General features: G+C 36.9%; 1 protein-coding gene and 1 long non-coding RNA gene across 5 annotated transcripts; one reads left to right on the forward strand and one right to left on the reverse strand.

Annotated features, from left to right (window-relative positions):
- Nucleotides 1-62927: 62927 nt before the first annotated feature.
- On the reverse strand, nucleotides 62928-68763 carry LOC145663086 (uncharacterized). The gene is made up of 2 exons (XR_014127146.1): nucleotides 68462-68763; nucleotides 62928-63302 (listed from the first exon to the last, which is right to left on the reverse strand). It is a non-coding gene; the product is annotated as an uncharacterized LOC145663086 (long non-coding RNA).
- A 138-nt stretch (nucleotides 68764-68901) lies between these two features.
- LOC145663085 (uncharacterized) lies at nucleotides 68902-120122 on the forward strand. 4 transcript variants are annotated; one of them, XM_081729338.1, is made up of 5 exons: nucleotides 68902-69121; nucleotides 74291-74399; nucleotides 101217-101451; nucleotides 102913-103322; nucleotides 111911-120122. In XM_081729338.1, exons 3-5 carry the CDS (start codon nucleotides 101449-101451, stop codon nucleotides 113205-113207), a joined length of 1710 nt encoding a protein of 569 aa, XP_081585464.1. In that variant the 5' UTR covers nucleotides 68902-69121; nucleotides 74291-74399; nucleotides 101217-101448; the 3' UTR covers nucleotides 113208-120122. The 4 variants fall into 4 exon arrangements, with proteins under 4 accessions (XP_081585464.1, XP_081585465.1, XP_081585462.1 ...); XM_081729336.1 differs by lacking the exon at nucleotides 101217-101451 and having other exon boundaries at nucleotides 68907-69200; XM_081729335.1 differs by lacking the exon at nucleotides 101217-101451 and having other exon boundaries at nucleotides 68910-69121.
- Nucleotides 120123-121896: the final 1774 nt, after the last annotated feature.

A 121896-nucleotide genomic window follows, 5' to 3' on the forward strand; every position in this document is an offset into this window, starting at 1 on the left:
ACACTCTCCCCTAATGAGGGCTGCGGTATGTATTTCCCAAACTATTCCCGTTCGTTTCCGGTGGCTGAGCCATCGTAGGTACGAATGTCGTATATTGCGGAGGCCATCCAGTGGACATCGCCATGTTCACTCCTGGGGAAGAAGTGGACGTGGGAGCCGCCACTCCCCCTCCAGGAAGTAAATTCGGCGCGTATCCCGGATAGGCTTGCGCTCCTGCTGAGTTTATCGCGTTTGGCGCGCATGTCTGAGATGTACCCCGCGGATACCCGTAACTCATCGCTGCTGGATAGTAGCGTTGGTTGTACCCATACGGAGCATTCCGATTTCCATTACCATCTCTTACCCAATTCGGTCTTCCTTGATTGGGCCAAGGTCTTCGAGACTGAAAGTTCCTTCTTCGACCCCTGTTTCCGGAAAATCGGTCATCTCCTTTGCCATTGGAATTTCCTTCCTTCCTCTTGCCTTCGTCTTCCTCCGTCTGAGACGAAGTATCTTTGGTGGTTTGTTTTCCTGACCTTTCGGCCTTTTTGACGACCTTCGCCTGACGCACCTGAAAACGTCTAAACTTCTTGTCCGTGACCGGTTCACTAGGCTCTGGATGTCCCTCTATCTCGGCTATTTTGACCATAAGGTGCTGAATGTTTTTCGGTTCAACAGCCCTCAACAACTTGGCATCACCAGCTGGTAAACAATCCAAGACTATCTCAATAAGCTCGGTTTCATCCGGGTGTTGTGCCACCGCATAATATTCCGCTACAATTTTCTATGCAAAGTCCGTCAATCGGTTGTACTTCGCTCGATCATACTTCATTCCCTGAATGAACTTCTTTTGCAACCTTTCCATCCTTGCCGAAAAATAGTGTTCCCGGAACAGACGCACAAAATCCGCATAACTATTAATGTCTTGACACACAGTCTGAAACCATGTCTTGGCCCCAGCTGTTAAGCAACAAGGTACCAAGGTTAGACGTTCGTGTTCTGATGCCGAAATTACCTTAAAAGTTTGTTCCAAATTTTCTAAAAATGATCTAGCCAAACCGTATTCACCAGAAAATGTAGGTAAGTGATTTAATTCAGAAAGTCTTAAATTAAGAGTTCGCTTACCAAAGCCTTCCTCGCTTCTACTGGGGTTCACGGGAGAATTGTGGCCAACGACGGGGCTCTTTGCACCCGAGTGATTTTGACCGAAAATAGAATAGTGGAAGATCCTGACACCTGAGGTGGAACTAACAATGGATTCGACCTCCTGGACAACGCCTGACAACCTATTGTCTCAACACAGGATGTATGTGACTTGTTTAAGTTCAACGTATGTGAGGATAATTCAAAGGGAAGGACATTTGTGCCGTGAATGTTGGTCGGCTGACAGACAGAGACAGTCACCGTGGGAATAGTACGAGTCTCCCCAACTGAAGAGACTGGTACATCCACTTGGATGTCTGACTCGGTCCCGTCAGACTCGATTCCATCACCGACAACAAAGTCTCGCGATCGTTTACGTCCACACCGTTTGTCTTTTCTTTGGTTTTGTTTCTCCTCCAACGTCTGAATCTTGGCTTCAAGTGCCCGACACGACTTTTGGGTACTTAGTTCGAGATGTGAAAACTCCTTAGTCAAGTCATCACATCGTCGATTCTGCGCCTCAACCGATAACCGGAGACCTTCCTCAACGGCATCTACCCGCGCGTCTATTTTAGTCTGATAGTTCCCGACAGAGGTATATAAATCGCGAACTTCCGACCTAACAGCCTCTACGTCTTCGTTTACATTGGCTACCTTCTCATTGATCATTTGCAACAATTCGAATTTTACATTATCGAATTTTTCATTCATATCCTGAAATTTACGGTCAACCTGATTACTCATCGCCTGAAAGTTACTATGAATATCCTGGAATTTACTATCTACTTTTTCGAATTTTTCATTCATATTCTGAAAATTATTGTCCACCTTTTCAAATTTTTCGTTTAACGTCAAAGTTAAAGTTTGACTAAATCGTTCCATCATGGCTGCAAAGTCAGTTAATTGCACACTTGAACCGGAAGCTACGTTTCCTCGACTTCCTTCCTCCTTGTCAGAATCGTTCGGGCTACCCCGCGTTACACGTTCACCTTCCTCACTCTCGGTTTCCGATGATTTCGGAAGTGGCAACACTGTCACCTGTTTCGCCAGGCAAGGCTTACATAGCCACGGCTCACTACTCTTGTCTAATTCCTGCACTTGTTCCTCTGACAAACCATAACATTGGGCATGTACCCATCTAAAACAACTGTCACAATAAACGCTGAACCCTGCAATTTTGTCACTACAGCATATATATTCGTTCGGATGACGAGATTCGTTACTCGATCTGCTACCCACAGACATTTTCACTTTCATTAAGTTTGTTTCCCACAACATCACGCACATACAGATCCAGAAGTGACCATGTTTCATTCAATGCAGCGATTGTCATAATGACCCCCATTACAAATACTCTGCTGTGATTGTTTGTTTTCCTTAGCGCTCGCGTAGGATTGAAACAACAGAAATCCTGGATAAGGGTCGCCAATTTTACTAACATAAAAAAAATAAAATTAAATAAATAAACTGAATGTTGTAATTGACTGTTTGTGTTTTTGTATGATGTTCCCTTTCCTTGAGATTACATGCTATGTTGAATGTATCACTGACTACCGACACCGAACCTACTGGGCCCGTGTGGGCTCGTCATCAACAGCCACTGACACACTCACCAAGCCAATCATCTACGGAAAATAGAACTCAAACCTGGCCCGAAATATAAAGCTTCCAAACTCTCTTCCACCTCGACTCACAGTCCGGTATCCAGGCCTGCAGTTCATCATCCACATCCCATCCGGAAATAGGTTGTGAACCACGACTACAGACACAGGACATCGACCTACGAGTGAAGCTGGCAATGAGCACAATGAAGATCTTAATGTTGTCTGTGAAAGCCCTATCTGAATTTAAAAAAAAAATCTTGAAACAGAATTTTGTAACTTAAAAAAAGTCCAAACTGAGATTTTGATAGAAACTGATAAAATGAGAAATTTTCTACAGATTCGGTTGTTTTCAACCCCGGTCACACTAAGGAAAGTCTCTTCCCTGAATTTCACAGCTATTTCATTTCCCTAGTAAACTTATTCTGTACGTACTGCTCTTTGCTTTGATCATGCTTCGCATGCATACCAAAAACATCAACTCCATATTTCTACTACTTCTTAAAACTACAAGATAATTAGATTCTGTATTCGAAAAGAAAGATGTTCTCACGGCTAGTAAGTTTTATTCTTTAAAATATTCATGAAAGTATTATTGGACAAAATATTTGATAACAGAAAAATCTTTACATTAAACTGACATACCCATCTAAAAAAAAATAATATGATCGATTTCAATATCTTTCAGAGCCAAAACATTCTTTACTTTTGCACATATTCCCAAAATATTCATATTCTTTAATATTCATTTAATATTCTTGACTTTCAGAACATTTACATTGAATCGACACGCAAACAAATGAAAAGACACAATATAAATACACTACACTATTAAAAATAATACTTCACTGCCTACTGTTGTGGTTAGCTACTTTCACTTTTATTTATTTATTCTTTGGTGCTTAAACTTCTCTGTGCATAGAGATTGTGGCCGGCATAGAGGATTTACGCTCTTCGCTACCTCTCTTACAGCTCGGACCCACTGAACAATCTAGCACAGGTAACATTCACTTATATATCGACATACTTAAACCTAAATCCCTATTCTAACTACACTAACTTAACCTAAACAAGAATATATATAAAAAAAAGTCACACATATATTTCATGAAGCACTATCCTTATTTTGTATTTATATTTTTGTTTTGTTTCGCTACCACATTCATACCGAAGACGCAGTGGTTACTTGCATTAGTGTCGCTCTGAATCTTTTAAGTTTCTTAAAGAAGAAGAAAAAGGTATTTACTAGTAATTATAAAAAAACTGAAATTTCTAAACTTGATGGGTATCAGATTAAAATATTACGAAGGTTTAGCCTATTGCCGAAAGTTTTCAGTTACCGGTACGCAAAATTCATGTACCCTTGCACTTAACTGTAGCCGTGAATCTGACACTTACTTACAAAAATCAACGTTTAGAATCATTTTGTTTCAAAACCAAAGAAAACATGCCAAAATAAATAAAACTTAATTTCGAGCAGTGTTACCGAAAATGAATACTTTCAAGATTTTGGGGAATCTAAACATCTTTTCTTCACTGGGGGAAAATGTGTGTGTGGTACACATTTTCTTGTGATTACAACAATCGCTCTGTGCTGAGAATCTAGCTTTCTTTTCCCCCCCATCGAATGAAATCACGATGTCACATTGCACGAATCTGCATGTGTGCGGCGTTGAGGGAAACTTTACGCACTTAACACTTCATGTTTTGGATTTCACACATACAAGAGAAAATATAATCACACATATCGGTTTTCTCGAGACAAGGAATTTTGAAGATGCCAAATACCTGGAGTGAGTTTTCACTTTCACTGGTTCTTACTTACGTGAGTCTGCTTCTTAAACAGCGACTGAACGGATATATTAAAAAAAAAGTTTCCTGACGAATTACTCCACTTGAGTCTTCTGGGAGACTCTTAAGTTGTGGTCCCAAAATAATTTCGGATACTAACTACTGTAGCACCGATCTGAAAAAGCCATTGAGCATCACTTAACTTCTTCTTCTTCGATGCCTGCACAACGACTCAATGTTTACTCTCCGTCACCGTCTCCTCCGGCTTCTCCTATGTTCTCTCGCTGACCGAGAACGTAAAATTTGCCAAGGAGCTCATTCCGTAACAATAGACGCCTTCCATGCTAGTATCCCTTATGCAAGACGAAATCACTTCACAGTTTATAATATTACTGGTTTAATAATTTTGTTCAAAATACCAAACACAGCACGTTTTTCTCTGCTGACAACTTCTAACACTAGCCAAAACGAAGAATTTATCACAGTTTAACGTAACAACAAATTATTCCACAATTTCTGCAGACGCTGAACACTGCACGTCTGTCTCCTGAAATGGCTGACGCCGTAAGACAAAGAATTACATGAAGATGATCCCTAATTGGAAGATAATCGTGACGTAACTATCGGATGATAGGCTTCTGTGCGAAGATCAAAGAAAGCCGAAATCTCAGCCGCAGCTGTGATTGTGGATTATCCAATCAAATAATTTACTTCGAAACAAAGAGATGCACCAAGAAGAAATTATGGCTGACTTTCTTAATTTGGAATTTTGAAGAAGATTTTACGAAATAAAATTTTTAGCTTTCTTGTGAAGATTCCCTATGCCGAAATATGAATAGAAATAAACTGAAAACCATTGAAAAAGCTGGAATATACACTTATTTGTCTAAAATAATGATATATTCTTGGATAAATACGTAAAATATACAAAATATAATTAATAATCATGTAATCTTCATATAATATCCATCGAAACGATTTATTTCACTAAAATTACACAAAATTTTCGACCTACGGTTTTCCTACTATAAAATAAAAATTTCTCTTACATTCTAAATAAAATTTTAAAATTTCCCTTCCAATATACAAGGTGCTCAAAAGCACCGGGCCATGTTACGTTATGCTGAGCATAAGGTAACAAGGGAGAACCAAAAAATAAGGTATTTATGCCTCATCACATTCTCTCAAATGCAGAAATAAGAGCTATGACGTTTATTCCACCCAATTAATGTTCAGGTTTCTGTATAAGCTTAATGTTTCTGTTCACTTCTGATACCTGTCAAAATAAAGAGCTAATAAAAATAAATGAGATAACAAAGAGATAAAAAAGAGAATGAGATATATATGTATTTAAATTACTTCGTGGGATTCGATTATGGCAACCTGTCTTATTTCTAATATCATTATAATCTTGAAATATAAGATTAGTCAATATTCGCTAGCACACATAAAGTAACTCTATTCGAGATTATGAGGGTGTTCAACCACTTTTGACTTATTCTATTGAACTTAGTATTAACAGAAAGTAATTAAGGACATTCATATCTACTTATGTATGTTATGAGGCGCGTCTCTTAATTATCCATATAGCCCAAACACATCTGTTATAGACTTTAATAACTAGTTCAAAGTGAACATACATCTGGTGTTTAAGGTTCAAGTATCAGCAATTCTCTCATTATGTCATTTAAATTGCACTGGTTGGCATAAAAATCCTCCCACGAGGGTGAAAGGGTGTACCGGATAGATTTCGAGACGCTGATTACGAATATCTCATCGAGAAAGTTCCAGCACGTAAGTTTTTTTTTTTGCGGGGTGCTGTTTCCATAATTGACAGAAAAATCGTATTGTTTGTATTTAATATGTGTTTTCCGTGTTTGGAGTGCATAATTCTGAATTTTTATCTTAATCCAAGAACTGTTACTAAGCTATATCCCAGGAACATTCTTTTCTCTAGCTCACGACCCCCCGGAAACGTACCCTCTCCCCTTGGGTTGCAAAGATTTATTGTCGTTCCACACTGCATACACTAAAACCTAGGCGTTATTGACGGAGAAAGGTTTCGTAATCAACTTGCGATCATTCGTCGGCTCCCTTTTGTCTAGACGACAGACAGATTGTTGAAAAAAAGGCACCAAGACATACACCACGTTGTCGCTTGAAACAAATATTTCAGTTTCGAGTTGATCTTCGTGTTAGGAGGTGGTGTTACGCTGTGTCTGTGTATACCGTAGGTGAAAAATATTGCTGCGTGAAATATTGACGTTTGTGTTAAACGAACATGCCGAGAACTTGCAACAATTCGACAGATTCATTTTGCTACATATGTGAGGAAGTGATTTTCAAGGGACAAAATAGGCCCTTGTCACCGTTCCTGAAGGCAGCTTACCATCTGTACTTCGGGTGTAAAATCGGCGATCAGGATCGCGTTTGGCCTCCGAAACAAAGTTGTAACTCGTGTGCGCGTACTCTCAGGATGGTTGAAAGGTACACACAAATCGATGCCGTTCGCCGTACCTATGGTTTGGCGTGAGCCCCGTGATCATGTTTCAGACTGTTACTTCTGCCTGATTAATATAAAAGGTTTCTCGAAAAACATGAAGCATAAAATACAGATCCAAACTTGGATTCCGCGAGGAGACCTGTGAAACATGATGTTTGTCTGCCTGTACCCGTACTACCAGACTCATACACCCTGTGCAGTGTTTCATCCGATGAAGAACCTGCTGCTTGTGAGGATGTTGCACAATCTTCGAGTACACAGTCAGATCCCAATTACGCTCCACAGCCTGACACTAATGAACCACATGTGATAAGCCAGTAAGAGTAGAATGATCTGATCAGAGACTTAAACCTTCTCAAGTCTAAGGCCCTGTTGCTTGCATCACGACTTCAACAATGGAATCTACTAAACCAAAGTGTGAATATATCGATGTATAGGAAAAGAGAGGTGAGCCTAGTTCCTAATTTTACAAAGGATGGTGATTTGGTGTTGACATTCCATCGCTTATGGGACAACTGAAGTTGAACTACAACACTGAATATTGGAGGCTATTCGTAGATTCCTCTAGGATAAGTATAAGGCAGTGTTACTACACAATGACAATGAAAAACCAGCTATCCCTATTGCTCATGCTGTACATATGAAAGAAACATACGAGAACATGCGAAACCTATTGCAGAAAATAAAGTACGAACAATTCCAGTGATCTGTATGTTGAGCTTAAGGTTATTGCCATCCTCACCGGTTTACAAGGAGGTTGCACAAAGCACTGCTGCTTTTTGTGTCATTGGGATAGTCGAGCCAAAGATCAGTACGCCATCACAAAATGGCCGCCAAGGAAGCAACTGGCCCCAAGGGAGATAAACGTGGCTAATGAACGTCTTGTGGATCCGGAGAAAATATTCTTACCACCCCTTCATATCAAATTAGGGCTTATGAAGGTCTTCGTCAAGGCCATGAACCGGGATGATGAAGCATTTAATCATCTCAGAAAGATATTCACAAGGCTCAGCGAGGCCAAGGTGAAAGAAGGTGTTTTTACGGGACATCAAATCAAAGACGTTTTTAAGGATACTACATTTTCTTCTGAGCTTAATGAAGTGGAAAGTGAGGCTTGGGAGGCCTTTCGAGAAGTGTGTAGTAACTTTCTAGGGAATCATAAGTCACCTGATTACAAAGACATTGTGGGTGGTTAATTACTTCATTTCGTAATATGGGATGTAATACGTCCATAAGTTACACTTTCTGCATTGTCACCTGTACTTCTTCCCTGAAATGTACAGCTTAGGGAGGTCTCTGACGAACACGGGGAAAGGTTTCACCAGCAAATGCTACTATGGAGAGGCGCTACAGTGGTAAATGGAGTGTGAATATGTTGGCAGACTTCTGTTGGAATGTGACACGCGAGACACCCTGTAGTAATTACAAGAGGAGTAGGAAAACTAAGTGATATATAAGTGTTAAACTTTAACTTTTTATGCAATTTTATCTGTATAATTTATATTGATATTTAAATTATAACGTGCAAATTATTATGGGTGGAGAATAGCATCTTTGGGCGGATATTGAAACCCCCTCCTCTCTGAAAACTGGTATGTCCTGGAGAAAAACCGGTTACGGATTCGAACTCAAGAGCTCGAAACCTACAGGAATCACCTATTTTCGTTCGTGGAAGCGAAAGAAGTTTCATTTTGCCGACCAGTGTTATCGGACCGATTAACCAGCGGTCGACATATAGTAGCCAAAACGTTGTAAGATATTAGAGTACGTTTGTTTTATCTTTTCACACTTCCGGCCAGTGCATTTGGTTTTCCTTTAAAGTATTTTCTGCTAGCACTCACGTGAACGTTTTAATTGAATAGACGTCTTATTGCTTTTGTCATGTACGTGACCTTAGTTGTAAGTCAGCTCATCAAATGAGGTCATTGCTATTTGGCGGGTATTTGAAGTGTTCAGTTGCCACATGCGAATAGGTGTGTTACAGTGATTTGTAATTGGTGTTGCGGTTTGCTGTTTCCTAGCGTATTGTAACTGTCAACTTAACCGTGGCGTAGAAACAATGCGTTTGCGAACAGATCCATCCGTTAGGCGGGAAGCGTCCAAAGATAAAACAAATGTACTCTAAAGCAATTCCATAGGAGGTGGCCACATCAGTCATACAGACTTAACTTGTCTTCGACTAACTTCTACATATTTGATCCAATGGAGGAAATCTTATTGGACAGAAGAGCCCTCTACCAACAGGAATAACGGGTAAAAGTCTCGGCTCATCTCGATAATAAGCGTATTTCATTAGAATTCTTCGGAAGAGTTAACTTGAAAATCGAGAATTATAACGAAATTTCAGGGACTGATAAAGAAAAATCATGTGCTTCCAGAATACAGAAGCTTATTACCAGGTGGCAAATATCTGCTGCCGTAGCAGAAAACTAAATAGAAAATAGAACATTAAACTTCAGTTCATACTCTACAATTATCAAAATTCAATAAGTCACATCAGAACTGAAATAGTGATATATGGGTGTATTGTACCATGTCAAAGACAATGGTAATTATATTCTGTACTTACAGCCAGTAGTGTGTAGTTTGATATATGTTGGAATTATTTATCCTTTTCAGCACCGAAGCTATATGAGGCGTAGACAATACAGTGGAAGGTGAAAACCGAACCACCATAATGTGTTAAAGTTTCAAACCTTTTCAATGGGAATAGAACACAGTACTCATCACGTTATCGAATAGACCAACAGGCAAGCCAATTTCAACTCTAGATTTCAACACTTGTTGAAAGAAATGAATTGCGAGTAAGTGAACGAAATCTAGCGACGAAGATAACAGCGTTTATCGAAATCGTTTTAAATACTAACATTTAATTCAAGATGCAATAAAAACGGTAATTGGTAACTTCCCATTGCAAATAATCCAGTTTTCAATATTTAGTTTTGGTGGATAATTATGTGCCAACAAAACAAAACAAAGGGAACATATGGGACTAGGATAGGAATTGAAAATAGTATCCATCTTATCGTGCCGGTGCAATAACTAATTCACTCCTCAACTAGTCCTGGATCATAAACACATAAAATTTTAAATATCACTTTCACCATAACAGTAAATCGCAGACCATAGTCCGAGTCTGGACTCCGTTACCCTACTTTCGAAATTCCATTCAATTCGCAACAAATGAGGATAATGTAACGAAAATTCTATTGCCCCCTCCTTTCTGATAAATCACAGTACATCCCGTTGGATAATGAACCAAAGACTTCAATGTACTTCACTTAAAACTGATTTGAAGAATGAGATTAAAAACATAATATGTTTGTATCCTCATTGCCAAAAGTGCCTTTACATCGCCGTGACGAGTATGTGACCGCGCAGTACTCTAAGGAAGGGATGCTAGTATAAGAATGTGTGATTAATTTTGAAGAGTTTTTATTTTGACTAAGGAAATAACGTAGGTATAGGGAGTAAAGACACAGATTTGAAGCATCAGTGCACTGTCATCTCTGAAAAGATTTGTATTCTGAGTTTTTCAGTTTATTGCCTTATATGTTAAGTTAAACACCACAACATCTGTCACTGATAGCGTAGATCATCTTACTTATTAAAATTGCCTCTGTAGCCTATTTGTCCACACATTAGTCTCTAGACATGATGTAGAGAAAGAAAGAGATACATCGTAAGATTTATGTAATTCACTAATAGACTATAGGGACCGACTGAGCTAATTATTGCTACTAGTGCTTTTAACTCTTTAGGAATTTACTACGACATGTTCGCAGGACACTTTTCTAACTCCTAAATCTGTGTTATTATTTCATTCATTATTTCATTTGCCTCACTGTAATTATTTGAGAAAGGAAACTGATTACGCAGAACGTGAATATGTTTTGCTGTCATTAAACTTTTGGCCGTAATAAATGTAAATAAGGTTCTTATTATTATAAAAAAGGCAGAAGTATTTATTCCGTCTATAGAACAATATAATACAGTAACTAAGCTACATCATAATCACTAACGCCAACAGGACTTTTTCCAACTGGGAGGGGGGGCAAAAGACCGATATAGAGTTTTCCGTTTTATTCTCTATATATATTAAGTTGAAAGTCATAACATTTATCATTGATAGCGTATATAGTCTTTCCTCGCTATAGCCTATTAGTCAGAACATTCATCTCCAGATGTCAAGAGAAGAGAAAGAAAGAGATATGAACAGTGGCGTAACTAATTTTACTTCGTCCTGGATCGATCGATCATCGACTTACTCATACCCGCCCCTGCACAGAGCATTTCATCTGTTGCGTTATACATACGGTTCCATGTCAGAAGGGCCAAACAAAAGAGCAAAGACAGAAAGCCCCGAGTCAAAACGGCCTCAGGACAAAAGGGTCTCCGCAACAAAAGGGCAGGAATCAAAAGGGCCCGAATCGAAACGACCCCTTGGCAATGCACACACTTCTCCCAGTGCTCCTGTCATTGTTAGAATCACTTCTGGAACTGTTTTTTGGAATGTTGAGCAACCGTGCCGTCGCATTGCGCATGATGCCTTCTTTTGACTCATCAAAAGGTCCTGGTTAATGGGTCCCGCCACAAAATGGCCCGACTCAGAAGTGACCTGCCTCAAACGAGCCCGGGTCAAAACAGGCCCCGCTACAAAAAGACCCGAGTCAAAAAGACCGGGTCAAGAGGTCTCCGCAACAAAATGGCCTAAGTCAAAATGGCCCCAATCAAAACGCCTCTCATAAAAAGGGCTCGGGTCAAGAGGGTCTCATGACAAAAGAACCCGAGTCAAAAGGCCCTGCGTCAAACGGGCCCGAGCCAGAAAAAATCCCACTACAAAAGTGTCCGAATCAAACGGGCCTGCGTCAAAAGGTCTCTGCAACAAAACGGCCTAAGTCAAAAGGCCCGAATCAAAAAGCCTCTGATCACAAGGGCTCGGGTCTAAAGATCTCCGCAACAAAAAGGCCCGAGAATCGCTTGTTAACACAACGCAAATATTTGCGATTTAGGTGGCGATGATAAACATAACAATTATAATGACTGTCTGCATTTTTGCGTTACTTTACTATACTCAGAATTTTTGCGAAGTTTGGTATGGAATGGCAACCAACGTCAGTAACAGAGGCGACTCTTGAGGGAAGTGACGTTGGTAAAAATTAACATTTGCGAATGCAATCCACCAGTAGTTAACTGCGCAAAGGTATGATGTAATTTCATTTACGGTGGAAAACATTAATGATCTCAAAACAAAACAGATCAACCACTTTTTGTTCATTGTTATGCATATTTTGATGATTATACATATTATTATATTACTTTTAATATTATTATCATAATTAATAATAATAACAATATACAAGGTCAGTGGTAACCCATGCCTTCAAACCACTATATGCCACTGCTTGAAACTATGAACTCTACATTAACATCGGTCGTCTATCGATCATTTTATGTTACTCCCACCCACTCTCCCAAGGTGTGCAAAGGTGTCTTACATCTTACCCCAAAGCATGGAAAGCAAACAATATTTTCGCAAACACAGCCAGGGGCAGAGAGTGGTGACACAGAACGCACACTGCTCGCTGTATAGCTGCAAGAGATCCATAGGTAATTATAGTTGCCCTCTTGTTACAAGGCGTTGAGTCAAGGCGCACCTATCAAGGTCAGTTCCGGCAGTAGAACACACGGTTGGCTGTTAGAAAAGAAGTGTAGCATGTAACTAGTATCTTCTGTTTATTTTTCACGAATATTTTTCACCTTCATGCGTACAGGTCACGCATTAGATTTAATTGACATGCTGTGTATAGTATATATTCCCTAATAAGATATGAGTACTGAAAAGGCAAAAACATGTAAATATATTTGTTTTCCTTATCCTATTAGCCAGTGGAAGTGTGCATGGTTGTTTCAACATTCTTCTTGTAGTTTGCTTAGGACTCACTTCCTCTTTTTAGTTGAGCTTTTGGTTATGAATACCACCGCGACAAGTCGTGATTCTTATGATAGTGGCGTATTTTCGCCTGAATAAATTACGGAAATAATAAATAATGTAGACTCCAATGCTTTTGAAACGGACGATAAATGTAGTTTGTAGGAAGTTTATAGCATTAATTTGTGTGACACGCATAATTCTTTTTATTTAAAAATATTGTGTGGTATACAATATGCTGAATTCAAAATGGCTGCCATGATGTACACTATATCATTTAACGCAGTTTCTACACCAATGCCAAATTGTAACATTTGCTTTCCCTCCGTCTGTGCGTCTCTTTGTTACTGCCATATCATGATACATTTTTTCTATTAGATACATATGTTAAACATAGCACATTCTGTTCAAACAGATGATGTGTCAAAAATGAGTTCACATTTTCATTTGTGGGAATGTTCAAGCCTAAGCTGAAGTGTAAAATCATAACCTTTTACATTTAAAACAATATTGTGTGATATGCAATATGGCGGAATTCAAGATGCCTTCCATGGTGACTACACTCCAAATAGATGCAGCTTTTGCAATAATACCAATTGTATGTAACATTTATTTTTCCTCCGTCCACACATGTCGTTATTATAGTTCTGTCCCAATACTTTTCACTAATCCTGTATATAGATCCACATATGTCTTCTCACAGCAAAATTAATCTAATCTTTTGCACAGAATATTTTTATACTATACTTTGATCCAGGGGTAAAAATGTAATTTTAGAACTAAGTGGAAAGTCAACAAGAGATAAAGTTTGATTGGCCTATGTCACGAGAAAACCAACTCCGAAATCGGGAGTGCAAGCAAACTTTTTTGAAGAATCACTTAAGCGCTGGCGATTGTTGCAGAACAATTCACAAGCAAACAAAACTAATATCACCATTCAAATTTCCTATTTGTTACTAATAATCTTTTTTCCTTCTTTTCACAAACACTTCAACTTACTAAAAGTACACTATCCCCTTGTGCATGCCTGATCTCCACCCTTGTTTGATCTCAAGCTTTTTACCCGTGGAACCGTATTTACCGGGCCCTTTTGACCAGGGGCCTTTCTGATGCGGGGCTATTTTGACTCTGACCTTTTTGTCGAGGGACCCTTTCGACCAGGGCCCAATTGACGCATGATCGTTCTTACTCGTGCCCTTTGGCAGCGGGGCCCCTTTTGACCCAGGCCCGTTTGACGCAGTTCCTTTTGACTCGGGCCCTTTCGTCGCAGAGACCTTTTTTCCTGGGTCCTTTCGACGCGGGGCTGGTTTCACTCGCGCCCTTTTGTAGCAGGTCCCCTTTTGACACGGGCCCGTTTGACGCAGGGCCCTTTTGAACCGGACCCTTTTGTCGTGGAACTCTTTGGACCCGGGTCCTTCTGATGAGGGACGTTTTGATTTGGAAACTTTTGACTCGGCCCTTTTGTTGCGGAGACCTTTTGAAAAGGGCACTAAAGACGCGGGGCCATTTGACTCGGGCCCTTTTGTAGTTGGGCCCCTTTTAACCGGGGCCCGTTGAACGCAGTTCCGTTTTGACTAGGGCCCATTTGTCGCGGAACAATTTTGACTCGGGCCCTTTTGATGAGTGGAAAGTAAAATATCTTTAAAAAATTGATATTTGCATGATATACCGTTATCACTACAATCGACAACTGATACTTCAGTACAAAGAGAGTGTTACACAAACGTGCAGTCTTAAGATACTTTTTAACATGTATATGAATTCTAAAACTCGAAATTGATTATCCTGAATTTAATTGTTCCTTTATCAAACCAAAGTCCGTGGGGGGGGACTCTCATAATTTGTACATGAGAGATACTGGCGACCATCATTTTTGGATTGTCGAGTGCGTCTGATTTTGAAATTTTGCACCCTGGGTTAGTACATATGTTCTTATATTTGATGAATAAAATTTACTATATTATTTCGTTGGTTGGATCAGAGCATAATGCTTCTTTCAACATCTTTCAGCATCTATTCAATATGAGACATGCACCTCTGCTTAACATGGAATTAGAACCACATGAGCACACCGGGATTTGAACCCGGGTCTCCCGTCTTGAAGTTGTGTACGCGCTTGACAATAAAAGAATACTGGTCTACAGGTACGTATCAATTGAATGGAACACCTGAAAAAGTGACTTACTAGATTACTATAGGGCTGCACTACTTTTCGCCCTTGGAACAGCTTTGATGCGACTTAATGGAGTCATAGATGAGGTGGTTAGCAAGAGTGGAATACTACATAATTCTGCGTGTAGTTCTGTCTAGGTCGAATTCGTGTCTGGAAAACAGGTATAAGTCCATTATTCGGCGGGCCAGGGGTAGTGTTCAATTTCATCTACATGTTCCTCAAATCACGACACAACTGCTTTAGCTGTATGAATGGGCGCATTATCGTCCTGGAATATGTCATAATTGACCGGAAACACCATCCCACGCATAGGATACAAACGGTCCCCTAAAATCGGATCATAGTTACAGCAAAGGCGAGACCGGTAAGCGTCAACATAGAACCCCATGAAAGCCAAGATATTGCCTCCCATATGGTCACAAAGCGTCCACCATGTTTCATGGTTGGGCGGAGACACTGCATATCATACGCTTCTCTGGGTGTCTGACGACATAAACACGGTCGTGAATTGAAATATAATGAACGAAGACTCACCCAACAATATCACACATTTCCAGACATCAGCAGTAAATGTTGCATATTCGCGTCAACATAGGCGTCGTGCTAAAGCTTTATGGTCCCTTATCAACAGTTTCAGTTGTGCAACCAACACCGTATGTCCCTATCATGCAATTCGGGGCGGAATGATTTCGACACAGGCTGTGAGAACTGGTGCTCACAGCCTTGGGTCACTTTCATCACAGTCGCACGACAGTTCTAAGTGACAATCAGCTTTAATGTTCGGCAGTGCCTGTAACAGGGGGCTTCATTCCAACCTCTGTTCTTTTTCGCTAACATGTTTTTGCCGTGAGTTTTGAAATGAAATGAAATGAATTTTTTGAGTTTTACGTCCCACGGTTATGCCGGTTAGGCTAAAGGAGACGGTGAATGAAATGGTGGAATGAAGAAAGTGGGAGGAAACGGGAGAACCTCGAGAAAACCCACGCAGACGGTGTTTGTCCACCACAAAGTTCACTTGGCAGGAGCAGGGTTTGAACCCGGGACCCCAAGCACTGCCGTGAGTTTTGTTGGTAGTAATAATCTTAGGCACTGACCCGCACAATATACTCAACACACATAGCACTTTCGTCACACCAAAAATTTGGACTCTTTGGAAAAAAGAGGCTACCTATTTTACACTATCAAATGTCTGTTCAGATCGCTGAAGACTGCTATTCTATTGCTCTTCATATATAGTTTCCACTAACACATCACCAGCATCTTGAAGCCTCTTCTATCAGTAAACAGAAAACTGTCTTGCATTTATTTGTTGAAGTTTCAGTTCTTTTTCTAGCACTAAAATTATATCAGACGTGAACTGATAGTTCTTGAATCCGAACAAACAGGAATCTGACCCAGAACTGCTAGCGGTGCAATAAAAATGCGTTCGCTAGCTACTACTCCAGCTCGTGAGCTGAAGATCTTTTTTAGTTTAATGTTGCATAATTAACCATCAAGGATAAAAGAGACGGTAAATGATAGTGGAATGACAAAACGGGAAATCACCGAGGAAATCATGCAAAGTCCACTACAAAGTCCATTTGGCTCGGCTGGATCGAGCCAAATACCCCATGCGCCACAGGTGAGAGATCTACTACTGAACCACCCATGCCCCGAAAAAAGTTATTTTATATGATATTACAGAATCACATTTTAACATTACCGTCGCAAAGCAATTTTCACAAAATGAATTTAAACCAAAAATACCCACACGGACTCACGTGGATTTTGTTTTCCAAAGCCTGATGAATACTGTGTTTTTTAAAAACAAAATTCGTTTCAAATTAATTAAGTAGTAGTTATATTTCTTCATTAAGTTGCTTGAACGAGTGGATTGTTTTCGTGAACTAGCTAGAAACATGCAAAGCGATCCCTAACAAATAACACGAAGACTTAGGACTCCTAAGTCAGAGGACGTGCGTTATTTACACTAAATTTTGTTTAAAATACATACGTTTATCTAACCTAATTTGTAAGCATTAGTTCTATCTGTACTTGTTTTTGTACACTTTTTTTTTCAAATCAACTTTTTGCATTTCACGTAACCTCCAATAGTACCAAGCTAATGAAACAATTCTCTCACTTCTTGACAGTACTGTCATATAACCATTATTGGTACCGGTATTATATTCCATGTGGTCTTTCAGTTCTATGTCACACTTTAAGATAAATAAAGCTCAAACAAAGAGAAACAGAACGCATTCTGTCATAGGGAATGACTCTTGATTGCTGAAATTCTTCGGTTCCCCTTTACCTTACAGGTATGACATATGCGTAAATTATATATAAGGAGTGTTCAAAAAGAAATGAGCCGAAGGCTGTAATGTTCACACCGGTGATAGAATGATAATATTGTTGCGTGTATAAAAAATAGGACAAGAGAGCGGAAGTTCACAACCCGCGGCTAGAATCACGTGTGCAAACCACGCAGCGACGGAAATACGCTAGTTGTCGCCCGGGGCAAGAACTCGCCTTAGATCCTCTCTGACCAATCAAACCAAACCACTGCCCCAAATATTTGCCCAATTTGGCGACCTCCCAATCCGACGAACGGGGCATACAAATAGTATATTACCTCTAATTTCTATATGCTAATTTGCAACACTCCAGCAGTACGACTGCTTCTAGACAATATGAGTCATTTTGCCCAGAAAATGTATTTGCAGCAATAGTAATTGTGCTCCTAATTCAAACTTGCCGTTATAAAATGCAACTTCTCAAGGTACTAACAGTACAGTTTAATCAAACGCAGGGTATATATGTAATTACTTTTTATATGCCTTCTTCACTGGTCAAATGGCTCACATGCACACCTTTAGTGCACATGTTCCTCGGTTCGACTTGCGGTAGAAGTACATTAAATGAGTTGAGTTGATTTTCTGCTTAACGTCCCGTGCAGCAGCGAGGCTACATGAGACGTTGACATATTGATTAATGCAGATGCATATAGATTAATGTCGATCCAAACCCCATTAGCTCCCGCCGAAAATCTAATCCTAGTCTTCCAGGAAATACATTGAAATATAAACGCATTACGATGGTTCAAATTCCACCTTAAATTGAAGGTTTGAATCTCATATAGTTTCAGTACTGAAAGGGACACTAAAGTCTAATTCAACTAAACGAAAATTTTAGATTGGTTCACCTATTCTTAATCTGTACATGAAGGTGTAACAGGACTCATTTTGTAGTGCCACAGCTTTTTTGGTTAAATTTACAATTATGTTTCACTCTGCTCTTATACAAACATATTAAGTATTGCTAAATTTATGTATATATAACGAAAAATAAAAAGTTCAGTCAGTCATATATACGTGTATCTTTGCTACTCAATTACTTTGTTAAACACACAGAACCTAATTTCTATATGCTATATGTCTATATGACAAAATTTGAATTTTAGATTAAAGTTAGTAAAACTATTATTTGTGAATATTGATATTCTAACACTGAAACTTTTAACTACTTACCCTATAATGTTATAATATAATGTAACAAACCTATTTTCTGGAATACTGAAACATGTAGCAGCACTTCTTTCCAATCGGTAATGACACAGCTGCAATGAAGTCATCCATACTGCTTTAAAGAACGTCATTCACATATTACAACAACGGCAACATATTATAAAATAAGCGGATATTTAGATAATTGATTAGAAAGAAATTGTAAACACGTTGAAACAAGGCGGCTCAACATATACAAATATACTTATAAGATTTGTAAATTACTTCTGACCAAAAGTTGTATCTTGGAATCGGTTCTTATCAGAAAAAGATGGACATATTCTTAAACAAGTGAGTATTAGCACGCGAGACGGAGCGACACTATCGACAATCGCTTTCGCTCTCGCAGTGAAAGTTATGAACTAAAACAGTGTACTTCCGGATTCCATTTGACTGACTCGGGCCTGGTACTGACTGCACCCTTACACAGATCACATAGCCTAACGGCAAGATTGGTAACTACATGAAAAACAAACTATCAGGTTCGTCGCGCTTGCAGCGACATCTACTCTCGCTGGCAGGATAATGTAACTACTCACCAGCAGTGTAACTATCCACCTAAAGAATTCACCAATATGAGCAGTAGATCCATAGATATAAAGTAGTTACCAACATTAGCAGTGTATCCATACAGCACCTTGAGGTAGTTTATAAATATTTACCATCAAATTCAAAATGCAAATATGTTCTTCTAGTAGTCCTAATTTCCTATCTTTTTTCAATCGATTATTTTAATCGAAAGTCATATTAATCAGAGTTGAAATGTGGCTATTGTGTTCAATATTCGTATAATTTTATCTATTTAGAAATTGGAGACACTCTTTTTTCACTCTGTGCTTTAAGTACGAATTCAATAAAATTCAAAGAGAAAAAATGCTAGACTTGTCTGGGAATCGAACCGGTCCTCTACTCTTATAATTCAGGTGAGCTATCATAGAATTCCAGTTTTCACCCCATTGGCTCTGCGCTGTTCTGAACATTGAATTAGGGCTAGTCTGGACACTATACCGATACAGTAAGCTATAGACAGGAATAGGGCCTATTGTACTCTCACATTTTCATTGTTCCAATTTTATTGATTTCGTACCTACAAAAGATATAGTGAAAGAAAAATCAATTTCTTAATAAATAAAGTTACATATATACGCAATAAACACAATTAAAATATAATACTAACACGCTTTCTATTGGAATCATATAGTAAAGCTAAAAATTTCCAACTTAAGGCTGCTAGAAGATAATTATAGCTATTTAACTTTAATTAATATTAGGTAACTATTAATGCTATAGTTCTAAATATACACATTTATTTAAAATTTCACTTACAATTCTCTTATATCTTGTTTGAGTGCATTGCATTGCTCTTCTTGCGGATAATACAGGTGTTTTTACCAGCGGCGCAAATCCGTCTTCAATATTGAGGGGGACGGGAAAGACCGTTCCCATTTCAAAGCAAAGTTCAAAATATTTATGAAGTTGAAATACAAAGCTGTGGAGGATCAAAGAAACAGAGCTGTCTTCAACATTGGGAGGACGACAGATTTGAGGCTTATTGTGGGGGGACATCAATTTCATTGCACTTTCTTTTGTGACAATCGGACAGAGATCATCACATTTCTCCCCGAAAAACATTTCAAATCAGATTATTGGGGGAACAGTCCACCTCAGTTCCAAGATTGGAGGGGACATATCCCCTTCATCCCCCTGGGATTTGCGCCAATAGTAGTACTTGCCCCACCTGATCTCATTTTGGACTTTGACCCGATTTTTTGTGACGTCATAGGTCAAAGGTCAATGACCGAGTGGTACTTAGGACCACCCCTCTAGATTTTGGCAGTGGTACATTGACCCACCCCCTAAATTTTGGCAGGGGTACCTAAGACCACCCCCCTTAAATTTTGGAAATTGTCAAATCTAAAAATTTCGTATGGTAGCCTAAGACCATAGTATGTACCTCTAGTAGTATTGGAGGTCTACCTCGTTCCCTTTCATGGGTAAAAATTGCCAAAAATTCAAATTTCGGAGGTTTTGACCTAATTTATCGCCTTTGATGAGAAGTTATTACCCCATATGGTTATATTGTCGTATACAGGGGCCCATTACCTTTCATAGGACATTGGTATATTAATGCACACCTTTAAAATTTTGGGAGGGGTACTTTAGCCCACCCCATAAATTTTGGAAATTGCAAAATTTAAAAATTTGGCATAATAGTATAGAACCCTAGTATGTATCACTATAAATTTGGATGGTCCACCTCGTTCCCTTCTATGGGTACAAAATTGCCAAATTTTTAGTACAACCACGTGTTTGGTTTTTGGCCCATTTTATCCCCTTGGATGAGGTCCTATTACATTATATAGTTATATGGGCGTATACAGGAGTCCATTCCCTATCGTAAGATATAAATACATTTGTGCACCCCTTTAAAAATTTGGGAGGGGTACCTTGGCCCAATCCTTAAATTTTGGAAATCGCCCATTTTATACATTTGGTATAATAGTGTAGGACCCTAATATATACCACTATAAATTTGGGTGGTCTACCTCGTTCCCTTTTACAAAACTGCCAATATATGAACATAAGCAATACGTTGTACAGTCACGAACATTAATAAATGGAGGTTGGAGCCGTAAGAAATAATGGCTTCAGCCTCCATTTATTAATGTTCGTGACTGTACGACGTGTTTGGTTTTTGACCTAATTTATTCCCTTGGATGATGTCCTATTACCTTATATGGTTATATGGTCATGTATAGCGGTCTATTCCCTATCATAGGACATAGGTACATTTGTGAACCCCTTTAAATTTTTGGGAGGGATACCTTGACCCACCCCTTAAATTTTGGAAATTGCTCAATTTAAACATTTGGTATAATAGCATAGAGCCCTAGTATGTATCACTATAAATTTGGGTGATCCACCTCGTTCCCTTCCATGGGTACAAAATTGCCAAATTTTAGTACAACAACGTGTTTGGTTTTAGCCCAATTTATCCCCTTTGATGAGGTCCAATTACCTTATATAGTTATATGGGCGTATACAAGTGTCCATTCACTTTCGCAAGACATAGATACATTTGTGCACCTCTTTAAATTTTTGGGAGGGGGACCTTGGCCCACCCTTTACTTTTGGAAATTGCCCATTTTATATATTTGGTGTTATAGTATAGGACCCTAATATAGATCACTATAAATATGGGAGGTCCATCTTGTTTCCTTTTAGGGGTACAAAAATGCAAATTTTTAGTACAACCACGTGTTTGGTTTTGGCCCAATTTATCTCCTTTGATGAGGTCCTATTACCTTATATGGTTATATGGTTATGTATATTAGTCCATTCCCTATCATAAGACATGGGCATATTGATGCACCCCTTGAAATTTTTGGGAGAGATACCTTGGCCCATCCCTTAAATTTTGGAAATTGCCCAGTTTGAACATTTGGTACTATAGTATAGAACACTAATATAAATCACTATAAATTTGGGTGGTCCACCTCTTTCCGTTTTTAGGATACTAAGTAGCCAAAATATAAACGTAAGCAATACGTTGTACCACGTGTTTGGTTTTGGCCCAATTTACCCCCTTTTGATAAGGTCCTATTACCTTATATGGTTATATGATCATGTATAGGGGTCCATTCCCTATCATAAACCATAGGTACATTGATGCACATCTTAAATTTTTGGGAGGGGTACCATGGCCAATCCCTTAAATTCTGGAAATTTTCCAATTTAAGCATTCGGTATTATAGTGCATGACCTCAACATGTATCATGATAAATTTGGGTGGTCCACCTTGTTCCCTTTCATGGGTAAAAATTGCCAAAATATGAACATAAGCAATATGTTGTACCACGTGTTTGGTATTTGGTCCAATTTATCCCGTTTGATGCGGTCTTATTACCTTATGTGGTTATATGATCATGTATATAGGTTCATTTCCTACCATAAGACATGGGTACATTGATGCGCCCTTCAAAAATTTGGGAGGGATATCTTGGCTTATTCACTCAGTTTTAGAAATTGTTTAATATAAGCATTTGGTATCATAGTACAGGTCTTCAATATGTACCACTATAAATTTGGATGGTCCACATCGTTCCCTTTCATCGGTAAAGAACTACAAGAAATTAAATTTCGGAGGTTATTGAACCCCCCCTGATAAGGATTTAGCACGTTATATGGGTATGTACAGAGGTTTATTATCTTTATATGTTTATGTTCCCTTTTAAATTTGGGAATTATCAAATAAAATTCGGTAAACGTTTTCTGGGAACCATTGTAAATGTTGGTGTTCCTCTTATCGCCAAATATTCAAATTTTAAAGGTTATTGACCTATTTTATTTTTGTTCGGCTATATAATTGAATGAGTACAGGATTTATTATTTTTCCATAAGACACAGGTGTATTTATGTACCAATCTTAAATTTTGGGAGGGGTACATTTCTTATTGTTAAATTAATAATTGGTAATTGTTCTTAGAATTGGGTTGTATCTCTTTCTTTAGGTAAATCATTGTCAAATAGGTGTATGGTCACGTGATCTGTTATTGACCTATGATGGAATTAGGTGTCCAGGACATTGGTACATTTAAACTTTGTAGGATAATTTGAGAATTGTCAAAATGAAATTACGTCATTGGCTTTGATTATTCCCGTCTATGGGCGAAATATAAACGTAAGCAACACGATGTACCATGTGATTGACCTTGTTGAGGTAGTGTACAGGGATTCATTTCCTTTTCAAAATTCGTGGAAGTTATCAAATAACACGTTTCCAGACAACAGTTGGTTCTGCTAAGATAAATAATTGACCTAATTGAGAGCTAACTACAACATGTAATTATATAATTAATTCTAAGACTTACGTATATCGAGAGAAGTATTCTTTAAATTTGGGAATTTTGATAAACAAAAGTTTAGTATGAGACGCGAAATTTGAAACAATACTTTGAACTTTAGTTAAGCTCATAGTCTAAGATCATTGGTGGTGGTTGAATTTACCTTGAGTTTTCAGAATTCTGATAGGTACACCTTGTCTCAAAAAGGTTGAGCGCATTCTTTATTGGTGTTTTGAGGCAAAAATTTTCTAAGTCCTGCTTCGGGTATCTTCGGAAAAAAGTAAACCAGGTTCGAACCTCCAAGCCAGCCTTTGCAATCGGGAAAAAGTTTGCAGATGTGTTTTTCTTCTTTTAAATAGAATAAGACTTGTTACCAAGTGTAGAAAAAAAAGCAACATTGATTGAAATACTTAATGATACAATATTTCGAAACCTTGTATTAATGTCAGCACATTGTTGTTTGTCATTTAGCTCTCCATACGTAATTGAACATTTAGATACGTTAAAGAATCTTTCCATATGTAAAAGAATGCTCAAAGTTAAGACATAGAACGTAATTATCGCCTCAGAAACAGCGCTTGTAGTGGATATGAATGTCATAATTTTCTTGAGAGCATTTACACATGTTTCGCTAGAACCATGTTTCTATAAATCCTTGTGTTAGCTCACTGGTAAGCTGTCGTATTTCAAATCGTAAGGTTGTGAGTTCGATTCTCATCTCGGTCAACGGTTATTTTAAAATTATATTTTCCGCAATGCATGAAAAATTATATAAAAATCGTTCAATAGCAATAAATAAATTATATAGTGTATTTATTTGCAGCTATTTGTCATATAGAGGGTACTTCTCAATATTCATATTACAGCATATCATTTATGTTCTTGAAAAATTATTCGATGCATAAAGAGAGGGTATAAACAGAGAATCCAAAGTCGGAACGCTCGCAAGAAATTCATGAACCCCAAAGGTCACGTGAGCAGACTGGAATTGTCCTTATGAAGCATGCCACAGCAGAAAGTCTTTACATAGATTTTCAATTCAATTTCCATTGGCGTAACTAGGATATTTTCCTAAGGGGGGGGGCATGGACCATTAGTTCTGAAAAATTGGAAGAATATTTTAGAAGACCTTGTTATGATGTTATATATAGTCTCCCTTACCCCGCACTCATTATCAACTCCAAGTTATTTAGTTCTAACACGACACTGTCATGTAACATTTCAGTGAAAATTTATTTTTTTTAAAATTTACTTAAAATTGTATATTCCCTATATTCTGATGCTACTAAATCACTACCTAAAATCTACTCTAATTATGAAAACTCATAATGTTCTATTACTGTTTTACTCGAGCAATTCTGAGCGAAAATACATTATTCGTAAACGTTAACTGTCATGCTCTCAGTTTACTCTTACACAAGGGTAAAAGTGGGTCTAAAAAGATAGGGGGACGGTTGACGTCACGCCGTCTTCCGTGCCTATCTTTGCCCATTGCATTTTTTAGGAATTGGAGGGGCACCGTAGATAGTTTTGGAAGTGGGAGAAGAGTGTCCTCCTGTGTTCCCCTTTACTTTTGCTCCTGCTCTTACACCTTTTAGAAACACAAATAAATGTACAAGAAGTGACATAATTTAAAGTTATAACTTTTCAAAAATCAGTCATGGGCTATTCATTGTCGTTTACTAATGTTGCAGTTTAATTACATAAATCTTTGCGAACAAAGAAATGCAATAAATTTTTATACACAAAAATTTTTAACTAAAAAAAACAGGAACAATGGTATACAAAATAGTGGTAGAAATATAGTTGGCTAACTCCCGAACAACTTAAAAAAATTAAAAAATACAATTAGAGTGAAGCAGATCAACAATGTTCTACGAGAGGAGAAGACATGTAGACGGAGTTGAGAGACCCGTTTTCCTATAAAAGATGTTTCCCATTATCTTTTGAATTAAATATTAAATTACACACCTTACAATTTTCGGGAGGACGTATGATAAGTGGCCCTGATGGACAAGCAGATGCGATTGTAAAAATTAAAACAACAAATATTTAATGAAACAAAGATTCAACCAGGAGAATTGATTGATAATAATGTTGATCACAATATTTTAAGAGAGAGAAAAAATATATCAACACTTATAATATTCCTGAATTACATTATGAGCTTTTAAGCGTATTGTTGTAGTTACATCGTTAGCGTCAACCGTTGGGAAATATCATTACAGCCAGGGGACACCCACAAAGAGGTCCACCGGACCCGAACCCTCAAATATATATATATATTTAATGATTGTGTTTTGTCTGTACCAGGGAGCACTCATGGAAAATCCATCCAATTTGGATCGCATGAAATCTTAGTGACTTGACATACATATGTGCACTTCCTTAATAAAACTATACTTGACTTAACACTGAAATTATTATTGGTTTATTTCCGACGAACAAAGAAAAAAACAAATATTTATATTGGCTAATCAGTAAGCGCAAGAATTTCTCTAGATTAGGGAAATTTCCCTCAAACTACGAACACTGCTTGTTATTGCTGCGATACCCATGTAACTTTTACAGCATGAAACTACAATATCAGGTTATCAGGAACATATTTTTTTCTTTAGCATAGCACAAATACACTCCCTTTTCGAAAGCAAAATATAAAAATTGTTCATGTGGTGCACAACTTACGCTACTTGGAAATTATTTATGGTTTACTCGGACGCAGAATAACGTCATGTCTGTGTCTTGCAATATTGTACCCCTCCCAACTTTCGACACTCTGAACAAAAATTTCTGGGTGCGCACCTGATTACAGTTTATACCTTAAGAATGTAACTACAAACTTCAGTTCATAAATAATACTAATACTAAGAAGAAGGAGGAAAAGCAACAAACGATATTGAATAGTGACTTTTGAATGGGTATTATATGCATAATTGCTTCAGTTTAGCAGTTCAAGAGTTCGGCTTCTTTTTTTCATTCCTTTCTGTTTTTTTAGTGTACCTTAATAATTTGCTCTGAGAATCGTAACTGTTCAAACATTACTACAGTAGGCTATAAATAAAATAATAACAATAAGAATGATTTATCACACATATATAAACAAGAAAAAAATACTACGTCAACAAGTGAATTACTTGAAAGAATACAAAAATAATTTACATTAATGAAGCTATCAAATAAAAAAAGTCGCATACAGCTCAAGTCGAGAGGTCACTATACTGCCCACTATCACATTAGTCCAGGTATTTTATTACATTCAAGCACAAGACCATAGACCCATATTAAAAAAAAAAGTCGATATGTGGACGAATAAAGACACTATTAAGCATGTCGAATACAAGCATCATTAAAATTGTTATGCGTAAATTGAGGTAAATTAATAACATTATTTTCATCCAGTATAAAAATTCTGGGGAGGGCCAGCTTTGCTTCTAGGGGGAGCCGGCACACCCTGGACCCTTTCTAGTTCCGCCTATGTCAATTCCTGATATATGCTTTTGCAATGTGGAAGTGGTGATGCCTTGAGTCGCTCTCTCTCGCTCGCTCGCTCACTCTCTATTTATACAGAATATAAAAGTGGATGTATGTGTGTTTCAACATAATTCTGATATATCTAGAGCAATTTTAACTATATTTCTTACAGTCTGGAAAAGAGTACTGTCGGGATACATATCAAAAATGCTAGAAACGGGTCGAAATTAGTATCGAATCCATACTTTCGTGGTCGCTTAGATGAATAGTTCTACTTTCAATTCAAGTCCCATCAGCACCCAGGATGGTTACGTAGCGACATAAAAATATCGACGTCAACCGATATTAGAATCGAATCGTAAGTTTTCAGCGCCGCTAACAGTGCCGCATTTCCCATTAGTCCACATTAGTCCACATTTCACATTAGTCCCATTGCCTAGAGGGCAACATATTTGCAGCGTGCGAAGTTTAAAACTTGAATAATATCTTAACTTTTTCCTTATGAAAAAAGTTAAAAATCAAGAGCAAATATACTATTTCATGAACAATCCTCTTTTACTATTGTAATATGTATAATATTAGCGTTAGATATCTAAAAATAATTCAGAACATGTTTCACATTTGTTATTTTTTGTTACGTAGTTGTAGCTGTAGCATCTAGTGAGTGGTATTTAATTGTAATAAATTCACTAATTAAGCACATTCGAATTAAGTTTTATTTTTAAGTTAGGGATGAAGGGGCGGAGAAATATGTAGTTATTGGGGACGACGAGAGCAAAAGTGCGTATGTTTAGCCGTGAATTAGAGATCATCTTTTATTGTAGTTATGTAGACCTTTAATTCTTTTCTGTTTTATTTCGGTAATCCCCGGGAGAATATTGGGATGAGACTGTGCTTTTGACAATTTGTTTTTGGCAATACACGGGAGAGTATTGGGTTATATTAGTTAGCCGGACATGGTGTTGATTTTGAATACTCGGACAAAGTGTTGGAAAATACAAACAACAAATGAAGGATGTTACTATGTAGAAATAAATAATGTGTAATCGTGTTGATGTAGAAATGGAGCCATATAAGTGGCTGAAGTCTTTTTTATGTTAAGGAAAGTTAGAGCCAGTGTGGCAATTGATATTTTAGGGTTTATGAGCCAAGCGTGGCTGTTGTTAATAAGGTCGAAGAGCCGAGAGTGGACACTGTTATGGTAGGTTGATGAGCCCAGAGTGGCTTTTGATATTTTAGTGGTTTATGGTAACGCAAAGTGGGATCATAGTTATTGCTATAGTTTTTGGGATTCAGAAAGGCTCCTGTTTAATTGAGTGTGTTGGTGTAAGTCAATTAAAGGTTGACAGTGAAAAGAAAATGGTATAATTCATTTGTAACTCTAGTAGATTTGAGAAGTTAATTAAAGTAATACTTTGCTTCACTGAAGGTACCAAAAATAAACAAACCTAACACTTGGTTCGACTTGACTCTAATCCGAGTCGAGTTGGAAGATATTTTTCGCGCCGAGTCCAAGAGTAGATCTCAAAGATGTCTGTTTCGAGTCGAGTCGAGTTTCAAAGAAAAGTCGTTCGTGCCCATCCCTACTAATGAGAGCTTAATCGGAGTTAAGCGAAATTGAAAGTCTCACTATTTATCTAAGCGACCCCGAAAACTATGAATTCGACCTAATATCGATCATTTTCTATCATTCTTTTACATGTATCCCCCTCCCATTCACCATAGGTAACCCAACAGCACTCTTTTTTAGACTATAAGAAATGTGGTTAAAATTACTCTAGGCCAGTGGTTCTCAATCTAATTCCTATCACGATCACCTTTTATCACATTCTCTTGCCAGCGACCCTTTTATAATTTGTGTTTTATAATAAGCTTGTATGGGATTTTTAACATACCTATTTCTATAATAGTAGAATCCATTTCTTGTTTATAGTGAACAGAGCCGTGGCATGGAAAATCAGCGCCCGGGGCGAGAGTATATAACGATGTCTCCGTACATATGAGTGAGGTCGACAGACTAACTGCGAAGCGCCACCATGGTTGAAACGAAGCTCAATACAATTTTCAAAAGTAAACCCTGCATTTCCGTGATTTTGAGCACATTTTATTACTTTTTCCCTCTATTTTATACATGTGCACATGCACCTTCCTAACATGAGTAACACACTTCCTCCAAAATTTGTGCCCCCTTTTTTCGGCGCCCGGCACTGACAGTGGATTCAGTAACTGTAATATCTATATTCCCAACGACGAAGGTGTTGGTTCAAGATGGATGTTAAACTCCTTCATTGAAGAGGTCATTAACGTATCTGATCTAAGCCCACAACTTCTTGACCAAATAATCGAATGATCATGCGACAAGTCTTTGCAACTGGTTTTCTGTAACGAAGACTTGGACAAGTTCTGCCTGATGAGGAGAAAAGAATATCCTGGTCTGGTATCTGCTGCTTTAAAAGTAATAATTCCATTTGCTATTTCGTACCTGTGCGAAAGTGGGTGTGTGTGTTTTATTTCATGGTAAACATTAAAACAAAGACAAGAAATCTCATATCAGTTGAAAATGGCTTGATAATGTTCGTCACGAAGATTGCATCGAGCATTGCTGTACTAGTGAAATTACACCATGCTTAGGTATCTCATTAGGTTTCAATTTTAATTGTATTTCAATGTGCAGGTTTTGTTCCTTGTGTATTTTTCTAGGATTTCTATATACAATTCTCATTAGTTTCATATCATACCCCTTTCATTTAAATTCATTTTTAAACAACTTTGCACCCTTTGAAAATGTTCAGTAGACTTATTTTTTATTGTACTTTACAGTAGGCCTATGTATAAAAATAAAAGTATGCCTATCAGAACAAAATTCAAAATAATATTTAAAAATAATTTCCGGTATTAGATTCTAACTATATTTATCTCTTCCGCTTATCTTCGCGACTCCCTAGGGGCCGCGACTCCCAGGTTGAGAAACCCTGCTCTAGGCATACATGAGTTATGTTGGAACATACATACATACACTTTTATATGTATAAATACAGATAAGAGAGGGTTGAGAGAGAGCGATTAAGGTATTACCGCTCTCAATGTCTTCACTTTACTTTTGCGATTCGTAAATTTCTTACGTGACAGTTTGGGGTCGCTAGTTTTTTGTCTTGGACCACGATCCGATTTTCGATATGCTCTACCTAAATGCTGTAATGCGAATATTGAGAAGTTACCTGCGTATGAAAATAGCTGCAAATAAATACATTACATAACTTATTTATTGCTATTACACGATTGAGCTCCTCCGTGGCTAAGCGGTTAGCGTACGCGCCTTTGGCGTGGGAGGCCCGGGTTCGATTCCCGGCGGGAGCTCATGTGGTTCGGATTCCACGTTAATCAGTAGGTCCACGTCTCATATAGCCTCGTTGCTGAACGGGACGTTAAACTCAAAATCAACTCAATCAACTCAATTATTACACGATTTTCTTAATTTGTATTTAATATTCACATATAACATACCGACGTTCTGTCAATACCTCAGATGTTATATTTTAAAGATCAGTATTAATTATGTCGTGAAATGATATGAATATATATATTCAACTGATATATATATATATATATATATATATATATATATATATATATATATATATATATCAGTTGAACTGATATATATACAACTGATGAATTGTAATGTAACTATTTTACATAATTTTCATGCATTGAGGAAAGTAGAATATAAAAGAATCTCACCTGAACGGGTATCGAACTCACGATTTAAACGCTCGGGGTGTACCACTGAGCTAACATTACCGCTTTTCGGAATCTGCTTCTGAAATATAACTGAGCTCATACGTAAATGCTCTTTTCCGTATGGAAACCACAATGACGAAACAAGAGTGTGAATACATAGTTTCGGAATATTGTATCATTAAGTATTTCAATCAATGTTATTTTTTTCTACACTTAATACCATTTCAATAAGTCTTATTATATTTGACAGAAGGAAAAACATATCTCTACATTTTTCCCGATTGCTAAGGTTGGCTTGGAGGTTCAAACCAGCAGCTTTAGCTTACTGTTTTCCGAAGATACTCGAAGTTGGACTTCGAAAGTGTTCGTTTCAAAACAGCTATCATGATATCGCTCAATCTGTTTGGTATATGGTATATGTTTTTATGGTATAAAGTCAGTATAACAATTTATTCTTTAAACAGCTTTTCGTATGTATTAATATTCCTTTATAAAACTGTTTTTAATATTATTATTACGGCGCACCATTTCTTTTGCGAGTCGTTGACCAAGTCGTTCCCCACAATAGGCGTGTCGTGCAAGTAACCAATCACACGTCAGGTACTAGCTTTTACCTATTGCTTCCTGCTTACAGCTCAGAACATTGGTAACTATGGATAGACGTATAGCAGTAATTGTTTTATGGGAGTTGGAAGGCTATTCTGCAACTGCAGCTAGCAGGCGAGTAGGTGTCCCGGCCTCTACAGGAAGGCGAGGGACTCGGAAATATGGTGCTACAGGTCAGACTGGTAATTTACGATCTCCTGGTCGTCCGCATGTGTCAACCGAAGCCGAAGATGCGAGATTAGTAAACGAAGCCCGGTTAGACCCACTAAGGACGTCTAGACAGCTAAGGGAAGCCTCTCTCTTTCCTGGTAGCAAGCATACAGCTCTGCGAAGGCTTCGTCATGCTGGGTTACGTGGCTGTGTTGCTGCCGTGAAGGAAAAACTCTCAGACGACCACAAAATTTACCGTCTCGCATTTGCAGAGGCGAATGTGGGTCGCAATTGGGAAAACGTAGTTTTCTCAGATGAATCCATATTCACAACATCAAATGAGGGACGCCGTTTTGTGTATCGTCAGAGAGGCACCCGATATGACCCTGGATATGTGGCTGCTTGCAATCGCAGTGGCCATGTATCTATTTCATGTTAGGGATGGATTTCCAGTCGCGGAGCAGGACACCTTCACAGAATTGAAGGACATCTGGACAGTGCTCAGTACTTAGACATTATGAGTAATATCATGGTGCCATCTGTACGAGTATTTCAGCCTGATGGTGTAATTCAGTTCCAGCACGACCAGTCGCCAATACATAATTCCCGTGTGGTTCAGGAATGGTTCGCAGGGCAGCCTGAGATTGATTTAATTGACTGGCCGCCTTGTGGAACAGACCTCAATCCCATGGAAAATATGTGGGCAGAAGTGAAGCGTACTCTAAGGGACAGTTGGCCTGAGGCAGATTCACCAAGAACTCAGGATGACCTGTGGCATCTTGTTTCCGGAGCATGGCTGGAGGTAGGGGAAGGAGTTCGATTTGTCACCCATTTAATAGATTCCATGCCCAGAAGAATGGAGCGTGTAATAAATTCAGAAGGGTCTTGGACACAATATTAATGTCCCCGCCTTAACTCCCGAAAGCAGCCCTTTTCAGGGCTACCTAAACGCTTCTGAAAATATTTCTAGAAGTAAACCACTCCTTGTATCCGATTTCAGTGCTATTCTACTAACAAAAAAACCGATAAATCGCTGCAGGCTTTGAACTCAAGACCTCTTCATTACCAAGCCCGTACTCTACCAGTGAGCTAACATGAACACGCAACCCAAACACGATTTTCAATTTCTGGTAGTCGATGACAATGATGTTCATATACTTTGCAAATGGTGTATTCAACTTGGGATATTCCGCAACACACACACAGACATAAACAAAGCGAGAGAGAGAGAGAGAGAGAGAGAGAGAGAGAGAGAGAGATGAATATACAAAAGCATATTCAACGTATTCGAATGAGACTCTTAACGACATTCCGTTCTAAAGAGAATTTGTGTTTCTTCCCGTGACGTTAAGGGGATCGGGAAAAATTGTGTCTTCAAGCAGGATCCGACATTGGATACGCTGTTTATACACTTTCTATATCCGTAGGAATATACTGTATTTCACGAATGTAAAATCATGCTGTAATGACAATATTGAGAAGTTACATCTCTATGACAAATAGTTGCAAATAAATACACTACATAATTTATTTATTGCTATTGAACGATTTTCCTTACTTGTATTGAACATTCTCATATATAATACCGACCTACTGTGAACACCTACCTATCTCAGATGTTATATTTTAAACATAATAATTACAATGTTCTGCAATGATTATGTGATATATATACAACTGAGGTATTTTAATGTAATTATTTTATATAATTTTTTATGCATTGCGGAAAATACAATTTCATAAAAAAAATAACTGACCCAGATGGGAATCGAAATCGTAACCTTAAGATTTGAAATCCGACACCTTACCTGTGAGCTAACACAAGGATTTACGGAAACATGCTTCTAGCGAAACATGTATAACGTTTCCCACGATAATTAAGACATTCATATCCAGTACAAACGCTTGTTCTTCTTTGACTTTTATTTTAGTACTCAGGCGATAATTATGTTCTATGTCTTAACTTTGAGCATTCTTTTACATATGGAAAGATTCTTTAACGTATCTAAATGTTCAATTACGTATGGAGAGCTAAATGACAAACAAGAATGTGCTGACATTAATACAAGGTTTCGAAATATTGTATCATTAAGTATTTCAATCAATGTTGCTTTTTTTTCTACACTTGGTAACAAGTCTTATTATATTTAAAAGAAGAAAAACACATCTGCAAACTTTTTCCCGATTGCAAAAGCTGGCTTGGAGGTTCGAACTTAGTTTACTTTTTTCCGAAGATACCCGAAGCTGGACTTAGAAAGTTTTTGCCTCAAAACACCAACAAACAATGCGCTCAACCTTTTTGAGACAAGGTGTACCTTATTGAATCTTATGACTTATAGACGAAAAGCAATACATGCTACAACACTGAAATTTAATCACAAGGTGATGTAATCTGACACTGGCAAAGTTATTGTTGATGCAATTTGATTGGCAGATCACTATCTTTCATGCAATCTGATTGGTAGATCACTATCTTTCGTGCAATCTCATTGGCTGATGATTTTCAAATCTTTGCTGCATTCAGTTTTTTGTTTAACATTTAAAAATCTTGGTTTGAACACTTTTGTTCAACATTTTGTACTCACTGATAAATATGATCAAAACCGTTTATTTGTTAATCGAATAGCTAAACCGGATAATCTTTGACGGTTAACCGTGAAACGTGAAAATTATTTTTAGTTGAAATTTTTGGTTTAAATTTTTTACGTTTGAAATTTTGTTTGAAAATTTTGTTTCAATCTTGTTTGAATTTTTTGTTTTAGAATTTTGTTTGAATTTTTTTGCTTCAAAATTTTGTTTGAATTTTTGTTTGAAAATTTTTTTGACAATTTGTTTGAAATTTTTGTTTGTAAATTTTTTGTTTCAAAATTTTTGGTTTCAAAATTTTTGTTTGAAAGTTTTTGTTTAAAAATTTGTTTGAATTTTTTGTTTGTTAAATTTTTTGTTCCAAAACTTGATTGAAATTTTTTCAAAATTTTTGAAATTCTTTCGTTTGAAATTTTGTTATAAATGTGTTCGTTTCAAAACTGAAAATTTTTTGTTTGAAATTTGTTTAAAAAATTTTGTTGGATTTTTTTTGATTAAAAGTTTTTGTTTGAACATTTTTGTTTCGGAATTTTTTGGAAAATTTTTGTTTCAAATTTTTAAGTTAGTGCTCTCATTAGTAAAGAATCGGAACTGTTTAGAACAAAAACCTCTGGCAACATTGTTTATCATGGTGCAATAGTACACGTCAGAACATGGGGTTGTACTTGAAATGAAAAAACACAATTCATTGAAATGGATAATTTTATTACACTGTACTCGTTAATCACATGCATCCCTACCAGATATAGGATCTGGATATTGTCGATATAATGTATTTTGAACTTCTTGCACTAGTTTGTCTTTAGCATATAATTTTAATTCCAGTAAGTCTTTTAAGGTGTATTGCAATGTCAATAGGTGGAAACTCAGTGTCCATTTGATCACAAATAAACTGTTTATCAATACAGGTATGCACCCACGAACGATGTTGATAACCATCACAACATCTAGATATATGTTGTACAATATGCATGACACATTTCTCAAAATAGTACTTTTTCAGGAATATACTTGTTTTGTTGCACACTTCCACTGCAGTTTAACACACTGGAATACGTTGATGAATTTGTTCCATTTCGTTTGCGTTAGATACACCATGTTGCGAGGGACATGCAATGTACTCTATCTACGTTACAGCATTATCTTCTTCTCGAGGACTGTACGTAGCAGCACCTCATGATTTGAGCTTAATGATTTGACTATGGTCACATTTAGCTCATCATGAAAATAATCATTAATTTGGTCGATTCGTGAACATACTATCTTCCATTCTTCACAGGTCAGTTATACACCAAATTTTTCTGCTTTGTCCAATCGAATCACAGGTTCAAATGTTGTAGCACTGGTACTAATCATCACATGTTTTGTTTGGAATATATTTATTGGATAATAGCTTACGAAGGGGATTTCTTTATCATTAGAAGTACACATCTTTCCTCCTGAAACGCACTTGATCGAATGATTTCATGGGCCGACAGGGTATTTGCTGACGTTTGCACTGATGATTTTATAAAGCTATTGCCGACGTCATTGGAAAGGAATGTGCTGACGTTTGAATTCATGATTTCATCACAATTGCTAACGAAACCAAATTCACTGATCCGGTTGTGTACTAAATTCAAATTGACCCAAGAATCCTTTGTAACATAAAGATACAGATCCAGTATTTAAGAAACGTAACAGTTCTTCTTGTTTTGAGGCTTCCATGGGTAAATATCTTGCTTGTAAAATTATATTCTTATCATTTTCAAGCTTCACTACGATTCTTAATCCAAATTTTGTATGGGTAATTTGGCTAGCTAAGATTCTATAAGGTACATTTTGTTGTAAATCGGTAAATGATTTCATCACATCACGTGTGTTTAGAAACTGTAGACAAGTAGCCATGATGACGTTATCATGAATATTATCTCGAATGATGATGCAAAACTAATGACGTTGCATTATTATGTTCTGACGTGTACTTTTGCACCATGATAAACGATGTTGCCAGAGGTTTTGTTCTAAACAGTTCTGGTTCTTTACTAATGAGTGCACAAACTTAAAAATTTGAAACCAAAATTTTCCAAACAAAAACTTCGAAACAAAAATTTTTACACAAAAAATTTCGAACAAAATTTTTTAAAACAAATTTCAAACAAAAAAATTTCAGTTTTGAAACGATAAAATTTTTTAAAAAATTTCAAACGAAAAAATTTCAATCAAAAATTTTGAAACAAAAAATTTTACAAATAAAAGTTTCAACTTTTCAAACAAAAAATTTTCAAACAAAAATTTTGAATAAAATTTACAAAATAATTTCAAATGAAAAATTTTCAAAAAAATTCAAAAAATTTCAAACAAAATTTTGAAGCAAAAAAATTTCAAACAAAATTCTGAAACCAAATATTCAAACAAAAATTTCAAACAACAATTTTGAAACAAAAAGATTCAAAAGAAAAAAAATCTAAACCAAAGATTTCAACTAAAATAATTTTACGTTTCACGGATAACTGTCAAACATTATCCGGTTTTAACTCTTCGATTACCAAATAAACGGTTTTGATCATTTTTATCAGTGAGTACAAAATGTTGAACAGAAATGTTCAAACCAAGATTTTTAAATGTTAAATAAAAAACTGAATGCAGCAAAGATTTGAAAATCATCATCCAATCAAATTGCACGAAAGATAATGATCAACCAATCAGATCACATGAAAGATAGTGATTAGCCAATCAAATTGCATCAACAATAACTTTGCCAGTGTCAGATTACATCACCTTGTGATTAAATTTCAAAGTGTTATAGCACGTATTGCTTTCGTCTATAAGTCATAAGATTCAATAAGGTACCTATCAGAATTCTGAAAACTCAAGGTAAATTCAACCACCACCAATGATCTTAGACTATGAGCTTAACTAAAATTCAAAGTATTGTTTCAAATTTCGCGTCTCATACTAAACTTTTGTTTATCAAAATTCCCAAATTTAAAGAATACTTCTCTCGATATACGTAAGTCTTAGAATTAATCATATAATTACATGTTGTAGTTAGCTCTCAATTAGGTCAATTATTTATCTTAGCAGAACCAACTTTTGTCTAGAAACGTGTTATTTGATAACTTCCACGAATTTTGAAAAGGAAATGAATTCCTGTACACTACCTCAACAAGGTCAATCACATGGTACATCGTGTTGCTTACGTTTATATTTCGCCCATAGACGGGAATAATCAAAGCCAATGACGTAATTTCATTTTGACAATTCTCAAATTATCCTACAAAGTTTAAATGTACCAATGTCCAGGACACCTAATTCCATCATAGATCAATAACAGATCACGTAACCATACACTTATTTGACAATGATTTGCCTAAAGAAAGAGATACAACCCAATTCTAAGTACAATTACCAATTATTAATTTAACAATAAGAAATGTACCCCTCCCAAAATTTAAGATTGGTACATAAATACACCTGTGTCTTATGGAAAAGTAATAAATCCTGTACTCATTCAATTATATAGCCGAACAAAAATAAAATAGGTCAATAACCTTTAAAATTTGAATATTTGGCGATAAGAGGAACACCAACATTTACAATGGTTCCCAGAAAACGTTTACCGAATTTTATTTGATAATTCCCAAATTTAAAAGGGAACATAAACATATAAAGATAATAAACCTCTGTACATACCCATATAACGTGCTAAATCCTTATCAAGTTGGGGGGGTCAATAACCTCCGAAATTTAATTTTTATGTAGTTCTTTACCGATGAAAGGGAACGATGTGGACCATCCAAATTTATAGTGGTACATATTGAAGACCTGTACTATGATACCAAACGCTTATATTAAACAATTTCTAAAACTGAGTGAATAAGCCAAGAAACCCCTCCCAAATTTTTAAAGGGCGCATCAATGTACCCATGTCTTATGGTAGGAAATGAACCCATATACATGACCATACAACCACATAAGGTAATAAGACCGCATCAAACGGGATAATTTGGGCCAAATACCAAACACGTGGTACAACATATTGCTTATGTTCATATTTTGGCAATTTTTACCCATGAAAGGGAACAAGATGGACCACCCAAATTTATCATGATACATGTTGAGGTCATGCACTATAATACCGAATGCTTAAATTGGAAAATTTCCAAAATTTAAGGGATTGGCCATGGTACCCCTCCCAAAAATTTAAAGATGTGCATCAATGTACCTATGGTTTATGATAGGGAATGGACCCCTATACATGATCATATAACCATGTAAGGTAATAGGACCTTATCAAAGGGGGTAAATTGGGCCAAAACCAAACACGTGGTACAACGTATTGCTTACGTTTATATTTTGGCGACTTAGTATCCTAAAAACGGAACGAGGTGGACCACCCAAATTTATAGTGATTTATATTAGTGTTCTATACTATAGTACCAAATGTTTAAATTGGGCAATTTCCAAAACTTAAGGGGTGGGCCAAGGTACCCTTCCCAAACATTTCAAGGGATGCATCAATATACCCAGGTCTTATGATAGGGAATGGACCAATATACATAACCATATAACCATATAAGGTAACAGGACCTCATCAAAGGGGATAAATTGGGCCAAAACCAAACACGTGGTTGTACTAAAAATTTGCAATTTTGTACCCCTAAAAGGAAACGAGGTGGACCATCCAAATTTATTGTGATCTATATTAGGGTCTTATACTATAATACCAAATATATGAAATGGGCAATTTCCAAAATTAAAGTGGTAAGCCAACGTCCTTCTCCCAAAAATTTAAAGGGGTGAACAAATGTACCTATGTCTTATGATAGGGAATGGATTCGTGTACATGACCATATAACCATATAAGGTAATAGGATATCATCCAAGGGAATAAATTAGGTCAAAAACCATACACGTGGTGCAATGTATTGCTTACGTTTATATTTTGGTAATTTTTTACCCCTAGAAGGGAACAAGGTAGAACCACCCAAATTTATAATGATTTATATTTGGGTCCTATACTATTATACCGAATGTTTAAAATGGGCGATTTCCAAAATTTAAGGGGTGGGCCAAGGTAACCCTCCCAAATTTTTAAAAGGGTGCACAAATGTACCTATGTCTTACGATAGGGAATAGTCACCTGTATACCCCCATATAATTATAAAATGTAATAGGACCCTATCAAAGGGGATAAAATGAGTCAAAATTCAAACACGTGGTTGTACTAAAAATTTGCAATTTTGTACCCATGGAATAGAACGAGGTGGATCAACCAAATTTATAGTGATACATACTAGGGCTCTATGCTATTATACCAAATGTTTAAATTGAGCAATTTCCAAAATTTAAGGGGTGGGCCAAGGTATCCCTCCCAAAAATTTTAAGGGGTGCACAAATGTACCTATGTCTTATGATAGGGAATGGACCGCTATACATGACCATATAACCATATAAGGTAATAGGACATCATCCAAGGGAATAAATTAGGTCAAAAACCAAACACGTGGTACAACGTATTGCTTACGTTTATATTTTGGTAATTTTGTAAAAGGGAACGAGGTAGACCACCCAAATTTATAGTGATCTATATTAGGGCGCTATACTATAATACCAAATATGTAAAATGGGCGATTTCCAAAATTTAAGGATTGAGCCAAGATACCCCTCCCAAATTTTCAAAGGGGTGCACAAATGTACCTATGTCTTACGATAGGGAATGGACACCTGTATACGCCCATATAACTACATAATGTAATAGGACCTCATCCAAGGAGATAAAATGGGCCAAAAACCAAACACGTGGTTGTACTAAAATTTGGCAATTTTGTACCCATGGAAGGGAACGAAGTGGACCACCCAAATTTATAGTGGTACATACTAGGGTTCTATACTATTATGCCAAATTTTTAAATTTTGAAATTTCCAAAATTTAAGGGGTAGGCTAAGGTACCCCTCCCAAAATTTTAAAGGTGTGCATTAATATACCAATGTCTTATGAAACGAAATGGGCCCCTGTATACGCCCATATACCCATATGGGGCAATAACACCTCATCAAAGGCGATAAATTAGGTAAAAAACCTCCGAAATTTGAAATTTTGGCAATTTTTACCCATGAAAGGGAACGAGGTAGACCCCCAATACTACTAGAGGTATTTGGTCTAGGAATTAATTCGTGCGGTTTTTAATAAAAATTGAAGCTTTATTTCAAAACAAAGTAAATGAATACGTTAACAAAAATATTGTCCATCGCTAGCCACTACTTTCTCCCATCTTTCAGGCAATTTACGGATTCCGTGTCGAAAGAATTCCTCATCTTTTGACGCAATCTAATCAAATATCCATTTTTCGATATTTTCTGAAGAAATGAACCGCTGTCCAATCAAATCGTTATTCATGCAATCGATCAAGTAGTAGTCAGACGGAGCAGTGTCTGGTGAATATGGTGGGTGGAGTAACACTTTCCATCCGACATTTTCCAAATAGGTTTTGACTGGTTTTGCGACATGTGGTCGAGCGTTATCATCTTGATAAATAAGTTTATTATGCCTGTTATTCCATTCTGGTCGTTTTCAGGCCAGAGCTTGCTTCAAACGCATTAATTGTTGTCGATAGCGGTGTCCATTAATAGTTTCACCAAGTTTCAGAAGTTCATAGTACACCACACGTTTCAAATCCCACCATATATACAGCATAACCTTTGCACAATGAATATCTCGTTTCGGTTGTGAAGGACCTGGTTCACCTTGCTTCACCCAGGCCTTTTTTCGTTTAGGATTCTCGTAATGAATATACTTCTCATCACGAGTTACAATTCGATGCAAAAATCCCTTCCTTTTCTGTCTTTGAAGCAGCAATTCGCAAACGGTTTTTCTTCTTTCAACGTCTTTCTTTTCAATTCATGTGAAACCCAATAAGACATCTTTTGAATCATTCCTATGGCTTTGAGACGTTTGGAAACTGTTGTTTGCTCAACTCCAAATGCTTCTGCAAGTACGTCCTGCGTTTGACACGAATCCTGATCAAGTAATGCTCTCAATTCTTCATCTTCAAATTCTTTTGGCTGTCCAAATTGCTTTTGGTCTTCCAAGCTGAAATCACCACCTTTAAACCGTGCAAACCACTTCTGACACGTTCGCTCAGCTAGAGCATGGTCACCAAACACTTCCACTAAAATATGATGACTTGCGGTAGCACTTTTCTTCATGTTAAAGCAATGAAGAATAACTCCCCGCAAAAACACTTTATCAGGCACAAAATGCGCCATTTTCAGTTGAAGAAAAAATGTTGTTGTTTCCGCTTCAAGCAACTGACATATACTAAACAAGATGCTCAATGACAGTAGTTTTCAACGCATGTTTGGATCAACGAAACTATGGGACAATAAGCTAGTTACGCCATCTTTTGTAAAACCGCACGAATTAATTCCTAGACCAAATACATACTATGGTCCTAGGCTACCATACCAAATTTTTAGATTTGGCAATTTCTAAAATTTAAGGGGGGTGGTCCTAGGTACCTTTTGCGAAGACAAACAAGAATGTGCTGACATTAATACAAGGTTTCGAAATATTTTATCATTAAGTATTTCAATCAATGTTGCTTTTTTTTCTACACTTGGTAACAAGTCTTATTATATTTAAAAGAAGAAAAACACATCTGCAAACTTTTTCCCGATTGCAAAAGCTGGCTTGGAGGTTCGAACTTAGTTTACTTTTTTCCGAAGATACCCGAAGCTGGACTTAGAAAATTTTTGCCTCAAAACACCAACAAACAATGCGCTCAACCTTTTTGAGACAAGGTGTACCTTATTGAATCTTATGACTTATAGACGAAAAGCAATACATGCTACAACACTGAAATTTAATCACAAGGTGATGTAATCTGACACTGGCAAAGTTATTGTTGATGAAATTTGATTGGCAGATCACTATCTTTCATGCGATCTGATTGGTAGATCACTATCTTTCGTACAATCTCATTGGCTGATGATTTTCAAATCTTTGCTGCATTCAGTTTTTTGTTTAACATTTAAAAATCTTGGTTTGAACACTTTTGTTCAACATTTTGTACTCACTGATAAATATGATCAAAACCGTTTATTTGTTAATCGAATAGCTAAACCGGATAATCTTTGACGGTTAACCGTGAAACGTGAAAATTATTTTTAGTTGAAATTTTTGGTTTAAATTTTTACGTTTGAAATTTTGTTTGAAAATTTTGTTTCAATCTTGTTTGAGTTTTTTGTTTTAGAATTTTGTTTGAATTTTTTTGCTTCAAAATTTTGTTTGAATTTTTGTTTGAAAATTTTTTGACAATTTGTTTGAAATTTTTGTTTGTAAATTTTTTGTTTCAAAATTTTTTGTTTCAAAATTTTTGTCTGAAAGTTTTTGTTTAAAAATAGGTCAATAACCTTTAAAATTTGAATATTTGGCGATAAGAGGAACACCAACATTTACAATGGTTCCCAGAAAACGTTTACCGAATTTTATTTGATAATTCCCAAATTTAAAAGGGAACATAAACATATAAAGATAATAAACCTCTGTACATACCCATATAACGTGCTAAATCCTTATCAAGTTGGGGGAAGTCAATAACCTCCGAAATTTAATTTTTATGTAGTTCTTTACCGATGAAAGGGAACGATGTGGACCATCCAAATTTATAGTGGTACATATTGAAGACCTGTACTATGATACCAAACGCTTATATTAAACAATTTCTAAAACTGAGTGAATAAGCCAAGATACCCCTCCCAAATTTTTAAAGGGCGCATCAATGTACCCATGTCTTATGGTAGGAAATGAACCTATATACATGACCATACAACCACATAAGGTAATAAGACCGCATCAAACGGGATAATTTGGGCCAAATACCAAACACGTGGTACAACATATTGCTTATGTTCATATTTTGGCAATTTTTACCCATGAAAGGGAACAAGATGGACCACCCAAATTTATCATGATACATGTTGAGGTCATGCACTATAATACCGAATGCTTAAATTGGAAAATTTCCAAAATTTAAGGGATTGGCCATGGTACCCCTCCCAAAAATTTAAAGATGTGCATCAATGTACCTATGGTTTATGATAGGGAATGGACCCCTATACATGATCATATAACCATGTAAGGTAATAGGACCTTATCAAAGGGGGTAAATTGGGCCAAAACCAAACACATGGTACAACGTTTTGCTTACGTTTATATTTTGGCGACTTAGTATCCTAAAAACGGAACGAGGTGGACCACCCAAATTTATAGTGATTTATATTAGTGTTCTATACTATAGTACCAAATGTTTAAATTGGGCAATTTCCAAAACTTAAGGGGTGGGCCAAGGTACCCTTCCCAAACATTTCAAGGGATGCATCAATATACCCAGGTCTTATGATAGGGAATGGACCAATATACATAACCATATAACCATATAAGGTAACAGGACCTCATCAAAGGGGATAAATTGGGCCAAAACCAAACACGTGGTTGTACTAAAAATTTGCAATTTTGTACCCCTAAAAGGAAACGAGGTGGACCATCCAAATTTATTGTGATCTATATTAGGGTCTTATACTATAATACCAAATATATGAAATGGGCAATTTCCAAAATTAAAGTGGTAAGCCAACGTCCTTCTCCCAAAAATTTAAAGGGGTGCACAAATGTACCTATGTCTTATGATAGGGAATGGATTCATGTACATGACCATATAACCATATAAGGTAATAGGATATCATCCAAGGGAATAAATTAGGTCAAAAACCATACACGTGGTGCAATGTATTGCTTACGTTTATATTTTGGTAATTTTTTACCCCTAGAAGGGAACAAGGTAGAACCACCCAAATTTATAATGATTTATATTTGGGTCCTATACTATTATACCAAATGTTTAAAATGGGCGATTTCCAAAATTTAAGGGGTGGGCCAAGGTATCCCTCCCTAAAATTTAAAGGGGTGCACAAATGTACCTATGTCTTATGATAGGGAATGGACCGCTATACATGACCATATAACCATATAAGGTAATAGGACATCATCCAAGGGAATAAATTAGGTCAAAAACCAAACACGTGGTACAACGTATTGCTTACGTTTATATTTTGGTAATTTTGTAAAAGGGAACGAGGTAGACCACCCAAATTTATAGTGATCTATATTAGGGCCCTATACTATAATACCAAATATGTAAAATGGGCGATTTCCAAAATTTAAGGATTGAGCCAAGGTACCGCTCCCAAATTTTTAAAGGGGTGCACAAATGTACCTATGTCTTACGATAGGGAATGGACACCTGTATACGCCCATATAACTACATAATGTAATAGGACCTCATCCAAGGAGATAAAATGGGCCAAAAACCAAACACGTGGTTGTACTAAAATTTGGCAATTTTGTACCCATGGAAGGGAACGAAGTGGACCACCCAAATTTATAGTGGTACATACTAGGGTTCTATACTATTATGCCAAATTTTTAAATTTTGAAATTTCCAAAATTTAAGGGGTAGGCTAAGGTACCCCTCCCAAAATTTTAAAGGTGTGCATTAATATACCAATGTCTTATGAAACGAAATGGGCCCCTGTATACGCCCATATATCCATATGGGGCATTAACACCTCATCAAAGGCGATAAATTAGGTAAAAAACCTCCGAAATTTGAAATTTTGGCAATTTTTACCCATGAAAGGGAACGAGGTAGACCCCCAATACTACTAGAGGTACATACTATGGTCCTAGGCTACCATACCAAATTTTTAGATTTGGCAATTTCTAAAATTTAAGGGGGGTAGTCCTAGGTACCTTTTGCGAAGACCTTTTGACCCGAGCCCTTTTTTCACTCGAACCCTTTTGTAGTGGGCCCCTTTTCACTCGGGCACTTTTTATGAGGGGCGTTTTGATTCGGGCCCTTTTGATTCGGGTTCTTTTGTTGAAGAGACCTTTTTACCCAGGCTCTTTTGACGTGCGGCCGTTTTGACTCTGGCCTTTCTGTCTTTGCCCTTTTGTCTGGCCCTTCTGACATGGAACCATATATCTAATGCAGCAACTAAAATGCCTCGGGCAGAGTGCGAGTATGAGTAAATCGATGATCGATCGAACCAGGGCGCAGTAAAATTAGTTACGCCACTGTTTATATCTCTTCCTTTCTCTTCTCTCGATATCATGTCTGGAGATGAATGTACTGACTAATACGCTACAACGGTGAAAAACGATATACGCTATCAATAATAAATGTTATAACTTTTAACTTAATATATATAGGGCAATAAAAGGAAAAACTCTATATCGGTCTCTTGCCCCCTCCCCCAGTTGGAAAAAATCGTGCGGGCGTTAGTGATTATGATGTAGCTTAGTTACTGTATTATATTGTTCTATACAAGGAGTAAATACTTCTGTGTTTTATATAATAATAAGAACCTTATTTACATTTATTACGGCCCTTGATTTAGGACAGTGAAACATAGCGTAACCATTTCTATTCTCAGATAATTAGAGTGAGGCGAATGAAATAATTCACACATAGATTTAGGACTTAAAAAATTGTCCTGCGAACATGTCGTAGTAAATTTCTGAAGAGTTAAAAGCGCTAGTAACAGTAATTAGCTCAGTCGCCCCTATAGTCTATTAGTGAATTACATACATCTTACAGACGTTGTATCTCTTTCTTTCTCTTCTCTCTACATCATGTCTAGAGGTTAATGTATACATAAATAGGCTACAGAGGTAATTTTAAAGAGTATGATGATCTACGATATCAGTGACAGATGTTGTGGTGTCTAACTTAAAATATAAGGCAATAAATTGAAAAACTAAGAATACGAATGTTTTCAGAGATAACAGTGCACTGATGCTTCAAATCTGTGTCTTTACTCCCTATACTTACGTTATTTCCCTAGTCAAAATGAAAACTCTTCAAAATTAATCACAAATTCTTATGCAACCATCCCTTCCTTGGAGCACTGCGCTGTCACATACTCGTCACGGCGATGTAAACGCACTTTTCGCGATGAGGATACAAGTTTGGTGCATGTAGTCCTTGGTTCGATCCTAGGTCATACCAAGTGGGATTTGCAGAAGACAAACACTGTGTTTGAGGGTTTTCTCGGGGTCTGTCGTTTCCTCCCACCTTTTTATTCCACCATTTCATTCCTCATCATCACCGTCTCTTTAGCCTATCTGGCATAGCCGTGGTACGTAAAACTTAGATTTCATTTTATTTCATGTTTGTACAAAGTTGAAAATACTTAAGAGAAAAATATTCTACCCAATTTTCTAAAAGATGAATATGTTATTGTTTCCAATTTCAACATGTAGCAAATAAAGTGCTATATGTATGTTCTCCATTGACAGAATTACAGTTAATAAAATATTCTAGGAAGAACTCAGAAAAAAACATGTCATGGTGTTTGCCCATTACGAAACTCACATGGCGGGAGATGGAATAGAAACCAGGGTTTCCGGGCGCCAGATGGGAAGCTTTACCAATGAGGTCTCAAATATTTAATAGTTGCAGCAGATAGACTCAGCGGGCTACACTCGACATGGCAAAAAGTTCCTTGTTCAAATGTCAATTGGTTTCTAATTTTGTCTATCATATAGCAATCAGACTTTCACAAGAAAATAAATAAAGAGTACATCATAGAGTGCAAATGACAAACTCAGAGGTTAGTACAGGGCACAAAATTTCTGGTCGCCAAGTCGCCATTGGCGACTAGACATTTAGAACCGGCGACTAGGTTTAAGTAGGAATAGTTTCCACCTAAAATCACAGGGCTGCGCAGTTTCTATTTCGCAACAAATATAATTGTCATCAGTGAGAGAAAACACGGGATGTGAAGTCTTCACAACGGACATGGAGAGTAAAGTCTTCACAACGGTGTAATTCGCACCCCCTTTCCCACCCTCAATCGAAATGGTTTGCCTCTTGGCACATCAGCCCTAGATCGTTTCCCCGCTGTTTGAAACTTGAACTACAACCCAGTGCTTAGAATAGATCAATCAATCACATCACGATGTCACTGATAAATAAATAAATAACGAAATAAGTAAAATGTTTTTAAAAAATTGATATTTGCATGAGATATCGTCACTGCAATCGACAACTGGTACTTCAGTACAAAGAGAGCGTTACACAAACGTGCAGTCTTAAGATACTTTTTAACATATATATGAATTGTCCGATTCAAAATTGATTATCCTGAATCTAATTGTCTGATTTTGAAATTTTATGCCCTGATGCAACTTCTTTCTTTCTCAAACCAAATGCCGAGGGGGAAGGGGTCCTCTCATAATTTGTACATGAGAAATACTGGCGACCATCATTTTTGGATTGGTGAGTGCATCTGATTTTAAATTTTACGCCCCGGGTTAGTACATATGTTTTCATATTTGAAGAATAATATTTATTATGTTATTTCGTTGGTTGGATCAGGACATAATGTTCCTTTCAGCATCTGTTCAATATGAGACATGCACCTCTGCTTAACATATGAAATTAGAACCACATGAGCTTACCGGGAATTGAACCCGGGTCTCCCGTCTTGAAGTTGTGTACGGGCTTGACGACAAAGGAATACTGGTATACAGATACGTATCAATTCAATGGAACACCTGAAAAAAGTGTAACTTACTAGATTACAATAGGGCTGCACTACCTTTCGCCCTTAGAACAGCTCTGGTGCGACTTAATGGAGTCATAGACGAGGTGATGAGGTGGAACACTGCATCATTCTGTGTACAGTTCTTTGTACGTTGGAAATGAAAATGAAATGAAATTTTGAGTTTTACGTCCCACGATTATGCCGGTTAGGCTAAAGGAGACGGTGATAATGAGTAATGAATGAAATGGTGAAATGAAGAAAGTGGGAGGAAACGGGAGAACCCCGAGAAAACCCACGCACACGGTGTTTGTCCACCACAAAGTTCACTTGGCGGGAGCAGGGTTTGAACCCGACACCCCTGGCACCAGAGGTCTTTCTACGTTTGATTCGTGTCTCGGAACCAGACCATAGATGTTCAACCACGTATAAGTCCATTATTCGGCAGGCCAGGCGTAGTGTTCAATTTCATCTACATGTTTCTCAAATCACGACACAACAGCTTTAGCTGTATGAGTGGGTGCATTATCATCCTGGAATATGGCATAGTTGACCGGAAACACTATCCCACGCATAGGATAGTACAAACGGTCTCCTAAAATCGGATCATAATCACAGCAAGGGCGTGACCGGTAAGTGTCAACATAGAACCCCATGAAAACCAAGATATTGCCTCCCACACGGTCACAAATTCTCCACCATGTTTCATGGTTGGGCGGAGACAGTGCATATCATACTCTTCTCTGGGTGTCTAGCCACATAAACACAGTCGTAATTTGAAGTATAATGAACGCAGACTCATCCAAGAATATCACACATTTCCAGACATCAGTGGTCAATATCACACATTCGCGTCAACATAGGCGTCGTGCTAAAGCTTTATGGTCCCTTATCAACAGTTTCACCTGTGCAACCAACACCGTATGTCCCTATCATGCAATTCGGGGCGGAATGATTTCGATATAGGCTGTGAGAACTGTTGTTCACAGCCTTGGGTCACTTTCATCACAGTCGCACGACAGTTCTAAGTCACAATCAGCTTTAATGTTCGGCAGTACCTGTAACAGGGGGCTTCATTCCAACCTCTGTTCTTTTTCGCTAATGCATTTTAGCCGTGAGTAATAATCTATTTGTTGGCAGTAATAATCTTAGGCACTGACCTCCACAATACACTCAACACACATAGCACTTTTTTCACACCAACAATTTGGCCTCTTTGGAAATTAGAGGCTGCCTATTTTACACTATCACTGTCAGTTGAGATCGCTGCACACTGCTATGCTATTGCTCTTCATATATAGTTTTCCCAAACATATCACTAGCACCTTGAAGCCTCTTCTATCAGTAAACAGAAAACAGTCTTGCATTTATTTGTTGAAGATTCAGCTCTTTTTCTAGCACTAAAATTATACCAGACGTGAACTGATAGTTCTGGAATCCGAGCAACCAAGAATCTGACCCAGAACTCCTAGCGGTGCAACAAAAGTGCGTACGCTGCCTACTACTCCAGCTCGTGAGCTGCAGATCTTTTTCAGTTTAATGTTGCATAATTATCTATCAAGGCTAAAAGAGACGGTGGATGATAGTGGAAAGACAAAACGGGAGACCACCGAGAAAAGCCCCAAGCATGATGTTTGTCCACTGCAAAGTCCATTTGGCTCGGCTGGATCGAGCCAAATACCCCATGAACCACAGGTGAAAGATCTACTACTAAACCACCCATGCCCCGAAACAAGTTATTTTATATGGTATTACAGAATCACATTTTAACATTACTGTTTCAAAGAAACTTTCACAAATTCAATGTAAACCAAAAATACCCACACGGATTCATGTGAATTTTGTTTTTCCAAGCTTGATGAATATTGTGTTTTTTAAAAAACAAAATTCGTTTTAAATTATAATAATTATTTAAGTAGTAGTTATATTTCTTCATTAAGTTGCTTGAACGAGTGGATTTTTATTGTGTACTAGCTGAAAACATGCAAAGCAATGCCCAGGGGTGTAGCCAGCAGATTTATGTAGGGGGGGCCCGTCGTTTTTGAGGGGGGGCCAGCTACAAAGCCAAAAGAAATTATGTTGCAACTAGTGTTTTTGAGGCATGAAAAATTTTGGTTTCCAGCTTCTTCTTCTTCTTCTTCTTCTTCTTCTTCTTATTATTATTATTATTATTATTATTATTATTATTATTATTATTATTATTATTATTATTATTATTATTTGCTTTTTGTGCATAAATTATATTCCAGGTAGTTTTATTATGTTTAACCAATAATCACTGTCCCGGACCAAATTCCTTACCGGATCCGGAATATACCTTTTGCATAACTAGTTTAAGCCCTTGTACGCAGAACCTATCTACATAAGGCTAATTTTGTTTGAAATTTCACTTATTTTCTTTAAGATTTCCTGACAAAAATAATTATTTATTATTCGTGACTAAAAAAACATAATTATTTTATTAACATCTACAGTACTGGCACAATTATTATGGATTTTTGATAAACACAAAACTTTTGTGCAAAAATGTCTTGCAAACAATTTTATTAACTAATATTTTATTTACTTTACCACACCAGTACCAAACAAATATTTATTAGTTATTTTAAGTTGGTTTTACAGTCTTATACGGGAGTGTCTGGCAATACAGAGAGAAAATGTCTGACAACCCTGACACAATCACTGCATTGTCTGGACAGAGCTCAGTAATAGTGTGGCATTTGCGTGGAGAAATGTGTGTTTATTGCATTGTCCGCCTGCCATTTGCATGTTATCACTTTAGTTTTGTGTGTTTGTGCATTCAAGTTTAATACCAACTTTTTCCCCAGATTTTCTAATGTGTTTATGCAATTGAGCAGACATGGGCAAAGTTCGTGATTTGAGTTCTCGCAAAGTTGGACAGATTAGTGTTTTATTGAAAGAAACCACCTTAAAACAGAAAGAAATAGGGAAGAAACTTAAAGTTTCAACTCAAACCGTCAGTAATATCGAGAAGAAATTGGAATATGGCCACAGTTTGGCATCAAATAGGGTTGGAAAATGTGGTAGACCTAAGAAAACAACACCGAGAATGGACAGAAAAATAATTAAAATGGCAATTAACAACAGAAGAGCATCTTGCAGAATGATTTCCAACCAACTTGCAGCAGAGGGCATTACCATTGCTCGCAGAACAGTAAATAAGAGACTACTGGAAGGTGGTCTAAAAGCATATCGTCCCAGAAAAAAGCCTCTCCTTACTGACAAGATGAAACAGGCTCGCAAGGCCTGGGCAGAGGCTCACGTTGACTGGACATCTGAGCAATGGGAGAAGGAAAGAGTTTAAAATATTCATGTAAAAACGTTAATAACACAAATAATTAAAATTATGCAAAATATTAAACTTAACCTCCAATTTTAAGCCTTGCAGACTTTCACATCATTAAGCCTACTCGTTATTCAATTGCTTTCATCACTTTCATCAGCTGTTCAACGCCTTATTTTGTGGCCTGTATTGTTGCAGATTGTGTTCTGTGACGACTCTATCGTTGCAGTGCTTAACGACCGTGTGCAGACTGTAAGAACTCGATCAGGTGAGTACACCGGAATGTTAAAGAAGACTGTAAAATTCCCTCAGAAGGTCATGGTCTGGGGAGCCATTTCTGTGCATGGAACAATTCGTTTGGAGATTGTTGATGGCACCATGGACCAGTATAAGTATAAAGAAGTACTACAAAGACGTTTGCTACCTCAAACAAGGGACTGGTTTGACGATAGACCTTGGATTTTTCAACAGGACTCTGCCCCGTGTCATACGGCAAGGTCAGTGAAGACCTGGTTTGAAGAAAATGGTGTAGAAGTGCTCTCATGGCCTGGAAATTCCCCGGATATGAATCCGATTGAGAGTTTATGGTCTGTATTGAAAGATGAAATACATGAAGTTCCCATAACGTCTTATCGAAGAATGGGTTCATTCAGGTAGAATCAGGGAATTGTGCAGAAAGTTGACCACTGGAACACCCAAACGTGTTAAAGCACTTGTTAATGCAAAGGGCGGACAAACTAAATATTAAAATAGTTGTTTTTACTATTGACGTACTCACTATTTGTGAATAAAATTGATTTGCATTATTATTTGTTTGCTTAAATGTAGTTTTTGTAGAAAAATTATGTTTTTTCCAAAAATCCATAATAATTGTGCCAGTACTGTATGTCTTATTTCCTGTTCTAGGGGCCGTCCACATATTACGTAACGCTATTTTTGACCAATTTTACCCCACCCTCCTGCTTGTCACACTTCGTAACGCAAGGCCGAACCCTACCCCTTTGTTACGTAACACTTTTTGATCTTTATTTTTTCATTATTTTGATTATTTTAGGGGTTATTACAATAAAAAAACTATTTTTAATGGTAGAAATTTTTATTAGAAAATGCTTATATTATTGTGAATATATTTATAGCGTTTTTCGCCAACAAATCAAAGTATTAGAAAATGGTAGACTCGTAATAATCTTTTATCCCCATAAGGTTGTTTAATTAACCAAGGAGGTCGCACCCATCATTTTAGGTCACTGGTGATTGGCAAGAAGAAAGTACTGCGGAAGATGCAGTTAAAACAGGATTTAAAGAAATAACATCGACCTCTTCTTCCGAGATACAGGGTGCTTCATGCATTTGAAGTTCGCCAGTGTTAACGATGCAGAGTTCTGTTCCTCGTCGACCACAGATTCGAAGTGGCTGCACACGCGAAAGAGCAGGGACATCTCGTTTGTAAACAAGCTTTCGAGCATCTTTGCACTTCGGACTTCAGTTTACCACTATACAAATTCTTTTTTTAAAATATTAGTGCGAGAATGCGAATAAACTCGATTTCTTCAGAAATATTCAAATCCCAAAATAATAATAATAAAGTAGTACGACAATAATATCCGACGAATTAGGTTTTTAATATCTTTAGGTCTGCAAATTGTGCATTGTTCCGTCAAAAAATGTTTTAAAAAAAAAGTTTCTTCTGTTTCACATGCGAAACTTCTTCGAAGGAAAGAGTGGGTAATGATTCGAATCAGAAGTTTTAAATAATATTCTCAGAAATAGCGATACAAGTGGGAACGCGAAGGAATTTTAAAGCGGTGGTTACGATCACTAACAACTAACTCCAGAAAATCGTGTGACGTAAATGCAATGCTGCGATAGCCGCAAAACCGAGTTTTATTGTATTGTGATAACACAGAGTTCTTCACCAGTCATGCTGGTGTCTAGTGCGTCTTCGAATAACTTCTGTATGATTTAATTTATATAGGCTATAGTTCGAAACTTTCCGAAATAATGTGATTATTTATTTATCTATCTATATATCTATCTATATATCTATATATACAGGGTGAACGGTAACTACGTGGACGAACTTGGACGGGTGATATTATATCTTTAAAAAAGCAAAGATATCCTAGTGAACATGGGGGAAATTCCGTTCCGTTTAGGAATGACAGAGTGCTGAAAGCATGGGAACATGTACTTCAGAGGCCAACAGCTTAAAAACAATACATCGTGGAGAGTGCGGTTAAAAACGTCACTTAGAAAGTCATACCTACTCTATTGAAAAATCCATATTTGAAAATGCAGCTACATGTGCGCACGGGATTAACAACGTGTGACACTTCTTTCCTTTACAGCATATCCGGGAATCCCTCCGTTCTTTTGGGGAATTCCGTGCGCACGCATAGCTGTGTTTCCAAACATGCATTTTTCAACAGAGTAGGTATTACTTTCTAAGTGACATTTTTAACCGCACTCTCTATGATGCATTGCTTTCGACACTCTGTCAGTCCTAAACGGGACGGAATTTCCCATGTTCACAACTTTTTTTTTTTTTTTTTTTTTGCTTCTTGTTAGATGTACTATCACCCGCCCAAATTTGTCCACATAGTTACCATTCACTTTGTAATATTCTATAGTTTTCGGAGTGGCTGATACGAACAGTGCCACTTCTGATGCCGTTTAAATCCAAATTCAGTCCCCATTATTACTCCTAAGGGGGATGGTGACATGTAAAAATAATTGAAAATTACCGATTAATTGAAATCCATACTGAAAAACGTTGTTTTTCACCAAATTTTTCATCTGATATAAATATGTTTTTTTTTTTTTAAATACGAGTTACAGCATATAAAAAATGTAATGCAGGCCTACTTACAAATCAGTTTAGTACCATTGTTTTATGGTAGTATTTACAGTAAATTGTTGAAACGTTTGTTTTCAAAGTGTCAAATATATATCGCAGTAAACTGTGTGATCTTCTGTAAAAAAAAAAAATAATAAACCATACTGTTTTCCGACTGGTATAAGGAGGAAATACCATACAATTTTTCGATTGGTATAGTAAAATAGTATTTTCCCATACTGTTTTACCGTAAATTATCAATTATATGCAAACTTTGTTATTTTCAAGTGACTGAAGCGATGTAATCTTACAGTGATGTTTTAAAAGCTGGTCATTTGGGGGGGGGGCCAGGAAGTCATTTGGGGGGGCCGGGCCCCGATGGGCCCCCCCATGGCTACACCCTGGCGATGCCTAACAAATAACACGAAGACTTAGGATTCCTAAGTCAGAGAACGTGCGTTATTTACACTAAATTTTGTTTTAAATACATAAGTTTGTCTAACCTAATTTGTAAGCATTAGTTCTATCTGTGCTTGCTTTTACACACTTTTTTTTTTCAAATCAACTTTTTGCATTTCACACAGGGGTGTAGCCAGCAGGTTTATAAAGGAGGGGCCCGTCGTTTTTGAAGGGGGGCCAGCTGCAATGTACAAAACCAAAAGACTGTGTTGCAGCTAGTGCTTTTCAGTGCTGAAAAACCGGAAAACGTTGGTTTTCTTCCGGACAACTAAAAAGACTGTTTTCCTTAGCTTATTATAATTATTATTATTATTATTATTATTATTATTATTATTATTATTATTATTATTATTATTATTATTATTAGTATCCTTAAATTATATTCCAGGTAGTTTTTATTATGTTTAACCAAGAACTACTGCCCCAGACCAAACATTATACCTCTTGTACACAGAACCTATCTACATAAATAACCAAGAAAGTTCTCACCCACCACTCCCAACATCGATATGTCACCTTGGGCTAAGACATACCTGGAAGATCAATTATAGTCCCCATCAGCATCGACAACTTTCTGTCAACGTTCTGGAGACCATGGATTCCATCGCGGTAGAATTTTGTGAGCGTGTAGCAAAGAAGGTAAAGTATCAAGTGCATTTTGCACCTCTACTGGGGAATTGAACTGTCGTCCTCTAAGGTGATTGTCCAAGGAATGGAACAAATGATAATAGGACGGTGCAATGTCCGAGGAGTATGGCGTATGCAAGTGTTTCCCATCCAAGGCGTAAAATAGTGTCCCGGATCATCCGTTGCCACGTGGGGTTTAGCGTTGTCCTGTAACAGGAGGACCCTTTGCGATTCAGAAGTGCTGGCTCCAGAGTTTTGAGTATTTCTTAAACACTGCTCAACTGTTCACAGTACAATGCTTCACTGATGCTCTAACCAGCTGGTAGCAGATCCTGTTGCACGATGCCGCGAGCAGTCCACCAAACACACAGGAGGACCTTCTCCTGGTGCATTGCTGGTTTCGGCTGTTTTAGAACCGGTTCGTGGGGTGCTAACCTATGATGACGGCGCCGTGGAGCTTCGTACAAGACCCACTTCTCATCACATGTCAACACCCTGTCCAGAAATGGCTTCTCCCTCGGACGAGACAGCAAGGAAACACACGTGTCAACTCGCGTTGCTTTCTGGCTCGTAGCCAAATCATGTGGGACCCATCGACCCAACTTGTAGTGTTATTACAGGTGCTGCCAAATGGTTTCTCCACTCACACTGAATTGTAGTCCCAGTTCCTCTCATGTCTGGCCACTGTTCGCCTCAATTGCTACCTGAAAATTTTCATTTTGTACATGTGTTGGTCTTCCGGCACTTGGTGCGACTTCGAGTGTTTCGTCACCGTCCTTAAACTTGTTAAACCATCGCTGCACTGTCCGCTTAATCACCCTCACCCTCACCAAAGGCCTGGCATATCTTCCTCCCCGTTACAGCGGCGTTTGACCCCAGTTGGAACTCGTACAGCATAGACGCCCTTATGACGCTCTGTGGAGGCTCCACGCTCACTCTTCCTTACGCAAGTTCACGGTGTAACTGAACTGCCAGAACCAGGTGGTATGTTGGATATACTTACATCAACAACGCAGATTCGCTTTATCTCCATTCGCATTCAATTCACGGTATGAAGGCCAATTGAACACAGACCTCCAGAAAAAGGGACAGAACATTCTTGGTGACCTTTATAGTACATAAGACTGATTTTTTAAATTACACTAAATTTCTTTCAGATTTCCTGACAAAAATCTATATATTAATTGCGGTGTCTGTGAACAAAAAACTTCAGATCCAAATTGAAAGTGACTATGTTTGTGACTCTTAATCTCTTGAACCACCCGATCGATCTAAATCAAATTTTCAACATAGATGACGTTCGAGTCTGGAAAGTTTTTCTTGAATATTTTCATTTTAACAGTAGAACCTAGGGAAGGGGAATTAATATATAAAAATAAATAGAACTTAACTCTTGAACCACCCACCGATCTCGATCAAATTTTCAACATACATGACATTCGGGCCTGGGATAGTTATCATGCCGTGTTGAAACATTCTAGTTTTTGTTTTGTTTTGTTTTGTTTTGTTTTACACCTCTCTCACCGTTTCAGATTAATAGGAATGGGCATATATTTTTCAATGACCCTTATGTTGACATTTTGACCCACCGCTATTTTGGACAGGTTTATCATCAAGAGTCGAGACTTCTTTTACCTTTCCCTTCACATCAGCTTTCATACGATACTCAACTTTCCCAATTCAACATTTTGAGTGGGACTCCGTCTGGGGCCCTGCGAGGGAAGCTGGAACATTTTTTTAATACTTTGAATCATTATAAGTTTGAAATAATAACACATCCGTGTTTTTGATTTTACACCTATTCTACCGTTTCAGATTCATACGAGTAGCCATTGACTTTGCAATGAAGATTGTGTAGATATTTTGACTCACCGCTATTTTACACAGGCTTATCGTAGAGTCGAGACCTGATTTATCTTTATTCATTCAATACCAACTTTCATACGATATGGAAGTTGACTCCCCTTTCCATTTAAAAATTTTGAGTTGGATCCCGTCCGGGACCCTGTGGGGAACCCTGGGACCATTTATTTTACTTTGATACGTTGTACTTTTGAAATGATAGAGGACATGTTTTTCAGTTTTCATACCTGTTTCATCATTTCACATTTTTTGGTTACCGGACTTTAGAGAGCGGTTACAACGGACTTTATAGATATTAATAGAATAAGTTAAGTGCTGCCTTCATGCGGAATGCATGAGACCTTCCCAATTTTGATAACCGGTTTTGATCTTACCTTGACCCAAGCTTTGAGAAAATATATATATATATATATATATATATATATATATATATCACCCCACTTTGTGGGTTCAGGTTCAAGTACATCCCGGATTAGATTCGAGGACGTCTTAAATTTGAGTAATTATCGAGAAATTCTTAATTAAAGATATTATTAACGTGTTATTAAAACTACTTTGCTAGCTATAAATATTTTTAACTTTGTATCATACTCAATCAGTCAGACAACAATAGTGTTCTCCGCTTGCGCAGGACGTGCGGGCTTGCTAGTATTTATTTATTATTCATGACTAAAAACAATTATTTTATTAACAGCTAGGCCTATATCTCACTTCCTATTTTACACCAAGTAGCATTAAAAAGAGCGAATTAAATCCAAATAAAAACGTTAATTTTCACCAAATTTTCCATCTGATAAAAAATGTTTTTTTAAAACACTAGTTCCAGCATATAAAAAAATATAATGTACTTACTAATTAGTTTAGTAGCGTTGTTTTATGGTCCATACTATTTTACCGTAAATTATTAATTATATGTAAACTTTTTAAGCTGTTTGTTTGGGGGGCAGGAAATCATTTAGGGGGGCCTGGCCCCGATGCCCCCCTGTGGCTACACCCCTGATTTCACATAACCTCTAATAATACCAAGCTAAAACAACAATTCCCTCGCTTCTTGATAGTACTGTCATATAACCATTATAGGTACCGGTATTATATTCCATGTGCTCTTTCAGTACTAGGTCACACTTGAAGATAAATAACGCTCAAACAGAGGGAAACAGAACGTCTTCTGTCGTAGGGAATGACTTTTGATTGCTGAAATTCTTCGGTTTCCCTTACTTTATAGGTATGACATATGCGTAAAATATATATAAGGAGTGTTCAAAAAGAAATGAGTCGAAGACTGTAATGTTCACACCGGTCGGTGATAGAATGATAATATTGTTGCATGTGTAACAAATAGGTGTTCCTGGTTTTGAACGTTTTATCGGGAAAATTCCCACAAAATACAAACTCCGACCTGTTGATCAGTGATCACGAACCGAAGAGAAGGAAGGACAATACCTTGAACCTTGAACGTATAGTAGTATAGTACGCTATTGGGTTCGACAGAGGCCGTTACGGCGAGTGCCGCTTGTGTTGTGGTGCTCTGTCAGAAAGAGAGTTGGGTGGGAGTTCCTATGCATCTACACTACACTTACATTTTCTTTTCCATTTACACGTACATAATCCCCTTCTTTTTATCCTCTTTCTTTTTTCATTTTGCACTTCCCACTTTCCTCTAACTTTTTGCCCTTTTCAACTTAGCTTTCAGCCCTCTTTCACTGTCTGAACTTTTTTCCCGATTTTGACCTTTTTCTCGATAGTATTCCTTTTTCCTAATTGTGTCCTGTTCTTTATTCAATTTTGTTCCTGAATCACAAATTCTCCGTGTGAACTACACATAAGACAATTTTTTAGTTGTAGCACAAAAGACTTTAATGTTGTTGCATCTACCTATTTGACCGATAATGGTCTCAAGACAAGACAAGATGCTTTGGTATGTATTACACACACTACACCGTAGAGTGAGTATTATAAGAGGCACCACTTCCTATACAACGAATGGAAATTCAAATTTCTCCCAGAATGCCACAAAACTGACTCTAGCGCCTCTACTGGTAGGAGTCGTAAGTCGCTTGCATCGTCTGCTACCAGCAGCGAGAACACCGTCTTGTTTTGTTCTCGTTCATAGGACAGTTTGTGCATGCGGATAAAGCCGTCCCCGTTGTTCTAATGGCTAGCGCGTGCCATTGGTGCACGTGGTTCCGAGTTCGATTCCCGACGTTAGAGTGCATAAAATTAATTTCACAATAATTTAATTAATCATCCGTCATCTTTAGCCTCAAGCGCATAAGTTATATTAGAGGAAATAAAAAAGAGATAATTTATTCTGCCAATAGTTTCGAGTAGCATGTCCTTAATTATACCATATTGTACTTATATTCTGAATGGCAAAATAAATTAATAGTATAGCATATTTATTGTAGGAGAAGATTAAAGTGGTACTGTCTAATTTTATGAAGAGACACGGTGGCTGAGTGGTAAAACTCTGCTAGTTCGTTTAGCTTGCGTCAAGCGGGTTTTGTGGTTGACAAAAACGTATACGTGGGTTTTCGCGGTATTCTGCCGTTTCCTCCCACTTTTTCATTCATTGTTGCCATAACCGTCTGACTCGGTGCATAATTAAGTAAAAGTAATAATAACTAGAACCCCTCCTTCTGAATATATAACATGATAGACAAAGTAGAGGTCTGCACGAGCTCAGACTGGGTCCGCAGGCCGGTTTCGGGCTTACAAAGCATAAATCATTTCCGTCCTGGGTAGTAAATTTTTAAATATACATAGTTCTCGGGCCTAACTTTGTAAATATGCTCTACAACGATATTTATTGGACCGTTCTTTCTGGAGAACTTTTAAAGCACAACTGCATAATTAAACCTCTAATTGCTGTAAATAAAACTACATATTTACGTTAATTATTAAATGAAATGAAATAAAATCTTTCAGTTTTACGTCCCACGGTTATGCCGGTTAGGCTAAAGGAGACGGTGATTATGAGTAATGAATGAAATGGTGGAATGAAGACAGTGGGAGGAAACGGGAGAACCCTGAGAAAACCCACGCACACGGTGTTTGTCCTCCACAAAGTTAATTATTAAGTTTCTGTAATTTGGGCTTATTTGATTATCACACGATCTCAGGCCTAAATGCTAACATATATTTCGGACTCGGGTGGGGTCTCACATTATAAATTCACTAACAATTCCGGTCCCTGTTAGACCTCTAAGATGAAGTCGTGGCGGTACGCCCCCCCCCCCCCACACACAAAAGGATATTTACAAACACAAGAAAGTTACTACACACACGAAAGTCATGGCATTACTCTAGCAGACGGTTCTACTCAATTTTGGCACATTTACATTTTCAGGTTATGTTAGAGCTTTGTAATTCTTTTAGATCATGCACTAAATGAGGTGCTCCATTACTACTTGCAGATTGACGGCGCAGTGTAAATAGTGTAGACGTATGGCATAAAAACTACATACAGTGCATGAAACACGAATCAACTTATGCTAGGTGGCCACTAAAAAGCACGAATGCTATCTAACCGAGTCAGGGCAGGAGCGCAGCAGGAAGATCTGAGCGGCGGCGAGGGGCTCCGTCCGTAGGGAGCACACGCATAAACGAGGGTGCACTTACGCATACAATACTTTCACTATCACTCAGAATTCATTTCAATATGATGTGCAGTAATTACTTATATTCACACTCTCATTCCTTCACAAAAAATGTTTCACATCGTATTTTACCCATAAATGTTCTATTTGGTAGAACCGTCTGCTCGAGTGAACCTAAAATAATTTTGCTATTTAGTTATAGCTCTACTTTCGGTGAGTCCTATCCTACTTTAATACTCTAGTCTAGGGATACAAATAACCACTCGCCTGGGACCAGTGGTTCATCTGTACGTGCGAGTATTTAACGCAGGGTGTCTATTGACCTGGAAAACTTGGAATTTGTTTTTGTACCTGGAATTTAACAACAAACCTGGATTTTTCTTAATTTTACATTTTTCACTGTATATAATAGAAAAGTCCTAATAAAAAAATAGCAACCAGGGGGATATCTGGTCAGAGTTCTGTCATTGCTTCCGCTTGCTTGTGACTTTTTTTTTTTTGTACGCTTCCCGTGACAGAGTTTCCATAGACCTCTTGAAAGTATTTAGGTGGAATTTTTATCCATATTTTGGGGCAGTTCGAAAACTCTTTTTGCTACAATAACAAATCTAGAAATCAGGGAAATACGGGAAACTTCTCCTTTAGGAAATTTTACGAAAAAGTAATGGACAAGACAGGGAAAATGGAACTGGAAATCAAGGAAAATTTTCAGAAAGTAAAACATTCTTTTAGGTTTTGTCTATTTGTTAAGAAAAGCCGATAACTGAAACACGAGAGGGATATTATCAAGAGCTATGAATCACACGTTACTTAAAGATGAGAACCCTGGTTGCTATTTTTCAGTTACTGCACGTTTTTCTCAACTGGCCTTGTGGAGGGGATATTAACAGTAACAACTTTTCTTTGAAAAAAAATGGAAAATAACATAGATAGACCTGGAGAAAGTCTGGAATTTAACAACAAACATCTAGTAGACACCCTCTAATATCATACCGAAGGTAAGTAAATGATTCCTATTGTGGGATGTGTGCTAGTAGCTCTCTCCATGGACTACTAAAATGTTGTTGCTTATTTGCATCCCTGCTCTAGTCCCTTATATACATCCAAGGAAATACCTACCTGCCTTGCTTATTACGTAACATTCTCCTACTATAATTCAGCTGGGATTGCTCCTCAGAGGAAAATACTAGCAGTTACGATTAAAATAAATTGTAGGTTTCGTGTCATAGTGAGAATGCCTATCTGTTGCGAGTTCGAATCCAGTTCAACCTTGACCATAATATATCTCTTGTCTGCTTTGGCCTAATAACTTCACCAATAATAATAATAATAATGTGCTTTCAACTAATGAATCCAAGTTGTATCACTAACTTCAACTTTGTAGAAAGGCTTCAAAACAATTTACCGATTTCATAAATATACATTTGATGTAGCTTGTATTTATTTATAGAATCTTCATATCGTACACGAATGGATCAGTCAAGTAATTTTGTTACTTCCGCTGTCAACAAAACTGCAAGAATTTGGCCTATGATAGATTGTCTTTACTTTCATGCAGATAGATTTCTTTCCCTTCCTTATTTTTGACCCTGTTATCTTTCGAAGACCGCTCTTTTGGATTTTTTTCTTTTAACTGATGTAGATATTCTCCCCTTTTGTCATATTGTGAAAAGATCAGCGAAAAACTATGCCATTATATCGTTTGCAGTAAATTTCTCTTGAACGTACCGAAAACAAATTAAGCTGAATGAAATGGCGGAAATACGTCATACTTGACCCATCCATTAGTCCTTTCTGAGTAATTGTCAAAACAGAACTTTAATTCTGATGCCACGATTGTAGAGAACATCTCTAAGTTTTTTTGGATATCGATGAATATATGAGTATATTTAGTTAAATCCTTCAACAATACCTGGAACATACACACTTGATCTAGAAATCAATTAGATAATACAGCGCGTTCAGTGCACAAGCGAATCAAATCCATTTTGAAAGTATCTCTTCTTCAGGATCCCCATCGAAACTCCTTATAGAGCTTAAAAGATTCATAGCTTTGTCTCCTTTTGTATTAACTTTGGTAATTGAACTTGTTTCCCTTGTGCTCTAATCGCCCCGCACTCATGCCCTTGGCGCACTAGGTTCCAGGTTCGATTCGCGGTGAAGAACTTTCGAAGGTTCTATCGCATCATTGTTGTTTATATTCCACGTAAAACTATAGGTTCACGTCTCATATAATCTTGGTAGTGAAAGGGATGCTAAACTCTAATGTAATCAGCAAATAAATAAATGCATTAATGATTGCCACTACTTTTTCCTATAATTACACACACAGATCATAGTTGAAAAACACAAATACGTAATTTCACACTTATGGTAGCAAACGAAACAAATGATCAGCAACAGAATAATTAGGCTTGAATTTTATTTAGACATTAATAATTAAGAGCTCTTTAGCACATTATCTCATGTTACCCGCGCGAGAAATGTTGCATTTAACCAACAATAGAAACATATGCTACCATAATTGTGCATAAGCTAAAGATTACCCTAAACCAAGACAAGGAAAGAAAATAAAACAATAAAATACAGTAATAATAATTTTATAAGGTCCATTAAGAAAGTACATGGAAATTGCGTACTGATTGCTACTGATAAAATGTGTGTTAATTCCTGTACCTCATTTCTCCTATTTAGAACTTAAACTATTCAAAATGCAGGCTCATGGACAGTGACGAAAGAAAGTTTTTTTTTTTTTATTTTTTGTTTTTGTGTGTCTTTTTTTGGTCTTTTAAGTCATAAGAGAGGGACTACATTTCCAATCCTGTTCACGTGAATTAACTCCATTGACAAACATGCTGCTTTCTCATGAAGTATGCAAACAGACTGCTCTCCTCAGATATACGTCGGAGTTCTCGCCAAAAGATCCGTTCTTGAAATGGCTGTAAGCCACTGCTTGCATCTGTAATACAAATTAACATAATGAACCAAAAAAAAAAAAAAAAAAAAAAACTGAACATACAGTACATTTTACTGTCGCTACGTATTACGAACTTTGAAATATTCTACTTACGAAAATAAGCTTTAAATTTATTTTGTGTAGTAAAAATTAGCTTTCCTTCGGAATTAAAACACTACAATACCCTATATAGAAAAAAATATATTTTGAGACCATTAACTCCAAATAAAGCAATGCAGTACATTTTCAAGAAAGTATCTTACACTTCTGAACGTCAAAAACTGAGAATTTATAGGCGAGATAGTACCGTAATATTTCTGCACAAATACAAGTGGCTGAAATTTAAATTGTTACTCAAAACTTACAGTAGTTCCCAGAAAGTACTTTGTGACAACTACTACCAAACAAAAGAAATTGAGGTGAATCTTTCTAGTAGTAGTTTGAAGAAATGCCCGTGACAGAAAATTTCCCTCTTTCCTGGAATCACCCATATATATATATATATATATATATATATATATATATATATATATATATATATATATATATATATATAGGGGTAAACGTGCAGGAAAATGTCGTCCCCCACCTCGAAAAAATATGTACGGCGTCCCCCCAGTTTCTAAAAATAATTACAATGGACAAAAGAAACGCAGAAAGCAGGGGGAACAGCGTGACGTGACGCCGCTACCCACCGTCCCCCCACCTTTTCAGATCCACTTTCACCCTATATCTATCTATCTATATAAGTGGCCAGTAAAAGCCATAATGCTACTAACCTAGTTAGGGCTTAATCGTAGCAAGGAGCCTGCTCGAGGGCGTGTCTATAGGGAACAGACGCGTAAGTGATGGTGAGTATTTGCGTACGCGATTGTAGTGAAATCGTGGGTTTTCGCAGTGATGTGATTACCTATAGCACTTGTAATGATTCTTGAGAAGAGAACAATAGAAAGAAATGCAGAGGTCTTATTAAAAGCTAGCAGTGAAATGGGTTCGGAAGTAAACGCAGAAAAAAAAAAAAACTAAATACCTTGAAGTGCGTCGGGACCATAACACGGCAAATCATAAATGCGTTAATACTTTTGATAAAGTGGATAGTTTCAGATATCTGGGATCAATATTAACAGACGAAAAACATATTCACGAGCAAATTAAGTGTCGACTAAAAGCAGGAAATTTGTGTTATTATTCAGTTCAAAATTTCTTGTCGCGAATTCTGTCGAGGAATTTGAAGCTTAAAATATATAAAACGATAATCATGCCTGCTGTTCTGTATGGCTGCGAAACACGGTCGCTAACTCTGAGAGAACAACATAGATTGAAAGTATTTGAGAACAAGATCACGAGGCGAATATTCGGACCCAAGAGGAACGGGAATTTAGAATGGCGGAAACTTCAAAACGAGGAACCAGGGTGGAAAAAAATGATTTTTTTTTTAAAATCATTTTTGCTGATTTTTTTTATTTAAATAGATTTCTTTGACTTAAATCAAATCTTTCTCCTCGTAAATTACAAGTCGCGCACTGAAGAAAAAGTATTAGGAAGTAGTATTCAATGCTAATTATGCCATTTAAATGAAAGTATTAGGGTTGAATTTTGAATTAATCCCCGATTGTTAACCTCTGTTTATCCCAAACAATGTTTCTTAACCCTTTTAAATTATGGCTTTTTTTTTTTTAAAAAAAAGGGAAATTATGGACTTTCAGTCAAGCAGCTAGAACATCATCCCTATTTATCCTAGGATCATGGTTCATACCTCATTCTCTTCAGAATAGAACAGCCTCTGAAACGGTAACATTCACATTTCTCTATCATGTCCCTGAAGCGGGAAATTTTGAGAGAAAATGGGAATTTTCTGATTTTTTTTTCAAATTTTTATCCCTTCTGGACTCCCTTGTGTTAACGCACATATCGCAAAATCAACTGGGAAATACTAAGGGGTGTACTAAATGTGTGTATAAAATTTCAAGCTATCTTGAATACTAAGGGCGGGGAAAATATTTAACAATGAGCTAAGAACATCCCCACAATGCCCCAGATAACCCGCATGTAATATAAAAATTTCCTCAGACATCTCTATTTATTCTAGGGTCGTGATTTGTACATTATTCTATTCAGAATAAATAAGATTTTCAATCATACCATTCAAATGTCTCCATCGTGTATCTGGGGCGGAAAAATCACGAAAAAAGGAATTTTATGTTAAAAATATCCCCTTTTCACCCCTCTGGACCAACCCCCTGTTTTAAGGTAGAGATCTGAAACACTGAAAAATACTAAGGGGTGCATTGAATAAATCTGCAAAATTTCAATCTTCTACGTGCAAAATTAAGCCCGCGAAAAATAATATCCCCCAATTCCCGTATAACACAGGATCTCAGGTAACAGTTTCCTGAAACATCTCTATTTATCCTAGGATCATGGTTCGTACGTCATTCTCTTTAGAATAGAACAGCCTTTCAAATTGTACCATTCATATGTCTCCATCTGAATCGCGGAAAAAGCTATTTTGTTAAAAAATCCTTTTTTTTTTACATTTTCCCCTCTGGACCCCCCCCCCCCCGGTTTTCACGCAGAGATCTGAAAAATAATAAGGGGCGCAGTGAACGAGTGTGCAAAATTTCAGTCTTTTGAATGCAAAATGTAAGCCTACCAAAAAATAATAATAATAGGCATAACAATAAATATCTTTTTAAATTTATGATGTTATCACACACTATGTCTCGACGCAGAAAGGCGTGAAAGCATATGTAGCATGTTCTACAATGCCTTCAGTCTTGGGGAAAAAAAAACGAAGTAAAAAGGTTTATTGGTACTTTTTTAATCGAATAATGAAGATTCGATTTTTAATAGAATGAAAATAGGTAATATAATTTAAAAGGTTAAGCATTAAGGAAAAAGTATAGCAACGTTTATCAAAATGTCACTTTTTTCACAAAAGTTACTGATATTTGGTAGGGGCATATTTTAAAAAAATTGGAACTAGCTTGAGGCACGAAATACATAAATTTCGCCTAAAGTTATAAATTAAAAAAAAAAAATCGGAGAGGGGATAAGACCCCTCTAAATACGCCCTATTATCTGGGAACAAACAAGCAGAGACACACGCAAAAGAATTTTCGTTTTAAATGTCGATGGTGATTTCCCCGTTGGAACAGTTAACGATTTAAAAACCCAAACCCATTGTTACGAAGAGAAGAAAGCAGTATTGCTCCGTTACCCATTCAAAACGGAATTTTCCCTAATCATCCTCCGCATGACACTTGTTTTCATACTATGCTGTACATACTGCACATTTGAGTCTCATTGTATTATGATTATTATCATTTTAAATTAATTTATTTCGGAATTTGATTTAAATCAACGATTCTTATTTTTAAAAAATCAAGTTATTTAAATCTTGATTGAAATCGTGATTTAAATCAATCCACCCTGCGAGGAACTACATAATTTATACGGTTTACCCAACATTGTTAGGGTCATTAAGTCTAGAAAGCTTAGGTGGGCAGGTCATGTAGCTAGAATGGAAGAAAGTAGAAATGCTTTCAAAGTCTTGACTGGAAGACCAATCGGAAAACGACCATTAGGAAGACCTAGGCGCAGATGGGAGGACAATATTAAGATGGATCTATTCAGAGTAGCAACAAGGAGGTTTGCGCGAAAGCGCGAAGGTAACGAGCAGGCGTATCTGCGAAGGAGGGCATACACATAAATGAATTTATCGAAAAAAAATTTCATATCGCAATCACTCACTTTAACACCACTGTGGCCCTTGTAATGGTTTGACACTAGTAACATTATATTTGTAAACATCACCCTGGTTTCCAACATTGTGGATATATGCTTCGATAATAGGAACTAATATTCTACGTAATTCTCTTTGATACGCACTAACTCACTTTCACCATAAAATTACGATATTCTTAGCCAATACCAAATAAGCACTAGAATGTATAACACGCTGGGTCTAGACGCAAAACTCAAATCAAAGTTTATCTAAAGCTTTTCATAGCCATTATTCTGTTAATCCCCGCAAGATTTTCAACATCCTAATGACGACTTATGAATAGGTTAAGTTTTATTTCGTTCACTAAGTACATAGCTTTGGCGCGGCGGAGCGTATCGAAACTTAAACAGCTTCTTCTTCCTTGGAGGAAGTTGGAATTCTGAAGAAACAAAAGAAAATACTACTCTCCAGTTCACCTACAGAATAGTCTGTTCAAAAAAAATCTACATATTATTCACTAAGACGCTCTAGACTGGTACCAAGTTGGCACGCCTATTAGAATTATTTCGGCCTAAGCCAGCTTAGCACCAATCCACAGGTATGCAGATTGATAATAGGCGTGCAAACTCATGTCTTTCCCTTACAAGTACGAACTTGCGTCCTTACGTACGAAAAAAAAAAACTGCGTAAAAACACTAACTTACGTTAGTAAATTCGTACCTGCTAAATGCTACCTTTCTGAATCAGAGCAGAAGTACTGTGCACGAGCGCAGGGGTTCGACATGGAAAGACGCGTCAGCGACGGTGGGCATGCCCATAAACGGATAGTAAAAAAACTCTTGGTTGGCTACATTGGTATCTAACCGAGTCAAAGCAAAAACACAGCAGGGGCCCTGTACGGCTGTGCGTTTGTAAGGAGCAGGACACACAGGGAATCCGCAATATCGAGAATAGTGAAAAAATTTACATGCGATAAAGTAACAATTTTGAGCACGCAATGATTTCACCTTAGTAACTCCTTACTTGTAACCATAAAATGTATCATGCGGAAATAGTTCACTAGTGGAAAATAGCATGTTACAGCCATAACATATTCTCGTCTATTTTATCCCTAGTAAGTAAGCACAAAATACTTGTTCCCTACATTGTACCCAAATGCTCCAACAATGGAAATTAGTATCTTATACAATCCGTTTTCATATGTACTCAGTCACATGCGTAAAATTATAAAAATTAAAATTATAAACTTCCATGACAGACTATTCTGCGGCATTCCCAATCTTTAACAAGTTACAAGTAGGCATTATTTACGTTATGGAAACCTAACTTTAGCCTCCAAAGTAAGAAGCTGTAATTTCACTCCTAATCTTATTTGGAAAATGAGTTTTGCCTCCAGACTTTCCATATATGAAGTGTGTAGTTAAAAGCTACTTACCTTTCGTTATCTGTAGGAAATCTAAAATACGATACATCGGAGTCCCTTTCATATTTTGCACACACAACGCACTTGCTAGTGTTCGGCATTATGAAACTATAAAATGTTACACTTTATATACACAAGAATATATATACAATATATGTATATATATACACAAAGAACCACTTTTTATTTTCAAGAACCACTTTTTATATAACCGACGCTACTCATCTTCGCGTAACGATCTGCACAGTGGAGTGATAACAATAGATTTGAACGTAGAGTGATTCGTACGGATTTGAAATTTACCGCTTTCCCTGGCCGCTTCCGCTCTGAACGGTCAAATAACATAAACGATTAGTTTTTGTTTGCAGTAGTTCATACTTCCCGAACTCCTTTGGGTGGCGGCGCTAGTTGTTCAACCAATTTCAGCGGGAAAGGGGAGTGGAATCTCTTACAATAATCACTCTACGCACTACACTATATTATTAAAGTACAATTGTAAACATTTGCGTGACGTCACATGTATACCATTCAAATATGATTTAGCTCCGTTGAATTGAGTTTGATGGAATTATAGGGACAATAGAACGAGAATTTGTAGATGACAAAAGATATTTAAAATGAGTGAAAACAGTTCTGTGCTATCAATTCATAACGCATAAGGGGACAGGAATAGTATGTATCTTTCATGAAATGAATGGTGTAGATTTTGTTAAATTGTGTCGTGTGTGTGCTGGGAACTAGTACAGTATAGGTATCAATTCTTGAATGAATTTATGAATTTCAGTATGACCTTTTTCGTGTAGGTTAAATCACTCGAAATAATTGTTGAAAAGTTAATTCTTTTACAGTCCCCCCCTCCCCTATTGTCTTCCAAGAGATTTGCACTGGGCGTCATGACTACATAACATTTACCATAGATAAAGTTCAAGGGGACCGTCAGAAGTAATTGCTGAAAAATTACGTTTTTCGCTATTTCCGTAGAAATGCAGAGGCCAGATTCGTCGATCCAATGCCAAAACCGCGAATGTGCTAAATTTGACTTTAAGTTATAAACATTTTAATATCCGAAAAATCAGTATATAGACTTAGGTACATGTTTTAGGAATTGACGATAACTTCTTATATACTCATATTTCACAATTGGGGCTTTGGTATTGGAATCTGTGCGCCCCAAGTAACATGAAACTACACTTAGGTGAAAATAGCAAAATTTGGACATACGCGGTTTTGGCATTGGACTGACGATATGTGCCATAAAGGGCCGGAGCACTTTGAAAACTGAAAAAAGCACCAAAGTGTATTGCATTTGGTTATATTTTGTTTAATTACATTAAGTTACGTTAGATTACGTTACATTAGGCGTGCAGTATTACTTTTATACGGATCCTTAGTATAAGTATTAGTAGTAGTTGAAGCAGGAGTAAGAGTATTAATACTAGTAGTAGGAACGAGTTAGAAGCCCGGAAGGGGTTGGTTGGGTTCTGTTTTCGACAGAAAATGGGCAAATTAAAGACTTGCCAATTTTTTTTTCTGTACATTTTACATTTTCTGGATCAGTATAGTAAAACGTGTACCTCTCCGCGAAATAGTCCATCCGCCTCCACATACAGTGGCGTTAAAATCAAAAACAATTAACAAATACAACCACTTTCTTAACTTTTATTATTCCCCTTACCTCCCTTGTGCTCATTCTTCCTCACATACTTAAATAAATTCTCCAATTAACCTGGTAAATTTCCTAAAACGTCCGGCGATACAGCAGTTAACCCGTCATAAAGTACAGTGCAAAAAGCACAAACTAAATTGTGTACTAACGAATACAAATGGTGGGATTAACTTTACAACGCCCGCTTCATCTGGTATACTTACTCAGAAACGAAAAATTACATTCTATTAACATTAATCTGTTCCTACCCCTACCCTACTTACTGATGTGCAGCTGGAGCGTGTATTGTAAAGTTTTGACCTTCCACCCTAGTCAGGCCAGAGCGTAGCTGGTGAGCCCGCACGGTAACGTAGGCGTGCATCCTTAGGGAGCAGGTGCGTCTGCGGTAGTAAGTTTGCGCGTAAGGGGTCAGTGGCGGTGCTACAGGGTGGGTGGAGGGGCGACCGCCATCCCGTTTCTCGCCCCCATTTTTCTATGTACAAAGTGATAATATTCAAAGCAAAACAAGTCTGGCAGCTCGCCTCCCCCAAATTTTTCTTGCCTTCCTTGCTACTGGAAGGCATTCACTTCCGTACATAGCATTCACTTCCGTACACTTGCAGAAATACTCCGCCGGCCGAAAATACGGTGTATATTTATTGTACGGATCGATTCATAAATTCATTGCATAGCTTCTTTTTCAGTGAATCGACCATTTCTATCTTAAACATTTATTTTTGGAGGGTGGACTTTCTTTCCTCTATACAGATTCTCTTTACAGGGTTTCTGTGTACTTAAATGATAAGAACAATAATGCAAAACACACTAACCAACTTGTGCTAAGTGGGCATTAGAAAGCACGAATGCTATCTAACAGAGTAAGATGGGACGCAGCAGGGAGGCCCGAGATGTAGCGAAGGGGTAACGTCCATAGGGACCAGGTGCGTCAGGGAAGGTGGGTATACAGATATATGAGGATAGAACTAATCACTGTATATAGCATGACATTACCTTACGGGTTTTGATTTATGTATTTGTACGTTGCTAAAGATGTTATAGGTAATATCCTAATATGTTTTCATTGCTTCCACATATATATTCCAAATTAACATAACACACAACTATATGGATCTCTTAACCCACGGACATTTCTATAGTTGTGCATTGTGGGGTACTACATTGACTTCAGATTTTTCACTTCACTTCACTTTGAGTACTGTGGTTTCTAGCTGTCATATGGGTAAATTCGTGCGTAACAGATTCGGCTTGCATTAATATATTTTTACGTAGATATGCATCTTATAGGTAAGAACACAACGTATGTCGATATGATAATGCTGGCTATGCTAAAGGAGACGGTGATGATGAGAAATGGATTAAATGGTGGAATGAAAAAAGTGGGAGGAAACGGGAGAACCCGAGAAAACCCACGCACACGATGTTTGTCCACCACAAAATTCACTTAGCGGGGGCTGGGATCGAACCCCGGACCTCACGAACCAGAGGTGAACGCTCTACTACTGAGCCACCGCGGCCCCGCCTCCTACTGAATTAGTTTAAATGGAGCAGCCAGACGAAGAGTGTACAGGTAGAAGGCAGCAGTTCTCAAGCAGCCAAGTTGGCGGAAATCATAGTGATTGGTACAGCAACTTGGACATTAGTGCCAGGCGTGGTCAGAGAGACTTTGACGCCTGGGATACTGTGGGGTGGAAGACAATGGGAAACCATCAGTATTGTTTCCTAATTTGCTGGCAGCAAAAAGAGAACATATGTACAGAGATCTTTTGTAGGTCAAAATATAGTTCCGGAGGTAAAATATTCCCCTATTCGGATTTCCGACACAGGGATGGCTTGGGAAAGACTGTTTTAAGAAAAAGGAATAATGTGGCGAAGATAGCTAGAGAAAGAAAGACATACAAGAGCAAAAGATTTAGGATAGGGACATGGAACGTACTACCATGGAACTACCATGTTGCTGCAATACCTGTGGCAGGCTGCAATACCTGTGTACAGTTTATGTAATTTGTTTCGAATACCCCTAACATTTTGATAATTTAAAAATAACGTCTGATCATTGTTGTTCATATTTTACGTTAAACTTCTGACCTCATCAATAGTAGCGAGAGTATATAAAAAGGAATCATCAGCCTTTTTCCTTAATTTGGTATTACCCGCACAGTCAACCCAGAGGAAAGCAAAGTTTTTCTTTCTCTTAACCTTCCTGGCCTCACTAATGATTATTCTACGGTGTAATGTTAAACTCTGGTTGACATAAATATTTCCACCCATTGACAGACCCAGATCTTTACAACTGAGATTTCTTTTCACTTTTCTTTTTGCAATAAATTTATCCTAATCTAACAAATCTAACAATACCTGGTTCTGGTTGGCTGGGAGATTTTTTCAACCTATGACATACATCTATCATATCATTAGTAACACTTATGTCCAATGTTGTACCTACTTTCTTAATTATATTATTAACATATTCATTTGGTAAGACAGGAATATGTTGTATTTCAGTTGAGTTCCTTCTAGTATACTGGATCGGTATAGTATGATGAATGATGAAAGAATCGGTAGAATGAGGAAGGAAGAGAATGAAATGAAATTTGTTATTTTACGTCCGGACGATTATGCTCTGTAGGCTAAAGGAGACAAATTATTATGAATGAATTACTTGAATGAGAATGTGAAAAGAAAAGGAAATCCTATGGACAAAATGTTGTTGACCTCAAATTCATGTACACTTGGATCGAAATTAGAAACCAGAAACCCATCACACAAGTGATGAGCGCTGTATCGTTAAGCTATTGTGCCACCTAAGCCTTGCATGAGTATATAATTTCTTGAAGCTGGTTTCGTGTGATACACCCTGACAATCTAATAAGAACTTGTCGTTAAGTAACTTTAGCTTAAGAAACCCGAAGATCCATGTTCACAGAAACAAGAATTCTCCTACTTATCGTATCCTTTGTCAAACAAACCCACTTTATTTTATTTCTGTTAACCTCTGGCCAATTTCCTTACACACTGTAAAAACGATTTTCGTGTTTCCTTGTATTATTCTTGTATAATCATCTTTCGAGTCTACATCGTTCGCATACACGGGAAGTTGATTGTAAATTTAAACTTCTTTAAACTTCCTAATAGTAAATTGAAATAAAGAATTAACGAAATAAGTTATCCACTGTTTCAGGCCTTCATGAGTTCCAAAGAAACCCCGCAGCTTTCCTCGTTTTCATACATTAATATTAGTTTCACTCAGGACTCTTCAACAACCTTATAGCCTTCTTGAAAATTTCAAATTCTTTCCAGATTTTAGACCTCTTTCTCTGAAGATTCATATATCTTCGCAAAATGTGTGAATAGTTGTCACCCCATCCTCAATTTATCAGTGGGGAATTCCGAATTTGGCAGTGCCACTTAGGAGTTCTGTCTCCGGTGGCAGAACTTTCTTTGTCTTTCTGCTATGAGTTTTTGTAAGTCAAAAATTTTCTGCAGGAATTCAAAAATAAAAAATCAAGACGATACTATCATCTTTTTATTACAGCGTTACATGAAGCATGGTAAACAGTTTTCAGCAGTATCCCTAGTTCGAGTTACAACCTGTAAAGTCACATTTTTAGAAAGAGTTTTGCTAAAAGAAGCAGATTTAAAATATTCATGATGCGATACACTATATTTTGTAATGAGAACAGGTTTAAGGAATTTTCTTTTTTTTTTTTCTTTCTTTTTAAATATATATATATATATATATATATCCATCCTGATAAGGGTTCATTTAGGATAATGGATGGAAGTTGGTCTGTTGTTTCAATACCATCACATTAGTAACCACTGAACCCCAGCTTTCATATGGTCTCAGACAATGGTATACTTAAACGAAACATCATTAGTTTTACTGCAACAGAGTATTTATCTCAGAAATCTGTTACTGCAGCTTTAGCAGGCATATTTTTGTACTTTTCTGTTGGCTGTTTTTTCTCTGACAATTTTTCTGCACAGGTGTGGCAAATTTTCTGCGATCACGTCGCAGATCGCGGCATTTTCTGCTATGGGGGTTCTGTCTTTCAAAATCTCATTCGGTACAGCGTTGTGGTTATTTTTATTTTTCTCTTTGTAATAAATCATGTTTCTCATTTTAAATTTTTCATTTTGTTCGTAACATCATTGATTATCCATATTAATTTTAGAAAGAAGAAAGCTGCTGTGAGAGGCAAGATGAGCGAGGGTCAGTGTACGACACCTCAACATGATTCTTTGGAAAAAGACTATCCGCATATAGTGCCAAAGCCTTTAGAGGTAAGTTGTTTGCTTCATATCATGATTATAAGTAAGGAGACTGATCCTTTTAGGAATGTCAAAGGTATTGTGTACTTTTGACTTGTTATGTACCGTTTTCCTCGATTATTTAACATTGTGTACATTACTGCTAGGTATACAGTAATTAGGCCTTGTACTGCAGTACGGAAGGGGGGGCGCGGTGGCTCAGTGGTAGAGCGTTCACCTCTGGTGCTTGGGGTCCCGGGTTCGATCCCAGCCCCCGCCAAGTGAACTTTGTGGTGGACAAACACCGTGCTCGTGGGTTTTCTCGGGGTTCTCCCGTTTCCTCCCACTTTCTTCATTCCACCATTTCACTCATCTCTCATTATCACCGTCTCCTTTAGCCTAACCGGCATAACCGTGGGACGTAAAACTTAAAGATTTCATTTCATTTTTTTCAGTACGGAAGGTGCGTTGATGGGAGAGGCACACTTATTGTTGATCTGCTAGTTCGTCCGTTTATTTCTGTTTATGGTATAACTTATTTATGTATTTGTATCAGGGTTGGCAAAAGCCATGGTTTTTATTGAAAAAACAACCAAAAAAGAACCGTTTTTTGGTTTAAACCAGGTTTTTCTGGTTTAAATAATTTGCTCTATGTATTTATATTACATATGGACAGAAATAAGTTTGTTTCGCCTTGCTGTTATTATGCAACAACAGGGTTATGCTGGAAGGGGTCTTATAAGCTTAAAACGGAATCCAAACAGCTTCCCGGCTTACTTCCGAGAGAAATTGTCCTCCATTTGGACTCGAAACCGAGACTAATTGGCCACAAATGCAATGAGTCTGCCGACTCACTCACGAAGGACTCCTGATAAAAATACGCTGTACTGATCTTTACATACTTTGTAATATAATTGTCAAGAGACATTTCAGGAAAAAAAGATAAATAGTTGCACAAGTGAAACCTTTATACAGAATTACATATAAATCTGGAAACTCCCGCGTTAGCCATTGGGAAAATCCTGTTATTACTTTAAATGCAAATCAAATCCTGTTATTGCTTTGCATGTAAAATCTAAGGTAGACGTATCTTAATCAGTACGCTAAAACTGAGGTATTAAATTCCAAATTTAGTATGTAGATTTCATTCAATAAAATTAAAACGAAGTCCAATCCAAGCTAATGTTGGAAGCTACGTAGGCATTCAATAAATTTTGCCAATGTCTATCAATACATTTAGGCAACCTTTGCTTCTTTATAAAACAACAGGGTGTCTACTGACCTGGAAAACCTTGAAAACCTGGAATTAGCCTGGAATTTACTTTTGGACCTGGAAAACCTGGAAATAGCCTGGAATTGGACGAGGAACCTGGAAGTTTTAAAATTGTTTTTAAAATATTGTTTTTGGGATTGGTATGGAATAAGTATATTTTTGTAAAATGCAAGAAAGTTATATACTACAGCATAAGTTAAAAGCCAATAATAACAAGCCAGAAGCTTTCTCTGTAGTTGCTGCTTATTTGCATAGTATGAATCAAGCTTATTTGCTGCTTTGTGAAGACATTGGTTTAGATGTTTCTGTAGCAAGAGTAGTAGACAGGTCTGGAACAACATTCCGCTTATACTCCTGTGCCGAAGCTTTTTAACAGGAGTCCAAGCCCGCGGATGTCGCAGTGAATACTATTCCCGGTGGCCGATAGGTGTATCACCGGAAAAAAGTAAAATTGCCCATATCTTAACGGAATCACTTTTTGTATTTAGGTTAACATTTTACTAGTCTTGCAATAAATCCTGTTACACACTAACAATTAACATTTTATTTTTCAACCATTAAAATGGGGAAAAGTAAAACTAAATTCCAGGACTCGTGGAAAGGCCAGTGGAAATGGGTTATTAGGTCCAACGATCCATTTAAAGCAGGTTGTAAACTCTGCAGAACTGATTTTGACATTTCAAATATGGGAGCTGGATCATTGAAATCTCATGAAAAAGGAAAGAAACATCAAATAGCTGTTAAAGCTGTTAATGCACACTGTTTGATCGTAAAGTTCTCAAGCAATGTTAACAAGGAGCCTTCCTGTACAAAAAATTCTACAGCGTCTTCCAGTTCAGTGACTGGCACATCATCTACTCCAGTTGTTCAGGAGAAAAATAAAAGCCCAGCAAAAACTAGTGGTGTAATAAAGAGTTACCTTATCAAAGATCAAGTGACGAAAGCAGAAATAATCTGGACATTACACAAAGTTACAAGTCATCCATCGGTCAGAAGCCAAGCGAGTGCAACGGATTTGTTTCCTTTAATGTTTCCTGAGTGTGAAGTCGCTAAAAATATGCAGTTACACAAAGACAAAATAGGTTATGTGATCACTTTTGGATTGGGTCCATATTTCCAACAGACGTTACTTCGTGAACTACAAAATTGTGAATTTTTTGCAGTATCGTTCGACGAAAGCCTAAACACTATCTCACAGAAAAATCAAATGGACTTAGTAGTTCGTTTCTGGCACAGTGACAAAAATAAAGTTTTAACACGTTATTTAGCATCAGTATTCCTCGGACATGTTACTGCCCAGGATTTATTAAGTGCATTTATAAATACTTTCAAGGACAAGGGTCTCGATTTTTGTAAGTTACTTCAGGTTTCTCTTGATGGTCCCAACGTTAATTTGAAATTTCTGAGTGAAGAAAATGGTGAAGGTCCACAGCTTTTGGAGACAGGAACGTGCTCTTTACATATTGTTAATGGGGCTTTTTTAAGACTGCGCATATCAAAGCTAGGTGGAATGTGACAGAGTTTTTGAGAGCGTTGTACCATTTATTCAAGGTATTCCCTTCAAGAAGAACAGATTTCATGGCAGCATCTGGAACAGCAGTTTTCCGTCTTAAATTTTGTTCTGTTAGGTGGGTGGAGAATTCTAAAGTTATCAACCGTGCCATAACTATGATTCCTGCCTTAAAAGTTTATGTTGATGCAGTGAAAACAAAACCTTCTGAAACATCAAACTTCTCTAAAGTAAAAGCCAACATCTCTGATGTGCTGTTGCCTGTTAGATTAGGGTTCTTTCAGTCCGTATCTGTAGAATTAGAAAAAATCCTCACTAAGTACCAGACAGACAGTCCATTACTACCGTTTCTATAGAATGACCTAAACACGTTGATTAGTAGTTTGTTAAGCCGCTTCGTGAAAGATGATGTATTAATAGTAGCTAAAACTTCAAAAAAACTGACCTCAATAGATGTTTTTGGTTATTAATAGTAGCTAAAACTTCAAAAAAACTGACCTCAATAGATGTTTTTGGTAAGGACATCTTAAAACCACTTAATCTAGTTGATGTTGGATTTTTGCGGTTACATTGCTTAAAGAAGTAAAGGATGTTGATATATTGCACTTTAAGAAAGAATGCAGAAGATTCTTGCAAGAACTGTGTAAAAAACTTATGCTAAAATGTTCTTTAAAATACAGTGTAACAAGAGCCGCAAATTGCTTGTCTCCAGAAACTATGACCAACGAAACCCTTCGTGAATCACGTATCACACTCGCCCTGGAGACATTTGTCGAGAAGAAGCAAATAACACCTGTAAATGCTGATATGGTGAAACGGAAATATTTAAAATTTTGTTCAGACCAAGACACAGCAAGAAAACTGTCAATTTTCAGTTACAAAAATGACAGATTAGACGTTTTTCTCCATGATCTGTTAAGCAAAGAAGGTGTCTCCAATGCGTTTAAAACATTCATGCATAAGATATGTGTACTTTTCCATAGCAACGCAGCAGTGTAAAGGAGTTTCTCCATTAACAAAGAGTGCATTGTTGAAAATCTCCAAGAGGAGTGCTTGATTGCCCAGAGAAGTGTGTTGGATGCTGTGCGTGTTGCTGGTGACATACGTAATATGAATATCACAAAGAGTATGATCCAGTATGTGAGTAATGCATCAAGCAGAAGAAATGAATATCTGAAAGACCGCGGTGAAAAAGAAGACAGAGCAGCTCGAGAAAAGAAAGATATTGAGAAGAAAATAAAAGAGTTGGAATTAAAGAAGAAAAGAATACTAACGGACGCCGAAGCAGAAGTAGATGCGTTGGAAGAACAGGCGAAAAAGTTAAAAGGGATGTTGAACTCTAGAAGTTAATGTCAAAAACTGTTCACTGTGAAAGTTGTTTTCTATATTTGTTCATATAATGTGCGTGGTTCCATAACATTTTCAGTTTTTAAACTTTCATGTTACAATATATTTTTAAGTAAAATATAAGTGATGGCAAGTCCCCATCCAAGAAGAATGTGCAGTAACGGTTTTAAACAATATGGACTACTTTGCGTTAAGAATTTGTATTATATATGATCATTTTCTTTTCACTTCTAAACTAATACTAATTTGACAAAAATGGAAGGAAAATAGCTTACTCACCGCTAAGTCGTACCAGTACTTAGCATAAAATACCACAAGAGTACTTTAAAGGGGAGTGCTTGTAGTAAAATACTCTTGTGGTATTTTATCCCATAACTTAGCGGTGAGTAAGCTATTTTCCCGCCATTTTTGTCATTGTTCATCAACACTCACGTGCTACTACTATAATATTAGTTTATTTGAAGTAATGTTTTTGACGGAAATTTACTACTGTACAAGGTGAACCTTAACTAAACCGATAAATTTCGGGAGGTGATTCCCGAAACAAGAAAAAAAAATCCTCTAACTTTTCTCCACGTTACATAGTTTTGGAGCTACAAGATGCCTAAAGTGTGGAAAAATGAACTTCCGAGGCCTATATTTCCAAACCTATCTAACGTAGAGAGTGCAGCTTAATATCTCTTTAAGGAAGTCTTATCTGTTCTGAACATATGATTTCCGTTGTGAGATTTTAAGCAGCACTCTCTACCTTGGATAATTTTGGAAATATAGGCGTCGGAAGTTCATTTTTCCACACTTTCGGCACCTTTTAGCTCGGAAACTATGCGCCCTGGAGAAGAGTTAACGGGATGATCTACCTTTTCCTCGGCACAAAAATTTTTATATTGGACCTTATGGGGAGAACATGGCTACCGAATTTCCTCAGTTTCTAAGGAACTAGGTATCTCTAATGGGAAAGAAAATTTTTGCAGCATTCTACAGAAGTTTATTAACGGGTTGAAATACTTAAATTCTATATTTGTCTGCTAGTTTAGCAGAAATAAATTATTAAAAAATAAATAAATTAGTTTCTTTTTATACAAATTATAATATGTCTAACTTTGGAACCAATTATGGTAGAAAGATCAACTTTTTTTTTTTTTTTGTTTTATTCCTTGAGAAGAAACGACTCTAATAGTTTTAATCACAACCATATCTGATACGCCAATTAAAAAATAGTATTTTAATATAAGTATTAAAGTCCACCTGTCAAAGTTTGACGAGGGTAAGTCACGCCCCACTCTAAGCTTGGCCGCGGAAAGGGCGGGGGTTGGTGAAATGGAGGGGGAAGGGGGTGGATGTCTGAATGAAACAGGTTCTCGACCAGTTTCTGAGATTACCTGTCAGCTGCCAAATACTGTTAGCTTTATAGAGTTTGTCTCCCTCAATGGTTCCATACTAAGAGACTAAAAGATGTGGTGTGGAGTATCCTCTTTTCCACGTTACCTCTGGAAGTTCATCAAGATGCATTCTAGAGTGCGCGGGAAGAACAGTATATATCAGAAAACGCTGTTATTTTGGGAATTTTTTTCCCTTCCGGACAAATATTATAGCATACAGTAGTAGCGAAGGAAAGGAGGGCAGAGGGGTACCCCCACAGGATTCCGACAATGTAAAGTTCTGGCCCCTATATATAGGTGTCCGTAAAAAAATGTCCCCTAAGTTTTTTTTTTTTAAATAATGTCTTGGGAATATATTTCAAATTTGAGGTGTTTTCTTGGTAGCCGTCATTTTCCAATATGGCCGCTGCCCTACGTAAATCTCTCTCTCTCTCTCTCTCTCTCTCTCTCTCTCTCTATATATATATATATATATATATATATATATATATATATATATATATATATATATATATATATATATATATATATAAAGAGAGAGATCGTGAACCAAGGCACTTAGAAAGATAATTTTGGTGTCAAACTATAGGTTTCTGAGGCCGATGAATTTAAATATGGCATTGTTTATTGCCACTTAGAAATCTTACAACCTGGCAACACTGTAGTCTAACGATTAACTGTACAAAGTTACAAATGCGTATATGCACGCATTACTGTAGGATGTAGCGTACTTCCTCAGGACTAAACGAAACCTACTTTTTCTGGTAGCTTTCATCACGACAAGACATATTTTACATGGTAACATGAGAGAACATTTGTCTAAATCCAATATGGCAGCCAATATGATGGCTAATTACTAGCCAACCAAGTAATGGACTTATTCAAATGCCTGTCAGTCCTAATTGGCCTAGAGCCTAGAGAATGGGAGAAAGAGGCAGGATACGGTCTCATTGAAGAAGCGTCTCCTGAGGGGGCGAGGGAAATTTAAAATACTCCATTTTTTAATGAAAAACACGGTTTTGCTTCCTTGTCCGCAGACAACACTGCACACCAAATGCTCTATAAGACGTTCTCTAAATAGCTCTGTTAGATCCAACCTGTATTGTATGTAAACCGTGCATTTTCACGGGGGAACAGCGGAGCAAAAGCCCTGTTTTTTGTGATATTTCTGGTTTCTCGTGCTTACTTCGCTAAGACTAAGCACTGTAAGCCAATCTCCAATTGTCCTATAGCAGTGTTAATTTCAGATCATTTCCTCCGGAGGCACCACGCACAGGGGGGAAAGCGACTAAAAATTGCGTGCTCCACAGAAATTTCTGCGAAGATCTCAAGCACCCGAGGGTGAATTTCGTAGCTCTTGGGAGAATTCCCCCCCCCCAGAATCACCCCTGAAATCATCACTGTCCTAGGGAGTTGAAACAAGAAGCAGAATACGCAAAAAAGAACAAACTTTCAAAGCATTTAAAGTTTAGGCTCGTTGCGCTAAGCGCCTTCTTAGGACGAGTATATGGGAATTGAAAAATGCACGTTTTCTTTTATTTATTTATTTATTTATTGAAAAACATGTTTGCCTTTTTTTGTCCCCAGACAACCATGCAGACGACACACACCAATTGTCTTATACAAAAATGTTGCCATGATAGCTCCTATAAGACCCATTTGGAACGGTGTCCATACTGTGCATTGTTATATGGGGACAAGGGGGCAAACATGACTTTTTCTTTGACTTTTTTCGTTTTCCGCGCTTACCCCGCTAACACTACGCACTGTCAGTTAGTCTCCATTTATCCTAAAGAGTTGAAACAAGAAGCAGGATACGCAGAAAAGAACATTCTTTCAGAATGATGACGTCCTATGGGTGGGACCTACAGCTTAACGTAGGATCCGAACCACTTGTGTCTTCATCCCTGTTCCTACTTGCAAATGCCTGATTTATAGCATTTACGCTATTAGTAAGCGATACTGAGGTCAATAAGAGTTGAATTAGATTTTTGCGAGGGGCGCATTGTTATAGCATGTTTTCTAACGCACAAAGGGATGTTCTGAATGGGGGCAGCTATGTGTATGTTTAGCCAATGGAGCCATTTGTATCTTCGTGGCTTTGCATTCTAACTCCAAATAATAATAATAATAATAATAATAATAATAATAATAATAATAATAATAACTTTTGCCTCCTGAAAATAACCAGATGGTAAAGTTATGGTCGATACATTTTTGGAATTCGAAGGCATTTTAGAATGCTTGTCTATCATCTGGCTATCAGAAATAATTGATCACCATTTCCTCTCTCCTCGGAAGAGAGAGAGAGAGAGAGAGAAAAAGAGAGAAAGTGGCCGAACTTGGGCTATTGAACGTGAGGACAGGATGTTTACATTCACATTGACACCTGCTGTGAAAACGGTCCCTTCATATCTCTCGGGACGAAAACAAAAGAAAAGGGTGGGCGCGGATGCCTTACCCTCGTCAAACTTCTTGACAGGTGGACTTTAATACTTATATTAAAATACTATTTTTTAATTGGCGTATCAGATATGGTTGAGATTAAAACTATTAGAGTCGTTTCTTCTCAAGGAATAAAACAAAAAAAAGTTGATCTTTCTACCATAATTGGTTCCAAAGTTAGACATATTATAATTTGTATAAAAAGAAACTAATTTATTTATTTTTTAATAATTTATTTCTGCTAAACTAGCAGACAAATATACAATTTAAGTATTTCAACCTGTTAATAAACTTCTGTAGAATGCTGCAAAATTTTTCTTTCCCATTAGAGATACCTAGTTCCTTAGAAACTGAGGAAATTCGGTAGCCATGTTCTCCCCATAAGATCCAATATAAAAATTTTTGTGCCGAGAAAAGGTAGATCATCCCGTTAAAGAGGATTTTTTTTTCTTGTTTGGGTGCCGAGAATCATTTCCCGAAGTTTGTCGGTTTAATTAAGGTTCACCCCTGTATAGTATTCCTACATTAGGATGTTTAAAGCTACTGCACATTTTTCTTAACCGGCCTTCTGGTAGGGGATATTTTAATTAAACATTTTCTTGTGTAAAATGTTTTGAGAACCTACATTTCAGTCGGTTTTTTCTTTTCATCTTGTCACTTAAAGAAACTATCACTTGCCATATGCATTCTCTAATTATAACCAATTTTTAAGAACTATATAAAATTGCATTAACTTATACGTGTTAGAATAAATGTCACTTTACTGAATAGACCTGGAAAAAAAGGAAAAATAAACCTTGAAAACCTTGATAAAACCTGGAATTTGAAAATGAACATTCAGTAGACACCCTGAACAAGCATTCAGGCAAGCGAAAACATACAATTTGGCCCCGTTTCGGCTTAGGCTTTAGACTTTACATCTTTATGTAATACCGAGGTTATAAAGAAGACTTTCGCTTTAAAGTGACATCCAAACCGCTACTTGGTTTACACATGAAAGAAGGGTTGTGGTTCGACCGAGAATTGAACATGGGACACCTTGATTAAAAGGTGAGAAGGAGATAAAACTAATGCAGATGGTTTGATATGTGGAAATGTCACCATGAAGTTCACACGATTTAAAGCATTTTCATTCTTTTTTTCTTTTTGGTTTAAACCAGTTGGTATTTTTGAAAAGAAAAAAACAGCTGGTTTAAACCAGCCAACCCTGATTTGTATGTTTATTTACTTTTGTATTTTTCAATAATTCTTCCATTAGTGAAACTAATATATCTACCGGTATATAAGGAGCAGCCCTATACCTAATCTGCACGGATTTATAGATTGTAAAACTTCTTTGATAGGTAGAGGTAGGTTAATAAACGGAGTCCGGAATCGACTCCCACTACCGGTTTTTATTATAAATTATAAAATACAATAGTATTTACAGATACTAATAAAGTGCTCTAATATAAGGTACAAGGTAAATACAGGTTCCCCTCAATCTGACTGTCGAGGGCGCGGTGGCTCAGTGGTAGAGCGTTCATCTCCGGAATTTGGGATCTCTGGTTCGATCCTAGCTCGCGCCGTGTGAACTTTGTGGTGGACAAACACTGTGCTCGTAGATTTTCTCGGGGTTCTCCCGTTTCCTCCCACTTTCTTCATTTCACCATTTCATTCATTTCTCATCATCACCGTCTCCTTTAACCTATACGGCATAAACGTGGGGCGTAAAACTCAAAGATTTTATTTCATTTCTACCTGACTGTCTCGAGAAGGATACCTCAGTTGAGGGGTTGTAGGACACACACTACTTCGCTGCAAGTAGGAGGAGTTAAGATTCCCGTCTAAGCTTCGCTGCAAACCAGATCGGGTTGTGGTTAGGATTATCCCGCTGCTCCACTGCAAGCAGCAAAGAGGTGTAAAATCTAGGAACCGTTAGCTCCGCAGCGAGCTAAGGTTTTGGGGAAGGATAGTTACCTCTTAGACTCCACTGCAAATCCAATGAGAGAAGACCAATCGAAGACTGGTACCAGTTCGCTGGTCGCTTTTCAATATATGGGCGTCCCAGAGCGACGGTGTCACTGCTGCTGTCTTGTCATCTTGTGATTTGCAGGAGGTGCTGGAGGTTTGTGGTCTGCTACTCGTAGTAATCCCACGTGGTGTGGAGTATTCTGTTGTAAATCCATATAGTGATATTTACAAGTAGAAGCATATGGCATTGTTTGTATACACGTGGTGCATTACAATATACATTTTTATATACTTTGTAATATAATCTACACTGTGTAAAATAAAATTTTAGTTAAAGTTTAACACATTCGAAAAATTACAACAAAAACATGATGGAAGGTAAACTTCGTTTTAAAGTAAAGAGTATGGTGTATGCACATTGCTCTATATTTTATGATCAAAGTTATAACGGGAAGGTTTGCATATAACCGGAAGGTTAGAATTTTATTAGCAGAGGAGTAGAACTTACTGATTCCTAAGAGTTAAAATTTTATTTTTAGTTGTTTCTTATGCTGACGTGGGGGAGCAAAATTTCACGGTGGTGAGTGTTGCGAGACAAGACTAATTGGAAGAGAGAAAACCAATCTGAAACAAGTATTAAAATTGTTATTCGAATAAAAATTTTCTCTTTTAGTTTTTATCCTGATAAAATTTATAGTTGTTACATCTTGCCATAGTAAATTTGTTCGCTATGTGCTATTAATCATGTTATGCATACAGAAAGGGTATGGAAATAGAAGAACCAGTGCACACGTAAGTACCGAATTATTAAGACCCCTCAGACTAGGCGTTCAAATTACGCATATTTGGGATAGGACACTTCAAAATTTAAAATCTGGACTAACCTTTAAGAAAGAAAGAAAAATAAAATAATAAAAAAAAAACTTTATTTCGAAACATATTCATTCGCTATGCACGAAAAGTTGACCAACACCATGTTTGCGGTGAGATGTGCCTGATTAACAAAAATTCGGATTGTGTCTGATGAGGCTTCGCGTGACAGTCGTTATTAATAGGATTCGGGAGTCTACAAAGAAGGAAGCTTTGATTTCTATGTAACTTTACCTGCATCCAGATAACAGTAATACTATCTAAACATTAGTATCAAGAAAGGCCAATGATAGGCAATATGACGCCTGTGTGTCATGGAACTATAATATATCCCTTACGTTTGATTTGGTAGTCACTTTATCGCAGAAAACTGTACGTGAAGTGTCAGCACCAGTTTGAAACTGAACTTATTTATTTATTTATTTATTTATGAGTGATGATTATAATCTTGGTAAGACCGCTTTGCGTCACACATCTTAGATATGTCGAGGAAATCTCTCCACGAATTGCAGATCCTCCAGTAAAATTTTTCCAATATAAGAGAACCATTGTCCTTGATTCTGGCTGATGTATATTTTTCTTTAAATGCTTTCGAGAGACGCAAAAATGAAAGATATTACTTTATTTTTTCTTAGTTCACAGATGGAAGAGTTAGTGAGAAATCTAATAATTTTTATTATTCTGCTATTAATAGAGCCCGGATTTCTATGTACAAACAAACCCCGAGATATGCATACAAATATGCACGGAAAATATCAAAAATATGCACTACAATATGTATTAAAAATTCTAATATATACACTGAAATATACAATAAGAAAATAAAATTTCAGTTTCTCATAAAAATATCTAATCTTAATGACCTCTGTTGTTTGAACTATTAAAGGCGTCCTTAGGTTTTCTTCTGTAAACTCTCTGTTGTTTATCAGTGAGAAACGTTTTGTAGATCGGAAAGTTCCTTTCTACATCAGCAGAAGTCACTGATGCATGTGGAAAACACGAAATGTCTTCCTGTGTTAAGTCCTCTTCCAATTACATGTTTTCACCATTAAGTATATTTGCAATGTCACAGATTGTTTTGTACCCGGAATTTTTGCCTAATACTTGGCAAAGTTTATCTGACGGTAGTTTCGCAACATCGTGAGTTTCACTGAACAGTCTGTGATAATTCGCCCAACAAAGAGATTGATAATTTCAGGTATTGTCGGGAAGCGGTTACGTATGTACTTAATTTTGTTCTCAATGCCACTTGTAGAGAAACATTTTTGTAACTTATAAATAGCGGCTATATCATCGGGATTTAGTGCGTTTACAACTGTCTTTACTTGATTTAAGTTTACTGCATAATACAACACAGCTTCTACCCACGAGCTCCATCGGTTTTAAATTGGTTGCGGAGGTAGCGGAACATTTTTTGCAATTTCGCGCAATATAAGTACGCGCATTGGAGCTTTCACAAATACTTTCTTTATATTTGATACAAGCGCGTCTACTTTCAGATATAGGTATCTGATTGTTTCTGCTTCACGATGAAGGCCGTGTGCAAGACAGATCAGGTAAACTAAGTTTGGATACAGCATTTTGTTCTATTATTCTATACAACGTTTTATTCTACATCTGCGTTTACAAAGTAATTCAGTTCACTTTAAATATAACTTACTTGCTAGTATGCAGCAATAAAATTCAGAAATATGCAGTATTCTGCAGAGTTTATGGAATATGCATGCACATCGAAATTCACCCAAAATATGCACTTATATGCGCTATCATATGCATCTCAAACGAATCCTTACAAGTCCATCGGAAAGAAAATAATAATTTCCATACGTTTCTGCATGTTATTATAAAGATGCATTTTGCATATAAATCCGGGCTGTAGTTATTAATATATTATTGTTTCTTTGACACATGGTCTATAATCCGGGATGTAGACGATCTTTCTGTACGATATTATATTCCTTCAATTACTTTTTTATTTGGAAAATTAACTTTCGGTATAACCAGTAATAAATACATATATAAATAGCAAGCAAAATAGTGCAACTGTTATAGGCGCTAGCTAACCTCATTTGCTTAAACCTTCGAACATATAGGATTGCTGCTGCTAGGAAGCAGTCGGTCCATGATTGTCTCCAGTTATTTATGTCTGTGTTTAAAGTATGTCTTGGTTATTTTTATACTCTTATATAAGTGGAATGCTGAAGTGATTTTCTTCTGGGTGTCTATTGTTTCATCTTATATTCGTTTTTTTTTTTTTTTTTTTTTTTAAGTTAGTGTGTTTTGTTTGTTCGTCTGTACAAAGTTCATTTCATGCAGTAATATTGTATTGGTATGTCTCGTAAATGTGAAAATGGGAAAACATTCTTTGACTTCTCCTTAAAGGATACTACCGTCGTACTGAGGAATTTCAAATAATAAACGCTAGAATATATTTCCGCATGTCTTCATGTATCATAAAATTGATAATTGGAGGATATTGATATGCATTGATATACAGATAGCCAGGTATAACATTCTGAATAGTTAGTGTAAAAGAAGAAAGAGAGTATTTACGTAGCTTAATGTAATTCATGTAAATGACAAATAAATAGTGAGCAAATCCGTTTAGAGTTTAATCCATTGAGATGTAATATTTATTCACTTCTTGACCAGTTTGTTTGGGGATAATTTCATTTGATGGCGAATTAGAGATAAGGTAGGTTCTTTTTTAGTATGTTAGGTCTTCAGAGTCCTTAGTCATTGTATCAAGAATACCAGCGTCCTTAGCAAATGCATTAAGATTTTACTGCTGCGCGAAAGTTAGAACCCACGACTACCTAGTGTGGAACTGAAGCGTTAGAAAGAACGAAAGATGAAGAACGCGCTAGGAATTCAACTGCTTGGCATAACATCCGAGTACTTAACAATGGAGAATCAATGTGCGAATTTAATATTTTCCGCAGGGAGGATGAATTGACCCATATACTCCCAGTCATCACAGATTATATGCCATCATAAACCACACCTTCGCGTGGAGTAGACTGTCACCACTACTTCATAATTTAAAGTTGTACTGAGTTTGACGGTGTAATGTACCATTACAATCTATGTAATGACATCTTCATTGGGAAGGGTCCACTAATTTTTTCACGTACTGTACCATGCTAATTTTTCCAAAGTATGTTTCGGTTCATATATTATAACCAGTTGATTATTATTATACTCAAAATTAATGTGGAAGCTTGGAATAATTTAGTAGAAACTATATTTTGGGGGAATAATACCTTTATTTGTACATTATTTCATTATAATATGTTGCATATGGGTATTTCAAATAGGCAAATATTCGAACTATCATCTTAATGCTATATGAAAACATAGGCCCGCTATTGGGCAGAGATTCTCGGAATTAGCCACCAATCTGATTTTGGTAGAATAATTTAGACCCTCTTCATCCCGCTTGACATGCCCAAATCCTTCCAAAATCCGGTTATATCCAGATTTTACCATTTTTCCATTCGTTTCATATTCTCCGCCGTCAAAACTCTTTGTTTTGATTGGGACTATTTTCTGACACTATCTTGTGAAGGCGCGACTTTTATTATACTCATCCGAGACTGACTGCAGGTTGACCTTACGATTCTTGCTGTTGGAAATTCGAGTTTTGGACCGGAAACCTAGCAAAAAATAAGGTAAAGCTAATTTAGATAGATAAATAAAAGGACTGGAAGCAGGCTCTGATCAAGTAATCTGGCTCTGATCAATTACTTTCAGCAGTAAAAAACAGTTGAAATAGTGAAATATAAGATTCGATTCAGAAGACGCCATGTTTATGTTCAATTAATAGTGATGGACAGGATTCGGTTGTAGTGTGTGATTTGTATTTAAAAAAAAAGTTTGAAGAAGAAATGTTTCCCTTGATAATTTTCACCTTCCAAATTTTCCGATAAATGTTAGGGTTACCGGAGCCTGTCCGTTTATAGATGTATTTGTGTAGTAGTAAGTATGATTTTTTTAAAATTACTAACATACATGGCGGTATTCAATTTATATTGTAGTTAGGCGGTATCCAATTTATATTGTAGTTGGAAGAATTTGCCTATTTATGTTGTAGTTAGGATGATTTTTACATGTCTGTGTAAACGTAAGCAGGGGCTCCCATTTACTCCCGAACTGAGTATAGCTTCCAGTAGAAATGGGTTGAACGAGCAGATCCTTAGGGGTTCCTTTTCCTTCGGGAAAGAGACCCCCTTTCATTAATAATTCAATATTTTCTCCGTTTATTCAGTTACTTGAAGAACCATGAGTTAATTGATAGTAGGGCCATTTGGACCCTGATTTATTTTGTCCCTCCTTTTCGATCTACAGAGCCGATTTAATATGATAAAATCTGGATATTGTTTATTTCATGTATCATTAAATTGGGTGTTAGTGCTGATTAGCATATATAGTAACATGTATTAATATGTGTTTCGTAGTTTACGTGAAATGTAGCGTGTGGTCAGTAATGTAGTATTTGATGATAGTAGTAGTAGTGAGTGATTGAAAAGTATGATATAGTTAAGTATGGACAGTGTATTGATTATTCGTCAAGTAAACTTTGTGGTGGACAAACACCGTGTGCGTGGGTTTTCTCGGGGTTCTCCCGTGTCCTCCCACTTTCTTCATTCCACCATTTCATTCTTTACTCACCATCACCGTCTCCTTTAGCCTAACCGGCATAACCGTGGGACGTAAAACTCAAAGATTTCATTTCATTTTGTATTGATTATTATTTAATTCTTCATCTCTGGTTCGTCATAATAAATGCCTTAAGTCATAACGACAATTAGTAGTTATTCCGTATTGTGATGTACAGAGTGCAAGAAGTATTTAATAGTGCACGGATTGTTGTAAAACTCCTAGCGCCGCAGTGTTCGATTTCCGTATCATCGGCTGCTCGTATTTCGGTTACTCCAATGCCTTAGTGATTTAGGTTTGAGGAAATTGACCCTTCTTTTACGATTAACAATAAGTAAATATTATTTCTGATCCATATAAACGAATATCTAGTTATATTGATTATAGATCTAACGTTCCTGAAAACCGCAATGTTTCACATAGTCTAGTAATTGAAATCTGAACGAAAATAAACTTTGCGTAGTTGCTTATGAAGATGTTAGCCTATATAATGCTATTTTTCCGCTGCCAGACTGCAATGTCAGTTTCTTCCTATCCATTGCTGATGAGAATAAATCTCATTGTTGTTATCAGAATAAACGTGTTTTATAAAATTATCGTTGATAATATTGCTTTCCGTTGAGTATATATGAAACTCTTAAACTGTAAAGTGGAATATAGTTGGGTTCTGTAGTAAAAAGAACCGGTTTCGTGTATGGATCAGCATGCGATTATTTACTGTAGTGGCGTATAAGTTGTGAGTATGGGATATGACTGCTTCGAACAGTCTTTGATATATTTAAAGTATAGGGTGTCCAATAGTGATTTTACGTCATAGAGTGTTATGAACATAAATAATATATATATATATATATATATATATATATATATATATATATATATTAAAATGAATGTGAATAAATAATAGGACATCCCTAGATGTATATGCTTAATATATTTGTTGCCACAAGTGAAAGTATTGAGTGTTTATGTATAATAATAAATATTTCGAGTGCTGACCCTTACACTAGAACTTCGCACGAGGATGTTTGTGTGTGTGAGTAATTAACGGACTATATTCGCACTTCGTAGTTTGGTGTTCAATAGTAATAGTCTCTACACATTGAGAATCTAGTCTGACAGGGTGGATAGCATCATATAGCAAGCTATTTGAGATATTTTACAATTGATCACGGAATATAATAGCCGTCTAAAAAATTGGTGCCGTTGAATACATGCATTTGGCTTGACATTACCCTGCAACTTTAATTTTTTTTTTTTTTTTTTTTTTCACGTCGCCCATTCTGACTAAGTTACCCTTGTTCGTAGAGGTGACAGAATGGATAGAGCCAAAAAAATTCGTAAATAAATTACAGTAAACTCTCGTACTTTCGTACCCAGGTGTCGACCCTCTCTTCCCTTCAAATATTTTTCATTTTCTTCCTTAGTTTTAAATTAGGTAGGTATTGAAATTAATCGACACCTCAAGACGTGGCGTTCTTGCGAATGTGGGAGCCAATGATGAGATTTGCAAATAAATCACCAGTACAAAATTTTAAATTTATTTAATTTTTTCTATTTTATCGACTTTACTCTAGTTTTCCATACTGTCCTTGGAGTTCTCAGTTTCTGAGGGGTCGGATAATTTTTTTTTTTATTTTAGAAATCCTAAATTAGAGACTACACCGGCCTTCCGGCTGGACCGGCCGTAATCTGAGTGAATTGGTACCGGAAACGGTTAATAGTCAATCATTCCACAGGGCTTATTCCTTGTGATATGGTTGCCTAGAAGGCACGGAGTCGTACTTAGGCACTCAGAGACCCCGTTAGGCTACGTAATTTAGTAAGCCACTTTTCGGCATATAAAAGCATATTTGGCTATGGATTGTTCTATGTCTAAATTTTACCACTTACCTTTGTAGTTTTAGTGTCCTAACTTATTTTCCTTCGGCGTTCCGCTGTCTTTCTCCTCAAGCTATCTCTCTAATCTCTTCTTCAAGATTTTTTTAAAATTTTTAACCTCCCCCAAGTTTTGAACTTTACAAATATCAACTGATTAATATATACCCTTGAACCTGACTTACCAGCTGAGACTTTGTAAGACGTGATTCTTGGAGGTATTCATTGACGTAGAGTATTAAGGGTCTGGGTTTCCATCACGGATTGACCTGCTGTAATAGCGAACAATGGTCCGGTCTACCATCAAACTTTTGCCTACGTTTCTTTAGTTACTATCCGTTTAAGATCTTCCGCTGAACGATCAGCTATTTCTACATTTGTTTTCATTGAGCTTCATAAATGGTAATGTAGTAATTTGGGCCCAAAGGTAGGATATATATATATATATATATATATATATATATATATATATATATATATAATATTTCTGCGTTTACGTGCCTACTTCACATATTAAAGGATTACATTTAAAGAGTATATTTTGAGAACATGAATTTAATCGTTATGCGCTGATACTTAGTGAAAATTGTAAAATGTCGATTTTTAAAATTTTTTCATGATGTAAAGTGTTGAAACCTAAGCTAAAATTATTTGTCGGGGTTTTAATTTGAAAGTATGAATAGTTATTGAATATATATATATATATATATATATATATATATATATATATATATATATATATATATATATATAATATGTGTATTGAACTACGAATATGACTGAAGTATAAATATAATATTAAATTGAAATGTATGATTTTAAATCGAGTAAATAAATATATGTGTAGGGTCTTAGTACCTATCCCCGAACGATTATTGGTTGCCATAGCTTGAAATGTCCGACAACCTGTAATAAGTAGATTTCAAAATACCGCCGCATACGAGATGATTTTCTTTACGTTCTGTAGTTTTACTAAACCATATATGTAACTATTAACTCCTTTGTCATACTGAAACTGCATGTAATACTAAAAGAAGGCAGGTCGTTCTCGTAACTCTAATCCATCGACAAACCTATTTCCAAGTTTCACAAACCAAATATCCTTCTGTATAACTACATATAAAGCCCATCCTCCATAAACGAATCCTCGAATCAGATAAGTTTTTTATTCTTTCTCCTTAACATTATGATGTCAATACAAAATGAAATTGCCTCTGAACTCAAAAAATTTTCTCCTGTGCTGTAACATAATATAAATAAACTACCAGTGTGTGCGATCAACTATGTATGGAGTGATTTAAAATCGGTCCAGAGTTTAACTAGTGAGCTAAATGACCAAGGAAGTAGAATAGTCTCCCTGGTTGAGGAGACGGAACTCTGTTTTATAATCCAAAAAAAGAGAAAAAGTGCTTCGTTAGTGCACCTACGATTTGAATCTGTGCTTTGTACAATTGATAACCTAATTATACGTGTGCACAGGAAAATGGAATTGAGCGAAATAAATGGACGCTATAAAAGGTGCATGATAGTTATGTGATAATGACTCTCATCTTAATGAGATTGAACTCGTAAAAATGTTAAATTTTAATTTACTAAAGCTCTTCATATATGAGAAAAGACTCATTTAAACCTTAATAAAGTTTTTTTTCTCTATGACCTTGTAAAATATATAGATATATGTGTAAAATCTGTTTTTTTTTTTAATTCGTACCATGTGATCCTAAAATTTAAATAAAAACATATATAGATATGCAAACATTTTTTTCTTTCTGCTAAAATATATATCTATATATATAAAAGAGAACGTACAAATCCTTTGTCCGCTCATCACGCTAATACGGCTGAACCAATTTCTTTTATTTTTGGGGGGTTATTAGGATTTGGACCCTAGATGGTTTTTATCATATCACTTTAATTTTCAATTACCAGTGTCTTGAGATAATTGACCATTCAGGTGTCCATTACGTACAAATCCTTTGTTAGTTCATCATAGGTATAAAAATAAACGTATTTATATGCAACCCGCATGACCGTGTCACTCGGCGGGTTAACATAAATGACAGGCGTTATAATGGTTTTTATCATATCACTTGAAAGCGAAAAAGTAAAAATTATCTAAGTAACAAAGTTTATTGCGTTCGGGGGTGACCGCAGCGAAGCGGGGCGGGTTAACATAAATGACAGGCGATATAATGTTAACATTTACTGCAATCTTCTATGGTTTTTATCATATCACTTGAAAGCGAAAAAGTAAAAATTATCTAAGTAACAAAGTTTATTGCGTTCCGGGGTGACCGCAGCGAAGCGGGGTGAACGCTGCTAGTATATATATATACGTCATCACGACGTTATTGTTCAACGTCATATGCGGATTGCCATATGTATTCATAGCATGTTTTTTAACAATTTATGTTTTGTTCCTTTACCAATAGATGTAATAAATGTTTACCGAATATTAGCTAGATGTTTTGTTTTGCACTATTTTCATCCATGTAGATATACTGTCCAGAATGCATGTGTGCGTGTGTGATTGAATGACGAATTTATTGTTAAGAGGTAGTACTAATGTCAACTTACGGTGATAGTGTTCGTAACATATGTGTAATAATATGTGTGTTAATGTACGACGTAGGCTACACTAGTTAACAAATTTAAACTTTTTGTTTGTTACATGAGAAAAATCACCTGATCTTAAAGGAACTTTTTGCGCTGAATTCGAATATGCACTCGGTTTCTCTCCATCGCGTACAGTTTTCCCGTAACAGAGGGATTTTCGGGAAATTCCCTCAAAAATTTCCCTTTTCAGATATTTTATTCCCCTAGCTCCTGTCCCCTTACACATAGTAACAGAAATTATACCTAAGTATACCTTGATTTATATTTAATAAACCCTAAAAGTTTCGTAAAAATCGCTTTGTTCTTTCTAGAGAAATAAATATATTTGTATGTATACAGTGTGCACTGTTTATTGTACCTGATAGTAATGCTTTCAGATCTCCTGAGTTGGGGTAAAAACGATTTGCTTTATTACTACAAACACAGACATAAAAATGAATATTTACAATAGTCAACAACACACTTATATTGCTCTCTGTAAATTAGAAACGTGTATAAAAATAGAATGTACTTCCAACGTATATTTTTTTAAACGTACAGTATATGTATATCTTAATACATATATATACAATTCTCCAAGTTTTTTCGTTTTGTTCATGAAATGGTTATCAATATTTGTTATCAAATGTAACAGAATGCAAAAGAAAGAAAGAATGGAATACAGACTCATTGTTGACAACAATGAACTAATGCAGTCTGAATTTTCCACTACGGTATCGTTTCCCCCCTCCCCCCGCGCATTTCTTTCTTTCTTGTGTTCTTGACACCTGGTGAGGAAGTTTTGTACATTTTTATATTGACGTGTGGTTTAAACACTACTTCACTTTCAAAGTTGTCTTTGCTGCTAAGAGTGCTTTCATGTTTGATCTTAACGGCATTATACCCAACTAAGACCAGAAGTTTAGTTTGTGATCAGTACAATGGCGTCAAGAGGACGGCGTTCGTGTGTTAACTCACCAAATAGTTTTTCTTATGTGTGTGGCCAGTTTGTAGTTAAAGGACAGTGTAGATCCATTACGCCATCGGTGAAACTAGCATATTATATATATTTCGGATGTCGTGTGGGAGATCAGGACAAAACTTGGGCACCCAACATAATTTGTGCGTCGTGCTACGTCACTTTACTTGCATGGGCCAAAGGGAAACGGAGGTTCATGAAATTTGCTGTACCAATGGTGTGGAGAGAACCAACCAACCATCTGGATGATTGTTATTTTTGTCTCACAGTAGTTAAGAGACTTTCTAAAAAAAGCAAATACACAATAAGTTATCCCAACGTTAAATCCGCAATTAGACCTATTCCGCACGGGGATGAACTTCCACTTCCCGAGCCCCCTACCAACTGGGAAGAGATATGGCCAAAAGACTCTGATGATGATCATGACCTTGATGAACCATCGACATCAACATGTACATCCAAGGATCCAACGTTCATCCCTGACTGTGTTCGCGAGCCACATTTCATCCGGCAATGTGAACTTAATGACCTAGTCCGTGATTTGCACCTGACAAAACAAGAGGCGGAACTTCTGGGATCAAGGCTCCAGCAGTGGAACTTATTGGATGCAGAAACGAACATATCAGTGTACATGAAAAGGCATGTTCAATTTTCAAGCTATTTCTCAATGCAATATAATGTGTGCGTATGTACGGATATAAATGGGTTGATGGCGGAGCTAGGAATTCCTTACGTTCCAGAAGAATGGAGGTTATTTATCGACGCGTCAGAGGTCAGCCTTAAAGCTGTTCTTTTACATAATGGAAATAAAAAACCTTCTATACCACTTGCGCACTCAGTGAAGATTAAGGAATCCTATGACACCATGTCAACTTTGCTAAATCTTATAAATTACAAGGACCATTGTTGGCAAATATGTTGTGATCTCAAGGTAGTTGGTATTTTATTAGGACTGCAGTGCGGTTACACGAAGTACCAATGTTTTTTATGTTTATGGGATAGCCGAGCTGATGACAAACATTATGAAGTGAAGGAATGGGAACCTAGAGTGAATTACGTACCTGGAGAATGCAACGTCAAATACGCTCCTTTGGTAGATCCTAATAAGATATTACTACCGCCACTTCATATCAAGTAAGGACTTATGAAAAACTTTGTCAAAGCCATGGACACATCTGGTGAAGGTTTCAAGTATTTGCGAGATAAGTTCCCTAACCTGAGTGATGCTAAGATTTCAGCGGGAGTGTTTATTGGTCCCCAAATTAGGAAATTAATGCTTGATGATAGCTTTGACAGCAAGTTAAACAGTGCTGAGCTAGCTGCCTGGACAGCATTTAAGTGTGTTGTGCGCAACTTTCTGGGCAATAACAAAGCTGAGAGTTACACAGAAATCGTACAGGACATGATACAGAAATACAAAGAGTTGGGTTGTAGGATGTCTTTAAAAATCCCCTTTTTGCACTCCCACCTCAGCTTCTTTCCTGCTAACCTAGGTGCTCTCAGCGACGAACAGGGGGAAAGATTCCATCAAGATATAATGGCAATGGAGAAAAGGTACCAGGGACGATGGGATCCTTCAATGATGGGGGACTATTGTTGGGGTCTTGTTAGAGAATGCAACTTTCTTACAAAAGAAGGAAGTAGTGTACGTTTTTGTAACCCAATGGAAGTTTCATATATTGTGATAGTTTTGATTGTCTTTTCATGACCTTTTGGTACATTTGTATTATTGTTTATTGTAAATTGTCACACTTGTAAATTATATTGTATTATATTTTATATATGTGTTTGTGGTAATAAAGCAAAACGTTTTACCTCAACTTAAGAGATCTGAAAGCATTACTATAAGGTGCAATAAACAGTACACACAGTATACATACAAACATATTTATTTCTCTAGAAAGAATAAAGCGCTTATTACGAAACTTGGAGGGTTTATTAAATATGAATCAAAGTATACTTAGGTATAATTTCTATGTTAGTATATGCAAGGGGACAAGATCTTGGGGTGTAAAATAAACGAAAAGGGAAATTTTTGAGGGATTTTCCCGAAAATCCCTCTGTTACGGGAAAATCGTACGTGATGGAGAAAAACCGATTGCATATTCGAATTCAGCGCAAAAAGTTCCTTTAAGAACAGGTATTTCCTTTTATGTAATAAAACCTTTGTTAACTAGTGCTATGAAAGAAAAAATCCGAAACTACTCTAAATCGGCTCTGAGAGAAAGGCCAAGATAATAGAACGAGCCTGAATAAGCGATGATTTTTTTTTTTTTTTTTTTTTGATTCCCAAAACTCATTTATGAAGAATATATACATTACTTCGATTTTTTTCCTGACTGATTCAAGTGTGTGATCGATCTCTGATTTTGGAGTTCAAATATTAGATACTGGTTAATCATCGTTCCACAATAACAGCCAAACAATTAAACTAAACTTTCTCGTCACCCGGGCTGGGTTGGGGCAACTCCCACTTGCGTAGTTTCCTGAATCCAGGTCATGGTCGTATGGGGGAACATGTGTCTCTTCCGGATCACTTCAGAATCGATCCTCCAGTAATAGCATTTGGAAACAAATCGCCTTTCAATAACTATCACCTTTCAAGTTCCTTCATCCTATTCCCATATTTATCCAGTAATTCCTTCTCCTCTAACCTCCTCTGTTTTCTTTCCCTCCTTTCCTCCTTCTTCTCTCCTGTCTCCTTTTTCTCTTTCTCACTTTTTCTTTTCCTTTTCCAACAAAACTAAAAGAGGGATCATGATTGGGAATTGTCGCTGTTGACACGGTCATTATATCGTTTAATGTTTATCTTCGGAAGTCCGATGTGAATTAGTAACTGGTAAAACAAGCATTTTAAAGTTAGAATAATCTGAAAGTTCGTTTAATGCAATTTTATATTTTAGACTAAATTATAGTAGATTACAAAAGATTTTTTTTTTTTCAATTTTAGGAAACGTAGCTACACTGCGTTCTGCTCCCAACCAAGACATTGTCTTATTTCAGAATTGGCGGACCGTGACAGGACGTTCGCCAGAAGTTACGAGTTCACTTCTGTTTTATTTCAACGGGCAAACATACATTTACTTCTTTGATCTATATATAGTGACGCATGTACACTACCTGAAGATGTTGATGCTTATTTCTATTACTCGATTTCTAACTTTTGATCCTGTACATACTCAACAAATTTGGTGTGATTCATCAAGTAATCCTTCAGATTTTTTTTTTTCTTGCGGACAAACGGATACACGGACAGGGTAAATATGTAACGGAGTTTTGGTAAACCTATCTCCTTAACGACATTTGTTCTAATTGTTGGACTTTCGTGTGCAAAGTAAGTTATTTCCTGTTTTTGTTCTCATGAAGATTTGGAAGAGTTTAGAGAGGGAGAAGTTATCCATTCAAGGGATAAAAAATTTCTTGAATGGGCCGTACATTTTTACCCAACTACACACACACACATAAACACACTGGGAAGAATAAACGTTTTAACCCATTTTACTAACAGTTTTGTAGCATATGTATACCCTTAAAAGGTGCTCAGATCAGGGCCGTATTTATATATTGTGCACTCCTGTGCTTTAAATAATTTCCGCCCCCACATAAAATTTTCCGCCTCCCCCTTTCCGAAAACGACCTATATTAGAGTTGAATTCAGTTTTTGTGGTCGCTGAGATGAGTAGTGACACTTTTTAATCAATTCAACTTCAAAGTCATACTTCACTCCTCAGGAAGGGGCGAGATTTTAAATGTAATCGAAGACGACAGATATTAGTGTTAAATTCGTATTTTCGAGGTTGCTGAGTTTTATGGTATAAGCTTTCATGAGTTTCAAGTTCATCCTCACCTCTTGGTGTAGGGGAGGGAGAAGATGACATTTTAAAAATAATCAGATAAGCTAGCTTAATAGTAAGTACTATAATTACAGCGAATTAAACATATATTTTCTCACATTTGCGTGGAACTCTGCGGGTTGATAGTTTTACAGGGTCCATCCTTAAAGTAGTAGGACTGAGTCAATTAAAAATAAGATATTGACAGAAATAACACTTACGGTTAGTATTCTTCGAAATATGATCCTCCTACATCCACACACCGCTGCCAGCGGGATTTCCAGTTTTCATACGCTTACTGGAAGGCGGAAACTGGAATGCTGTTCAGCTGCCTCGTCACGGCCTGTTGTAATGCTTCCACCGAGCCGTGATGATGCCCTTTCAGGGTGGTTTTGAGGCGGGGGGAAAGTCGGGACTGTAGGGTGGCTGAGGCAAGGTTGCAATGTTATGTTGGGCCAGATACGCCACCACTCGGCGTCCTTTTGCGAACGTCCTTTTGCTCGCCTGTCAGCACTCGCGGCACCAACTTTGCACAAATTTTCCTCATTTGCAATTGTTCGTGCACAATTTCGTGAACTTGGGTTTTAGCAATGCCACGTTCATCGGCAATCATGCAAACAGTTAATCTTCGGTCACTGTCCAGCAAATTCTTCACTCTTGCAACATTTTCCGTTTTGGGGCTGGAAGGTCATTCTGGCCGTGCAGCGTCTTCAACTTCTTCTGTACCACTCAAACACACTCGATCTTCCAATGGTATTATCACCGTACGCCGTCTTGATCATTTCATGAGTCTCTTTCCCAGTTTTACCGAGCTTCACGCAAAATTTGATGGCGTAACGCTGTTCCAAAAGATCGGCCATGACGCAGCGTGACGAGGGTCACTCGCAGAGGTTACGATGACGAGCAATGTTTACCCTGCTATGGCTGGCAACCGACTGGCGCTTCTTCCTGTCGTTTCTTAGACCCACCTCAACCAACAACAGGTGGAGTAACCGCCGTCAGTCTGTAAAATGAAAAGAAAAAAATCAGTCTTACTACTTTAAGGATAGACCTTGTAAATATTACTTTATTGTAAATCTTAAAAACAAATCCAAAAATTTGCCGCCCCCTAAATTCTGCCGCCCTGTGCTCGAGCACAGAATAGCACTTACCTAAGCTCGGGCCTGGTTCAGATTAGCTCAGATTATTCATTTGGTGTTTGAGAAATTTTCGGATACAAACGGCAATCATTTAGCGACCTTCTAAATCACGACTTCTCCTGAAGAAAGAAAAAAGAAAATGAATCATAAAATCAAACAATGTAAATTAAGAACAGTAGAAATTGAAAAAAAATAAAACGAATTATTAGATTCAGTGGGATTTGAAAGATTTGAATTAGGTTCAAAAGTTGGTCAAAAAGGTTATGAGATGACATAACCTATATAATGCAACCGAATGTAATTTACATTTTTCATAGTATGATCTTTTTATTTTAGGGCGTGGCTAGAGCTTCCTTGGAGGGCAATTTCATGTAAAATAACTTTTAAATTTCAATTCTCTCTAGTTTTTAGGAATTAACACGGCAGTTATGCTAAATCAGGATTATAGTAAACTTTGTGCCTCCTTTACTAAAATGGGAATAAAATCCTTGAGAATCCGGTAATTAAAAAGAGTCAATGAATCATTCTTTACAGCGTTCTTGTAATAATGGGTAAATTCCCGTTAAATAAATTGTAAACCAACCTCTGTATCCTGTGAATATATTTTTGTTATTGCGTAATATCAGTTCTCCCTGTTATTCTCTTAAACACCATTTCTCTTTGTTACACTAGCTCTTTTATATATAGGGTAGGCCATAAGTCCTTTACCACCTCTTGTAAAACCCGTGTTAGTGGAAAATAGTGAACAATAACCATGTAGTAACATAGTAGGCCGAGTGGGAAGTCGGATTGTGATGGTGAGTAAGATGGCGGCCATCTTGAATTCAAGTCAAGATTTTTAAATGAGAACATGGTCATGCGGCACATCATTTTAGGTTAGAATTTAAAGACAAAGACAGTGGTGAAATCGGTTTGTTGATATCTTAATGTGTTCAAAAGTTACAGGCATTTCAAATTGCTAATTTTACCGTATTGTTTCTGTTGTTGCAGGTGAATAATTATGCCGCTAACGACAGCAGAGAGGAAGAAGTTGATCAGGGCATGGGGAGGAAGGAGTGCAAGGGCTGTAGCAGCTGACTTCAGTGCCAGGCACCCAGATCGACATCCTGTGTCCCATGTTAGTATCGCCCAACTATTCCACAAGTTCATGGATACTGGAAAAGTGAATAAGCAGAACTGTCGCTGGTCCCCGACAAATCCTTAGTGGGTTGACCCTTGCAAAATGGTAGGTACAGGCAAATTAATGGTGTGGTGTGGTCTACGGGGCACCAAATTAATTGGCCCATTCATCATTCCTGGTACCCTCGCTGCTAAACGGTATTTGGATATGTTGTGCGATCTCATCCTTCCTTCCATATTGTACGAGGACGCACATTTGCACTCTTTTCCCAGCAGGATGGTGCCCCTCCGCATTACGGATTACAGGTCCGTACCTATCTGAATGAACAATTTCCTGGACGTTGGCTTGGGTGCCGTGGTCCCATTGAATGGCCAGCACGATCATCAGATCTGATGCCCTTGGATTTTTATCTGTGGAATCATCTGAAGCCAAAGGTATACGTCGAAAAGATCCGGGATCTTGAACACCTGGAAGAACGCACATTTGCAATCTGTGCCGATATTTCACCAGAAACTCTTTCGAGGGTCATGGACAATTAGGTTGAACGACTTACCTTGTGCATAGCTCGGGATGGGGCCACGTAGAGCACGTGCTCCGCCATGCGTGACAGGTAAAATTAGCAGTTTGAAATGCTTGTAACTTTTGAACAAATTAAGACATCAACAAACCGATTTCACTATTGTGTTTGTCTTTAAATTCTAGCCTAAAATGATGTTCCGCATGACCATGTTCCCATTTAAAAATCTTGACGTGAATTCAAGATGGCGGCTTTCAAAATGGCCGCCATCTTGGTCTCCATCACAATCCGACTTCCCCCTCGGTCTACTATGTTACTACATGGTTGTTGCTCACTATTTTTCACGAACACGGGGTGGTAATGGACTTATGGCCCAACCTGTAGAATTATCTTCGAGAAAATTTAAAGGAAACAGGATCATCCGAGCAGTAATCGAGTTTGGTTATCACTTGTAACTAACCACACTTAATTACGGGAATTTTGTTCATCCATAGAATTTCAATAATATTTTTTCTTTTATTATTGCTATTTTTAATACTACAGAATGGTGAAAAACGTGATTGTCACTTTTAACGGGTTTCCGTGAAATTCACTTATTGAAAGGAAACCACTATAACTTCTTCCCACTAAGTGTAGTTCAGAACACGTAACACTTCTTTTTATTGTGTATTTCAACTTACCAGTAGAAATAACTATTAAAAATAGAATATTACAAATATATACGCTTAATTATGTATTTTCAATGGCAGCTTCCTGTGTAGTTTGCCACTTAGTAATGCTTGTCCATGATACCGAGAAACAGTATGGTACCTATCAATAATGAAACAGCTGCAACTTTCACTTAAAAAAAATATTATGAGACTTTCACTCCCTCGCAAATTTGGTTGCAATCTGTACGTAATAATATAATTTAGAAATGCCCCCTGCGGCACTCGTGTTCCTCTACAAATCTGCAGCATGATGGATAAGATTATTTAGAGGCAATCTGAAATCCTGATACCTATATGGCATCCTTGTTTGTTTATATAAATTTATTTTCACTTTTGCAGGTTATGTGTAGAGCTGAATCTAGTGAATTTTACATAAATGAAGACGTGGGAATACAAGATTTCTCTACAAATCCGTTTCTTTTATGTTTTAACGAGGCACATACAACTGAAAATACCGTACCTAAACAAGAACCTGTAAGTGATGATGATGAACAGGGAAAAGCTGAAAATGTAAAGGAAGAGGAAAAAGATGAAAGTATTTACAACAACGATAGTGATGATGATCATACAGAAGAGAAGGAATGTAATTTTCTTGCTGATGTTGATAGTAAAAAAGTGAAAACGTCATCAGAACCAGATTCTAATTATGATTTAACGATTCAGCCAGGAGCAGCAATATCCTTGGGGTCTTCTGCATCCCTTAGTAATGCTGACAGTGCTTCATTTTCAGCAGCTTTAGCATATCAGATGTAAGTACTTGATGCGTAATAATAAAACAGAATATGAAACAAAATTACTGATTTTTATGGTTTGTTAATTTAAATTAACGTTATTTAAATCGGTTGATTATTTTTAAATCAATGTTTTGAATCAAGATTAATGTTATTTGACCTTGAAATACTATTCTTCACAATGGAAAATAGATTTATGGAAAGTATTTGAAATAGTTATATTGTAACCCTTCCGTCTTCAAGCACATATTTTAATGAAAGCAACATGATAAAAGCCGAGCCCGAGCGAAATGTCTGTCTTTTGAAATTCACTTCAAACGGTTCATCCGTCGATGTGGTGTTTCTATATTGAAAAGAAGTTTGAATACCAAGTTTTGTCTGCCTAACATGATTGGGAGAGCTTCCTCATGCCTAAGCGGTTAGCGTACGTGCCTTTGGCGTGGGAGACACGGGCTTGATTTCTGGCGGGAGCTCATATGGTTCGGATCCCACATAAAGCTGTAGATCCATCTCTCATAGCTTCGCTGTTTGAAAAGACGCTAAACTGAAAATTAAATCCTAACATGATGGGCTTGTGAGCTACATTAATTTATAACTCCTTTCCATTCCCCTTACGATAGACGTCTTAACAGAAACATAACAGCAACAACAACTCAGCATTAAAAAGTGCTAACTATATGCAAGGATTCGTTCCAAGTGTAGAGACACAAGCTACAGTACCCCTCCCCCTGCTTAAAAGCGGAATTCCAAAAAACAGAGCACAGAACAGCAATAAAGTTGAAATTGAGAAGTAAGAGTTTCAATATAAGATCGGTAAGAGCGTGCAAGGTGGTACTGACTTATTAAGAACACTTGTGAAAGGTTTATGCAAAAACAAAACACATGTATTTGGAATGGTAAAGAAAGGTCTACGGAACGAAGACGGCATTTTGATCTATGTAGAACAAATAGATGTATACGGTTTGCCGATATTGTGGTTCCTGTTGGGAAATATCTTCGAAATTTAACAGAGTGGTAGCCATGAGGAATATGGAATTAAAACTGTTAAAAAGACGAAGGCATTGGTGATTGAAACGAGCACTGTGTATCAACAATAAAAGCTGGAGGAAAGATAATAGAACAGATAATACACTCATTCCTCGTTTTAACGAATGAAAAGGGGGCAAAATCAATCCGAGATAGCCGATGGTTTATAAGTCCGGACATTTGCTTGTTGTGTGTAATATCTACAATTACATTAAGAAACAAAGAGGAATAATATAATGCATATTGTAGGCAATGTACTTGTAACCAAGCACACTATCCAATCTGACAGTGTAAAATACCTTCGCACTGTAAATTTATATTATAATGAAATAAATTCAACATTTTTGGTTTAAAATCGGGATTTTCTAAATGAATCGATTGCACCGGATTTTGTTTGTTGTTACCGAAAGAGCGAGGAATGATTTTTGTGTTCGATACCTAGATAGTATCAGTGCTGATGTCGTGAATGAGTCTGAACATGAAGCAGAAGCAAGGAATGGAATGGCAAAATAAGAATTTAGAGATAAGAAAAGTAAATAAAACGTTAAGGAAAAGGGCCCTAAAATGTTTCGTGTGAATCGTTGTACTCTACGGAACAGTAATGTGCAGATTATGTTAAAACAGTTACAAACGCTATGTAATCTGAATGAGGGAAAAGTGGAGAAAATTGGCAGGATCAAAGGGGAAACCCAGTGATTGAGTGCAAGTAATATGAGGTGTGTGATGTAATTAAAAAGAGGAAAGGAAATTAGTTAGGACATGGTTTGGGCAAAGAATTGTGTTCTGAGTGACGTAATATAAGATTGGTGGAAGGACGGAGAAGGGAAAATTACAATTAACAAATGGTACTTGAACAGACTAGTATGCTACATTAAAACTAAGAGGCTGGTTGAAGGCCGTAGTGGACGTGACTTGCCAACGCAGGCAGAATACTTAACGATGATTACCCATTACACCCAGTTTATAATCGATAGTGCAGGAAAATCGGAACAATGAAATACAAGCACTTTTTTGTGTTTAAGAAAGTATTCCAGTCTAAAGACATTAATTTTAAGATGAATATGTTGCTTCTGTTTCAGAATTGACTGCAGCACACGAATAAATGTGCTCCCGACTACTTAAGTTGTAGGCGGTTACAAACATTGATCATATTTGAAATTTAACCACGTATCTGTTAACAGAAGTGAGAATAGTACTGAGAAATTCTCTGTACTAGTATTTACACAAACGCTTTCTTTAACTTGTCCTTTAAAATAATAATCATAAATTAGATACCAAATAATGTAATGTTTTATTACCCAGAAAAAAAATGCGCAAGTATTGTAGTGATTTAAATTTCTGAATATTCGACAGTGCTATTTCTAGAATCGGTACATTAAGTAATATTATATGTTCAAAACAATATTGCCATTGTTGAAATACAGAGTAAGCTGGTTGTTTGCTTGTTTATGCTCGAATGTTTTGTTGATAGATCTATGTTAAAATATAAATAAGTTTATAAATTTGTAATGAGAAAAATGTATGGCGCATTATTGTTATGAACTTAATGATAAAACTGAGTTTAGTGTGCCTGTTTATTCATTGTAATTCTTTAATAGCGATTAACTAAAAGTTTTTAAAAAGTCTTTGAAATTAATATTTAGAGAAAAGTTTAAATTTATCAACTACTTCTGTTATGTTGATATATCGTAAGTATTTATAAAACAAATGAACAATTAGAATGTCTTCTTAAGAAATAATATTATTTACGTCCTGAAATTACAAGCAAGATTTCCACCGACCCGGAATACCTGAAGAAGTTCAGGGAATTCAGCTTACTTGCAGAATGTCCTTGAAAACACAAAGAGATACATAAAAAGCTGAAAAACCTGGAAAAGTTAGAGATTATTAAGTAAGGATTCTTACTTATTAAAACTTACATCTCTTTTGTCGTAACAGACTGTTTGGTAGGAAATATTTGATAAAAAAATTAGTTTTTTTTAAACTTCTTTATCTACACACACACATACACATACACTATAGGCATGATGGGGCTTCCGCGCACTTTAGTGTGAATGTCCATCGGTAGTTGAACAACAATTTACCAAGACGTTCGATCGGGCAAGGCGGTCCAGTGCATTGGTGTTCCCAGTCTCCAGACCTAAATCCATTGGATGTAAATTAATGAACAAATATCGGGAGGTGATTCCTGACAACAAGATAAGCAAGAAAAATGCTGTGAACTTTTGGCATATTGTCAGAGTTAGCGAGGACCGAAAGCGTGGGAATAGTAAGTTTGATTTGGGAAGCGGTAGATATCGAAAACCAATAAATTTAGAGATGTTAGTCGGGAAAATTTAGAGTTGGCAGTGGTATTGAATATTTAGTTGCTCGATTCACACACTCAGCGTGGTACTTGTGTTCAAAACGCTACAGTATAGAAGCACGATCATTGTGCTGCGATTTTTGAATACAACAAGAGGCAGTATTCGACTAAAGCATGGTGCGTTAATCAAACCGAGAACAGGCTCTCATGCTATTCATGTACAGTCGTGCAGATGGCAATGGGTGTGAAGCATCAATACTCCTTCAGGAATATTTTCCTAATAGCCACGAACCACCATACAGAGTGTTTGCAGCAATATATCGGCGCGCGTATGAAACAGTTACCGTACTGCGTAGCCACGTGTATGCTGGTCGACCCCGTCGTATACGAACACCTGTTATGAACGAACGTGTGTTAGAAGATATAAACAATGACCCAGGTACGAGTACGAGGGAACTTAACCGTGAAATGCATATTAGTCAGATGATTGTGTGGCATGCGTTACATGAAAATACCTTGTATCCATTCCATCTGCAAAGGGTTCATACACTGTCAGATGCTGATTTCCAGCCACGTGAATCATTCTGCCAGTGGTTCCTTCAACAGACCATGTTAGCCAGATGACTGTGTGGCGTACGTTACACGAAAATGCTTTGTACCCATTTCATCTGCAAAAGTGTTCATAGACTGTCAGAAGCTGATTTCCAACCACGTGAATCATTCTGTTAGTGGTTCCTTCAACAGACCACAAATGTCATGCTGTTTCAAACATAAGTACTGTTCACTGACGAAGCCACGTTTGGAAGGAATGGTATTGGCAACATGTATAACACACACACACTCACATACACCCACACACACGTGGGGAGATGCACATCCCCATGGTACGGTTGTCACTAATCATCAATACCAATTTGAACTCAATGTATGGTGTAGTATTGTCCATGGTAAACTGATCGGCTCATACATGGTACCTGAAGAGTGAGTGTATCTTTTCTGCAAGAAACACTACCCGAGTTATTGGAAAATATTCCCGTGGGAGTTCGCTGCAACATGTGATAGATGAATGATGGAGCTCCCGCGTACTTTAGCGTGAATGTCCGCCGTTAGTTGAACAACTTCCCAAAACGTTCGATCGGGCGTGGCGGTAAAATGCATTTGCCTTCCTAGTCTCCGGACCTGAACCATTGGATTTTTTTCTGTGAAGACACATTAAAACTGTTATGTATGCTATTCCTGTCAACAATGTCAAAGACAGAACAGCGTATCAATAACGTCTGTGCAACTATTTGCCATGACTCATGTATCTTCAAACGGTTTTGCCAATCCATGATCCATCATTGCTGTCCTTGGTAGACACTTTGATCATCTCTTGTGATGGGTCCGACGAACACAGGTTTGTTCTTTCTGCACATCGATATCTACGGCTCGAACTTCCCATGCCTTCGGTCATCGCTAAATTTGCCAATATGCTATATGTTCATATGACCTTTTTTTTTGTGCTTATCTGGGTGTCAGGAATCACTTACCGATGTTTGTTACATTAAATAGGTTACACCCTATACATATGTATACAGGGTGGCCACAAAGTCCCGTTACCCCTGAAAATAAGTAACATAAACCACTAAACGTACGTAAATAACTACGCGGAAAGAACTGAATGACATGAACAGCAATGATTTCGAGTAGCTTTATTGAGATACGAAACATTGTGTGTCCAAAGGATCAGTCTGTCGACATTGCAGGAACATTGCGGAACATTGCATTGTCTTCGGAACATTGCAGGTCTAACTTGAGTGGAAGCTAGTTTCACGGCTTCTGTCACTTCGGCAGTGGTATCGCAACGGTTTTGTGCAACGATGCCTTTTATGAACCTCCATAGCGCATTGCCATGGGTGGTGAGGTCTAGGCTTCATGATGGCTAGGTAAGTGGTGCGGGCAAATCCGGACTACCATCGTTCACAATCTGAAGCAATTGAAGTCCTTACATTAGCATTTATAAAGAGCTGACAGGAAACCGTACATTAGCACTTATCAAGAGATAACGGAACTTGGTGGCCATCCTGTATATATTAGGTGAATAGAAATATAGTTGCTTTTTTCTATTGTTTATAAACCTTCACATTTGTAAATTTTGACCTGATAAACTTGTAAAAGTCAGGAAATTCATGCTCGCCAAATAAATGAGAACCCTAAAAAGGTAACCAAAAATCTTTCTGCCACTTTTGACGTTCCATTTGATGCAGTGCTCAGAAAGAAAATGAAATGATTCACGCGCCGGGAAAAGCAATGAGGGGAGTGATCTGATCCAATAGAGGCACGTTACGGACAAAGCAATTACAGCTCGTACAGTGTCGAAGAGAAATGGAGGTATCGAAGAAGCTAGTTTGCGCTTGTTTCCTATGATTAATGTAGGCTGGTCAGTAGCCGCATCAAGTCGTCAAATACGTCTGGTATTTGAGTAGGATTCCGTGAACGAACACTGCCTAGAATTCTTTCCATAAGTTTAGGTCGGAAGATCTGAGTCTTTGTGATGAATCCCGCAGTAGGTGTTAGATGACAAAGTTCTGTAGGTGAAAAGGGGAAGTAGTTCTGTAGGTAAAAGGAGGAAATACTTCTGTAGGAAAAACAAGGAAGTAGTTCTGTAGGTAAAAAGAGGAAGTAGTTCTGTAGGTAACTGGAGGAAGTAGTTCTGTAGCTAAAAGGAGGAAGTAGTTCTGTAGGTAAAAAGAGGAAGTAGTCAAACTTCCCGAACGCTTCAAGGTTTTCGAGGAAACAAACTTCATATGTACCACAGACGGGAGTGTGTACAAATTAAGCAAGTGGATACCCCACACATTGTCGGCGCCCAAAAAGGAAAAAGATGGGTGCCTTTTCGTCGTTACTATCTTAGCATCGTAACATCGATATTTTGTCGAATGGTCATGACTGAAGAAAAACTGATCCACTGTGATAATCCCAAAGTATTAGACATTGTCATCACGTGACTGTTTGCCTTACCTCAAAACACGTTTGTACCACGCAAGATTATGCTCTGTGTCTAGTGGACTAGTCATCATTATAAGTTACCACGGGCCATACTTTTCTTGCGGACATGTACTCACAACAGTTGTAGCCGAAGGAATCAGCGTTGGCTAATCACAAGGATGTGCTGTACCTTCAGGTCAATGCGAAGCCACATGTTTCGAGGATGATCACCGATATCATTCAGCAACATGAGTCTGAAACACTGTGCTATCCACCATAATCGCCGGACGTAGCGCACATACATTGCCATTGTTTCAGTCCTTGGTCAACCATTCAGTGGGAAACCCTTCGAAATTGAGACAGATTTGCAGCACGCGCTCACAACCTTCTTTGCGTCCAAGCTCCCTATTGGGATGGACTGGTGTTTAGCCTCTCTTTTAGCAGAGAGGCTATATAAGATGCTGTCTTACAGAAGATCCTCGAGTTTTATTGCCAGAGCATTGCGCTCCTGCAGGTACGTCGGCAAGTGGTGTTGGATGCTTAAGATTACTTTGAGGCCTAAAGCTGAGTATCATGCGCTGTATATCTATGTGTTTCTCACAGTCATGAACAGTAAGAACTCTTTGGTTAGCTTGTAAATTTGGTGTTGAATATGAGAAAGATAAAAAGGTGGAATTTCTAGACATGACATTCAGTAGACAAAGTAATAAATTTACAGGAAATTTATTTTATATATTACGTCGGCACGTTTAAATATACAAGAAATGATTTTTATATACATAAGAGGTCGATATACTCATTTAAAATTCAGACTAATCTTTAGATTGATTTCTTTTTCAGAATTTATAGTTGGTTTCAACTGAAGATAAAGAAACAAGAAAAATTGTTTCTAATTTAAGCAGGATAAATAATATATCCAGGAATAGGGCAAGAAATAAATAATGCGATTTATGTCACATTCTGGCTAGAACTGTGATTTGGTTTGAATAAATTTGCTAATAAGAATGGTATGAAGGTGTTTCTTTTTTAAGCTACAAATGTCACTTTAATATTGAGAATCAAGTTACTAATTTTATTAGAAAGTACTTTGTTAATAACTATAACAATGCAAGTGACTTTGAAGCAGTTTGTAAGTATGATGTTTCATATATTAATACTGGAACTGAGCAGCGTATAAGAGACCCCAAGGTTCAGAATTCTCCCGTATCTGGTTTGGCAAAATATATATGGATGCCCAACTATACTATTTATTAAATAATTTATTTTACCTTCAAGTTTATCCCACGTCGCTGAGCAAGAGAACAATGAGTCTAGCGAAATGTGAAGTACAACCCATATTGTACTTATATTATGTGAATTTTATTGGAAGTTACCCTCAAATGTGACACACAGTGCTATTCTGAAGAACCAAATGCTTGAAAGTTTTTCTCTGTCAAAGGAGCAGTGAATCTTGAATTTAACACTTTTTATGCTGATGTGCTTTCATGCTTACTAGAGAGTGAATGTTCATAATTGTTTCCAGTTTCATTTTATAATTTTCTGTGTTCCAGATTGATAGTTTAACTCTTTGAGGCTTTTTAGAAAGTGGTACTACACGTGTTCTGTTTTCGTGAGATGAAGTTGTAAACTCTGTGCGTTAATTTTGATTAGAATATGAGATTTGTTTTGGTGTTAGCATTTTCTCCGTAAATTGTCACCGACGAATGTGAAAAATAGGTCCCTGAAAATTTTCATATAATAAATATACAGGCACAATAAAGTCAGATTTATCGGTCTATTAATTGTTTTGTCATCTAGGTGATTTGGGTTTGTGAAGAAATTTGCAAATTCTTCGTAAACTACTCGTAATAAGTCTGATTTACTATTTTAGAGAAATTATGTCTACAATCGATATATGATGAATCGAGGAAATAATCGATTATATATCACACTGGTAAGCTGAAGACCCAGGATCCTATCAAAATTCAATCTTGCATTTTCTTTACTTGTATGCTATTCAGACATTGAGAGGATTTGTAATGTAGAAACTCTGTTATCCAAGACCATAATAAAACGGGCACAGTCCATGTTGTCTGAGTGGCTGAGCATCGACTTCAATGGTGATTGAATGTATGACTGTTCGGGAACAGTCCGGGTAGTTGTTTACGCATTGGCGTGGTAAACCAGAGACCCGAGATCGAATTTTTTCTATTTCTTTGTATATATTTTTTCCTTTAAAATGGTCAAGAGCGAGGACTAAAGAGATAATGTGTTCAATGTTAGGCATAACTTAAGATGACTATTTAATAATTATTTGTATTATTTGCAGGAAGCAGTTACTTAAGGGATGTTCTACATCAATTTTGGAAGTGTGTAAAAATTCGACTTTACCTATGAATCAACAAATGTATGAGAAACACTACAAAAACTATTATCGTCCTTCCAATTATGGCCAATTTAATAAGTCACAAATTGAAAAAGCGATTTCTCAACTTAATACAATTAGCAAAAAGAATTCTAGTGCTTCTAAAAAATCTCAAGGAGTTCCTCCTCGTAAATGTAAGAATTCCAGTATTAAGAACTCTCAGAGAGTTCCTCGTCGTAAATGTCAGAATTCTAGTGTGAGAGAGACACAAATTAAAAAGGCGGTTTCTCAACTTAATTCAATTAGCGAAAAGAAATCCAGTGTTAATAACTCACAAATTGAAAAGGCGTTCTCTAAACTTAATACAATTAAAGAAAGGAATTCCAGTGTTAAAAGCCCTCAGAAGCTTCATCATCGTAAGTGTGAAATTTGTGATAAGTTAGTAATGGCAAGAACATATCTGCGACATAAAAGGACTCACCTTCAAGAACGAAATCATGAATGTGAAGTTTGTATGAAACGATATAAGACTTTGGAGGTTCTTAAACAACATGCCAGACGCCATAACAAGGAAGAATTTAAGTTTGCGTGTAACATTTGTGGAAGAGCGTTCGTAACCCAAATTCAATTGACTTATCACGAGAAACAACACGCAGAAGAACCTCCTTATCGTTGCAGGTTTTGTAATCGAGGATTTTACAGAAAATCATCTTTTGAAGATCACGAAAATATCCATACAAAAGACAAAATATATATTTGTCAAACTTGTAATGCACATTATTTTTCGTACAGCAGTTACAATGCTCATTTGCGATTACACAAGTCAGAGGGTTTTATGTGTGATGTCTGTGGCCGAAACTTTGTGTCCCTGTCGAATTTAAAAGAACATCAAACTATTCATAATAGGATAAACGAAGAAGCGAAACTATATACTTGTGACGAGTGTGGTAAAAGTATAACAAGTCGCTTGTCATTGATTGAACATCAGAGAATACACACTGGAGAGAAACCGTACGTTTGCGAAGTATGTGGGAAGAGGTCTCGAACTCGAAATCTTCATGCTCAGCATTCGCTCACTCATACGGGTGAGAGAAAATTTACTTGTAACTTATGTGGAAAATCCTTTACGCAAAGTAAGAATCTTGTAATTCATAAGAGGTCCCATACAGGTGATCGACCCTACAGATGTAGTTACTGTGAAATAGCTTTTACTTCTAGATCAGCTTTACTAGGACACCAGAAGAGTCATTCACATGAGTAAAAGGAAGAATTAGAATTTCTTTTTCTTTTCTGTTAAGTGTTCAGCAATGACTAGCTTGCAATGGTGATCACAGCTGATTTCTGTAGTAAAAATTTTCTCATATGATTTTCCCTGTTAAACACCTTTAACTTGGACTAGGAGAATCTTTGAAAATATGTATTCTTAATGTATACTCTTCGAGCAAGCAGTGCAATTTTGCAATTACGAATAACTCGTAGAACATACAGTTGCTGGGTTTCTAAAAACTGGAACCGTGTGCGTGGGTTTTCTCGGGGTTCTCCCGTTTCCTCCCACTTTCTTCATTCCACCATTTCATTCATTACTCATCTTCACCGTCTCCTTTAGCCTAACCGGCATAACCGTGGGACGTAAAACTCAAAAATTTCATTTCATTTTTTCTAAAAACTGGAAGATCAGTGAACAAATATAGCCAGTAGAAGTTTCGGAAATAGGTTGAAAGTTAGGAAAATCCAAATATGTCTGTAAAGCAGTGCTCAGTGATTTATCTTTGTTGACAAAATACACTTAAAAATTTCAAAGAAGAATCATAAATAAATGGATGTCGAAACTTGTAGCGAGATCATAATCTATTAAAGGCATCAGAGAAGTGCCAGCGTTATTTGGTCTAGTTACCGTTAGGGGACTTAACATCTCGTTATTCCAATCAGGTAAAAAAAAAAAAAAAAAAAAAAAAAAAAAAAAGAAATTACAACTAACCTGCTAGGGACCCTGAGATAAGCCTTGCGTAGCTTCTACTTGCTTGTTTAAGACTTCTTTTTAAAAATCTTGTCTTACGTGGTTAATGGTACTGTTGGCGTGACTCGCCACCGGTCTCTGCTACAACAGTGCTTATAGAAATAAGGAAGTTGCACACTGTTGTCGTCAGTGAATCGATAATCTGGAACAACAACAATATATATATATATATATATATATATATATATATATATATATATATATATATATTGGTGAAACTTCTATCAAAATAACGCCTGATTTACGTTTTGCGATTATCGATTCATGAAAGAACCACAGGGAGGACGTCCTCCCCAGTTTTCTGTAAACATGATCAACTAGTTCGATAATACGAGGAACATTTAACTCGATCTGGCAACACTGCTACGATTGAAGTGTCGTGTGGACAGGAGACAAATGACGAACTTAGTGTGTCCCGTGGATGTGTACGAGTCAGTTCAACGCTGCTACGGTCCCATATTATGGTGTGTTGGCGAGTAGACATTGTTAAAGTGATTGTTGTGTGAAATACCGCCCTTATGCAATGTTCACGGGTGGAGAACAAGGTGTATTTATGAAATTCCAGGTGGCGAGGGCGAAATGCTAGGACGATTTACAGAGGATTAGTAGAAGTCAAGCTGCTATACCATATTCGACAGTGGCGAGATGGGTTGCAGAATTTCAGGCGGGACGACAGTCAACAGAGGAAATGCACGGTGGAGGACATATGCGAACGGCTACGGACGAACTTCCGTCAACCTCGTCTCATAAAGTGAGGCTTTGATAGGTATTCAATGGTTACCAGATATTGGCGAAGCGATCAACAGGCTGGCGAAGACTACATCCAAGGCTTCTTGAAGTGAGTGATTCACTACATTCCATTTCATAATTATGTTGCCACTTCTAGTTAAATAACCCTCGTATATCCCAAAGAACGCAGGTTTGTCTGTCTCTCCACGGCAATATCTACGGCTACGATTTTACTGCTCCCATGCGTTCGAAAGGTGAGTAAAAATGTAGTTGCTTTCTTCCGTTGTTTGTAAACCTGGAAATTTGTAAATTGTAACCTGATAAACTTAAAAAGTCAGAAAATTCATGCTTGCTAAATAAATGAGAACCCTGAAAGGGTAACGAAAAACCTTTCTGCCACTTTTGGCGTTCCATTTGATGAAGTGCTCAGAAAGAAAATGAAATGGTTTACGCGCCGGGAAAAGCAATGAGGGGATTGATCTGATCCAATAGAGGCACTTTGCGGACACAGCAATTACAGCTCGTGCAGTGTCGAAGAGAAATGAAGGTATCGAAGCAGCTCGTTGGCGCTTGTTTCCTATGATTAATGTTGGCTGGTCAGCAGCCGCATCAAGTCATCAGATACGTCTGGTATTTGAGTAGGATTCTGTGAACGAACACACTGCCTAGAATTCTTTCCGTAAGTTTAGGTCGGAAGATCACTGCCTCTGTGATGAATCTCGCAGTAGGCGAATAAAAATGTTAGATGATGAGATCTTGAAGGTGAAAAGAAGTAGTCAAATTCTCCGAAGGATTCCAGGTTTCCGAGGAAACAATCAGAGTTTATGCGCATCACAGACTGGAGTGTGTACAAATTAAGCATGTGGGTACCCCACACATTGTCGGCACCCCACAAAGAATATAGAATGAAAGCCTTTTCTTTGTTGGTATCTTGGCACTGTAACAAACATATCGATATTTAATCGAATGCTCACGACTGACGAAAATCTGATCCAGTGTGATAATCCCAAAGTATTAGACATTGGTTGTCATCACGTAACTCTTTACCTTACCTTAAAACACATCTGTACCACGCAAGATCATGCTCTGTGTCTGGTGGACTAGTCTTCATTGTAAGCTACCACGGGCCATACTTTTCTTGCGGACATGTACTCACAACAGTTGCAGCAGAAGGAACCCGCGTTGACTAATTGAATAGATGTGCTCCAGGGGTGTAGCCATTGGGGGCCCATCGGGTCTAGGCCCCCAAAAGATTTCCTGCCCCCCTCCCCCCAAATGACGAGGTTTAAGAACAATCGTAAGATTACCTCGCTTCAGTCATTTAAAAATAACAAAGTTTACATATAATTAATAATTCACGGTAAAATAGTATAGAAATATAAAATCTTACCATATCGATCGAAAAATAGTATGGTATCTCTTCCTTATACCGATCGGAAAATAGCATGGTAGATTTTTTGTGACAGCAGATTACACAATTTACTGCTATTTATATTCGACAGTTTGAAGACAAACAATGTACTATAAATAATAACATAAACAATGCTACTAAGCTAATTTGTAAGTACATTACTTTTATATGCTGTAACGAGTTTTTTTTTTTTTTTTTATCCATCTGATGAAAACCAACGTTCTTTTTCAGTTTGGATTTCTTTTGCTTTTTTCTACTTCGTGTAAAACAGGAAGTGAGTTATAGCTGTTATTAAAATAATTGTTTTCTTAGTTAAGAATAATTAATATTTTTCAAGAAATCTTAAAGAAATTAAGTGCAATTTCAAAGAAAATCAATCTTATGTAAATAGGTTATGTACAAGGATTTAAACTGAAATAGTTATGCACAGGTCCGGGACAGTAGTTCTGGGTTAACCCTCGAAATGACAAGCTTATTTCATTACAAGTAAGCTTGCGATATTTTACGGTATAATGACAAGGTGAGGCTATGAGGCTTGTATGTATTTTCATTTACTATGCATGCGGATACCTACAGGTAATGTTTCTGTTTTATTATAATTGTGCGTACGTACTTGTTAATAGTTCTATTCCTGATTACCACTGTTATAAATAGTGTTTACTCGTTTCTTTGATTAAACTTCACTTTTAATGGTAAATGATAAAAGTTAGCAATACGTCACAAATAATGTATAATGTTTTGATAGTATACATGTTTTTGGTATATATAGTTTAGAAGAACCTAAAGTTAATCACTCACAGAGCAGTTCACTTCTTTTGTCAACGTACACAAATTCTACTCATCTTACTGAGCTGTTTACAGACATTTTTCTTAGATGCTGCATTCTTGACTTTTTTTCGGATCACACACATGACAACTTCTATGCTTCTCTACCTCCGCTTGATTGTGACCTATCTGGGCACTCCTGTAAATGACGGCAGAGTTCCATAGCCAATTTTGCATCATGTAAGCTAATGTACTACGTCAATTGATATGTTTTATCAATGTTTCTTCTACTGAAATCAAAAACAGACACCTTTAGTCGGTGGTAGTTACATTCCAGTTTGGGTGGCTGTTAGTCCAAATCATGTATGCTGCCACTCCAAAAACATCCAGAAGATTCATAAAATAAGCAAAACGATATCTATACCTTTCCCCCCTGAATGTATAGTTGTGAACTATATAATTGAAGGAATCAACCAAACTTTTTGTTTCGTTATAATATACAGTGATTCCTGACACCAAGATAAGACGAAAAGTAAAGACCAACCTGGGTGCATAAATGCTTCCATTCGGAGTTATAGGCTGCCGAAAACGTGAAAAAATGAGCTTTAAAGCTCCATATCTTCAACACTATGGGATCTACCGTAGTCGGGTCAAGATTTCATTTACGAACTACTATGTGCCCTATGCAGATATCCATGTTTCAGAATCCTGCGGTATTTCCACAACAATTTTTATAGAGGTAGTTGGTGAGTGCTTCAAATTATATGCCCGTAGCCAAACTGCCTCTATAAAAATTGTTGTGTGAGGACCGCAAGATTTTGAAACATGTATTTTTGGATAGCACACATATTAGTTCCTAAGTGAAGTCTGGACCCGACTGTGGTAGGTCCCATAGTTTTGGAGTTATGAACCTTTAAACTTCATTTTTTTTTTCATATTTTCGGCAACCTAGAACTCCGAAAGGAAGCACGCAGATTGGTCTGTGCTTTCTTCTTATCCTGGTGTCAGGAATCACCTCCCGAACCTTGTCGGTATTATTTTGAAACACCGGAAAGAAGTTAATAATAATAATATCTGGCTTATTATTCTTGTGTGGATGAAATTTATTGTCGTGACACATACTGGATAAAAGTACACTGAAGAGATTTCCTTCGAAGCATAAGATACAAGTGTGTGTTTTTGTCATTATTACACATCAGATTTTTATGCACCTAAATTCATGAAATACGCAAGCAGTTATGCTGTTATATACGTTGAAATATGCACACTTCTAGAATATGCAAAATATGATCTTAAGCACTAATATATGCTCTAAGCTTTGAAATATACATTTATATGCATTGTAAAGGTTCAATTTCGAGCTGTATTATTGTTGTTAGAAAGCCCTACCAAATTTAACAAAAATGCATATATGCAAACAAAATATGCATTTGCATAAAAATCCGAAGTCCAGTCATTATATACTAATAAAGATGTGTAAGGCTCTTTCTGTTGCATAAAATATGTTCACAATTCCTTAGGTGAGAAAAAATATACTGAACAGTAAACTAGTGAGGAATAACCTGAATTTCAAATAACCTGCACATAAAAAATACATTCACTGCAATAAGTTCATCTGCCAGTGCTGCCATCTAGTGATCACTGAATATTGTAACAATGAAGAATTTAAAAGAAAAGTACTGACCTTTCATTTTAGCTTCAGAAGCTCACTTTGTCATGGTTAAGTATGAAAAACCAAAAGCTGAAACAAGTAATTAAAATATCATTCAAGCTGAATGAGGCAATCACGAGTGAATATACAGAAGGTGCTGTGAGAATTCATAATACATTAAAAATCTTTAACTTTCATTAAGCAGCTTTTTAATAAAACTGGTGGTCATGAGGCTGAAAGAATCACTTTGTCATTTCTAGGGTTAAACATAATAAAAACTATCAGGAATAGTTTACAGAGAAAAAGTAAAATAAATAAATAATAATAATAATAAGAATAAGAAAAGAAGCTAAAAAAACGGAAGGATCACAAAATTTTCATGTTTTTTCAGACTTCAAAAACACTAGCTGCAACACAATGTTTTTGGCTTTGTACATTGTAGGTGGCCCCCTCAAAAATGACGGGCCCCTCCAACATAAACCTGCTGGCTACACCTCTGATGTGCTCATAGGCGGAGCTATGAGGGGGTGCATAGGGGGCATTGCCCCTACTTTTTGACAAAAAATGGAAATGCTAGCTATAAGATCCTTCAGTTCTCATTTGTATTTACTGTGTCCCACCAGAAGATAATTCCTAACTCCGTTCATGGATGTAGTGTACCTTCACGTCAATGCAAAGCCACATGTGGGAAGGATGACGACGGATATCATTCAGCAACATGGCTGAGAAAATCAGTGGCATCCACCGTAATTGCCAGACCTAGCGCTATACATTACAATTGTTCCATCCTTGAACAACCACTACGTGGAATATCCTTTAAAAAATGAGACAGACTTGTGGCACGCGCTAATAAACTTCTTTTGGTCGAAAATTCCGTTTGGAGTGGATTTGGGGTTAGCGACCCTTTCCGCAGAGAGACTATATGAGACGAAGGGTGTTGGATGCGTAAGAACAGTACTTTGAGGCCTAAAGGCGAGTATCATGGCTATAAAAGGGATAAGATGGAATTGACATTTTGTACACAGAGCATTAAATTCACGTTAAAATTTACAGAAAACCTGCATATTATTTTTATATACATAAGAGGTCGATATATTCATTTAAAATTCAGGATAACCTCTAGATTAATTTCTCTCTCAAAATTTATAGTTGTTTTCAACTGAAGATGAAGAAGCAAGAGAAATTGTTTCTGATTTAAGCAGGATTAATGGTTATTCGTGGTAACCATGGAAAAATTTAGAAAACGAGTTTATAAGATAAATAATGCATCCTGGAATAGGTAAACTAAGAGACTGAAATAGTGATGTCATTCCCTCTCGGTTACCATGGTGATCGACATTTTTTTTTCTAAAGAAATGCATGAAGCGAAAGGAATATTGTTAAGTCTGGTGTTAATAAGAAAAGATTGTTAATAAGACAATTGTAGAATATTTTGAATACAAAGTAAAGTTAGTGGGAAAAGGTACAGATTAAGAATATAGGGCAACTATTTAGAAAATTTACGAGTGAAATCTAGTAATTCACGAAGTAACCTCTAAAGAACCTTTTTCTACAGGGACCGCATCTCTACGTAAACTGATAAAGATAAAAATTGCGTAAGAATTGCAGCGCCGTTACCAACCACGTAATACATGAACAAAATCAATTATGCGCAATGTAAAAACTCTAAGGTACAAACTGACGAGCTGTTGGCACAATGAAATTAGAACAAATATATGATTTGCCTACAAGGAAAAATCAGTGTCTAGTTTAACCCTGCACGTACACACTGGGGTCTGTGGAACCCCAAGGCATATTCATTTTAATACTATAACAATTCTATTTATTTTTGCAGTTTGGGCTATCAAAGTAAATTAAGTTTGCAACACTGTCTGTGCGGAATAATAGCAGTCTAGCCAGTTTAGTGAGACTCATTGTTGGAAATAGACGTTATTTTCGCTCTTGCGTTGATTGGGGTCCAGCATACCCCAGTGTGTACTTTAAGTGAGTGAATTTAAAAAAAACATTTTGATAAAATGGATTTGGAAACAGTTTCGAAACTCTAGTTGTGTCTAAAATGTTCTGTTTACATATACTACGTACAACAAAGTATCATAAAGTTTAGTTTCATAATTGTCAGAAAGGTCATAACATTTACTGATGTGGGGTCCCACAGACCCCAGTATGTATTTTAAAGGGAGAATTATTTTATAAATTTCTCTCATTTTTTTCAAAATAATACAGTAATTACAAGAATGGCATTAGAAATGCTATTTTCAGTAAAATGTTGGAGCATTGTTGATAGATATTGTGTAAAAATGTATGAGTTCATTAAATAAAAAGAAACTCCATAATTTAGAGAAATATGACTGGGGTCCTACAAACCCCAGTGTGTACGTGCAGGGTTAATAAAATAGTTACAGTGGCTACAAAACAAGAAAGAACACTAAGCTTGTAGCTATATGCGTGCTGAGAATTTTCAATCTGGACCAGTTTCTGATCGGTTAATATGCATAAGGTCTTTCCTTATATTTCCTATTTACTTTAAAAATATACACTGACAGTACAAGAAAACATCCAATTATGAGTGGTTCAGCATAAGATTTAAACACTAATTCTTAAGGCCTACGCATCAGCAACGTAATGTGTAATATTGATTATAAATAAAAAAAATCAGAATTATATAAATTTAATATCCGATAATAAACAAGTATATTTTGATACTTAATGTAACCTACTCACACACAAAATCTGCGATATCGGGAAAAATATTTCACTTTCAATGCTTGACAAATTTTAACGTATTATTTACCTAATTTCTTGTTTTTTCTATTTTTCCGTAGTTTCATTCATTGGAAATCTTTTTTACAGATTTAAGTTTTTCTTTTATTCTAATGCTTGCAGTCTGGAAATAAACATTCTGCTCATTTCGCTTTGTACTTGAGTTCTTAGGCCATGTGGTTTAGAAAATAAAATTGCGATCACCATGGCAACGAGTAGAATGTGACGTCATACTATTTCAGTCTATAAACATATCGATGATTTCTTTCCCATTCTGATTAGAACTGTCATTTGGTCTGAATAAAGTTGCTAATAAGTGTGGTTTGGATTTTTTTTTTTTTTAAGTCACAAATCACCCTTTAATATTGAAAATCAGTTTGAGTCCGTCATTTTGAGGGCTCTAGTTGAATAAAATTTGGAATACTTATATTTTTGGGGTGACCAAAGAGTGAACGCTATTGCGTTGTAAAGTTCTTCCCCGCGACATAGCGACGCCGACTAGCGTGATAACTTCTTAAAAATACTCAAGTCGAGCAATAGTGCATTGTTCGTTGATTGTGGGAAGGAATTCGTTCCCACGGTGCTGCAGGACTTTTCGGGGAGTAGACCTCCGTGAA

The sequence above is a fragment of the Thermobia domestica genome, chromosome 10 (assembly GCF_964235325.1).
Source record: "Thermobia domestica chromosome 10, izTheDome1.hap1.1, whole genome shotgun sequence".
Classification (NCBI taxonomy): domain Eukaryota; kingdom Metazoa; phylum Arthropoda; class Insecta; order Zygentoma; family Lepismatidae; genus Thermobia; species Thermobia domestica.

What these genes read in the sequence shown, in the direction of transcription:
- LOC145663085 (XM_081729336.1), top strand. Translation starts at nt 74,319, where the DNA reads ATGAGCGAGGGTCAGTGTACGACACCTCAACATGATTCTTTGGAAAAA. An exon ending in TAGTGCCAAAGCCTTTAGAG is followed by an intron (nt 74,400 to 102,912) that starts GTAAGTTGTTTG and finishes TCACTTTTGCAG; the next exon opens with GTTATGTGTAGAGCTGAATC. An exon ending in GCAGCTTTAGCATATCAGAT is followed by an intron (nt 103,323 to 111,910) that starts GTAAGTACTTGA and finishes TATTATTTGCAG; the next exon opens with GAAGCAGTTACTTAAGGGAT.